The sequence below is a fragment of the Urocitellus parryii genome, chromosome 1 (genome assembly GCF_045843805.1).
Source record: "Urocitellus parryii isolate mUroPar1 chromosome 1, mUroPar1.hap1, whole genome shotgun sequence".
NCBI lineage: Eukaryota > Metazoa > Chordata > Mammalia > Rodentia > Sciuridae > Urocitellus > Urocitellus parryii.
In genome coordinates, this window is record NC_135531.1 from 81,026,453 (window position 1) to 81,170,631 (window position 144,179).

Consider the following 144,179-nt stretch of genomic DNA (forward strand, 5'->3'; position numbering starts at 1 on the left):
AAAATAACCATGACCTGAAAGAGATTAAAGTTACCCTAAATAACCTGTTTTATTGTGGAAGAGGTTTCGTAAACCTTTATAGTCAATAAACAAAAGAAAGTCATAAATCAATACATTTACCAATTACACTGGTGGAAGCATCAGGTAGGTAGGCTACAGTGAGGTGGAGAAAGCTATTCTGTGGGTTTCTCATGTTGTCCTATAGCATTCTTAGCTTCAGGGTTAGTGGTGGCATTAGGTCTGCTAAGCTTAGCAATACATTTGATAAACTTATCTCTTAGTTACCAGAACATTAATTTAGGTACAAAAGTCAAAGTCAATGGCTAACAAAGGGCTTAAGATAGCCCAAGATAATTTTGGCTCTCAACCTACAGTATTATATCTGTCCACAATCATGATATTCTACTCAGCCAAGGTTAAGCAATCTGTAAAATCTTTAATATAGAAGGAACTTGTTCAGAGAGATTTATTTCACAGTTCCCTCTGTTAGCCAAGCACCATGCTCTGTGCATATGGAGAGCAAACAATCTTTTAGGTTGCACCAAGCTAGGAATGTCATTTTTTTTTTTGCATTCTGTTCAGATGAGGCTGAGTAGGGAAAAAATAAAAAGTCATCTTCAGAGAAAAACCTTATTAAGGAAGAAGTATATGGATCTATTTAATGCTATTATCCATCATAATTCTGTCTGAATTTCCTCTTTTCTCCCCTTTGCATCTGACATAACATTTACATGAAAAATATTATGGAAGTATTATACTTAAAGGTATGCTAATCAAAAACACAGGATAACCTAAAGAAGAAAGGGTAGTGGGTGAGGGAAATAAGCATCCTAACCAATCGATACATCATCTGCATATATTATCTAACTCTTTGAGCAGATTGACAGTATCTTTTTCCTCTCTATCTACACTTATCTGCACTTACAAAAATATTTTGCTGGCATTTAATTTTAATTATTTTTTCTACATAATTATAGCCTTGTGTGAAGTGGTTAATTTTAATTCTGAGAAAGTCTTGGTCTTTAACACACAAATTATTATAACTGATTTTTGGCAAATAATTTGATTCATAATATTATTTTATTATACAAGATTCTAGTCTTGGAAGTACATGAATCATCATGTCATGAAAAAGGCAGGTAATAACACACTATCATTTGGATTTTTCCCAATAAATAGTTTCCTCACCATGTACCTATTTTTAGTAATAAAGATGGAGACAAAAAGTCAGACTTTGAGAAATTCCATAGATGTTTTGGGTGTAATGAAATCTCATTTCTCGATTCACAATCAAACAAGGAAACATTAATATAATAGGAGTCATTTTCCAATATTCCCTATCTACACTTATTGACAAAATATAAGTATGGCTTAGTATTTTTTTCCAGTTGTGGCTAGCTGTATTACAGGATTTTTAAAGACTCTATTAGTCTGGGAATATGGAGCTTTCAGATACAGTGTCCAGTGATAAAAGTTTCATTTATTTCTTTCTATAATTGATGCTTTCTGTAAAATCCCTATAGGTCATTAGCCCTAATATCTGCACCAAGAAGTGCTGGCCATTGTCCCATAACCACTTCAGATTCCATCTGTATTAATATTGTCAATAATTCTTGCTAAAGTTCACTCTCCTTTTAACATTTTAGTTCTAGAGTACTACTCCATGGTTCATCTAGTGATTTGTTTCCTCAAAGTATATAATCTTCTTTTAAAAAGTGTTTGCTATTTTTCCTCTTTTTTTTAACATAACATTACCTTCAGTATGTCCTTCTATTTGAAAGTGAATTGTTTTCAAAGGAATGTCTTCTTTCATTCACAGCAAACTCAGCAGGTCCTAAAATTTCTAGTCTAGTGCATATGCCTCCAATGAGGTCTCTTTTTATTCTAGTATTTGGCCAATTTTGATAAACTCACCATTGATGTTGTTGCCACTGGAAAACAAAATAGGGTTTTGCCAGGCTGAATCTTGGAATTTTCTTTGTCTAAATGTACCAAATAATGACAGAATTATTTTCTGGGGATGGTGTAAAATCTGAATCTTTTCAAATTTAAGCAATCAGTTTCAGGAGATAGGAAGTTGGGTTAAGCAGTCACACCAAAAAATGATTAATGAGAAAACATAATCATCACTATAGTTTTCACTAAATTCATCATGTGTAGCACTGTTGTAATCATTTAAGAAAATATAACAAGGTAAATTGCAAATATATAAAATTCGTAGATGAAGTTTTAGACTCTAAAATGTCAATACAAAGGTATTCAAGGTATAAGAAAAAGGTTTTGACATAACGAGAGTCAGGAGAAGAGTTGCTAGAGGGTTTGCAAGTTCATTTAAGTGCGTTATTGATTGTTGCTCTACTTAAAGATGAATATCATCCAGTTTTTCTAAAATCCAAGAGAGTATGTCTTCTGAAGGAGTTGGTACATATTTAATGTAAGAAATACAAATACAAGAGTTTATACATTGAAGTTTTCTGGCACAGGAGGTGTTTAATAGTACCTGATATGTTTCTTTTCAGTAATATCGAAGAGAATACTAGATGTGGTGTACATAAATTCCAATACATAAATCCATCTGGTTTTATTTCCTATTTATTCAATCCTTTGACTTTTGGGAGCTTGTGTTTGAAAGAATCTAGATATCATTGTTAAAATTAGCGTTATCTCTTCCATAGTAATGGGTATAAACTGAAAGCACTGGTTCAGTTTTATTGTTCGGAGTTGTTTTTCTACAGAATTTTGACTGGTACCAAGTACACAGTTAAAAAAAATTAAAATTAAAAAATTAAAAAATAAAGGAAAATATAAGATAAACCCAACAAGAACAAACGTCAGTTTGGATAACAACTTTAACAAACTTATTTTTCTACACTAATATCACCCCCACCCCAAGGTAATCAAAGTGAAAGCCAGTTGTTAATAAAATGGGCTTATTTTTATTAGAAAACAATATGTAAGGGATGAAAAACTGTGGATAGCAAAAAACTTAGAATAACCATAATTAAGGACCTGATGAGGGACAAGGGACAATTTGGTTACTTTTTAGCTCATAAAAATTTAACATTAGCATTATAACTGATAATATATTCTGAGACATATAAGATTTCTAAAGAACTCATAAAACTGTGGAACACATATCAATAATGAATTTATATAAAAATAGGTCTAATAAGTCATTTGGACTTCTAGGGACTTTCTGGAAATCTGAAACCTGGACAAAAAAGGTTTAATTTTGAAGCTTGTCAAATATATCAAAACTTTAAAACATTTAATTAAATAAGATCATTGTAAAATAGAACCAAGGTGAACGTAAAAAAAAAATGCTTTTAAAGACATGAAGCATAAGAAATATTAGAACTCTGTTTTTTAGCTAACTTACCCCAAAAGAGAAGAAAAACCTATCACAATTAGTAGTAGTCCAATGCTCCAGGAAAACTCTTGTGTCTTTTCAGCATGGGGGTCAAACTTTAGTTTTGCACCAATATATCTTGGATATCTCTTCAGTCTTTAGAAAAATCTATAATTTTCATCAACTTGATCTCCCATAAAATCTTCCACTAGTTCTATTCCTTTTTGAAACCCTTTTACAATATTCTCAAAATTTTCACAACTTTTCCAAACCTTTAGTTCTATACTATAACTCGCTTTTCTATTTTAGAACTACAGTAATCTTAAGGACAAAAAATAAATAAATAAATAGGAAAAGAAAATTCACCTTCTTTTTTCAACATATCCTCACATTCATTATGTTTGAAACATATCTAATGTCTAATTTGTCTAATTTTGCTCTAGTTTTCCTTAATTTTGATTATCAACCAATAGAAACATTGTAGACTAATAATTCTTAGAAGCATGTATTTCTTATACTTGTTAGGTGTAGAGACAGATTTAAATATATTTAACAATTTTTCTTTTATGTCATATAAAAGTAAAATGTCAAATTATATAGACCTTCTACCTAACAACTCATAATTTAATATTCAAGTTAATTGGAAATAACATAGATATTTAACAAATGCTGCTGAATTTTATGTAACTTAAGATTTAAAGTTATTGAGAAATCCTTTTGAAGCTATGAGGAATTCATTTAGAAATGTTTATATTTACCTTGTTTATATGTTTTTGGGTTTTTTTTTTGTTGTTGTTGTTGTTGTTGTTTTTGGAACAATTGTCTGAGTTGCTCTTGAGAATTTGAGACTTTAAACAACACTAGCCATCCATCAACTTGTCACTGAATGAAACTCCAAGGCAGTCCTGGGGAGGGGAAATTGCAGCTCAGGACATGTGGACTTCTTGCCAAACATCACAGAAAAGAATTTAAAGACACACCAGATAGAGGAGAAGAGATCTAGTTAGGGAAGCAAGGTCTGCACACTGCAGGGGACAGAGAGCACAGGCCATCTAGAGTGAGAAGCCTCACTTCAAAAAGACTGTTGACCCTATTACTGGGTACATAACCCTAAGTAATCCTTCATACTATATTTGTACTTCTTAAGGTTTGAGTCTTAGTGAAAACAAAGGAGAAATTCCCATTTCAAAGACAAAATACCATTGAGAAGGGCATAAGTAAAGGCTCAAAGCCGAAAGGACAAGTATAAAGCTTGTTATACGGACTGGCATTCCTATCTTTTCTTGTGTTAAGAATTAACCCGTGGGGGGGATCCAACATGGCGGCCGGCGAGCAGGCAGCATTTTCTATACCTCCGCAGTAACGGGATCAGAGAGACACATAAATACACTTGCATGGGACATGCTGAGGAACTTCTAACAATTTTCCACTGAAAGGAGACCTGCCGATAACTAGTAAGTCTGTGGGAGGGGTCAGTTGGTCCCAGGTGAGTGAATCTCCGCAACGCGGATCAGGGACACAATCCCGCCGGCCGCCGCTGAACTGCAGCGAACATAGGAACCTACTGGGCCCCGCAGGCCTGAGTCTGTGAACTGACTCTAGCGGCTTGGTGCTAGGATCCACACTCCTAACACCCCACCCCACCCCCAGCCAGTTCGGAGCAAAGCGGACCAGGGACACAACCCCGCCGGCCGGCCACGGGCGGCGGCCAGACTGGGCCCCGCAGGCTTGAGTCTGTGAACGGCCTCTGGCGGTCCAGCGATAGGATCCACATTCCTACCACCCCACCCCCAGCCGGCTCCGTGCATCGCAGTTCAGGGACACAATCCCGCCGGCCGCCGCTGAACTGCAGCGAACATAGGAACCTACTGGGCCCCGCAGGCCTGAGTCTGTGAACTGACTCTAGCGGCTTGGTGCTAGGATCCACACTCCTAACACCCCACCCCACCCCCAGCCAGTTCGGAGCAAAGCGGACCAGGGACACAACCCCGCCGGCCGGCCACGGGCGGCGGCCAGACTGGGCCCCGCAGGCTTGAGTCTGTGAACGGCCTCTGGCGGTCCAGCGATAGGATCCACATTCCTACCACCCCACCCCCAGCCGGCTCCGTGCATCGCAGTTCAGGGACACAATCCCGCCGGCCGCCGCTGAACTGCAGCGAACATAGGAACCTACTGGGCCCCGCAGGCCTGAATCTGTGAACTGACTCTAGTGGCTTGGTGCTAGGATCCACACTCCTAACACCCCACCCCACCCCCAGCCAGTTCGGAGCAAAGCGGACCAGGGACACAACCCCGGCGGCCAGACTGGGCCCCCCAGGCTTGAGTCTGTGAAGGGCCTCTGGCGGTCCAGCGATAGGATCCACATTCCTACCACCCCACCCCCAGCCGGCTCGGTGCAATGCAGATCAGGGACACAATCCCGCCGGCCGCCGCTGAACTGCAGCGAACATAGGAACCTACTGGGCCCCGCAGGCCTGAGTCTGTGAACTGACTCTAGCGGCTTGGTGCTAGGATCCACACTCCTAACACCCCACCCCACCCCCAGCCAGTTCGGAGCAAGCGGACCAGGGACACAACCCCGCCGGCCGCGGGCGGAGGCCAGACTGGGCCCCACAGGCTTGAGTCTGTGAACGGCCTCCGGCGGTCCAGCAATAGGATCCACATTCCTACCACCCCACCCCACCCCCAGCCGGCTTGGAGGCGGCCAGACCAGGCTCCGCAGGCCTGAGTCTGTGAAGTGCCTCTAGCGGTTTGGCGCTAGGACTTTGGCAGCGCTTAGTGCTGAGTTCCAGCTATCAGACAGAGGAGAGAAGCGGTCCAGTTGGGTTCCAGACACCGGTCGGACCACAGAGGAGGACAGCAGCCGCCATTTCGGAGAGATGATGTAATCATCCCCATGTTCTATTGATCTCAGCTCATCCAGCGACGGAACAGGTGATTTCAGGCTGGTAGTTGCCTGCGTCTAGCAGACAGATTTCTAGCTCAGGCTCGGGACTGGGGATCTTGTGGAGAATACTCCTAGAGGCTCATGCCTGGCAAGGCGTGTACCGGGCACTGAGCAGCTGGATTCTGGTTCCCGGGGCTAACCTGGCCCAGGTCTGAGGAAACTGCGGAGACTGCCGGTGGAGGCCAGCTCCAAGTGGAGCGTGCGCTGAGCTAGGGGCGACTGGGTTCTGACTCCCGGAACAGTTTTGGCCCGGGGCTAGGGAACCCGTGGGGGTCGCTCGCTGGAGCCAGCTCCCAGCGGAGAGTGTATCGAGATAGGAGAGGTGGGTTCTGGCTACCGAAGCTGCTTTGACCCAAGGCTAGGGAACCAGCGGTGTCTGCTTCTCAGTCAGGGTCCTGTTGGGTGCTGTGGGGGCAGAGTGGAGCTTCCACCTGCACCCAGAGCAGGCCAAGTGACCCTCCGGCGTGGTAGCATGACACCCCAAACGCAGCTGGGTCTGAAGAGAGTAGCCGCCCACGCCTAGAATAGGACCAGCGGCCCCGCGAAGCGGTAGCCAAGTAACCTCATTTGGAGTAGGGGCTGTGCAGAGCGTGCAGGCAGACCTGCGGCCCACTGGCAAGACAGGCCAGGTAGCTTGCCAGAGTGGTGGACACGTAACACCGAGGCAGTTGCGTCACACTGGTTGGAGTGGGGGCGGAGCAGGGTCGCCGCCCGGGTCCGGAGGGGGCCCAGCGACCCGTTGGAGAGGTAGTCAGGTACTCCCATTGGGAGTGGGGGCTGTGCAGAACTGTGACCCACCGGCCTAGAAGTATGCCAGCGTGGTAGACTCGTCACACCAATTGGAGTGGGGACCCAGCAGAGCCACCACCCACATCCAGATCAGGACCTACGACCCCAGGGCGTGGTAGTTACGTTACCACAATTGGAGTGGGGGCAGAGCAAAGCCGCCTCCTGTGCCCGCAGGGGGGGCAGACCTGTGACCGATCAGCGTGATAGATAGACCACCATAATTAGAGGAGGAGCACAGCCACTACCCACCCTGCAAGGGAGACTTTCCAACTATACAAGAGCAACATAAATAAATAGGGGGTAAATTTCAAAAACACAACAGTTGCACCAAGCAGAAAGAAACGCGAGCAGTATGAAAAGACAAGGAAAGAAAGGACCACAAGCAATGCAGGTCAACTCAACTTTAGAAGAGGTAATAGCTGCAACAGATGGAATATCAGATAAAGAGTTCAGGATATATATGCTTCAGATGATCTGGAGTCTCAAGGAAGACATGAGACAGCAAAATCAGACAATGAAAGATCACATTGACAAACAAATCCAGGAAGTAAAAGATCAATTTCACAGGGAGATAGAAGTAATAAAAAACAAACAAATAGAAATTCTAGAAATGCAGGAAACAATAAACCAACTTAAAAACTCAATTGAGAATACTACCAGCAGAGTAGATCACTTAGAAGAGAGAACATCAGACAATGAAGACAAAGTATTTCAGCTGGAAAAGAACATAGACAGCTCAGCAAGTCTGCTAAGAAACCATGAGCAGAACATCCAAGAATTATGGGACAATATCAAAAGACCAAATTTAAGAGTCATTGGGATACAGGAAGGCACAGAGCTCCATGCCAAAGGAATAAACAGTCTATTCAGTGAAATAATACGAGAAAACTTCCCAGAATTGAAGATTGAGACAGAATCCCAAATCCTAGAAGCCTACAGGACGCCGAATGTGCAAAATCATAACAGATCCACACCTAGACACATTATAATGAAGATGTCCAACATACAGAATAAGGAGAGAATTTTAAAAGCTGCAAGAGAAAGAAAGCAGATTACATTTAGGGGTAAACCAATCAGGATAACAGCTGATCTCTCAACACAGACTCTGAAAGCTAGAAGATCCTGGAATAACATATTTCAAACACTGAAAGACAATGGGCTCCAACCAAGAATCATGTATCCAGCGAAATTAAGCTTCAGGTTAGAAGATGAAATTAAAACCTTCCACGATAAACAAAAGTTAAAAGAATTCGCAGCTAGAAAACCATCTCTTCAAAAAATCCTTGGCAAAACATTACAGGAAGAGGAAATGGAAACTAACATTGATAACCAACAATGGGAGGTAGGACAGTAAAGGGGGGAAAGTAGTCAAAGAGGATAACAAATCAGGTTTAATAACATCAATAAACAATTATGGATAGAAGAACAAACCACATCTCAATAATAACCCTAAATGTTAATGGCTTAAACTCACCAATTAAGAGACACAGGCTAGTAGAATGGATCACAAAACAAGACCCAACAATATGCTGTCTACAGGAGACGCATTTGATAGGAAAAGATATACATAGACTGAAGGTGAAAGGTTGGGAAAAAGCATATCACTCATATGGACCGCGGAAACAAGCAGGAGTGTCCATACTCATATCTAATAAAATAGATTTCAAGCCAAAGACAATCAAAAGGGATAAAGAAGGACACTTCATACTGCTCAAGGGAACCATACACCAACAAGACATAACAATCATAAATATATATGCCCCAAATAATGGTGCAGCCGTGTTCATCAAGCAAACTCTTCTCAAGTTCAAGAGTCTAATAGACCACCATACAATAATCATGGGAGACTTCAACACACCTCTCTCACCACTGGACAGATCTTCCAAACAAAAGTTAAATAAGGAAACTATAGAACTCAATAACATAATTAACAACCTAGACTTAATTGACATATATAGACTATACCACCCAACTTCAAGTAGCTACACTTTTTTCTCAGCAGCACATGGAACCTTCTCAAAAATAGACCATATACTATGTCACAGGGCAACTCTTAGACAATACAAAGGGGTAGAGATAATACCATGCATCTTATCTGATCATAATGGAATGAAACTGAAAATCAATGATAAAAGAAGAAAGGAAAAATCAAGCATCACCTGGAGAATGAACAACAGGTTGCTGAGTGATCAATGGGTTTTAGAAGACATCAAGGAGGAAATTAAAAAATTCCTAGAGTTAAATGAAAACACAGACACAACATATCGGAATCTATGGGACACATTGAAAGCAGTTCTAAGAGGAAAATTCATTGCTTGGAGTTCATTCCTCAAAAAAAGAAAAAACCAACAAATAAATGATCTCATACTTCATCTCAAAATCCTAGAAAAAGAAGAGCAAAACAACAGCAAAAGAAGTAGAAGGCAAGAAATAATTAAAATCAGAGCTGAAATTAATGAAATTGAAACAAAAGAAACTATTGAAAAAATTGACAAAACTAAAAGCTGGTTCTTTGAAAAAATAAATAAAATTGACAGACCCTTAGCCATACTAACGAAGAGAAGAAGAGAGAGAACCCAAATTACTAGCATACGGGATGAAAAAGGCAATATCACAACAGACACTTCAGAAATACAGAAGATAATCAGAAATTACTTTGAATCCTTATACTCCAATAAAATAGAAGATAGTGAAGGCATAGATAAATTCCTTGAGTCTTATGATCTGCCCAGACTGAGCCAGGAGGATATAGACAACCTAAACAGACCAATAACAATAGAGGAAATAGAAGAAACCATCAAAAGACTACCAACTAAGAAAAGCCCAGGACCGGATGGGTATACAGCAGAGTTTTACAAAACCTTTAAAGAGGAACTAACACCAATACTTTTCAAGCTATTTCAGGAAATAGAAAAAGAGGGAGAACTTCCAAATTCATTCTACGAGGCCAACATCACCCTGATTCCGAAACCAGACAAAGATACTTCAAAGAAAGAAAACTACAGACCAATATCTCTAATGAACCTTGATGCAAAAATCCTCAATAAAATTCTGGCGAATCGGATTCAAATACATATCAAAAAAATTATACACCATGATCAAGTAGGATTCATCCCTGGTATGCAAGGTTGGTTCAATATACGGAAATCAATAAATGTTATCCACCACATCAATAGACTTAAAATTAAGAACCATATGATCATCTCGATAGATGCAGAAAAAGCATTCGACAAAGTACAACATCCCTTTATGTTCAAAACTCTGGAAAAATTAGGGATAACTGGATCATACCTCAACATTGTAAAAGCAATCTATGATAAGCCACAGGCCAGCATCATTCTGAATGGAGAAAAATTGAAGGCATTCCCTCTAAGATCTGGTACAAGACAGGGATGCCCTCTCTCACCACTTCTGTTCAACATAGTCCTCGAGACACTGGCCAGAGCAATTAGGCAGACGAAAGAAATTAAAGGCATAAAAATAGGAAAAGAAGAACTTAAATTATCACTATTTGCAGATGATATGATTCTATACCTAGCAGACCCAAAAGGGTCTACAAAGAAGCTATTAGAGCTAATAAATGAATTCAGCAAAGTGGCAGGATATAAGATCAACACGCATAAATCAAAGGCATTCCTGTATATCAGCGACAAATCCTATGAAACGGAAATGAGGACAACTACTCCATTCACAATATCCCCCCAAAAAATAAAATACTTGGGAATCAGCCTAACAAAAGAGGTAAAAGATTTATACAATGAAAATTACAGAACCCTAAAGAAAGACATAGAAGAAGACCTTAGAAGATGGAAAAATATACCCTGCTCATGGATAGGCAGAACCAACATCATCAAAATGGCGATATTACCAAAAGTCCTATATAAGTTCAATGCAATGCCAATCAAAATCCCAACAGCATATCTTGTAGAAATCGATAAAAGAATCAGGAAATTCATATGGAATAATAAAAGACCCAGAATAGCAAAAACAATACTAAGCAGGAAGTGTGAATCAGGCGGTATAGCGATACCAGACTTCAAACTATACTACAGAGCAATAGTAACTAAAACAGCATGGTACTGGTACCAAAACAGGCGGGTGGACCAATGGTACAGAATAGAGGACACAGTAACCAATCCACAAAACTACAACTATCTTATTTTTGATAAAGGGGCTAAAAGCATGCAATGGAGGAAGGATAGCATCTTCAACAAATGGTGCTGGGAAAACTGGAAATCCATTTGCACCAAAATGAATCTGAATCCCTATCTCTCGCCATGCACAAAAGTTAACTCAAAATGGATCAAGGAGCTTGATATTAAACCAGAGACATGGCATCTGATAGAAGAAAAAGTTGGTTATGATCTGCACGCTGTGGGATCGGGCTCCAAATTCCTCAATAGGACACCCATAGCGCTAGAGTTAACAAACAGAATCAACAAATGGGACTTACTCAAACTAAAAAGTTTTTTCTCAGCAAAAGAAACAATAAGAGAGATAAACAGGGAGCCTACATCCTGGGAACAAATCTTTACTCCACACACTTCAGATAGAGCCCTAATTACCAGAATATACAAAGAACTCAAAAAATTAGACAATAAGATAACAAATAACCCAATCAATAAATGGGCCAAGGACCTGAACAGACACTTCTCAGAGGAGGACATACAATCAATCAACAAGTACATGGAAAAATGCTCACCATCACTAGCAGTCAGAGAAATGCAAATCAAAACTACCCTAAGATACCATCTCACTCCAGTAAGACTGGCAGCCATTAGGAAGTCAAACAACAGTAAGTGCTGGAGAGGATGCGGGGAAAAGGGCACTCTTGTTCATTGCTGGTGGGACTGCAAATTGGTGCAGCCAATTTGGAAAGCAGTATGGAGATTTCTCGGAAAGCTGGGAATGGAACCGCCATTCGACCCAGCTATTCCCCTTCTCGGTCTATTCCCTAAAGCCCTAACAAGAGCATGCTACAGGGACACTGCTACATCGATGTTCATAGCAGCTCAATTCACGATAGCAAGACTGTGGAACCAGCCTAGATGCCCTTCAATAGATGAATGGATAAAAAAAATGTGGCATTTATATACTATGGAGTATTATTCTGCATTAAAAAATGACAAAATCATAGAGTTTGGAGGGAAATGGATGGCATTAGAGCAGATTATGCTAAGTGAAGCTAGTCAATCTTTAAAAAACAAATACCAAATGACTCCTTTGATATAAGGGGAGTAAACAAGGACAGGGTAGGGACGAAGAGCTTGAGAAGAAGATTTACATTAAACAGGGATAAGAGGTGGGAGGGAAAGGGAGTGAGAAGGGAAATTGCATGGAAATGGAAGGCGATCCTCAGGGTTATACAAAATGTCATATAAGAGGAAAGGAGGGGTAAGACAAGATAATACAAATGGAAGAAAGGATGTACAGTAGAAGGGGTAGAGAAAGAAAAGGGGAGGGGAGGGGAGGGGAGGGGAGGGGAGGGGGGACAGTAGAGAATAGGACAGACAGCAGAATACATCAGACACTAGAAAGGCAATATGTCAATTAATGGAAGGGAAACTGGGGTGATACAGCAATCTGTATATGGGGTAAAAGCGGGAGTTCATAATCCACTTGAATCAAACCGTGTAATATGATGTATTAAGAACCATGTAGTGTTATGAACGACCAATAAAAAAAAATAAAATATAAAAAAAAAAAAAAAAAAAAAAAAAAAAAGAATTAACCCGTGTAATTCTGCAATCTGTACACTCAGAAAAATGAGAAATTATATCCTATCTAATTCAAATGCATGATATGTCAAGATCATTGTACTGTCATGTGTAACTAATTAAAACAAATAAAAAAAATGGGGAAAAAAAAAGAATTAACCAGTGGAGGAGGAGACAGCCTTACAAATGGAAATTTCTGTTAAAAGGGTTAGTAAATCATGTTATGGGGAACTGTGTCCTCCATAAATCCTTCAAACCTAATGTTTTCTAATGAGATGTAGTCCTCAATGAGAAGGCCAAAAAGCATCTTTGGTGCTCATCCAATCTAAGAAAGCTTCCTTGAGCTTTCTCAAACTTTCCCTTCCTGCAGGTTTCAGGAATTATAGGTCTTGCTGTGGGCTTAAAAACATTTCTCCTTGTTGAGAGAAGAAAATCTGTGCATTGAGTTTCTAAGAAATCCCTTCCAAGAAGATGGGACAAATAGAAAGGTAGACTAGGACCCATGAAAACAATATGCAAATGAATAAAGACAATGCAATATATATACACCATCGAGTTCTACTCAGCTACAAAAAATGAAATAATGTCACTTGCTGGTAACTGGATGGAGCTAGAGAACATAAGACTAAGTTAAATAAGCCAGACTCAGAAAGTCAAAGTTGGTATACTTTCATTTGCGTATGGAAGCTAAAGAGCAAAAAGAAGAAATAAAAAAAATGGGGGGATTTTATGAGAATAGAAGGGAAATCAATGGAGTAGAGAAAGTAGATCAGAAAGGAGGGAAAGAAGACTTGAGGAAGTAGTCTGGAACAAAAATTGACGAAATTATGCTTTTTTCTTATAGTATAAAATATGATGGATCACACTTTCACATATAATTATAATGCACTCATTTAAAAAAATAATAGAAGGAAGAGTAGTAGAGGAAAGCGATTGATGGAGGGAGGAAGGGAAGTATTGGGGATGAAGTTATGTTATGTGTATGTGTGACTATGTCACAATGAATCTCATTATTATGTATAAAAACTTTTAGGTAGTTAGTCAATCACAAACAAGTGGGTGAGTGATGGACAATGCAAGGGGTCACTTACAGGGAGTCCATCACACATTTACATCAAAGAGAATCCATAGGTCATAGGACTGAGGATCTCAGGAAACCTTATCAAACTAGACAAACATCTGGAATATGGGAGCAGGTATACCAAACCTCCCCCATCCATAGTTAATTATAACCCTAATGAGGGCCATAGACAAGTTAAGATGGCGCCTGGCACTTTGCCAAGAGGAGTGGTGAATGGCCAGGGAGCCATTAAGATGATGAGAATTCCTTATTGGTTGACTGCTGTATCTAGTTTATGTTAATTAAGTTAAGCTGTGTGTAATTAGTTGGGTATATACACTTCTCTGTCCCGTAATAAAAGCGGCTCCTGCTGTATCAACCTTGACAAGTTGCTTGTCGCCCCCCCCCCCTCGCCCCGGTTATTTTGCCCAGCCAGACTGCGGCATAACTGCTTGAGGGAACTGTTGTCTAAAGGTCATGTCCCACCCACACCTTGTTACCAGGTCATCACCAAAACCATGTCACATCCACCCCTTATGACTAGGTCATCACAACCTTCAAAAGAAACTTTTGCTGAGGACTCAAGGGGGTAATATACCACTGACTGAAGAAGATCTGAGAGAATAGGATAAGAACAAAAGAACCCCAAATTCTTAAAAACATTAGACTCTAAAAGGGCCACATTGTTGTTCCCAGAGATGGCCCCTTCAATGAATGTCTGATTCTCATGCTAATAAACTCCTGCTGGTTCCTCTGTAGAACTCATGTGCAGTCCTTCCAGGGATTTCAAGAACTGGTGGCTGTGGTCCCTGTGGACACTTCAGCTTTGTAGGCAGATTACCTCTGCAACAAAACCATTAACTGTTAGAGCCCCCATGGGAGGTTAAATGGGTTATTATCCTAATAAGATTAAAAGGAGGGCATCAACAGGGGTAGGGTAGGGGGAGCTGCAGTTTTATTTTGGGGTTACCCAAAATTTTGAGAATTGTCTGACCAGAAATCAAAATCAGAACACATCACAGAAGCAACAAATTAGATAGCGAGAAAAGAAAAGAAATTAGAGAGCTAGAAGTCCTTACATGTTAATCTACAACTGCAGTTTTAGGATTTTTCTTAAGGATGTCTACAAGAAATTTTGAAATTAGGAATACAAACCAAACAAAATATTAAACTAGGCAGTCAGAGGCAACAGTGAATTCACTAGAAAGGCCATAAGATGTTACCAGTAGTTGAATCACATTAGAAAGTTTGGGAGAAATCCCTGCCAAGCAAGAGTGGAGAGGATTTGGGAACTTCCACCAAAACTGTCCCTAGGAATTACAGGGCTGTTTATCTTATTGGGCTTTAATTAAATTCTGTCAATACTGTCTCCTGAACCTATTTTCTGGTAATTTCTCTTCTGATTCCAAATAATTTGGAATTTATAATTCTGGGACTAGGCAGAATTATAAAAGAAAATCTCTTTCTTTTTATGAATTCACTGTTGAGAATGCTCAGTTTTAGAGAATGTAACCCAATAATGTGGAGATCAAATTAAAATTTAACTTAGTATCAAAATTTTCAACATGGTTAGTTGAAGTTATTATATATTTAATCTTTTATGGTTCAAGACCTCTAGTTTGGTGCCAAAGAAACCAATTTAAGAGTATCAACTCTTCCCCATTGTGGGAAACATAAATCCAAGTCATCCTCAGTTAAGTTTCCAAATTTCCTTAAATTCTTGCAAGTTAAGATACTGTCAGTATCAAACATAAGTACAGTTGGGTTACCAAGTGGCAGTTTTTCTCCAAATATTTGATCCTCAGAATGGAGGAGTGTCAGGAGAAAGACTAAATGCTAGCACAACAATGTTCTGACAAAAGTTCCAAATATCCAAATGAACCAGCTCAGAATACACCAAAGAATGTCAACCCAAAAGGGAAGGTCCAAGTCCCAAGAAAGACTCACCAACATCCATCCAAAGAGGTATTCCACTCAATGGACACTAATGCCATCTAACTCAACTGGTAGAAATACTCATAATCTCAGTGTTGTGGAATCTAGCCAAAATTCTTTCACAGGAAGAGGTTACATAAACTTTTATAGTCACAAAACAAAAGAAAGCCATAAACCAATGCATTTGCCATTACTTTATTAGGTGCCTCAGGAACTACAGCAAAATGAAGAAACCTCTAGGTTGCAATGTATTTTCTTATAGAATTCGTAACTTTAGAGTTTTATTTTCAAAGCCAGATATTGTCACTTCTCATGGTAACTGTCTTGATGCTTATGATAAGGGTCAATGCTCTGGTAACCCACTGAGCCAGAAATGCAGAAGCTTTAGGCAAGAGTCTTTAGACTTGTATGCCTTTTTTCAAAACCATTCCATTTTTACAACAAATGGTATTTGTTTTACACACCAAAATGCAACTTTTGACTTCTGTTTGTATGTCATAAGGTTGAAATCATGTTTACTGAAACATTATGTATACCAGGACTCCAATGTCATTCAACTGTCTCCTCTTCCAATCAGTAGCACTTTCCATGTGTCTTCCTGATGTTGGAAATAATGGCTTTCCTTCTTGTCCATTGCTTGCTGGCAGTATTAGCTCTTGTGATAGTTTCCCTTTGCTTTTACTTCAAAGACTTCTAGCTGGAAAGTTATAAACAAATTATAGGATATTATCTGTTCATCCTCCAACACAAGTTTATTTTCTTAGAGAAAATTCTTTATATGGAAAACCTTCCTTTAAATGTAATTGTTTACAGTAAATTTAACTATCAAGGAGATAAACTTTGCAATGTAGCTTCAAAATTATTTAGAGTAAGAAAGTCATTTTCATGATTTAAGTTAAAATTCTGAGCTAGAAAATTTTCCCTTAACATAGTGTATCAGTATTGCTAACATACCTCAGATTCTTGTCTATTTAATGCAATATAAAAGACTTGCTTTTGAATAAAATGTTCTCAGTTATTTCTATTCTGTCTATTCAAATATCATACATATTTATTTTTATGTAAGTCCTTCATACCACACTGACCTTCCTAATCCTCACAGAAGAGCACATTGTAGGCACCACTCCCTGCAAACCACTCACTTGCTGCATACCGTGTAGTTTTCAACTGTGTGTGCATGTCTCAAGTTACTTGGCTGAGGAAAATTTAGATTTTTAAAAATTATTATGACCTGACTGTCAATAAATGTCAGCGTTTAAAGTGTGGGGGCTTGGGGAATTTCTTTTTATTATTGCAGTTGATTTTCCTTGATTCCAGTAAATGTTCCTCTGTTTTTTGTTTGTTTGTTTATTTGTTTAGGTTGGTTGGCTGGTTTATTTGTTTCATTTTATTTTTTTTGTTTTGTTGGTAAATGATCTCTTCATTTACTCTACTTTCTGTATTAAAAATTGTCAGATTTTCAAATTCAAAATACCATACCTTTCAAAATCCAGATGTTTTTATACTTCATTTTTAATTAATAGGTACTTGTTTCTGAATTTTTTATTAAGATTTTTTTCCATTTACTGATTAACTCATTTAAATGAAAGCACAAAAATGGCTTTATGAAGTAGTACAATAATGACTTCTATTTTATAGATAAGGAAGAAATAGTACTGACAGGCAAAGCATTAACCCAAAATCAGTAATAAATATTAGAGCTGATGTTTAATTTCAAAATAAAAATATAATGCTTCTACTGATATTTTTGTGCTTAGCACTAGTTTTTGGAATCACTCTTCTTTATTCTGTTTATTGTAACAATATTTTTATAGCTTTACATAAATATGATGGCAAAGAACTATATATATAAAATGTGTATAATCTGAAAATTTTTAACACATGCAAATGCCTTATTTAAACCATTACAATCAAGGTGGTTAAAAATATATATGTCTAAAAACTCCTGAAGTATATTTTTGTTTTATATTATTGAGTTTATTAATATTTTGTTAAGAACGTCAACATGGGATCTACCTTAATATTTTTTAATTTGTCTTTTTAGATATGCATGACAGTAGAGTGTATTTTGACATATTTATACAAACATGAAGTAAATCTTATTCATATTAGAATTCCAGTCTCATCATTGTACATGATGTGGAGATTCATTGTTGTGTATTTATATACCCACATAGTTCATTCCACTATTTTTTCTATTCCTATTCCCCCTCCCTTCTCTTTATTCCCATTTATCTAATGTACTGAATTTCTATCCCTCACCCCACACCTTGTTGTTTGTTCTCATCCACATATTAGAGAGAACATTTGACTATTGGATGCCACTTCAAGTGGCATAAGAGTCTCCAGATCTATGCATTTTTCAGCAAATATCATAAAGTAATTCTTTTTTTATGGACGCATAATATCCCATTGTGTATATATAGCACATTTTCTTTATCCACTCATCTGTTAAGGACACCTAGGTTATTTCCATAGCTAAGCTATTGTAAATTGAGCTGCTATAAACATTGATATAGCTGCATCATGATAGTATGCTGATTTTAAGTTCTTTGAATATATACCGAGGAATGGAATAAGAGGGTCAAATAGTGATTCCATTTCTGGTGTTTCAAGGAATCTCCATACTGATTTCCAGAGTGGTTGCACGAATTTGCAGTCCCACCAGCAAAGTATAAGTGTACATTTTCCCCACATCCTCTCCAACATGTATTATTACTTGTATTCTTGATTGTTGCCATTCTGACTGGAGTGAGATGAAATCTCATTTTAGTTTTAATTTGCATTTCTCTAGTTGCTAGAGATGTTGAACATTTTTCCATATCTTTATTGACCATTTGTATGTCTTCTTCTGTGAAATCCCTGTTTAGTTTCTTTGCCCATTTATTGATTGTTTTTTTTTAATTTATTTTATTTTTTTGGTGTTAAGTTTTTGAGTTTTTTACACATTCTGGAGATTGATATTCTATCTGAGGTGCAAGTGGCAAAGATTTTCTACCATTCTGTAGGTTCTCTCTTAATGTTCTTGATTGTTTCCTTGACTCTGAAGAAGCTTTTTAGTTTGATTCTTGATTTTACTTCCTATGCTTTATGAGTTTTGTTGAGGAATTCAGTTCCTAAGCCAACTTAATGGAATGTTGGGCCTACATCTTCTTGTACTAAGTTCATGACAAATTTGAAGTGTATAAAATTTTATTGTTAACTATAAGTAGAGCTCTAGAATATATTTCTCTAGCATAATTGAAAATATAAACTCATCAACAACTCCCTATTTCCCCCACCCTTTAGTTTGCTGAATCCACTCTATATTCTTAGCTTCTGTAAGTTTGACTATTAAAGATAACACTTTTAAATGAAATCCTTCAATGTTTTTCATTCTGTGACTAACTTACTTTACTTAGCACAGTATCCTTCAATTTAATCCATGTTGTTGTAATTTAAGTCTCCATCATTAACACTTAGTAATGTTCTGTTGTTTGCATACTATACATAATATCTCTTTATTCATCCATTTATGGACACTTAATAACTTCTAAATCTTTAGCACTGTGAATGATGTTACAATGAAGATGGGAGTGTAGATGCTTTTAGATAAATATCTAGCCATGGGAATATTGTATCATAAGGTTTTTATTTTCAATTTTCTGAGAGACCTCTGTCTTCCACAGCTGCCACATCAACTTATTTTCCCCCACTAACAGGGTACAAGGGTTCCAATATCTCCACATACTTGCTGTGTATCTTTTTACTGACCATCTGACATGATATATTTTGGGTTTTTTTTGTTTGTTTATTTGTTTATTTTAGGGGTGCTTGGATCAAATCCAGGACCCTGTCCATCCCAGGCAAACACTCTATCACTGAGCTGTACTACCAGTTTCATTGTAGTATTGATCTGCATTTCCCTGATAATTCAGAATATTGGATATCTTTCCAAGAAACTATTGAAATTTGCATGTCTTCTTTAGACAAATGTTGCTATTTCATTCTTATTTATTTACTTCTCTATTTATTTTTTGAGTGCTAGGCATTCCTGATGTTTCTTGTAGGGTCTGCATGTTCTCCTACTTGGTAGGCTCCCTTTTTATTCTGCTGGTTGTTCCTTTTCTGTGCAGAAGGTTTTCAGTTGGAAGCAGCCTTTCTTATTTATTTTTACTTTTAGTGTCTTACCCAAGAAACCATTGTCAGAACTTACGTCATGAAGCATTTCTATTATGTTTTCTTCTAGGAAATTTACAGTTTCAAGTTTTACATTTTAAGTCATTAATCAGTTTTTCAGCATGGTTTGAAATTAGGGTTCAGTTTCTTTCTCCTGTGTATGGATTTTCAGTTTTCCTAATATTGGAAAGAACACTGTTCTTTCCCCATTATGTACTGGCTCCCTCTTCAAGACCAATTAAGGAGTTTTTCCTGACTTTCTTGTCTGTTCCATGGTTTAGGTATAGTGGTTCAATTGTAGCTTTATATTTTGAAACCATGAAGTCAAATGCCTCCAGCTTTGTCTTTTTTTCTTAAGATTAATTTGGCTATTTTGAGTATTTAGTAGATCTTGAATTTCAGGATTATTTTTCCATTAATGTACAAAATACCATTGGAATTTTGAGAGATTGCATTGAATCTTTAGATTACTTTGTATAGTACAGATATTTTTAACAATATTTAGTTTTAAAATCCCCAATCATCAGATGACTTTCCACTTAATTAGTGTTTCCTTTTGACAATATTTTATAGCATATGTTTGTTACCTCCAAGTCTAAGTTTACTGAAAGTTTTCTTTTTAATATTTTTATGTTATACTACATGAGATTTCTCTATTTGGTGTTTTTAATTGGTTAATTATGATTATATGCAATGAAATGCTTTCTAAGCATCCATTGTGTATGTTTTATTTTTAGCATTTGAACAAAGTACTGAATTTTGTAACAGTTTTATATCTTCCATTAATCAGAAGTGTAAATTTAACAGTGTTTAAAAGGATTATACATCATAAACCAATCAGATTTTTACCTTGGATTCAAGGATGGTTCAATCTATACAAGTCAATATATGATCATACCACCTTGATTGAATGAAAAATAACTTAACAAATAACATTTCAAAAAAGCATGTAGTCATCAGTAAAATTCAACAGTTTTTAATTATAACTAGGTATTGAAGGAATATAAGTCAACATAATATAGTCCTTATATGATAATTCCATTACAAGCATCATATTAAACAGTGAGAAGTAGAAAACTTTTCTTCCAGATAAGGAATAAGGCAAATATATCTGAACACTTTTTAATACCAAAGTAATAGGCAAGTAATAGATATAAAAGAATTTAACATTACTTTTTTGTTATTCAAAACTTGTATTCAAGTTTTTAAAGTTTTTTTTAAGTTTCTCATTATCTGTTTACTTAATTAAAATTGCTGACACAGATATTTTAGCTTTGATTGTTTTGTATTAGGTTTAGACATTTTTAAAAAAGACAATGTTTCATTCTGTTTTATAATAGTATTTGTTTGAATGTAGATATTATTCTGTTAACTTATGGTTATCAGTTTATTCATTTCTTTGTAAGGGAGAATATATAAATATTATATATGGAATACATAATGTGTAGATTTCATAATAATGTCTTATGTCCATTTAGATATCTAATAAGTAATTACTATTTTCTATTTAAATGACATGATAGACATGACTACATAATTCTCAATATAAAATTTTACACTTTCACTGGCTTATTACAATTTAATATGTGGAACCATAGTAAAAGAAGAAGTTGAATTATTTTTTATGCTTGATAGGTTTTTTGCAGAATTCATTGGTTATGCAATTTAAATTTGAAATAGACTATCAGAATTGATTCCTTCTATTTTACTTTGATAGATTGTTCTCTTAGTCCTATATTTTCTTTTTTCTCCTTTCTCCCTTCTTACTTCTTTTCAGCCCTCCTTCCCTCCCTCTTTCTTTTCTTCCTTTCTTTTTCTGAGACAGGGTTTCCCTGGGTCATCCTGGCTAGTCTTGAATCCTGAAATCAGGTGATCTTCCTATCAGTCTCCTAAGTAGCTGGGACAACAGGTATGAACCACTACACCTTTATCTCTTAGTTGTTATTGTTATCATTATTTTAATATTTTTGGTACTGGGGATTGAACCTTGGGGGATTTTATCATTGAATTGCATCCTCAGTCCTTTCTATTTTTAATTTTTTAGACAAGACCGTGTTAAGTCACTTAGGGCCTCATTCAATTGATGAGGCTAGCCTGAAACATATGATCCTCCTGCTTCAACCTTCCAAGTTGCTGGAATTATAGTCATAGGCCACCATGCCCAGATAGTTCTTTTTAAATAATAATGTGCAATAATACTTTTGTTTCCCAGGCTATGCTTTTTTTCTAGAATACAATTATCCATGCTTCATATTTCTTTCTTTCTTTTTTTCCATCCTTAGGAGTATATTGCCTTCCCTCACTTCTTATTTGGTAGACTTATACTTGTTTTGTTTTATTGGTTGATTTAAATATAATGTGTGCTCTTGCATCCTGAATGTATGTCTATAATCCCAGCAACTCCAAAGGCTTAGACAGGAGGATTGTAAATTCAAGGTCAGCCTCAGTGATTTAGGAAGACCCTATATCAAGATTAAAAAACAAAAAATTAAAAGGGTTGCTCAGTGGTAAATTGTCCCTGGGTTCAAAACAATACCAAAACAGACAGAGATAATGTGCTCTCATTTTTTGGTATGTTCTTTCCTTTCTGGTTTTGTATATATCTTATTGTTTGCAAAGAACTTTTTATTGTTCATAAAATATATTTTCATCTTTATGCTTTTCTTTAGTATTAAAAATTATTTAACAAAATGTTTACTATTAAAAATTTACATGACCCAGTTTTTACATCATAGTAAAACAGTCCCTCTGGTGAGGGGACATGGATTTCTGTGCTAAACACTCATTATTTATATTCTTTCCAAGGTTATTAACATGATGATACTATATATTTGTATTTTTTCATTCCAATATTATTGCTTTGCACACTAGTTGTCACCTCTATACATTCATCTATCATGAGATAAATGAAAGGGTCAAATCTCCAAAATATTTCTTGGGCACATCTGCCACAATTTAATTTCATTTCTAAGCTCAGGAGGGTAATTATGTTTAAACATGTCCTAGGTTTTTGAGAATAACTTAATTTCTGAATCAACTCTCCAGGTTGCTATCATTTTTAGTCTGAATGCATGAAATGAAATTCTTGAAAATACAAATATTTTATAGTATAGTAAGTTTTCAATTAGTGTTTCATGCAATAAATGTTTTGAAATATCTGACTAAAATTTAGTGTACTTTATATATAGCAGATAATCTTGCTTATTGATCATCTATATTTATGTTGACCTGTGGTTAATATTCTCTAATTTCTTTCTTTAATTTTCATTCTTCTATAAGAACATGGCTTTAAATTCCTGCTGTTGCATAGGTTTTATGTTACCATGTTTGAAAGCTGTCACATTAGGCACGAAAGACCTCAAGTCATCTACTGAATTCAGACATTTTTGTTTCAACTTATCAGCAAATAATATAACTATCATTTGAGGTACTGCTTGCCACATCACCATTTATTTTCATGAATATGGTCTCTTGTGTACAAAATAAAAATTCCTATAGTCATTAAAATTTGTATGAATTTTCCTTATTATTTCACCAAATGTTGTCAAATAGTCACAGTAATAAAAATAGTCATATTCAAGGAAAATAAATCTTAAAATTGATATAATGTATTTTTAAGAGTTCTTCAGTAGCAACACTCTCTCCTTGAGCATATATATTAATTAGTTGATTTTCACATAGGAAATATTACATATTTCTTGAATGATTTAGAAAATGATAAAAGCTAGATCCATGAATAAATTCCTCAGAATAACTTTTGTTTTTTATGATTATTTTTGTAAAAACATTACTGTAAGCTTCTACTCACAACTTTTCACATCTCTTTTCAACATAGTTGGCCTTTCTTCTATAAATCCATGGTCCTAGAGCTAGACCCTTTCTTTATTTTTGTTGGCCTAACTTGAAGAGAACTCTATACTTAGGAAAAGATGGGTAGTTAAAATTATATTCCTTCATAGCTATTGTTTTTCAAACTATAATGCATGGTGGAAATAAGCAGTATTATATATTTAAAATAATGAAAGTGTATTCTCTGAAACAGTATAAACTTGATTCTAATTTTAAATTAAATGCTTTTGAAATAAAGTCCCTCTTACCAGGAACATCTCCAAATTTGATTTCTATTTTTCTTTCTTTTGTCTTTTTTTTCCTATTATATTTTAGCTGATTAGTCTTAGGTGTTGCTTTTGTGGTTATTCACAAAAGGATAAAAAGAAAAAAAACTTTTAAATTTAGCAGGAAATTTAGTGCATAGTATGCAAACACCTCGGATTGGTTATATACATCCAGGGACCCTTGACTATTAGTAGGTTGAGTGCTGTTCATACTCTATGAGAAATTACTCTATTTTGAAAAAGTTAAACATTAATTTTTTGAAATGCATCTTGCTTTATTTTAAAGATTTATTCTTGGCAATTGAATTCAATCAGGTCTTTCTCTTGTTGTTGTTGGCAGTTTTTATCTAGCCCTACTCCATAACTCAGATGATGTGAACTTTCATTGCCCTGCCTGAGGCAGGCCCTGATGCAGGGTAATCAGGTAAACACATTTAAATGATAAACGTCTCAGGTAGGATAAATGCTCCTTATCAGAACTATTTATCCATGGGTGGTACTCTACCTTTCAAATTTTACAGCTGTGAACTTGTCCCAAGGGGTAAATGCATTGAAATTTCCAGTTAAAGATTAAATACTAATCTCCCAAGAGGATAACATCTATTCAGCTATTTACAATAAGGCTGTAAGTCAACACCAAACAGCTGTTCTGTTTATTTTCTCATCCCAGGATTCTTAGCTTCATAGTCTAATGAATCAACTGGCAGTTGATTTAGCCTTCCATTTGTGCCAAGAGTTAAGCTGTTTATTTGTAATTTAGTAATTTCAGAGGATCTTGTTCTTTTCCTATAAGTGATAAAGCAATCAAAAACAAAGTTGTGACAGATGTGGGTCAACTATCAGAGAATAACTTAGAAAAACATGTCATTATTTTACTATTAAAGTAATACGGATTATTTATGAATTATTTCTGTGTAGAAACAAAATAAATCAAATAGTACATTTATTCTAGCATGTAAAAGGTAAATGAACCCCACAGATGATCTGTTTCAGTTGCTGACCTTGTTGACAGGAACAATGTCAAGTATAACAATGTATACAAAGATAGAAAATCACATTGGATAAGAGCAATATGACAAACAAATAATGTTAAAGTTATGATGGAGATTTAAGTGAGCTTAGAGCAATAGATGAGTATGTGAACATAACTGGAAATCAAGAAATATGTGGCCTCAGACCCACCAAATAATAAGTTTCCGTGTGCCCAACAACAATTTATTATGACATGGGTCCTATATCTGAGATTAGGAAAATCAGAGCCAAGAGGTAAATGAAAGTTGTAGGTGCAGAGGACCCAGATTTCCTGTCATTCACAAGTGCTTTCTCATAGTCTGGGCATCAATTCATGCCTTTGGCCATTAGACTACCATATGATCTTCTGATAAAAGAGGAAAAGTGCAAGTGTGTTTCAAAATAGTGTCAGCTCAGTGTAAGTGTAAGCTGAAAATGGTTGTTGGCTGTGCTGTGGCACCATTTTATGGTGGCCTTAAAAAGAGTGATGAGATAAAAGTCCTGATTGGCAATTATTTTACATTCAGTTATTCACTGAATGTGAAAAAAAGAGACCCATGCTTAGGAAATATATAAACTCATGAATAAGATTGTTATGGCTTGAATTATGTGTTGTATCCTCAAATTCCTATGTGGAAGTATCAACTCATGATACATTGAAATGTAACCATAATTAGAGGTAAGGTTTTTTAAAAGGTGATTAAGTAAAAAGGAGACTGTTAGAGTTGTTTCTAAATTCAATATGACTGGGTTCCTTAAATGCAGAGAAAGAGCCAGGTGTGATGGTGTAGGCCTCTAATCCCAGGGACTCAAGAGGCAGAAGCAGTGGGATCCTAAATTCCAGGCAGAAGCAGTGGGATCCTAAATTCCAGGCCAATCTCAGCAATTTAGCAAGGCCCTAAGCAACTTAGTGAGACCCTGTCTTAAAATAAAAAAATAAAAAGGGCTGGAGATGGTAAAGTGCCTCTGGGTTCAATCATAAATACCAAAACACAAAACAAAAACAACAAAATAAAAATAAAAAGAAGTGTAAGAAACACTAAGAAGACTGTAGGTAGAGACAAGGAATGAATGGTACAGAATACAGAACACAGAGACTAACCCACATAATTATAGTTATCTTATATTTAACAAAGGTGCCAGAAATGTACATTGCAGAAAAGATAGCCTTTTCAACAAATAGTGCTGGGAAAATCAGAAATCCATATGCAACAAAATAAAATTAAATACCTATCCACAGTTTAGCTTTTGTGAATTGTGCTGCTATAAACATTGATGCGGCTGTGTCCCTGTAGTATGCTGGGTTTTTTTTTTTTCCTTAGAGAGAGAGAGAGAGAGAGAAAGAGAGAATTTTTTTTAATATTTATTTTTTAGTTTTCGGCAGACACAACATCTTTGTTTGTATGTGGTGCTGAGGATCAAACCCGGGCCGCACGCATGCCAGGCGAGCACGCTACCACTTGAGCCACATCCCCAGCCTACATAGATGTCCTTCAGTAGATGAATGGATAAAGAAAATGTGGTATATATACACAATGGAATACTATTCAGCATTAAAAGAGAATAAAATCATGGCACTTGCAGGTAAATGGATGAAACTGGAGAATATAATGCTAAGTGACATTAGCCAATCCCAAAAACCAAATGCCAAATGATTTCTCTTATTTAAGGATGCTGATCCATAATGTGCTGCGGTGGTGGGGTGGGGGGGGGATGGGAGGATTAAATGAACTTTAGATAGGGCAAAGGGGCAAAGGGGAGGGAGAGAAAGAAAGGGGCAAAAGGGGTAGGAAAGACGGTGGAATGCAATGGTCATCATTACCCCAAGTACATGTATGAAGACATGAAGGATATGACTCTACTTTGTGTACATCCAGAGATATAAAAATTGTGCTGTATATGTGTAATATGAATTATAATACATTCTGTTGTTATATATAACAAATTAAAATTTTAGAAAAAAGAGAGAGAAAGCAGTCTGAAAGCCATAGAAAGAGACCTCAGGAAAAAATAAATGTATTCGCACCTTAATCTTGCATTTATGGGAATGGAGAGTAATTATTTCACTGCAGGTTAGGGCCCACTAGTGAACATTCATTAGAGACTGGACACTAAACAATGAGGTTTGCAATCGAAATACATTATTTTTCATCAAACTCTAAGGAATAATTTTGTGCTAGTTAGTAAACTGCAGACCAACTAACAAATTAGTTCTGACAGCTCTTAAAAGACAATTCTCAGTTATCTTTTTGACTATTTTTAGCAGCATTGATCAAGAATTAACAAATCTTTTATCAGGCTTCCAGAGCACCATCTTCTCATCATCTTTTCTTCCTGCCTTACATGTTAATGTTTCTTCATCTGTTTTGTTGAATCCTCTTTCTCTGTGCTTTTGAATGGTTAAGTCAGTTTCGATGTATTTTCTTTCCCAATCTCATTCCTCAGCAGCTTTGTCCCCTTCCCCAGGTGATGTATAACATCTGTACTGTAATGACTCTGGAGTTTATATCTAGACCAAAAGTATGCACAGTTGTTGCACCATATTCATCTCTCCACTTTTCTTCACCACTTTGATTGTAAATAGCTTTTTCAAACTTAATAGCTTAATAAATGAATTATTAATGTCTTCCCATTAAACAGTCCTTTTTCTAGTATTTGTAGCTCAGTAATTATATCTCCATTCTTGTTTCACAAACTTTCTTTAGATTTCTCTTTTCTTCTAACCCTCATTGAAACCCACTAGTAAGCCTTGTCATCTCTACCTTAGAAACACATCCATCATTCCCTTACTTTTCATTGCTTACAATGGTATCACCCTGGCCCAAGGCATCATCTACTTTATACTATTCCGATTACATTAAATTTTTTTCTGACTCCATTCCTGTCTATCTGTAGTCTTTTATTTCTCCCCTTTTTAAATGACTCAACAGAGCCTCCTCTGTAGGGCTGCAAGAGGTCACTGACTCTAGTCTTCCCAGTTATGTCTCTAAAATTGAGCACAGTCATGCCCAGCATTTTGCTTTCTCTCCCTGGTGAATGCCAGTTTTTCAGGCTGATTTTGTTAGTTTTTGTTTTTTTCACATTGTATTTTTAATTCTGCATATTTTATCAAGACTTATTCTTCTTATTTTTAATATGTGTATTGGTGATATTTCTCTTATCTAATGGCTCTGTGACATTCTTTTATATATCTTATTTTATTCCTATTAATTGGGAAGTTTAGCTTTTTATCATGATAATAGATACTATATTTTGCCCTTCAATGTATTATTTTCCTCTTGTTTTTTCCTAAAATATTATGTCACAACTATTTATTTGATCATTTTCAAAGTTTTAATTTTTAAAAAGTACTTTGTAAACGTGGAATTATATGTGGCAATAATTTGGTAAAATTTCTAATATTTGAGATTTCAGGGAAAAAGAAGACTGATCTTTAATATTAATTTTTAGCTTGTTTAAGATGCTGTCCAAGATTGTGGCATACAAAAATTTAGAATTGTGTTGGGCTGGGGTTGTGGCTCAGCAGTACAGTGCTTACCTCACACATGTGAGATCCTGGGTTCAATCTTCAGCACCACATAAAAATAAGTAAATAAAATAAGGACATTAAAAAAAGCATGCAATGTACATGGCATATTATTATACAAAAATTGGAATTGTGATTTATAGATGTTCTTTCTTCCCTATTTATTAAATGTTTGTTATAGGGTATTTTTATAATTTTTTAAACATGGTGTCCCCTCATAAATTTCAAATTGTTTAATTCAGAGTTAATCAAATAGAAGTATATTTTATGAGAAAAATTCAATTTTACTTTAATATAAATAAAATAATTAAATTTGAATATTATAGATATAATTAAAGGACAAGACCTGTAAGCTAGTCTCTAAAAGTGTAAGTAACTGAATTGTAGATATGTAAATTTATTCTCTTTAAAATAAAAATGTTATTTTACCAAATTATTTTACTTGCTGATGATTAAGGATAAATACCACCCAAATTTTGGCTTGGGTGTAGAGATAGATGATGGCACATACTTTCCAAGTAGATGTAGAAAAATTTATCACTCAGATCATGAGCTCCTCTCAAATAAAAGAAAATGTCTTCAGAGAGCAGGGAAAAGACCTTTTGAGTTTTGTTGTGTGAAATGAGGCTGAAGAGAGGGGTTCAACAGATGGCCTGTCCTAACAGTACCACAAGAAGGAGCACATGAAATTTTAAAATTGATTTTCCTGAATATGGGGCAGAATCGGAAGAGGAGGATGGAATTTAAATGTGTCAACATCAAGTATCAAATAAATAGATTCTTTATTAGATTAAGTATTACATGAAATAATAAACACAAACTTCTTAGCTAGTGGTTTTTATTATTGTTGATGTTAGTATTACTACAAATAAAAGACTTGCTACTTGCACAAACTGTGGGAGAAGATAAGATCCACAAGTTCAATGCATCTCAAGTTACAATCGAATGGTAATAGCAACAATGAAACTTTTTTGGTTATTTCCCTTTGCTCTTTTTATGTTTTCTTTGGAGATACACTATAAAAATTTCCTTTTTTGGTTCTTCTTTGAAGATATACTATAAAAAATTTTTCCTACCTAGGAAAATATTCGCATACCTAAGAACAAGTAAAAGGAACTGTCTTGGTATATAGATAGAGCTAAGAGTAATTAGAAACAACAAAAATTTGAAATGCCTTAAAAATAGTCTTTAGATTAAATAATGTATTACTCCAGACCAATTCTCCTTTTTACCTATCACATTAACTTGAATGAGGCTTAATGAAGAAATATAAGTGAACTAAATATTTCATAGTTTTAACTATCTAATTACATAAGTGCACCATTTTTCTACTCTTGTTTACTACAGATATTTAAAATCCCAGAACTAGTGGTAGTGCTAGAACTTATTGTAAAGATTGTCTTCCATTAATCAGACATTTCACTGTCATTCGATAAATCTAATTATGTTTAACTCTATTTTTTTCAGTGAAGAACTAAGAGAATTACTATAAATTATAGGGTTTAAAATCAATATCAACAGATTTATTCTTTTTTCATTTTCTTTCTGGGTTCAATCATACTTGAATTTATTTCTTCTTCTTCCTGATGGTGCTTTGGGCTACTAATCACAAATTCTGCATTGCTAAATGCACAGTGATTACTTGATCATCCTCAAGTTACTCTACCACACAAATAATTAACTATCCATCACTGGATGGGGTAGTGTATAGAGACTGGTATTTCCTTCTGCTGCCTGATTTTCTACTACTATTCAGTCCTCCTGAGTCCCCCTCCTCTTCACCTCTAAATGGTGCAGTGTCCCAGCTTCTTATCTGGATCTTCTCTCCTCTATTGATTTCATTTCTCTCATTGTTTAAATGTCATCAATATACTGACATATTTCAAATATTAAAACTTAGGTCATAAACACATGAAGATAAAAATACTATTCCATAAATATTTTTACAGATTTGTGTTATTCATGTAGTTATGGAATGCTGAATTTTTAAATGATGAGGGATAATTTGATTGAAACTGTTGGTGGATTAGCTTTAATTATGAAGCAAGTTTTCCTTTTTTTTTAATAATCTAAATACTACCAGCATAATGCATATCTATAACTTTAGTATAACTTCAATTATGAAGATGTGTCCAATGACAAATCCCATTACTGCTGTTTAAAGCAATCACAGAAAGATATTGAAAAGTAATTGTATCATAATATCTAAATAAAAAGCAAAATTATCCCTCATTAAAATAGAACTGATATATTTTAAAAGATAATTTTTTGCCCTATTTTACATTCACAGATAATTTGCAAAAGATTTAGGAGTGCTTTTGGAATAATTAAATTTGTGCCATACTAAAAGTAGCTTAATTAGTGCAAATGAATAAAATGAGATTATTAATTATAGATGGAATTTTGATCTACAAATTTAACACAGGAATTATGCAATATCTGTCATTATTTTTACTGTGCTTACCACATGTCATTGGACAATTATTTGGGAATACTAGTTCTCTTAATATTGATTTATCAAGCTCTTCCATTAAAAATTAGAATATTTGATTTTTATTTTATTATCTTTCACTGATAAGCTTTTATCACATTTGATACAATAATAAATTTTAGAAAGTTTGGAGATATAAATTTAAAATTACTAAGATCATAATTTTGCTCATCATAGGAAATCAGAGATGTTTTTTATTCCTTCCAGTAAAGATGAATATTTTCATTTTGATTTGAAACCATAAAAGAAGCTGAAAATTTCCAGGTGGTTTTAAAGACAATATGAACAATGTAGAGGGAGTGCATTTATTTTATAAAACACTTCATTTTCTGTATTCCCACTTTATTCCACTTTGATGCTTATATTACTCTTAAACTTTAGTAATGTTTTGTTAAATAATAGAATAAATACATTACAATGTGCTATTAAATTATATGCTTAATAATTGAATCCAGAGTAACAGAACCCCTTTATGTAAAACAATTTTCAAAAATATCGTTCACCACAATATTCAAGCTATGGAACCAGCCTAGGTGCTCTTCAAAGATGAATAAAGAAAATGTAGTATTATTACACAATGGAGTTTTATTTGGTCATAAAGAAGAATATAATTTTGGTATTTGCTGGTTTATAGATGGAACTGGAGAGAGCATTATGCTAAGTGAAGTAAGCCAGACTCAGAAAGCCAAAGGTCGAATGTTTTCTCTGATATGCAGAAACTAGTCCAAACTAAGGATGGGAGGAAAAAAGAAAATTTTGGAAAAGGGGGATTCCATCAAAATAGAAGAAAGATCAGTGTAGTACACGAAGGGGAATGAAGGGAAGGAACAAGGGCAGGATAAGGAAAGACAGTGGAATGAATGTAACCTAACTTTCCTATGTGCATATGTGAATATACCCCAGTAAATGTTGCCATCGTGTACATTCACAAGACACCAATTAAAAAATTACTTAGTAAGGGGACTGGGGATATAGCTCAATTGGTAGAGTGCTTGCCTTGAATGTGCAAGGTTCTGGGTTCAATCCCCAGCACCACAAAAAAATAAAAAATCTTTAAAAAAAATTAGTAAGTACCACAAAGATCAGTAGAGTAGAATAACGGGAACAGGTGAGCAGGAAGGAGAAGAGGTGGAAAAGGGAAGTACTAGGGACTGAATTGGAGCAAATTATAGTCCATAGTTTTATAATTATGTCAAAATGAATTCTATTGTCATGTATAAATAAAAAGAACCAATAAAAACAAACAGTGTGCATCAAGACCTATTTAGAGGTCTTCAATCTCAGATCCTTTCTTACTGTAATGATGTTTGTTGACCTGACATTCATAGTGAGCAACACATATCCTCACATAAAAAAGAGAAAGGAAATAATTCCAGACAGAAGAGAAATCTCCTAATTTGGAAATATTTTTACCTAAATTATTTCTTTAAACACACACAAACATATACACACTTCTATCTTAGTAGAAGTTCAGTAGAGTTTAGTAGCACAAAGCCTCTTTTAAGGGTTAAATCACAAATTACTGCTTCATTTCCATGCTTCTGCCTTTAACTCTCAGCGCCAGATTCTTAGGCTGGACAAGGCTGTTCTGTGGAATTGTTCACCTACACACTGCATAATTGAAAGATGTTATTGTTTTTTCTTTGTCCTGCCTATGGGTTTAGACAGATGTTTCTCCAACAGGCAGTAAATTGGTAAACAGAAAACCAGTGCCTTCTGGAGAGCTTTGTTAACAACACAAAAAGAATTAATTCAGCTTTCACTGTCAATATAATAACAGCTCAGTCTATTTTTTTTTTTTTGCCTAAATTCTCTTCAGTACCATTTCTGTGGATAATTGTTTCAATTATTTCCTACAATAAAAATCCCTTGGTGTACATGATCATAATGATGAAAATAATTATATAACACATATTTCTGGTGTCATTGTACTATATTTTATGCAACTCTGTTATACTGAAGTAATTAGAAGAAAACAGGTGTAGCCGAATAGGATTACAGGTAATAATATGGAATTTTTACTCTAGGCCACTTTGAGCTTTTCAAAAAGGTCATTTAAAATGTCCATATGCTCCTACCATTTGTTTTGAGAAAATTGGCACTGAAGAAAAGGCGGTACAATCACTAAATTACCTGGTAAATAACAAATGCAGTGCAAATTCGCATTTAACAAATTAAAATTAGCCCATTCCTTCTCTGTACTGGCCAACCGGGTATGAATTTAGCTGTCACCTCATAGTGGGATCCATAGTTAAGGAAGTCCTTTCAGATGTTCTTTCTGTTCACACAATAGCTGAAAGCACATCCCTAGAATCATACTTACTGAATTGATTCAAATCCTAGCCTCTGCCTCTAACTGTACCACTTTAGGAATGTCACCATATTGTTTGATCCTGGAGTTTCTTGTTTGTGAAGCTTAAATAAATGGCAGAATTACAAAAGTTTATTGTGTAGTTGAAATGAAATGCTGCATGCAGTCTTTTAATATTCACTGTGCCTAGTGCAAAGTAATTGTTTAATTAATAGTACATGAGAGGCGTTTCTTGGACATAGGATCTTACCAACTACATCAAAGCTATTTCACCCTGTGGTATGCATCCTTCACATATATGGTTTCTTCAATTACTTTGGAACATAAATTTTTTCTCTATACCTCTGTATTTCATTAATCTTTTATCCTATAAGAATATTTTTTATCCTATAATAATATATTTAATATCTTCTGCAAAATTACACAGTTTTCTGTATTTTGCATTTTAGCTGCTTCCCTGTTGATTAGTTTTTCTCTCTTATGATATTTTGAAAAATTTAGATGAAAATTATGGTCTGCATTATCTCCGTGAGCACACTAATCACAGGATTGCATATTGTCAAAAGGTATTATAAAAAGTAACCAAGTATATGCTTGTTGAGAAACTTAATCATTTCTGTTGGGGAAACATTCTATATATTCTAATAAAAAAAGAAACTTTCATTTGTAAGAAATGGTCTAGGGTATAGATTAACCAATTTTTTTATAGATTTTGTTAATCATTAAACCTAAATAATATTATATAACTTGTGTTCATTTTACCCTCCTATAGAAACATTGCTTGTCTCTCATGATTTAGCTTATTGTCTTTTCTTCTAAACAGAAATAGAAGATAATAAATACTACCAGTATTTAAATGAGAAAGTTCACAGCCTTTCTTACCATTTTGGACTAGAAAATATAGCCCTCTGTCAAATATGTGTCTGTTTAGTAGTCAGTGATGGTTGATTAACTAACAAAATTATTTTTTCCTCCTTCTTAGTACAATCTGATGCAGACTCTCTTAACATGTGTTTTAAATAAACTGGATCCCTGTCACAACCTATGCAGGAGGGCTCCATGATCAAAACTATCTCTGCCCAATAGAAATATCATATAAGCAGTTAATTTTAAAATTTCATGTAGACAATTTGAAAGTAAGAAAGAAGTCATTTAATTTAAATAATGTATTTTATAATAAAATAACACATTTTGATAATATATTTTATGTATCAAAACATAATTTTTTCAATAGATATTTTATACCTTGTATGTTCTAAGTCCTTGAAATCAAATGCATATTTTATGCTTAAGACAGGTCTTAAGTAGAATACTGAAGGCATTTTCAATAGGTGTGCTTGCTCTATATTTGGACTTCAAAATATTGCAGTTGAATACATATATTTACTTACCCAACTGATTCCAAACATGTACAGAATTGTTCAATATTCATTCATCTTAAATTTAAATTTAAATGATTGTTTCTTAGTCACATGATCATATCACAGCAGCTCAATAGCCACATATATGTCTAGTGGCTACCATTTGGGGTTGTACAATTCTAGGTTAATAATTGAATTATTATACATGCAACTAATGGGTTTAGAATAAACCTGATACCCTGTAAAACATGAGATATACTCCTTGGGTTGCTTTTGAAATGTATCAATATTCCTGGATTTTGTTTATTGTTTGGTGATTTCTTGTAAGTTTTATTTTAGATCATTTTCTATAAGTCAGAGAAGTAATAGGGAAATAAATATAGAAGGGCTTTGAACCAGGTTCTAGTCCCTGGAGTCTGTCACTTGTTAGTTGCATAGTTATTCTGGATCTCCTTTTTCTCATTTAAAAATGAGGAACATCTGAATTGCAGCGTGTGTTAATCAATATTTGCTGAGTATGTAAAATTTTCCATAGGCCTCAATTTCCTACTAGGCATAAGAATCCACCCAAAACATACCACTGTCAAAATGCCATGTGGGATTGGAATATGGTATTGGTGCACTATGGTTCAAACTCTTGTAAAACAAAAAGAAAATGAAGAGCACTTCACCAAGCAATCACTTCTCTATATATCACACTCCACACATGTACTGATTATGTATGTTAACTTATCCTTTGTACACCTCATACAGCAAAGTCACAGGATAATCAAATAACAGATTTCAGACACTGTGTTCCATTATTTAGAAATCTTATTCACTAAGAGACTGAAGATCAGAGAGATAACCTTTTTGTTTTTCTTCAAATTCTCAGCAATGTCTTTTCTGTACTGCTTCTATAGTATGTGAATAGAAGTATTCCTGGTGTAAAATTGCATGTTAGGTGAAAATATAATAAAGACAGTTACACCGTCAATAAGTGAAGAAGGTCAAAATGAAAGTGAGGTCACACAAAGGTTTACTATCTTATTTTATAATGAATTAATCAAAAGTCTAGAAGCTCTATTAAAACATGGACTAAAGTACAGATAGTGAATAGAAAGAGAAATGTAAATGGCACTTACCATAAGAAAAGATGGTTTACCTTGCTCATAATTAGAGAAATAAAGATCAAAATTTTACTGAGATACCATTCCTCAAGTGGCAAGTCTCAAGGTTTGAACACATATTCTTCAGTCAGGTTTATAGTAAGCAGGTGATTTTATACAGCTGAAGGGAATGTAAAATGTTTGGGTTGCTTTTGGGAAAGGTTTCTTCACTCTTAAAAGGACTAATAGGTTAAACAAGATACAAAATCTATGTTTCTCCTAAGTATCTATGATGTATACAGTTGTTTATATCTGAAAATTATATTCCAAGATATTGATGTATTTCATTGTTAGGATATTTAAATTGGATTTTCTAAACTTGTAGCCAAAAGGGTTATAAGTGAAACAACTTTTCTTTTCACAAAGATAATTGAATACTATAACATTTTCAATATATATATATCAAAGTTGGATCCCTTTGCAAATTTCTGTGGTTGGTTTTGTTGTTCAGCCATCATGGGATAAAATAAGTTAAATGTTTCTAGAAGAAGTTTACCACAGTGAATCTCATCATCGAACCATCATGTATATCCACAAACGCTAACAAACAAAATAAAGCAAAAGAAACAAAAAATTTAAAAGCAAGCACTTTGTTGTGTGTGTGTGTGTGTGTGTGTGTGTGTGTGTGTGTGTGTGTGTAGGGATACTGGGTATTGAACTCAGAGGTGCTCTACCACTGGCCTATACCTCCAGCTCTTTTAATTTTTGCATTTTGAGAAGGGTGTTCTAAGTTGCCCAGACTGGCATTAAACTTGTGATTTTCCTGCCTCAGCTTCCCAAGTTGCTGGAATTTCAGGCCTGTCACCGCTTCTTGGCAGGTACTCTAGAGTTGCACTTGTGGAACTGTAAAAACAAGAAGTTTTTTCCTAGACTTTTTTGTTTTTGCTTTTAAAAATTCTATTAAAATTATACTGGTCCTAAGAATATAGAACTGAATAAATTTATATGTGAAAAACTTTAAATTATCAAAAAAGTAACTAACATCACATTTGTCTATATAGAAATTGGTGCCCATTTTTGTAAAAGGACCATGGAAACTTGTTGGTGTTGATGGTGTGGTTTTTTCCTGTTACCAGACAATTGGGAAAGTAGAAACAAACAAACAAACAAAAAAATCAGAGACTGGGTTCACTGATTTAACCTGCCTTCCCTATCAGAGAAATTTTATCTCCCTGTGGGGTGCAGAAGATGAGAAAAGTGATAGCCTCTTTGATCTTGACCAATTCCCACCTCCTATTCAGCCACCACTTATTCAATCTGAAACTAGTTCCCCACCTTACCTGAGAAGCACCTGTTCCCTAGGACATGAGATGAAGCCAGGAAAGGAACTTATAACAGGAGTAATTGAGATTTCATGCCAGCTATCCATCTTACATCCAACAATGAAATTAATCTGATATATTTTATAACAGGGGGAAACTGCCATGGTACTAAAGAAGAACCAGCCCCTAACTACCAACAGTCTCAAAAATCTAACATAAAATTTGTTATAGAACAGTTATCTAGATAAAATATGAATATTTATGCATAAAATTATTTTAATTATCCACCTTTAAGTCACTCCAATTTAAAGACAGAAAACTTGATGAAAATGAACAGTTCTGAGGTTTATTTCACAGAAGAGTTGACAAGAAACAGGCTATGTGGAGAGAAAAGGAATGAAAAAGTGGTTCCTCAGGACTTACCCTTCCTTCCATCTCTTTCAGAGCCTCTTCAATGCTGCCAGAATACAAGAAGTGCTCCACCTGGCACTCTTTCCCCTACCAATATAATATTTCTAGATGCCTTAGCTATTGCTTGGGCCATCCAGTAGCCACCTTCTCAATGTAAGTATCCACAGGCTCTGGTGGGTAGAACCATTGAGCAGGAAAGCAGTGACCAGGAAGTGACCAGGAACCCATCGCTATAGCTCAGAATTAACAGCTTTCCTCTCACAACTTTGGGATTTAACTTGGTAATAGTTGTATGTGGACCCTGAAGCTCTTTTTTCTAATCTATGCTACAGGATCTCTGCTGCTAAAAAAGTTGACCTGGACCACGAAGAAAAAGGAAGGGAAGCACAAATAAAATCACAGAAGTACTTGAGATTAGGAAAAGATCCACATCTATCACTATAAGAGGGTAAGGCTCAAAGTTACTGAGGAGAGGAGAGGACAATCTTATAAAAGATTGTCTTTGGCAGTTATTTTCCTCCAGCTAAATTCTACCTGCCTATGGTGACCATCCATTAATCCATTTGAATTTTAATCCATGAAATGAATTAATATTGCCATTTATATTGCAACTATCATCATCTATCTTTTCTATCTTGTCTATCTTTTTTCCTATGTGATTCTGACCCACCTGGCTCTTCCATCCTGAGAAAAGAAAAGGCATATGGTTTCATAGTGTTAAAAAGACATCATCCCATAGTGTTAAAAAGACCTCATCCCACCTCTGAATAGTCCTGCATTGTCTCCCACATGGGCTTTCAGGGGACACCTCCTACCCAAAGAATAACAGTGAGCTTCTGTAAAAGTGGTTTGAGTCCCTTGCCATGTGTGAATGGGTTCATGTCTCCTAATTGATTGTTGTTTACATCTTTTTTAGTTCTCATTTCTCCTTTCACGTCTCTTCCTCTGGCTCATATTCGTTTCCTTTTCCTGTGTGTCTGAAAGAATACTCTGATTTAATATAATTGTTTTATGTGTTCTTTTGTCTGTTATTCTGTGTTTATTGTAATTTGATAATGTTTACAAATAGGATGGCTGTAGCATCAAGGACTTGTCTACATGAGGGTCTTGTGACTCTATACAGATAAATGCTCACTTCAGCCAACTTTGGGCAATGCTAAATGATTAAAGTCTCAATAGAGGTAGCTGCCCCATGATGTGCAGTGGTCTCATAGGTCTGTCTATCTTTTCTCCTATCTGATTCTGACCCACCTGGCTCTTCCATCCTGAGAAAAGAAAAGGCATATGGTTTCATAGTGTTAAAAAGACAGGGGTTTGACCCTGGCTTCTGGGAAATTGAGAGAAACTCCTGTAGCCTACCAGGATAGGCTCTAACTTGTAGGGAACTGACAGAAATCCTGTAGTTGGGTCACTAAAACCCGCTTCTTGGTTAGGGATGCTTCTTGGGTTTTGAGCTCTGCAGCAATCCAAAGGTCTGAAAACAAGTCAAGCTGTGGGGCAGGGGTGGGGAGTTGAGAAGAACTCCTGTAGTCTACTAACTGTGCTCCAGCTTCTGGGAAGTTGAGAGAAACTCTTGTGGTTCCACTGATGCAAATGTGGCTCTGACTTCTGAGGGGCTGAAACTCCTATTGCACAAAAGCAGTGGCTCCAGCTTCTGGGGAATTGAGGGAAGTTCTTGTTGCTGAGCTGCCAGATCAGGAATATTGTTATGCTTGAAACCTATCTTTTCCTTGCTCTTGGGTCACCCTATTCAGGTTCTTCCCAGTTTTATTAGATAAGCCTGTTTTCATTTCAAACTTTCTTTCTGGTTCGGCTCACTTCCATTTTGTTGTTGTTGTTGCTCTCTTTTGTTTTGTTTGAAGGGAGGCTTTTGACTCTGAATATTTACCTACCTCTTCTCTCTTTCTCTTTTCCTTTCCTTCTGCATTTACTAGGAATTCTGTGGGAGAGAAACTGAAGTGTCAATTATCAAGTGCACTTGGGAGAGAGAGAGAGAGAGAGAGAGAGAGAGAGAGAGCGCAGAGAGTGCAAGTGAGCGCAAGTGAGCCTGTGAGTGCTTTTAAAATCCAAACCTCTCTACCCAAAGAATTTTATTTTACTCAAGATTTGCAAATAAGAATCCACAATTTAGACTTTTCTTTCTGTTTCTGAATCTGGTAACTGTGTAGTTCTATAATTTTGTCCTTTGACTAGAATTTTAAGATGAAGACTATATGATCGTGGTTTGTATGTGTGCGTGTTTCTTTACCTTAACTTGGGGTGTAACAGGGGTTCACTTGATGCTCTGACTATATCCCCTGTGGTTTTGAAACTTATATATTTTTTTCTCTTTTTCCCAATCTTCTTTTACCTGATTTTTTCCTTCCTGATCTCTCCTCCCTAATCTCATTTTCTCTGAGTCACCTCTATAAAAACCCCCTGTTACTGTGGATAGGCAGAATCACAGCCTTTGGGACAGGACTCTCTTGTGTTTCTCCTCTGCTACCAAAGCAATAAAGTTTCTTTTTCCCTTTTCTCAAAACCGTGTCCTTGTTATTGGATTGGCATCAAGGACAAGGACTGAGTTTTCGGCAACATGAGTACCTGTTATATAATGTGTTTACATTAGGTATATATGAACTCTTTAATAATATAAATGTTTGATAGTAGAAATGAAACCAAAAATGATCAGATGGCACGGACTAATAATGGAAGTTGATTAAGTTTCTCTATAGTAGTGACAATGATGACAAGGGACATCACATATTTTGTGCTACACAAATTCCTGAAGGTAATGGGGAAGTTATTATAGAGTTCACTGTATATCACTTTTCAAATTAAATTTCTCATAAAAATTACTTTTTCATGTCAACCAACTACAAAAGTTTTAAAACATTTTCATGTGTAGGTATGTAACTTAAAAAAAAAAAACATAAAATTTTCCTTTCTACTCAGTCTCATTTCCAAAGTCATTGCTCTCATTATGGTATAAAAACAAAACAAATGTTGTTTTTACAAACATGTCAAACTGCATTGATTTTCTTCTAGAACATTTAGCTCCAGGTATAAATATGCTTTGTATTAAATTGACATACAAGAAGATAACAGTGCTTTATAAAAAAAAATCTACAATTAAGTGGATGTATGGTTGAGAGAAGAAAGCTAAAGAAGTAAGAAAGCAGTTTGTAAAACTACATGTGTTTTATCTTAAATTAGTTTATTTATGGAAGCATTAACCCTAACATTTTACATTTTGTGGAATCCATTATTATAAATCAAGAATTTGTAAAACATGGGTTGTTTCTTTTTTTAAATTACTAAGGAAACAAATTCTCACCTCATGAGTGAAAGAAAAGTGACCACAACAAGAGATCTTTATTGTAGCAGTGCAACAAAGAGAAAAGAAAGAAGGAAAGAAGTGGGAGGGGGGCAACTGGGGAAGACTTTTATAGCCCTTCTGCTGTGCTGCCTAAATCTAACAGGGTCTCTGGGTTTGCAAGCTGCCTTGTTGGCACACAAGGGGTTAAGTGTTCAGCCTTGAGCAGGGGCTTGGGCATTTGGGCTTGAAGCAAACAGGTGATAAAGAATCAGAGGGTTTGAGTGGCCAGGTCATCCTGCAGCTAACTTTGTTTGGCATGCCCTGCAGACAGCTTACTCAGCCTGTCCTGCACCTAACAATGATGAAGAATTAATTTGTTTGCATTGATTTGTAAGAACTTTTTGTGAATCATTGTTCTTTAATGCAAATTATTTTTTTAAATAGTCATGTATGTCAATCATATTTTTTATATTATTTTCCAAAGATAGGAGGCACAATCACTTCTTCATTTCAATATTCGGGCTTCTTAATTGCCTCTTTATATCTAATGAGGAAATCAACTTGCATCTTCATAAATAAACAGAAGTAACACTTCCTTAATAAGATTTGTCTTGCATCTTTCAAGACCTGTCTTTATTGCATTAACTTTATTCAACTAATTTTTATCTTATAAAATAATATATGTTATGGTTTAAATGTGGTGACCTCCAAAACTTCACATGTGAAACAATGCAAGGTTTGGAGAAGAAATGATTGGGTTGTAGCCTTAACCAGCTAATTAATCCCTGATGGGATTAACTAGAGGCAGGTGAGGTGTGGCTGGGGAAGCAGTTCACTGTGGGCATGGCCATGGGATATATATTTTGGATCTGGAAACTGAAGTCTCTCTCTGCTTTCTGATCATCATGTCAGCTGCTTCCCTCTGCCGCACACTTTGCAGTGATGTTCAGCCTCACCTGAGCCTTGATAAATAGAGCTTCCTGTCCATGGACTGAGACATCTGAAACTGTGAGCCCTGAAATAAACTTTTCCTCCCCTAAAATTGTTCTGGTCAGATCTTTTAGTTACAGCAGCAAAAAAGATGCCTGAAATATTATCCTATATTAGAAGTCAGGTGGTATTTTATTAATGCATTAACACAGTAATTCATTGTCTAACAATGTGAATACATTGCAGAAATATGTTATGTGATGACTTTTGTTTTGTTTTGTTTTTGTGATTACGTCATACACTGTATTTTCACAAACCTAGATGCTATAGCTTACTACACATCCAGCATATTTTGGGTACTTTGCTTTTAGTGTGTGTGTAAGTGCTTTGTCCTTTAAGTTTTTCATTGTTCTTGTTTAAAGCTAGAACCCAAAGGTATACTGTAGCCTAGACCTACACAGTGTCAGGACCATCATGATCATTGCCTTCATCTCCATATTGCAAAGATATCAGGGGCAGTAACACATGGAGCTATCAATAATAATGCCTTCTGGAATATTTGTGAAGGACTTTCCTGAGGATTTTTTTTAGTTTAAATATTTTTTTAAGTTTTTTAATTCATTTAGGCATGCCCTCTAAACAGCAATAAAAATATGATATGTAAATACACCAAAAGCATAATTGTTTATTGTCACTACCAAATATTTTCTACTATACATAATTATATTGCTATACTTTTATATGACAGTCAGCACAAGAGGTTTGCTTACATAGCACCACCACAAACGCATGAGTAACATGCTGTGTTATTCCTAGCCACAGGAATTTTAAGCTCCTTCTTGCTCTTATTGGGCCACTATCACAATGAGGTCCATTGATGACCAAAATTGTCAATACATGGTACACAACTATTTGTTCATAATAAATGAACATTATTTTATTAGCTACAAGTTAAGCACTATTAAAATTTAAAAAAATCTAATAATACAAATAAATTTAGTTTTTAGTTATTCGTATTTTAATTCTTACTTTTCTCTCCTATCATGTTCTCACTGTTTTCTGGTTCGGACTATCTATAAGCTGAAATACTTAAAGAATTTTTAAATTAATATTTTTTTCAAACAGTTTAAGCAAATTTTTATTTGAGAGAAATTTTCAATGATTCATTGAATAATACTATCAGGAAAATTAATAACATAACTAAATCCATTGGAAAAATTTACTTATAAATTTATTTGTTTGTTTTGAACCATATTTACATTTATCTTTGGGCATAAAATGTATATCTCAACATATAACAAAAATAACAACTTAAGAACCACTTAAAAGTGAAAATGTGGCTGGAAATGGTGGCACATGCCTGTAATCCCAGTGGCTTGAGAGACTGAGGCAGGAGGATCTCAAATTCAAAGCCAGCCTTAGCAAAAGTGAGGCACTAAGCAACTCAGTGAGACCCTGTCTCTAAATGAAATACAAAATACAACTGGGTATGTGGTTCAGTGGTTGAGTGACCCTGAATTCCATCCTCAGTAACCCACCCCCCAAAAAAGTGAATATATATTAACTTTATTAGTAACCAAAATTTTTAAACAGTATTTTCTCTTAATTACTGAATTTTAAAAAGTTATTAATATGGATAAACCCATTTGGAGTTAAATGGAAGAAAATAGGTATTTTGAAAGCTGACTTGTGGGAATGTAAATCATTCTACAATTTCTGCAGAGTAATTTAACATTGTATACCATAAAGATTTGTACATCTATTCTTTAAACATAAATTTAAGTTAGGGAGATAATTGTACACGTCAGCTAGTACCTGTCTTCATGGATCTTTATTATATTCTTCTTAACACAGTGTAATAGTGAAAAATGAAATAATCCTAAAAGTCATAATTAAGTTAGTGTATAAATAACTTAGGGGAATCTTAAGCAGTATTACAATAATAATATACATTTAAATTATTAACATGGTAAGAAATGTATAAATATTCTTCATTGAAAAAGCAGGGTCTCTAACGTTAAGAACTTGTTCATGTAAAAACAATGTTACATTTATAAAATTATATGTGTATAGTTTGATATATGGAATACCAAATATTATAAGCAATTATTTTCCTTTAGTTGGATTTCAGGGAATATTGTTTTTGTTTTGTTTAGTGTTTTGGAGAACTTTTAATTGAGAACTGTTCTATTATTGAGCTGATATTCCAATTCATCTCCTGTATTCTGCTTTATGATGCTAGAGTTGACCCTGAATATTGTGCTTTCTGCCAGATTCTACATTTCTCTGCAATCACAGAACTGACCTCATTTAGTCCTCCATCAGTAAAGCTGGCTGGCATCTCTTCCTCAGAAACCTGGGTATATGCCCCTGGGAATTCTCTAAATTTTTAGATTCGAATAACTATAAACCCTTCCATTATTTACCCATCAGGCCTAGGGTGTATTACCTGGAAGTTACCATTTTTTACCTTTTTGGTACTTCAATGTCTTTTTACATAATTCCTTTTGTTAAATTCTAAAGACTAATTATTGTCAGTGATATGTATGTTCTCTTTTTTTTCTGTCTGGACCCTGATCAAAGAATTAGTCATGTTTATAATCATAATGAAGAAACTATTTTTTTGAAAAGTTACCAATCAGTGTGATTCCAACAAAACATAACAAGAGAACATTGCTTGAAATCCTCCCTATCTAACAAAGCTCTATTAGGCAGCAAATTTGGCAGCAGTTATTAGCGTCTGTCTTTATCACTGTGCTTTCCAAATTGCATAAACTCCCTGTTTGCCTGAAGGACTGAGGCCTCTTCCTCTCTTACCACTATTGTCCCCACCCTCATTCACCACCTGAGGATGCCTGTTAGGAGACATTTCATACTCAGTTGGGAGATAAGTTGTGAGGAATAGGAACATCAGTTGAGAAAAAAGTGAGAAATTAAGAGGTAGAATGTACAGATTTTGGTGCACAGAAAGATAATAAAATAATGGAAAGAAAGATATTAATGCCACTAATTAATGACAAAAGTTAAGGACCTGGTGAATTAACTTTTGTAATAGAAGTAATAGAGTTATCTATATATTTTTCCAGTAAAATTAGTCTTAGTTTCTATATGGAAGTGAATGTACTTAAGATAAAAATGTTTAAAAAACCATGCAGCCAGGCACAATTGTGCACATGTGTAATGCCAGTGATTCAGAAGGCTGAGGTGGGAGTATCACAAGTTTGAAGCCAGCTTCAGCAATTTAGCTAGACCCTAAGCAATTTATAGAGACCCTGTCTTAAAAATAAAAAGCACTGGATGTGACTTAGTGGTAAAGTACCCCTGGGTTAAATCTCCAGTAGCAAACCAAACCAAACCAAACCAAGCAAAAAGCATGCATATGTACTTATTACATAGAGTTATTTAGTAATTTTTTTTCTGAATAATTACGCCATTATTTGCTTGGTATAAATATGTTTCATATTTTTCCACAGTGATTTATTCTACCAACAATTTTTATTCTTTATTTAGTAATACAAAATTTTTCCATGTCTTCTATGTGTGGATCCGCATGATAATCATGAAAAATTAAATAATGGGCAGAAAAGATAGAGTCTCTGCCTCATAGGACTTGAGAATCTAATAGAAAAGACAGATATTGGGTTGTTTACTCCAATCATATTAGATTTTCCATAATTTCTTTCCCTGATAGTTGTTAGTTGAGTGTCACAATAAACATTTGCCTGAGTATTGTAGCCTAAGGATAAATAGAAAATTTCTCAATCTGCTAAATAATGTGCCTGAAATCCTACAATAAATACCATACATTGTAGTGAAATATTGATCATCTGGGGCCTAGAATGAGATAGGGATATCCAGTATCAATATATACCCAAAATAATATACAGAAAAATAATTAGATTTATTCAGTAGACCTAGTATAATAATTGGATAAAAGGAGAATATACATACATTTATCCAATTTGTACACAGCAGGAAAAATGTGAAATGAAATTTAAAATATAATATTAATTTAATATTTAAGAATAAAATAGATAAAAATAAATCTAGTAAAGCATCAAGTCAATCATAGTAAAACTTTTAAATTTTTGAGAAAAATTAGTAAACATCTAAATAAATAGAGAAATATGGTAAAAGGAAGAAAATGTTTTAAAAAGTTTTTATTTTGTTAATTATAATTTTAAACTCAGGGAAAGTTTAATAAAAATGCCAATAAAAGGGTTTTTAGTTTAATTTGATAAGCAGAATCTAAATTTGCATATAATATGTAATTTTAAAGGACTGAGAATAATAGTGAAAGCCAAAGGAAAGAGAGGTAAAGGAGAAGGCAGACAAGGGAGATCTATATGCCTAAATATAAGATATGAAACTTAGGAAAAACAAAACAGTGTGATACTGGCACAAAGGTACACACATTAATTGATAAAAATAGTAGAAAGTCCATTTGCAGACATACATTATGTATAACATCACATGATTCATGACATAGTAACAATGAAGAAACTGGGGTCACTGTGAGGATCAGAATAATCAGGGGAGGGTCAAATATACTGCTAAATACATCATATACTTCAGTAGATGCCAGCCCTCAACTTAGTGCAGTGACAAATTATTCTGCTGGTAATGTGGTCAGTTTCCCATTTCATTCAAAGTTACTCCTCTTAAATAATGTTATTTATTTTTTTGAAATATAACCAGAATCTTCTACATTGTGACCCATAGATTTTTTTTTTCCAATTCTAAATTCATTTTCACTGCCTTCAGGCCTACCTTCTCACTTTTCTCTCTGCAATTCATCCTTAAGCAGCATTTTTTTTTTGTACCTAAAATTGATTTATGAAATATATGGCTGCTTCTCATCTTTTGAACCAATTTGGTTATCCTGTGAGTTAACTGGACTCTTATTTCCTTTGCTACCCTAGGCTAGCCATTTTGATAGAATATTCTAGATACTTTATAAAAGTTTTAAATTACCTGTAGTCACAGGAATTGCTAAATTCACAGATTTTAGTGTATACAAAAGGAAATGATCAGGTGACTAAATTATTATCCTTAAAGTATTGTGAGAAGGCAAATTTACTTTCAGATGAAGACACTGACTATGCTCATATAAACAGTTTTACTGAGCCCAAAATGATTTTTCAATGTGCATAAACTCTGAACGCTGTGTGCAATGATCCAAATTGATCTTATCTGCCTTCCTATAATTTAGATTGCATTTTTCTTGAGACATTTAATAATATCTGATGCATAAAATAGATGTATTAGTAGACAGTCTCTCACTGATGTAGGAAAAGCCATTCTAGTGGTTATCATGACCACTTTAAGCCATAGGAATACAAGAACGTGCTACTTAAAGCCCATCTCCTGCAAATCCTGTGAATGATCATCAGACCTGATGACTAGGCCTACAAACAGTTCATGAGCAAAATGTTTTATTTTCACTCCCTGATTTCCATGACAACTAAATTGGTATGCATATTGATTTATCTGTTTCTCTTACCTAGATGCCTATAGAAATCAAATCATCTTTAAATTGGATTTAGATCTATCTTAAGATTAGTACACTTCACCTCAATAAATACTATTTACCATTTCAGCAGATGTATATAACTTAAAGTTTTATTTTAAATGACCAAGTAGAGCAACAGTGAATCTGAAAATCAGATGGTATTGGGCAAAACACATAATTTTGAACAAGTCTTTCAGTTCACAGCATACATGATAGTTAATGCATCCAATTGATTTCTATTTTCCTTCAACAAAATTACTATTTTGTTTTACTACCCACTGAGACTGAAAAGTTGGAAAGAATATATTTAAAGCAACATTCTCTTCTAACAATAGTATATTAAATACACTGCTGGAAATTAGTCTTCTATCAATTTCCAGTTCATTTAAGGCTTTTTAATGGAATAGAAATATGACTATTTTCCCCCTAGAAATGTAGTTTGGTTAACAAACAGTTTGTTGTTACATTTTTCAATAATGTTTTCTAAAAGTAATGAAAGTATAATATTAATTAATCACTTGGCTCTTCTATAAATATTCATAAATATATTTATATGACTTTAGGGGCTATAAAAGTAGAATCATACAATTTATTTCTTAAATAGTTAGACCAAATAATGTTTTCAAAGAAAATCAGCTATCTGAGTTATATATTTATGAGAGATCACATCTAAATACAAACTTGACAATTTTAGTACGAAAATGATGTTATGGTTTGGATATGGAATACACCCCAATCTCATGTGTTAAAGGCTTAGTCTAGTCACTAATGCAACAAATGTTCAGAGGTGGGCTTCTTGGGAAGTGACTGGATCATGAGGAGTCTAACATTAGTTTAGTGGATTTATCCATTAATGGTTCATAATTGGATAGAATTAAGGGAAGGTGGTGGAAACTGTAGGAGGTGGAATCTAGTTGAAGGAAGGAGGTCACAGAGTGGGGGCATGGTCTCCAGGGTATGGGTTGTCCTTGACCCCTTCCCCCCAGACCACTCTCTCTCTCTCTCTTCCTTCCTTTCCTTTCTTTATGAAGTGAGCAGCTTTGCTCCACATGGCCCTTCTTCCATGACATTTCTGCATTGAAGCCAGCCAACCATGGAACAAAACCATGAGCCTAAACAAATCTTTACTTTTCTAAGAAGATTTTCTGAGGTATTTTCCACAGAGATGAAAAAGTAATGTAAGTAGATAGAAAAGAAATAGTGTCAGAAAATCCCCTTTAGGAAGACTGCCTTCCTTGGATGCTCAGTCTTGTAGTTAGATTTTAAACACAACTCTAGGAGACCCCCCCCACACACACTTTAATGCAGGCATAATAATATTTGGAGACATAATATTTTGAGAGATAAATTCTACAGTAATTCATTTATATACATTTCAGAAATATTTTAATTTTAAAGTTATTTAATATTTCTTGAATAAAAAATAATAAATCAGAAATTTTTAAGAAACAAATATAACAAAGATACTTTTATATTCTTATGGAGGGATTATAAAATCTTTATGTTAATTAATACATCAGTTGATAACACTAAATAAATTAGTTCTGATTCTAGGACTTATGATGTCTACTAATCATTTTCATTGGATAATGAATGGTCACTTCTATATTTGAGTAAGTGTTTTAAAATCATACAATATTATGTTAGTTATCTTTTCATCACTGTGACCAAAATACAGAATAAGAACAACTTAGAGAAGGAAAAGTTTATTTGGGGCTCATGGTTTCAGAAGTGCAGTCCATGGTTGGCTGACTTGGTTGCTTGGAGCCTGAGAGGAGATGAGACATCATGACAGAGAGGTGTGATGGGGAAACCCAGGCAGGAGGTTACTGGCACTGCTAGTTGTATAGTTGCTTGTTAGAGTAGATTATGACTGTATCTTCCATATTTTATTCAAGATACAAATCTAGGTGTGGTGAGGAAAGCCATGGCAGCCAGGAAGAGAGAGAGAGAGAGAGAGAGAGAGAGAGAGAGAGAGAGAGAGAGAGAGAGAGAGAGAGAGAGAGAGAATATGAATGAATGAGAATGAATGAGAATCCAGGGACAAACTATAATTCCCAAATGGCAGGCAAATAGTAACATGCTTTCTTTAGCCATGTCCCACCTACCAATATTTATTTTATCCAGTAGCCTTTTAAAATTATTAATTCATAAAATTGATTAGTGTATGAATTAGTTTGCAGCATTATAATCTAATCATGTCTTCTCTGAACATTGCTCCATTGCCCAATGTTGGCCTTTGGGGGGATACCTTCGGTTCATTCTATAACAAGTGTTTGACGTACCTATACTGATTCTAATATTTTTGTTTTTTAATATATATCATCATTTAACTTATAATTTATTTTCAAATTTGGATATGGGGAATGCTATTCTCTCTATCCATGGATCTTTACATCTTCTGCTTCATATTAGATTTCTCTTTATTGTGAGTACTATGATATCATGGATTGCCTGGGTTTTTTGTTTATTTGTTTTTGTCATCTCAAAGGTTGCCATCCTAACACATAAGTATACATTGTCTGTATATGCTCTTAAATGGGCTTTGTTAACACCACAAAATGAGACGTCGTACATCACTCGTTTCTTTACCTCAGTCATGTAGGCTATTCAAGTACATTTTAATTCACACGTGAACATCCTAACTCAACCTACCTTATTTTTGTTTGGGATAGCAACTCATACAGCTTTAAATGTCAATAAGAGGGGAGTGCCTGCTCACTTTTTACAAAATGCACAGATACTGGCTCTGCTAGTTGTATAGTCGCTTGTTAGAATAGATTATGACTGTATCTTACATATTTTATTCAAGATATAAATCTAGATTTGTTCAATGAATGTTAAATTTATTCAGATGATTTAATGACTTTAGATCATCTTTCCCTTTTACTTAAATGACAATAATATTTATATGGAATTCTGTACTAATAGCTATATATGAAATTTTAAATTCATACAATGGAGATTCTGCTGCTGTCTTGAGCTGTGTACTCTTTATGAATTCAGGCATATCATGCAACCACAGTATCACATGTGGAAATTAAACAAAGACAAAACTATTTGTCTATTTTCATACAGGCAATTATATACTGGAAGGTTTGCTAAGCAAATGAGTCATCTATAACCTCTTAGCTATAATGCCAATAGGGGAATGAGTTCACCTTGATATAGTGCCAAGATATGATGGGATATTGAATTTAATATAGTATAATGATTGGCATGAAGATGTCCTTCATTCCAGCCTCCTTTGACTAGTTCCAGGGCAACGTTAGAATTATAAGACTAGAAGATCACAAAACACTAGAGCCCCTTGTTGTAATCCTGTATTCTCTATGAAAGCACAAAAGTGTAAGGCATGTCAGGTGATTTTTCATTACAATACAATGCTGTTAAAGAAGGATCTTTTCTTGTAATTTCAAATTATGGAGGACACTGGAGCAGAATAAGAATTAAGAGGCCCTTATCAAAGCAGATAAGAAGGAAGCATTGAGAACAGATGAGTGTTGTTGTTAATTTTTTTCCCCAAATAAAGGAAATTTTACCGACCAACTATATTTCTAATTATTGCAGCTGCAGTTGGTGAAGTAAATCTCACGTTTAAACTCTCCCTTAAGACAGATGAAGAATTTGGGTAGGCTGAGAATGCCATTTTAACTATGGAAACATTATTTCTGACTGCCAGTTGGAACTTCCTGTTTTCTAAAATTATGAGAAAAAAGATGGTATAATAGAAACAGCTCACTTGATATTAGGAAGCAGATACAAATAAAAAGCAAAAAATCTTCAGAAAGTACTTGAAACTCAATTTGGCCACAAGTAATTTATAAATGCTATAACAAAAAAATGAATTCAAACTCCTATTTTCACATAAAACTTTCCAAATCAAATATTCAATAGACATGTACATAAAGTGAATATGATAAATATAATCAATAAACTACTATCACTTTGAAAATACCAGACTGGCTTCTAGTCATACTTCACAGGATTAATGAATATATATCACATATATAACGTGTAGTTGTTATTATGGTAAACCACTGTTTTTCTCCTGATAATTTTAAATTTTGGAGGCATTGCATGGCTTTCTCCAGGTTAGTAAGCAGGAAACCTGTAGTAAACAACAAAGGTGAAATTGGGACCCAAGCAATTTAAGTCCAGAGAATGTGTGGTAAATAATAACATGTTTAATGGTTCTCTTCATCATTGTTATAATTGCTGCTACACAATTTTATGTATTCTTCACCCAATACCAGTGAGCTTTACATAGATCCATTTTAGATATGATGAAACTATCATAGAAAGGTTAACTAATTTCACAGCTGTTCCAGGGATACCAGATGGTAAAATAATTCAGATATCAAGGCTAGTATTCTTCCTTTATTCCATCTGGTTTTGGATCATTAATTTTTCTATCTGTTGCTACCTCAATTTTCTTTTCCTTAGATGAAGATAAAAGATAGTCCTAGGTAGGTATATTATTTATTTAAAAAACAGCAACATATATGTATGTGTATATAAATATTTATTTTTAATATTTTATGCATCATGATCAGAATAATAAAGTGATGATTTGGAAACATTTGATATTTTGTTCTGCTAGATTATAATGCACATTTGTAAACACATATTTACCCTAATTATATGGGCACCATTATGTTAATATATTTACAATTAAATAATAGGAAACTACTGCATAGACAGAGAGTATAAACAGAAGACTTTTGGCTTTTTTTTTTTTTTGCTCTGATGCTATAACTTTTTCATGTTCTGTTTTTCACTTTGTTGTCTTGATCTCACTGTGAAGTTCAGAAATGTTTTATTTCTATATTTAAAAAAAACACATCAAACATTCATAGCTTCAGTGATGTCACTGAATTTTGAGTTGGAGAATCATGGTATAGGCTGTATATGATGCAGCAAGGAGCTATTCTATTATATCAGGGATTTGTGTTTTTTTCTTCTTTCTTTTTAGATTGTTTTGTTTTATAAAATTGTTACCCATTTAAGTCAATGATTCATGCTCGAATAACACAACAGTATGATTTCAATTATTGTCAGTAAGAGGTGCCTGTTTTTGAAATTTATACAAATGGAACTACACATCTTATGTACTTCAATGTAAAATGATTTCATGAGAATTTTCCATTTTTACAAGTAAGTAATTCATTCTTTTTCATTATTGTGTAGGAACATTAGATTGCCGAACTGTAAATTATTTATTTCCTTGATAATGAAAATTTAAAGTGCTTTGAGTTTTGGTTATTTTGGAGAAGCTGATATGACTATTATTGCACATAGGTTTTATGGGCTTTTAAAATGTTTTATGAAAGAATATTTTAAAGATATACATAGAGAAACATATGTGTACTCTGGAGTCAGCAGGCTAAGATTTTAATCCAAGCTCCTCCATTTTTCCAGTTGAGTGACCTTGGGAAACTCATCTAAACTTCCTCTGTCAATTTCTTCATTTGTAAAACTAAGGTAAAAGTAGTACTGAATCTATAGAATAATTTTGATAGAAAAGAAATATGTATATGTGTGTATGTACACATATATATGAATTATGTAATATAATGTTTACTAATAAGGGCATTTGGGACAGAAATTTCAGGAAAGTCAATATAAAAAGAGTTAGGATTAGTAAAAAGTTCCAGTGGTAGAAGTTCCTTGAAGTTGACCAAGGGGAATGAAGGGAAGAGAGGGGGATTGGAGAAAGAAAGACAGTGGAATGAATCTGACATAACTTTCCTATGTACATAAATAAATACACCACAGTGAGTCTCATCATCATATACAACCACAAGAAATTAATTAAAAATGTAACCATGGGTAAATGGCAGAAAGATGAATGGAGGAAAGAAAGTAGGGATTCAGAAGAGGAAAGAGAGAGGTATTGATACCACCAGTTATCCTGCTTCCCCACATGTTGAAGTTTGAACATTAGAGAAGCACACGGAGGCAAGCATATAAAGCAGGGTTTATTTAAAAAGGGATAACATAGACTTCTCCTGTGAGGGAGGAGGGGGCCATAGCTGATATCCTGGTATCCCAAGATGCGAAGTGTTCTGCCCTAGGCTTCCTTTGTTCTCCTGCCTTTCCCCCTTATCTTTCTCCTTCCAGTGTATGTAACTAGGCACAGGAATGCTCAGTGGGAGGGCCAAAAGGTGGGAAACTGGTGGGCTGAAGGGGGAAGGGCAGGATGGAGCAGCTAAAGATCTTAGCTCCCTGTAGGAAGGGGAAATTCCTGGGACAGGTTACCTTTGCAACAGGTTGGAGCCAGCAGGTTCTTGATAAGATCCCTCAGGGGCAGTCTCCAACTTCCCAGACTTACTCAAAATTGGCCACCTTGACCCGACCTGACTCCATTTACCTATCTATACTGACTGCCTGTCTAATTCTGGCTTTTGTACTGAGTTAGAACAAGATATATTCCATGCTTGTATAATTATGTCAAAATAAATTGTACTGTCATTTATAACTAAAAAGAACAAAATAAATGAATGACCAAATAAAATCCCAATGGTCATAACAAAATTGTTTTTTAAAAATTTAAAACTATATGAAAAGGAAGTTGCTGAGTGTAATGGCACACTCCTGTAATCCCAGCAACTTGAGGGGCTGAGAAAGGAGGATCACAAGTTCAAGGCCAGTCTGAGCAACAAAAAATATAAAAAATGATTTTGCTCAGTGGTAGAGAGTCCTGTATTCCACCTCCTCTAGCAACAAGAAGAAGAAGAGAAAAAAAAAAGTTAACTCATTATTGCTACTTATTTCAATAGGCGCTACATTTTAAGATGTAAATAACTATTAATTAAGAATAACCTAAAACCAGGGCAGATGTTTCATTTGTGCATTCTGCTGTGGCCATATTTGTTGTTATATTTTAATTTCTCTTCCAATTGATCAGGTATTTTATTAGTTATAGGTAAAGAGGTACAGAGAGAGCAGCTGGCCATGTTATGTGACTTCACATTTCTAGGTTCTGACAAATTGTATTTGGGATATTGGATACATTTCAAATGCAATATTTAGCAATTGCATACTCTTAGTGACATAAAATAGGAAAGAAACCAGATGATAATTTTTAAAGAGAGCAAATTGCATTTTGAAAAGTACTGACCAGTGACATACATATTGAATGGTAATTAAAGTCTGGATACTATGCCAGACAGTGGATATAAAATGATAAAAATTAGATTTGTTTATTATGTTTAAGGAACAATAGAGTGTATAACTGGTTTGGATAACTCATGTTCAACTTATTTTGATAGATAGTTAAACCCAGCCACTGAGAATTCTCACCCAGATTTGCAGAAAGATGCCATTAAGGCAACAAATATCATAGCTGGCCTGGGATATACCATATTACAATAGAGTTTGAAGGCTGTCTGATTTTTAATAATTGTGTGCAATGCAAAACAAGGATTGAGAATCTATTGCAGCATAAATTGGATGATAAGATTTCTGCCCTCAATTGTAAACCTAAAGTAAATGACATTTACTAGAATATGACTGCATCTAGAAAATATTTAATAGCTGTCAATCTTGCTTATGTTCTAAGTCAAAAACCATAGTATCTGATTTCTCCTTTATTAATTGCCTTCCTATATGCAGTAATAACTTTAATAAAAATAATTCAAAAAGAAATTTTAGATTATATTTGCACTCTTAAGATTTATGGAGGCACATGGCATGGTTAAACATACCTGTATATCCAGCAGCTCAGGAGGCTGAGGCAGGAGGACCTTATAAGTGCAAGGCCAGCCTCAGCAGTTTAGGAAGGCCCTAAGCTACTCAGCAAGACCCTGTCTGAAAATTTAAAAAATAAATAAAAAAGGACTGAGGGTGTGGCTCAGTGATAGAGCACTCCTGGGTTCAGTCCCCAGTACCAAAACAAACAAACAAACAAACAAAACTCCAAAAACAAAAACTCACAGAGGTTTTTACAGAATCACAAAATTATGATTGAGATTGATCTACGATCTGCCTTAAGTTCTTCATTTTTCAGCTTAGATCTGTGTTTCATAGAATTGGAAAAGTTGCAAGGAAAAGTGAAAATTAATCTTGAGGATTTGCAGAAGATGATAGATCAGGTAGAAGGCAGAACAAGAGAAAAATTTTTAAATATCAAAATACCACAATGCTTAAGACTGCTTTAGTCATAAAACAAAGGAGACCAATTATTCTCCTTCATACATCTATCATGTCAATCTATTCTGATTCTTAAAAACGTTTTCTGGCATATTATTGTTAATAGTGAAATAGAGTAAAACTCAATTAGTTTTCTTAGTAGAAAAAATGAAAATGTTTAAAAGTTAGAAACTAGCACTTCAACAAAACAATATAAATGGCAAATAAGCAGATGAAAAAGTGCCTTGCATTATTAGTCACTAGGGAAATAGGAATTAAAACCAAAATTAGAAGCCACCACCCCACTGTTAGAATGGTTAAAACACTGGCAATATCAAATATTGATAAATACGTAGAGCAACAGAAATTTTCAATCACTGTAGGGCAATAGTGCAAGATGGAACAGTTACTTAGTGAATGGTATATAAGTTTCTTATGAAGATACATTGATACATACTGCTCAACCTACAAATCCCACTATTTGAAGCTTACTCAAGTGAATTGAAAATACCAATAGATGAATGGATAAAAAAAATGTGGCATTTATACACAATGGAGTATTACGCAGCACTAAAAAATGACAAAATCATGGCATTTGCAGGGAAATGAATGGCATTAGAGCAGATTATGCTAAGTGAAGTTAGCCAATCCCTAAAAACCAAATGCCAAATGTCTTCTTTGATATAAGGAGAGCAAGTAAGAACAGAGCAGGGAGAAAGAGCATGAGAAGAAGATTAACATTAAACAGGGAGGGAAAGGGAGAGAGAAGGGAAAATGCATGGAAATGGAAGGAGACCCTCATTGTTATACAAAATTACATATAAGAGGAAGTGAGAGGAAAGGGAAAAAACAAGGGAGAGAAATGAATTACAGTAGATGGGATAGAGAGAAGATGGAAGGGGAGAGGTGGGGAGGGGGATAGTAGAGGATAGGAAAGGCAACAGAATACAACAGACACTAGTATGGCAGTATGTAAAGACGTGGATGTATAACCGATGTGATTCTGCAATCTGTATACAGGGTAAAAATGGGAGTTCATAACCCACTTGAACCAAATGTATGAAATATGATATGTCAAGAGCTATGTAATGTTTTGAACAACTAATAATAAAAATTTTAAAAAATTAAAAAAAGAAAATACCTGTTTCCATAAGAACTTGTACTTAAATGTTTATATCTTATACCTGCATTATGAGTCTCCAAGTGGAAAGAACTGGATGTCCTTCCACAGATGAATGAACAAGCAGACTGCTATAACCATTCAATAGGAACACCTTGATGCTATCTAAGAGGTCATGATGGTAACCATTTAGTAGGAGCACCTTAATGCTATCTAAGAGATCATGCTGGTGACTCCTATATTGATATGAATGAATCTTAAAGTAGATTTTGTTTAAACAAAAGAAGCCAGATCCAAAAAGAAATAGAAAATAGTTTACCAGTGTTTGTAGGAGGAAGGGCAGTTATCACTACAGTTGGGGCAAGAAGAGATAATTTAAGTGTTCTCTATTTGTCCACTTTATTAGGGTAATGACTAACCATACATTTGTCAAACCCTTATATAACATATAAGAAAAAAAGGCAAAATTTAACAAATGCAAGTAAAAACAGATTCAATGAGAGATGAGAATCCATGGGTAGACTACACTCTGGAGAAAATAAATGTGTCTATTACACATATACGATATAACCTCGTGGTTAGAGAAACAAACACCATCCTAAGTAGCTGCAAGATAATGTTTAGAAAGTTTAACAATAAACACAAAAATATTTGTACAGAAATATTACTTTGATAACTTTGGTTCTCCTATAAGTATGGCTTATTAATTCTTAAAATATGTTAAAATACTAGGTCTGAATTAAGTAAATAAATTATAGCGAATGGGAGACAAGGTTCTTGCTCTCAGATTAAGAACTCATAAATAAACCAAACGGCAAAACCAACATGAAACTCCATGTTGGGTTAGAATCTAGCATATTAATATGAACCCAGGCTTACTTTAGCATACACATATAAGTATAGAGATAATTATAGATATGTGTGTATGTATGCATTGCTACATGCCCATATAGTTTTGCACTGTGCACAAAGAAGGTTTAGAAACATGAATAGCATAAACCTCACTGGGAGCCTGGAACTGAGTTTCTAATCCCATCCTACAATAAGAGGAAAAATTGTTTTTTAGAAATTGGCTGATTTCAGGACTTGGGCAAGAGAAATTCAGCATGAATCCATAACATCTTATAGTGCCAAAGAATATTTGGTGATGTGTCCAAGGAAAATAGATGCCTACTTGAAAACAAAAAAACAAAAAACAAAAAAACATTGCCAAAACTGAAAAAAATTTGAGCAAAAATCATGAAAAAAATAGATTATAACACAGAGGTGAAAATAAATATATGTAAATCTTCATTTATGTACTTGAATTACTGAATATATAAATATGGTAGAAAATATAAATCTTCCTCGAAAAAAATTACAATTTTTGAGAAAAAATAAGCTTCAGGAGATAGAGCTTAGTTCCTCTCTTCCTTGAGTATTAAGTGGACTTGGTGACTTGATTCAGTAGAATATAGAATAGAACAGGAAAAATCACTTACAGTAGAGAAACTTTGATCTTAACCATGTGATCTCAATGATAAGTCATGTTGATATCTTGTACTTTTTGATCTGCTGAAATGGGAAGCACAACTCATCTCTGGGATTCTTTTCAAAAATTCCTACTCCAGTTTAATCATGAAAAAAAATCAGATAAATCCAACTTTCTTGTCTGATCAGTACTTCAAAACTCTCAAAGTCACACATACATAACAAAGAATTGAAAAACTCCCACGAATCATAGGAAACTATGGAGAAAAGATGAAGAAATACAATGTAATATCCTCAGTGAGAACCTAGAATGAAAGTGAAATCTGGAGACATAAAAATGAAATCTATAATTTAGATATGAGAAATGTACAGGTGTTAACATCTTAATTTTTACAATTGAATCATGGCTTTGTTTACATTAGGGGACACTGTGTGAAAAGCATGCAGGAATTCTCTGTACTTTCTTTACAATATTTCCATAAGTCTAAAATTATTTAAAAAGTTTCTTGAAAGTTCATTTAAAACAAAAAGTAGAACAGAGTGCGTCATGGTGTTTGGGGTGGGGAGAAATTTGGAATGATCATGTAGAATGTAAAGATTAAAAAGCAACAAGGGATCTCATTTGATTTATCATCTACCACATTTTTCCTGTGCTTTATTGTTCATCTCACCTTCCTCGTCATGACAGATGTCTAGGTTTTTAACCACAGATTTAGAAAAAAAAAAAAAAGAATCATTCATATTAGTAAATTCAGTATATTTTATATTGTTCTGAATATTCCTGTATTCAAAAATATTATTTAACTGATTAATTTTTTAAATGAAAATTGGCAAATCTAGCAAATCTATTGGATAGCGCAATTTTTATTTTTATTTTGTTACATAATATACTTTGATATATTCAGCTGGCCAAACCCTATCATTGTATCATCAGTGGCAGAGCTAGACCGATAAATCACAGCAACTGCATTTCTGCAGATTTCTAACTTTGTAAATTTATTTTGTTTTTCCTTCTTGTTCTGCACCATCACTCTGGCTGTAAACATGGTGGGTTTTGTTTGTTAGTTGGTTCCCCCAGAAAACAATTTAATGTGTACTTTGCAGATGTTTCTTTTCATTGGCCTGAGGAGGTACAGATGTCTAACTCTGCCTATTTCCAACAGAGCAGAAGTATTCTGAACACTCTTCGGCTGCTGTTTTCTAGCAAAATTCTTAGTTAACACTTCTTGAAATCTAACTACATACTGTTGAAGATGGAATATTTATCACATTAGTTAAGAGAAAGTCGAAAAATTAGGGTTGAATTTTTGAAAAGCATTAATTCAAAATTATATTGTACTGACCACATATTTGGGACAGTCAGCAGATTATGTGTTGCAGGTTAAATCCTAAATAAAAAATAATAATCTTCTTAATTGAGCACAGAGTCTGATTTAGAGACAAGTGAGCTGGGGATGTCTTCAGTGATGGAGTGCTTGCCTAGCATGTACAAGGCCTTGAATTCAATCCACAACAGAGAGAGAGTGAGAGAGAGAGAGAGAGAGAGAGAGAGAGAGAGAGAGAGAGAGAGAGAGAGAGAGAAGTGGATACTTAATTAAGTTTCTTTCAAAATTAGAATACTTATGTATGGTTACTATGGTGGCAGAATAAAATAACATAACATAAGTACCAATATTGTAAAATAAATAGTAGAAACTGCCTTGAGATTACACTCATGCATGATCTTATTGTATGTGTAGGCATTTGTTAAATGTACTTTGTCTATTATACTAAAGTATATTATTTAAATATACTTTCATTGTTTTGAAAGCATGAGATAATATCTCTTATGGTGGCATTGTTTAAAATCTAATATTTAGGCTACATAACAAAGTGTTTTGGAAGTATGTCCTTATGTAGGCCCAACAGCTATGACAAACAAGTGATCAAGTCCATCCATGTCTATATTCGTATATACACACATAAATATACACATATATTTAATAATGAATATAGAAAGATCCTCACAGCTCTATTAACTCATAATGCAAGCACTACTAAGAATTAAATGTAGAACTATATATACACATCTCTCTGTGGAAATTTATACACACACACACACACTCACACACACACATATATTCATGAGCTACTCCATCCCTTTTTTCGTTTTTGCTCTCTAGCTTCCACATATTCTAATATGTAAGCTAAAGTCTTGACTTCCTGAGTTTAGTTTACATTGCTTAACACACTGCGTTCAAGTTCCATTCTTTTTCTTGCAATGGATAGAATTTCATTCTTCTTTATGGCTGAGTAAAACCCCATGGTGTATATACATCATGTTTTCCTCACCCATTTACCCATTGATAGGCACCTAGTCTGGTTCCATACTTTGGCTGTTATGATTTCTGCTTGTTTCAAAAGTATGTAACATACCTAATTTTGAATAAATCATGGTTCTGGAACTTACTGGCTGTGTTACATTAATTTGGAAGTTTTGTCATTCTATCACTCATTTTTTTTTCTTATTTGTAAAATACAACATTAATATAAACTCCTTTAAAGAGTCCTGTCTGCTTATATTTTATACACTTATTTTGACAAATAAAAAAATCAATTTCTATTAGCTTCAGAATCTATATATATGATATCATAGCCATAAATCAATTTTTTACTGTTTTGTCATTCATAGATAATATTCTATATGATAAAAGAAGCTTAATAGAAAGATTATTTTTTAAATCTCGAAGAAAGATAATTATTTAAAATTTCTTTTCTTGAGGTAAGTTAGAAAAGCAAATTGATGCCTCAATAATATAAGAATTCTTGGTAAGTTTCCAGAATTATTTTTCACAGTGAGGAGGAGGCTTAGAAAACTCAGATGAGTTTAAAAATCCAATCTCTAAAATCTTTAACTGCTGATCTCTGTTAAATTATGACTGATTTTTTCTTCCTTGCATGACCTAAAAGAGACTCTACACCTAGCTTTTTAATTCTTAATCTTTTTATTTGCTTTTATGTTGGATGGTAGAACTTAAAAACAAATCAAACTACCATTAAACTAAAAAGTCATTAAAGCTTATTAAAGAAGTCATGGCACAGATGTACATTCAATCATGTCTGGAAACAAAAATCTGGGAATATTCAATGCATTGACACTATGAACTTGTTAATGGATGTTCTGCTGTTGGACATGATAGAGTAACAGCAAATAGATTTACCCTCCATCATTAAAAAGACTTAAATATACTTTAAAAAAGTACAGTACATGAAATAGTATTTTTCAGATAGTAGACAACTTAAAAATTAGCCCTCACAAAAATATTTGGAAATCAATTATGCTGTTACTATTAAATATAATATACAAGTATATGTGAATTTTTATGTTTTGTCTTTATAACCCTGAGTAAGATAATGCCTAGAAGTTTTAGGGTAAGTATATTTTAGGGTAAGTATGCAATAACTTTGAAAACATACACCAACGCTCCCATAGGAACTTAGGAGAATTTATTGATCTTGTGAAACTTAAGATTATTTTTTATAATGAAACATCATTTTAAATGCTTCAAATTGTTTCAATTATTTCATCATATAAAAAGCATTAGGAATTATCAGGAGGGATGAGCTGAACGAGCTTGTAAATGACTCTGCTCCTCAATATGAAGCTTTTACCCTGTGGTCTTCCACCCAGTGATATCCTTTCTGTTTTCAGTGCTCTTGTTGCTGGGGTATGCAGCCTTGTGCCATCAGTACCAAAAACTCATTTCTGGAACAAAAACTCCCATTTTTCATGATATAAGGAACAAAAATATGACACAGATTCTACAAAGGACTCCCAAAGAGGGCAAGAATTCAAGCCCCAAATATCAATCACAAGATAAAGTGTAAATGTTTAAACATAAAGGGAGAAAGATTGATGCTGAGAGGCGCTAAGTGTAACCATCATAATAGGTGATATGCATGGATCATAAAGAAATTCCAGTAGGCACACACTAAAATGTGTACTTTTTCCCCATATGACTCAATTTTTTCCAAGTTTTTTCTCATATAACAAAGTACCGAGCATACATCACTTCTATACTCATATATTGATAATTTGCATATCAAAAAATGCATGATAGTAAAATGATGTTATTCTGTCAGGTATTCTTAGTTAAAAAATATTAAGACATTACTTACAGATGTGTATATTGTAGAAAGGTTGATATTATGATTTCCCCCTCTATCTTAAAACTTTGTCCTAGGAATTTAAGCCATTTGTTTATGGTTCAAAATCATTTTCATGTGAACAGCATTGTATAGAAATAGCAATAATATAGACACTAGGAGCTGGGTAATGTGAAAAGAAGGATATTTTTTCTAAAAGAGACATGAGATACTTTGAATTTCACAATCACACATCGAGGAGCTATTGACTGAAGGATTGCTGTTGTTTCCTTTTTTTTCTTGTCCACTCTGTTAACTTTCAGCCAGTATATTTATTTAAAATTTCATTCAGATAATTTTGTCACTCCCTTTCAAGCCTTTTGACAAACTGGATAACATGCTTAGAAACATCTATTTTCCTCTTTCACTGGGCCATTATATTTTTTATCAGACACATGTAAAAATTTTATATTGATTTTAACACATCATAGTTTAATCAGGAGAGTGACACCAGCTACCTCTAAACCAAACTTGCCTGAAGGAAGATTTCACAATGTGGTTTCCCTGACACTTCATTCAAGTACATGATTTTTAGGTCCTCCCTGTTACAATGCATGTCAATGTAAAGCTTATTTTACTGTATTTGTACCATGTTTCATTCTGTTCTTTCAGCGTCTTCAAGTTGTACCAGTGGTGTCTTTCTTAGAATTATTGGGTTACTAGATGCCAGGGACCTTGCTATGACTCAAGAAAGGCTCTCCTCTGGTCTGTTTGTGCCTTCCCCCAATTCACATGCTGAAAGGTAACCCCAACTTGATGGCATTAAGAGATGAGGTCTTTGAGAACTGGTAAGCTCATGGGGATGAGGCTCAAGTAAAAGAAAAAGTAAGTGCCCTTATAAAAGAGGCCCCCAGGGAGCTACTTTGTACTTTCTACCACAAGAAGATCTATCTAGAAGGGACCATGTCTGAGAAATCAGATTCTTATCAGTTACCAAATATGCCTAAGCCTTGGTCTTGGACTCCCCAGCCTTTGAGACTATAAGAAAGATATACTTGTTATTTAGAAGCTACCCAGTCTACAGTATTTTTATTATAGTGTCTTGAACTGACAGAATCTACTTTCATCTAGTCCTCAAGAAGATATGTGCAATGTGGCTTTGATATAGAAGAGAGTATTTCTGTTATCCATCAGTGGAGAGCACTATGTAACCTCCAGGGAAGCAACAGTCTCAAAGAAAAATGTTTCATAGATCTTTCAACATTTTGCAGAAATGAAAACAAAATAAACTGTTTTTTAAAAGTAAGCCAATTAATTTTGCCCCCAAATGTACACTTGTAGTAGCTTTAGATGTTATTTTACATTTCTTATTCCTGATGCGTTGCTTTTCAAATATAACAGTCACTGTCACTTATTATCCGTTATAATGCTGAATTTAAAGATTTTATCCATAATTCTATCAGAAATAGCTCTCTTTTAAAATTGAAACTTGAGTCATTTTACTCATATTCTGTTTGTTTTTCTCTTTTGGTAGCAAGTGAAGCCTGGTTGCTACAGCAACAGACTTATTCTCCAAGTATATTTGGACTCTCATCGGATGTTCATTCTGATGTTGAGTTCTGCCTTCTGAATGTCTGACTTTTACAACCACTGCTAATTACAAAACCTGTAACAATTTCATTCTGCTGCCCTAAAGGTTAATACAAAACTTGTAGCATTAAAGAGAATGTGGATTGTGAAAACAATTCTTAGGAAGAACAGAGAAAAACAACGCAATTACATTTAAAATTCTATACTCAAAAATATTAAACTTTAAATTATCTATAGCTTGAAGGTTTGTAAAATACCTTTGGGGAATGAGGAAAAAAATGTCAGTTTTCTTTCATTTTTCTTCAACTGAGTTTCTTTCCAAATACTTGCTTGGCTTTCCAACTACAGAATTTAACTTTTGAATTAAGAAAGGAAGTTATAACCACAATGTTTAGATTTTGTACTATATTAACTAAATTTTTATATCTTTGAGTGTTAACTTTCTAGAAACTCAATGTAGTTGTAAAGCTGCAGAATATATTTATTATATTGGAAAATAAACTGGAACATTCAAACCTTTGCTTTGTCAATTTTTACAAAAAGCAAAGATGTAGCATATGTTCATTTCTAACACACATACACATAAAGTAAATTGAAACTATGCAATGATGACAGCCATGTTCTTTCAGAACTCAAAGATGTTTTAAGTTATTCTTGTATGATATAATGAAGCGCCTGGAAATTTTTTGGAATTGGAATATATGTGAAATTCCTTAACCACATAGTTGGGAGTATCATGTAAATATATTTAATCTCTATTTTAATATGGTGTTATATACATGACTGATCATTAACTAAATTTTCATGCCTAAATTATGTATTTATATATAAATATATAAATATTCTCATAGCATTTTAACTAATTTTACTCTTTCACAAGGAGTAAGTCATGGGATTTTCTCCAGGTCACTAGGAACAATTTTTTAAATTATTTTTAAAGCTTTCTGTGTTGTATGCCCTAATTAATTAGCTATTTTAATATTCATTATATTTTATATATGCTTCAGCACTAGAGATTTTAGTTTTAGGGAACTGATTTCTAGAAGAAGGATAACTGCCCTCAAAAGTATTCGGTTTAGAGCCAAGGGTGTTGGCACTCGAATAATCTTAGCAACTCAGGAGGCTAAGGCAGGAAGATCATGAATTCAAGGCCACTCTAGGCAATTTAGGAGATTCTATTTCAAACAATGAAAATGATAGAGTTGAGGATCTAATTTGGTGGTAGAACAAACCCATGAGTTCAATCCCCAGTACTTAAAAGAAAAAAAAAAATAAGGTTTCTAGATAAATTTTCTAAAGTAGAAATAAAATCAAAAGGAACAAACAATACTGATGAGAGTCGAATATTCTCCAATTTTATGTGAATCTGCTCATTTCCTCATATGAACAGACTAATAAATATAACCAGTTAAAGATGATGATTAGGATATAGGGATGATTCATCTGCAAGATAAATATAAAGTAATATGCTCTTATTATTTAATTTCCTTTTATTCTCCTTTGGTTTTTATCATATTTTCAGACTTATTGGTCATTCAGATTTAAATTTCTGTAACATGTTTTTCTTTATATTTGCTCAATTCTCTTATTTGCATATGCTTTTCTTGCCCATGTGTGAAAAGTCCTTGCATATTGTTGATATTGAATTCATAATATTTACTCTCAGTATTACTAGCTAATAGTTTAATTAATTAATAGTAAACATATTAATAAATAAAAACAATATTTTTGTTGATATTTAGGACTACCACAAGAATTCTATATACTCTGCATTATCATAATTTCTTTCAGAATCGCAGTTTATCTCTTGAGTTTATTAATCACATATTTTGCAACAAATGCTTACTATAGTCTAGAGAAATATGCCACTTTTAATGATTCTGTTTTTGTAAATTGAAGATTTTTAATTTGATTTTTTAAGTTGAACAAATTACCTCCACATCTAGGTTTTTCCATGTGGTCTTTAAAAATTCTTACATGGCATTTATAAGAGTGTTTCTTACTTCAGAATACAATGTCTGGAATTAATTTGTGTATATTGTAGAAGATTATCTACTGATAAGAAAGATAATAGTAACTAAATTTTTAATCCACATCAGGCATTTGTCTAAATCTTTTTGAAAGCATAATTCATTTAACCTGTGAAAGACTCTGTTAGATAGCTATTTGACCTTTATTTACCTTTCCATATAATCAATACTTTGAGTCATAGAAAGCTTAATCACTTATTTAGTCTTTCTGATGGTAATCAATCTCTGCAGCTTTCCTACATTTTATTTAAGCTTTTTTATTCTCATTTTATTTTTTGTCAGAAGTTCTCAGTATGTTATACAGTTTGGGCTTAAACTTCCAATCCTGCTGCCTCAACCTCTAGAATACCTGGGATTATAGGTAATAATCCTGTAATTACTGGTAGTAATTAGCTCAATTTAAGTTATTTGGGTTTTGAAATGGAATTTTAGAATGCATTGCATGATATTGTATAGATTCTGATATAAAGGAATTTTAGAATGTATTGCATGATATTGTATAGATTCTGATAAAAGTATCCTCATTTCCTGTGTGTTTTGACATTTGGGATCTTATTTTAAATTTCTGCATTAATCTAAAAGTCATATGCATTTCAAAGTATTTAAGGTTTTATATTTTACTGTTTATTTTTAATTTTATCTCATCATTATCCCAGAAACTGTTTTTTTAAATAAATATTACTAGGTCAATTTATATATATTATATTTTTTTTCTCAACAGACAGGAATCAGGATTTGTGAATACAGTAGAGCTTAAGAACTTGGAAACATCATGCATTTGTAAGAATGATTTAATCATAGAAAGATAAAAGGCAAGCACCAAAGATTTCCAAGCCCTTTCAGTATCTATTCTTTTCTTCTATTGGTGATCAGTATCTAGAATATGAACTGAGTCCTATGAATCCTTTCAGCAATCCACATTTAAGGCAGATATAGATAATTGGAGCTGAAAGATTTATAGAAAGAAGATGAAGATTTCAGTTAAGTCTCATTAATGAACTAGCTTGAATGTATGAGAAGATTCAAATAGTATGTGGGGTAGGCAGTAGAAAATATCTGGCTATGATTTTATCCTGTTTTTGGAGCAACACTGAGTAACGCTTTTATCAGTGAGCGTGATTATTGTTCACTGTCATTATCTCAATGAACTTATTTATTGATTTAATATTGTATTTCTCTTTCAGGATTGGAAATTTGGGATTGGACAGTTCTTACACTAAAGCACAGTTTGAAAACATCTCAGCCATTGGTTAGATTGAGGTTGATCTGCATTGACCACCTCACAGAGACAGACATAAATTTTCTCTAGAGGCAGGTAACTTGGATAGTACTCTTCACCTTTCCATAAGAGGTATCTTCCAAGACTCTGTTCTGAGACCCGAAACCACAGATAGAATCAAACCTTTTAGACACTATGTTTTTTCAAATAAATTTCCCATGATAAATTTTATCTCATCAATTAGCCATAATGAGATTAATAATAATGAATTATCAAGGATCTTAGCTACTTCATTGTCTGATTTTTAAATTTTATATTAAATCAAGAATTTCCACCTTTTCATTTAAAGAAAGCACTTTATGCATGTTTGTTGGTATCCTGAATTCCCAGAATTACTATTCTTTGTGCTTTGACATTATTAATTAAAATAAGGGCTATTTGAACACAAGCACTTAATACTCTTGACAGTTAATCTGATAACTGAGACAGGTATTAAGAGACTAATGGGTAGGTAGCACATATAGCATGGAAAAGGTAGCATATATAGCATATACACTGGGAAAAGGGAGACCTGGCTTTTCAGGCAGGACTGAGTGAGATAGTGCAAGATTCATCACTACTCTGTGAGCAATTAAAGCTTATGAATTGTTTATATTTGGAATTTCCAAGTTGATATTTTTGAACAATGGTGGTTTGCAGGTAATTGAAACCATAGAAAGGAAAACCGTGGGTAAGGTTGACTACTATAAATAAAGTCAACAAAATATAGTATTTATAAAGACACTATTTTTCTTGACACTTATGGCACACTGTTTGCAATATTCTTAGAATTAATAAAAATCTTACAAATGCACTTTTGTACTAAATAACTGTTTAGAAAAAAATCAAAGAATGCATTTTTATACTATAAATACTTGCTGATTAGCATTTAATTTATATGAAAACTCAAAACACTCTAGATTGGAAGAGTAGAAAATGTACAGGTCTTTGGTCACACTATGGTATGTAGAAGATAAGTTTTTACTCACTAATGGTACATTTATAAAATAATTCATATCATATAATCAGAGCTTTCTATGTACTTAAAAATTATGTCCTGGGCCGGGGGTGTACCTCAGTGGTAGAGTGCTTGCTGGCACTTGTGAGGCATAGGGTTTGATCCTCAGCACCATATAAAAATAAATAAATAAAATAAAGGTGTTGTGTTCATCTACAATTAAAAACAAATTAAAAAAAAAATGTCCTGCTGAGTGTCATGGTTCACATCTGTAATTCTAGTGACTAAAGGTAAGACAGGGAAATCAGAAGTTCTAGGCCAGTCTCAGCAACTTAGCAGTAAAGTGGCAAAGAGCTTTTGTGTTCAATCCCCAGAAACTAATGATAATGATAATGGTATCTCCTTATTTTATGTGGAAAACACAACCTCAGATGAATCCCGATCAGTCACAGCCTTTAAAAACACCCTAAGCTTAATTGCAGGCAATACCTTGAGGACTGCCATCTGCTTCTAGCCCACAAAACATGATAAATCTCATGAATAGTCACTCTACTGATTAAGTTATTTTCCATAAGACTCCATCTTAGCAGACTTAGGAGGAGATTCTCCCACTGGCCTGAAGTAGTAAATGGCCAGCTACTTCTTTGAAGGTGCATTATGGAATAATGTGTTAGATAAATGATTGCTAATAACTCCATATAGCAAATGCTGAATCAATTTGCTATTGAGTGACATATCAAAGTAAGATGAGAAGGGTATTCAAGAGGACCCTAGAAATTTACTCAGCGTTATTTTAACTTACAAGGTAACAGGAACTCAGTACACTTTAACATTTAACAAAACAATGACCAAAAATAGAAGGTGGCAATTTAATTAGATTTTTACATGAAGAAAAATCATGATTACTTCAGGTAATATGAATTTTCATTGAATAAATTTTATTAGCAAAATAAATACTTGGGGATGTTTTAGCAATATGTATTTACAATGATTTTATTGTCACTGTATTGTGGGTTTTGTAAAGTTTTTATTTTCTCCTTTTTAATCAGAAAGATAAACTATAGAAGAGCTTCAGAGTAATTTGTAATAAACACTGTTTATTATTATGATTATTTAAAGACAACTTGATGACCTCAAATGTTTTGTTTTTATCATTGAACATTTTATTCATGAAAGGATATGTGAAATTTATTATTTTTCTTGATGTAGCATTAAAAATGATGAATATTAGTTAAGTAAAATATCATTATGATCATTGGAAATAACACATCATTATTATAGTGTAATGTAAGGTTTTATCATTCTGATAAGACTATTATAGTCTGTATAATGTGGCAAAAGCAAGACTTACAAAATAATTTTTCTATTTCAATTTTAATACAAGTTCCATTGACTTAATTGATTTCCCCAGGGAGAAGGTAAATTTTTTGACATTTAAAGAATTCTCCTAGCAACATGTTTCCCAATGCATTGCGCTCTGTCAATTATGATTATTCCAGTTTGTTAGACACTGTCTGGAAACAAAAGGAACAAAGCAGAAACACTCCCTACTGAAACATTATTTTTTGAGGATTGGCATTACACAATTAGCAAATGTTATTAAATGCCTTTAAGTATCATTAGTAAAGAAGAATGGGAAACTATTTAATGGTTACCCCTCTCTGTGCTTCAAATGGATTGATAGTGCATTAAGTCATTTAAAGATATAAAATACAAAAAGACAGGCAAGGCCATCTGTTTTATAAATTCATTATCCTATACATTATATTTTGCATAATTTTTCATTATAAAACAATTCATTGAACTGATGCAGGATTCCTAAAAAGAGATGAAATGTCTACACATACCTCTAAATAAAAATTTATCTTTAATAAAATTTTGGCAACATTTATGTTAGAGTTAAAATTTATAGCTTTTATTTCATGTTAATATATTCCCCAAATGTTGTCATTAGAAAATCTGATTTATGATATATACTAATTTATTACAACGAAAATGATAGTGCAGTATTGTTAAATGAATCTTTCTCTATGAAAAGATAGGTTTGCACAAACATGTAAATTTTCCCTGAAAAATTGCCATTTATAAAATATTAAGGCAATAGACCCATTTTTATTATTTAAAATTACCTAAATGTTTAAACAAACTGAAAATAATTATTTTTCTTTTCAGAGCAATATTTATTTGACTATAGATCAGAACTATTGTAGATTGTTTTCAGATGTATACATACTCAGAGAGATGTAAAAATTGAAACATGAGCAACAATCATGAAACTTAAATCTCCTAAGCAATACTCATGTTATACAGCTGGCTGGCCTAGGATCTGCAGGAAATTAGGGAAGTATACTGTACAATTCAATTGTCCAGAAAGAAATCTTGTAATTCATGAAATTAAACTTTTTTTAGTTATCAAAACCTAAACAGAATCTTTTAGAAGTATTAAAATATTTTAAAAGAGCATGCAAAACAACAACAATAATTAATAAGGCATTATTTTGCCTGTATCTGTTTATTTCTCTTGCGTATTGCTGTAATATATAAATAATTCTTACAGAGTAAATAGCAACTTTTTTATAAATTGTTTAAATAAAAATGAACATGAGATAAAAGAGTTTATTTATTAAACTCTCATCAGCTGTATGACTGTTGAGTTTAGTTATAAAAAGAAGTGTAAGTTTCCATCTGCATGAATAAGAACCATTGCAAATATCAAGAAATCAGTCTCAAGAATCTGTCTTAAAGTTGACAGTTAAAGTAATTTAAAAATTTGTAACCAAATAATAAAAATATACAGGGTCCTAATGTATTCCAAGCATAAGAGATTCATTTAATATTTCAATTTTAAATCATTTACCATGTTTTCCATCAAAGTTACAGATCTGGAGGGTGGAACAAAATGGATCTAAAAAAATACAAATTACAAAAGCTCAGCAAGAAAAACTTTCTTAAAGTTATCATATTTAAATGCCCTGAAGGAAGTGAATGATACAATGACCATTCATGACATCATCAGTACAATGTCTACATGATATAAAAGGCAAATAGAGTCTTGGAAGGGTCATGGAAATGACTTTCACTTTGCAAACCCCTGATATGACTTTGAGAATGTTTGAAAATCCATGAAACATACTTTGAGAACCATTTTTTTCAGAAAAATAATACATTACTTGATGTAGTAAGTGGAAACTTCATATTATTTATAAAATGGCTTATTATTTGGGGGAAATATTATATATTTATCTACATTTTTAGATCTATAGAGAGTTTAAATATATCAGTGATTAAACCTATGAAAATTTTGTGATTACTGTGTTATGCTGAGTCTACCCCATGTAGATGATGTTTTATGAAATTAGTAATTTATAATAATTTAAAGCCTAAGCAATGCATCTTTATTGCTTCCAAATCTTAAGAACATATTTAGCAGTTATGCTAAATGCCCTAGGTGTTTTAGAGCATGCAGTACAGAAGCCTAAGCTAGGTAGTCTGGATGAAAATCCTGTTTATGCGTCCTCGCGAAGATCTCTGCAGTCACTTGTCAGTTTTCCCTTTTAAAAAGTGAAAATAATGGTAGTAATTATTTCAAAGAATTTTTGGGGAAAATACATGGAAAGCAAATACACTAATGCATAACATATATTAAGCATTAATTAAATATTTATTTAACATAAACTTAAAACTGATCATAATTTAAAGATGTGAGTTTTTGGGAAACAAATTCAAAATTGTTGGAATTTCTGGTATTCACATTTTAAAAGAGGAGGCACTTTTAAGATAGAGGACTTGAGAAAATATATTTTAGTTTAGTTCAGTTGTTTAGTTGTTGTGGTGCTGGGGATCAAACCCAGGACTAAGTTATGCATAGTCCAAGAAATTAAATAAATACTGGTTAATAGGAAAAATCCATTTGTTTTTAAACTTCTAAAGTTATTGGATATAGTTAACAACTTCTTCCTCTGCAAAGGAAGAAAAAAATATTATCATTGAATAAATATTCAGTCAGAATCTGATGCATACCACAAAGAAGATAATGCAAAAATAAAAACTCTAGGAGTGTAGTCTAGGAGTAGTCATATTGCCTATTTTTTATGCAATTTATCTTCAGTTTTAAAATCTAATTTGGAAATTTATCTTCACAGCTCATTGACTAGAAAGACAAGCAAGTTTCACTGAATAATAATACATATTCACTGAAGTTAGTAACTTAAAACAATGTGGGATGTGTGGATCTCAGCTAATGTTTAATGGAAACAGAATCCTCAGCATAGGATTCGTAGATAGGATTGAAATACTATCTCTAAATAAAATATAAAAGGGCTGGAGAACGTTTTATTTATTTCTTACTTTCTTACATATCTTATATATTTGCTGTTCCCAAGAAGCATTATTGGTTGTGCCAAAAAATATGTTAAAAGGGTGCTTTACCCAGTTCTGTTTCTTTTTCTTTTATTTTTTAAATTATGAGACAGGTTCTCACTTATTTGCTGAGACTGACCTCAAACTTGAGATTCTCCTGTCTCAACCTCCTAAATTGTTGGGATTATAGATGTGCACTCTCTTGCCTGGCTTTTAAAGGGATTTTAATGGATACATATCACACACACACACACACAGACACACACACACACACACACACACACACATCCATATAGCCATAATATCCATTAAAATATCCAATAAAAGCTATACATTAAATTTAGGATATCAAAAGCATAGTAAAACAAAGAGAAAAAAAGCTGGTTAAAATTTTTTTTTTTCTTAACATGTTTTGGGTTTGCAATAAATGGTCCAAGAAAGAACACATTCCTGGATTACCACATGAGCTATTGCTGGCTGGACCTTAGTGTGCTAAACACTGGACATGGAGCCAGAAGGATGGTTTCCTAACAAATCTCTACTTTATCTAAGTGCTCAGATAATTAAGAACCACTATTACTGACATTTGGGGACAATTTGATGTGGCTTGATGGAAAGACAGTATATTAGCATGAAAAAATGTAAGACTGTGGCATGGAGCAGAGATGCAATATAGAAAATTACACTATATATTTAAAATAAATATGTAGCATTGGAGTAAAATAACTGAAATCAAACAAACTCCTAACCCTGGAAACCCTCTGCAAAGGAAGAAAATAAATGATATTATCATTGAATAAACATTCAGTCAGAATCTGATGCATATCACAAAGAAGATAATGCAAAAGTAAAAACTATAACCTTTTATACACCCAAGCAGATACACAGCCCAAGACAAGCCTATGCCTGCAAGATAAAGATTGACAACAATTGTTCATCCTGAATTTACTTCACAGTGGGGTTGATTATATTGGTAAACCAATTGATTATATCCAAAGGAAAAAATAAACACTCATATATTTATGGCAATAGATAGTTTTGCAACTTGGAGGGAGGCAGCCATAGAAGTTAGGCTTCTACATTCCCACAGAAACTGGGAAATGGGAGTACAGCATTCCAAAGGAAGTATTCCCAAGACCTTGAGAATGACACAACTGAAAATATTCTAGAAGAAGCTTATATATTTAAGCTATACTATTCAAAGATACAGAGTCAGAAGTTAAAATCACAAATTTTCTTAAGGTAAATGCTCTTAGTAAAGGGAAGGGTGGGGAAGTTATCCTTTATTTTCCTCAGGTGCATTTAGCCTCTTCTTTTATTTACTTATTTATTTTTTGGTACCAGGGATTGAACCCAGTGGTGCTTAACTACTGAGCCACATCTCCAGCCCTTTTTATATTTTATTTAGAGATAGTATTTCAATGAGTTGCTTAGGACCTCACTAAATAGCTGAGGGCTGGCTTTGAACTCGTGATCCTCCTACCTCAGCCTGTGGAGCTGCTGGGATTACAGGCATGTGCAACCATGCATAGAAACACTTAATGACTAATACTTAAATCTGCATACTTTAAATCAAATAATTCAAAACAATATTCACTATTGTAAGAAAAAATACAAATTAATATAATTTTTCTTGAAATTAACAGTCTTTTTTTTTAAGAGAGAGTGAGAGAGGAGAGAGAGAGAGAGAGAGAGAGAGAGAGAGAATTTTTAATATTTATTTTTTAGTTCTCGGCGGACACAACACCTTTGTTGGTATGTGGTGCTGAGGATCGAACCCAGGCCACACGCATGCCAGGCGTGCGCGCTACCGCTTGAGCCACATCCCCAGCCCAAATTAACAGTCTTTTTAACTGAGATTAACAAAATTGACAGTTTTTTTTAATTGAAATTGTCAATTCAAGTAAAAATACAAATTAATGCAATAGTTTACATTGTTTTGAATTATTTGATTTAAAGTCCATAGAGTTAGGTATTAGATGACATTTATGATCCTTTGTCTTTAATTTGAAATGTTTTATCCCACCAGCAAAAGCAGAAGTCAAATGACAATGTTATCTTAATTAGTCTACCCAATTACAATTGGTCATTTTTTATTTGAAACAGACATCTTGATTTTTAAAACTTAATTAAGAACTTTTATTTTTGTTAATATAAAAAGGCATGTGACCAATATGGTACTGTAAAAGATGAAACTTTAATTAAAACATACACTGACCCTTTAAAAATTTTAAAGGTTATTTATGACTAAGAACCTACTATCAAAATGAGACTAGAGTCATGGATGAAAAAAGTTATAATAGAGGAAAAGCAATGAAACTGTAGAGTTTTGCTAAAGGTAGATAATATTTATGATTCCGTTAATTTAATAACCTCAAGAAAGGCAATATACTATTAATGAGTATAGATAACACTAAATACTGCCAGAAGTCTTTAAAATTAAAGTGAATGCCTATGGATGTAAAATGCATTAACTTTTAGTTGCTGACAGCCTACATCAGAATTTTCTTCTTCATCGTCATCGTCTTATTCCTCATCTCCTCCTCCTCCTTCTCCTTCTTTTTGGTACTGGGGATTGAACACTGAACCCACTTTGCCACTAGGCCACATCCCTGGCCTTTTTAAAATTTAAATTATATATATGCATTTATTTATTAGATAAGATTTTTCAAAGTTGCTGAGACTGGCCTCAAACTTACAATCCTCATGCCTTAACCTGCTGAGTTGCTGAAATGATCCACCACCATGCCTGGCTTTGAAATTTTATTATTAATTGAAATAATTTATTTATTTAAAAGTTGTTTTGTATAATCTATTTCTTGCCTTTAAATTATCTTAAATACATTAATTACATAGTTACTTAAAATTTTCATGCTCTCACATAATAACAGTAGCATGGAGATAGAATATACAGCTGAGAGCTAAAGAGCCAAATTAAACATCATCTCAAACCTCAGAACTAAAAAAGATGAGGAAGTGTCATGAGTGCAATGAAAGACATGATAGTATCAACCACACACTCAGTTTCCTTGGTAACTAGTGATTCTATTCAAGTAATTATGAAGAAAACTATATAAGAGCTATTTGAACTTAAGTTTTGTCCTCCCAAACTAAACAAAATATAAAATGTTTCATAAAAAGGAAATAAACTTCACTTCCTGTTGTATCTCCCTGATTCTACACTAAGGGTACACTTGGGGGCTGGGGTCACTTCCTATTTAGTTATCTATGGTTAACTTAATTAATGTTCCACTAGTTAGCTATTCCTTTCAATAAAGTGACAAATTATTCTCCCATCTATGCTGATATTTTCACATTGGAGATACAATGAAGACTTTGTTATGGAGAATTTAAATTATATATGTCATTTGGACTTAATGGTAAGTTGACACTCCATCATATTAGTTAAAAAAAACTGTCAGTTCAAGGCTAATCCTGATCTACTTTGACTCCATCTATACCTGATGATCTGAAGCAAATCAAACATATAAATTATTTAATTTTGAAATATTTTAGCTTGTATCCTCAAGAATAAGGACTTTTTCAACATGACCACAAGAAAATGATTTTACCCAAAAGTTTACACACACACAAATACATACACTACTAATTGTTATCAAGTATCTACTTACTTGACTGACATGCTCAGTTCCAAAGGAAGGCATTTTTTAACATTTTAAATCCAGATCCAAATAATTTTATATTTGATTGGTATATATCCTATATTTACTTTAATCTATAGATTTCTTCCATCTAGTTTTTCTTTGTAGTTAATTTAATAAAAATAAACAAACTGACTCTTGTCCTATAGAAAATACCAGTGTTTAATATTTCATCCTACCTCATTGTATGTTCTGTTTGGCAGGCTCAAGTCTAATTCATTGTTTATGCTGAGTTCTTTTGTAAATATTCAGATAAAGGCTTGTTTCTTTAAAGAGACTCATTATACTATATCCATTATTTAAAAACAAATATACATAGTTTGATAGGCTCTGTCAAAAAGATGGCTGAAAGGAAGGGAGCAGGATGGGACTAGGAAAGAGAGTAGAGTGAATCGGACATTACTTTCCAATTTTCACATACGAACACGTGACTAGTGAAACTCCACATCATGTAGAACCACAAGAACTGGATTCTAACTAGAATAAGTTATATTCCATGTACATAAAATATGTCAAAATGCACTCTACTGTCATGTATATCTAAAAAGAACAAATTAAAAAAAGAAAATGAGAAGTGTCATGGAGTTTATTATCATTACCAGAATAATAATTATTATTATCAGCATTTGAATTTGATTAGCAAAGTTTGAAAGTTGTTTGTAGATTTTAAAAAATTGAAAATGGCAAATTTTATTTAAGGTTCATCAGAAACTCCTTGATAACAATTACATATTATAGAAGTTCAGAATGAAAGATTTATGAAATTCCCCAATCCACTATAAATATAAACAGACAGAAAAATTACTCATTGAGTTTTAGTAAATGTCAGTGCTAAAAATCCAAAAACTTATTTTCAATTATAAGGGATGCATATACTTTAATTATAAGATCACCTCAAGCTTTTAAATATGCTACCCACAATATCTTCTAGTTGCTATGGGGACTTCTGTTATTTTCCTACTTGGCAACATCATGTAGTTATGATGGTATCTGTGTTTGCTGGTTGTTGCATTCGCCGTGGCATTTGTATTTTGGCCAGTTGAAGAGAAGGGGGAAAGAAAGCAAATTAAACTTGACTTCTTGGCAAAAAAAAAAAAAAAAAAAAAAAAAAAAATGGCTGTCTATTTCCCAAAATAATAGGAATAAGCTTTAAGTGAAAGACGTTCAGGGAACTTCTAGATCTTTTTCCTTTTGCTACAAAGCAAGAGTAAGAGAAAAATAGATGCCAGAACCATAGTGAAAATACAAGCATATGTCTTGCTCATGTAGTCAATCTCCTGCTGGTGTTTACTTAAAGTTTATCACCATTTTCTTCCCTGCTGGATCAAACCATGCTTCCATAAAATCTTTGGATAACCCATAAAACAGCCAGGTATAATTCCTTTAGGTTTAATAATTACAGTATTTTCTAATGAGTAATTACTGTATTTAATCATAGAACCAAACCCTTTAGATGGCTTATGGATAGCTGATTCAAAAGGAGTATCCATATGTGGAATTCTACTTTCTCAGGAATGAGTAGTATCCACTTGGAATAAACTCTTAACATATAACATTACTCCTTTTTTTTCCTGTTTAGTACCATATAATCAATCTATCTATCTTTAGTTTTATTTTTAATTGAAAACATATAAAATTATGTTAAATTTAAAATATTAAATTTTGGTGTATGTATAAATGCAAGATTATGGTGTAAAATAAAATGTTTTGCATGTATAAATATGAAATTATGGAGCAAACTATGTTTTGATACATGTATAAATTATATAATGCATATCCATTATCTCAAATATTTACTGTCTCTGTTGTGTAAACATTAAAAACTCATTTCTTTCAGCTATTTTGAAATACACAATGCATTATTATCAACTCTATAGTTACTCGCCATACAATTTTACTGCACAACATATTTCTTCTATATACAGTAACTTTGTACCTGTTGACCAACTTCTCTAAGCCCCCCCTTCTTCTAAACACACCCTATCTTCCAATAACCATTATTCCACTTTCTACTTCCATGAAATTGTTTTTTGAGATTCCATGAACAATCATATAGTATTTGTCTTTCTGTACCTAGCTTATTTCGATTAACATGTTTTCAGTTTCTTTCATTTTGTAAAAAAAAATGATAGGCTTTCATTCTTTGTTAATGTTTGAATAGTATTCCACAATTTCTTTATCATTCATCTATCAATGGACATTTGATTGATTTGGTATCTTGGCTATTGTAAATAATGCTTCAATAAACATAGAAGCACATATGTGTCTTTTCATTTCCTTTGGATTCACGTCTAGTAATGAAATTACTGTAACATGTAATAGTTTTTTTTTTTTAATTTTTATTGGTTGTTCACAACATTACAAAGCTCTTGACATTTCATATTTCATACATTAGATTGAAGTGGGTTATGAACTCCCAGTTTTACCCCAAATGCAGATTGCAGAATCACGTCGGTTACACATCCACAATTTTACATAATGCCCAATTAGTAACTGTTGTATTCTGCTACCTTTCCTATCCCCTACTATCCCCCCTCCCCTCCCCTCCTATCTTCTCTCTCTACCCCATCTACTGTAATTCATTTCTCTCCTTGTTTATTTTCCCATTCCCCTCTCAACCTCTTATATGTAATTTTGTATAGCAATGAGGGTCTCCCTTCATTTCCATACAATTTCCCTTTTCTCTCCCTTTCCCTCCCATCTCATGTCTCTGTTTAATGTTAATCTTTTCTTCCTGCTCTTCCTCCCTCTCTGTTCATAGTTGCTCTCATTATATCAAAGAAGACATTTGGTATTTGTTTTTTAGGGATTGACTAGCTTCACTAAGCATAATCTGCTCTAGCGCCATCCCATTTCCCTGCAAATTCTATGATTTTGTCATTTTTTATTGCTGCATAGTACTCCATTGTGTATAGATGCCACTTTTTTTTATCCATTCATCTATTGAAGGACATCTGGGTTGGTTCCACAGTCTAGCTATTGTGAATTGTGCTGCTATGAACATCGATGTGGCAGCATCCCTGTAGCATGCTCTTTTAAGGTCTTCAGGGAATAGTCCAAGAAGGGCAATAGCATGGTCAAATGGTGGTTCCATTCCCAGTTTTCCCAGGAATCTCCAAACTGCTTTCCAAATTGGCCGCACCAATTTGCAGTCCCACCAGCAATGTACAAGAGTGCCCTTGTCTCCACATCCTCGCCAGCACTTGTTGTTGTTTGACTTCATAGTGGCTGCCAATCTTACTGGAGTGAGATGGTATCTTAGGGTGGTTTTGATTTGCATTTCTCTGACTGCTAGAGATGGTGAGCATTTTTTCATGTACTTGTTGATTGATTGTATATCCTCCTCTGAGAAGTGTCTGTTCAGGTCCTTGGCCCATTTGTTGATTGGGTTATTTGCTATCTTATTGTCTAATTTTTTGAGTTCTTTGTATACTCTGGATATTAGGGCTCTATCTGAAGTGTGAGGAGTAAAAATTTGTTCCCAGGATGTAGGCTCCCTATTTACCTCTCTTATTGTTTCTTTTGCTGAGAAAAAACTTTTTAGTTTAAGTAAGTCCCATTTGTTGATTCTTGTTGTTAACTCTTGTGCTATGGGTGTCCTATTAAGGAATTTGGAGCCTGACCCCACAATATGTAGATCGGAGCCAACTTTTTCTTCTATCAGACGCAGAGTCTCTGATTTGATATCAAGCTCCTTGATCCATTTTGAGTTAACTTCAGTGCATGGCGAGAGAAAGGGATTCAGTTTCATTTTGTTGCATATGGATTTCCAGTTTTCCCAACACCATTTGTTGAAGATGCTATCTTTCCTCCATTGCATGCTTTTAGCCCCTTTATCAAATATAAGATAGTTGTAACTTTGTGGATTAGTCTCTGTGTCCTCTATTCTATACCATTGGTCCACCCGCCTGTTTTGGTACCAGTACCATGCTGTTTTTGTCACTATTGCTCTGTAATATAGTTTGAAATCTGGTATCGCTATACCGCCTGATTCATACTTCCTGCTTAGAATTGTTTTTGCTATTCTGGGTCTTTTATTTTTCCATATGAATTTCATGATTGCTTTATCTATTTCTACAAGAAATGCTGTTGGGATTTTGATTGGCATTGCATTAAACCTATAGAGAACTTTTGGTAATATCGCCATTTTGATAATGTTAGTTCTGCCTACCAATGAACAGGGTATATTTTTCCATCTTCTAAGATCTTCTTCTACTTCTCTCTTTAGGGTTCTGTAGTTTTCATTGTATAAATCTTTCACCTCTTTTGTTAGGTTGATTCCCAAGTATTTTATTTTTTTGGAGGATATTGTGAATGGAGTGTTTTTCCTCATTTCCATTTCAGAAGTTTTGTCGCTGAAATACAGAAATGCCTTTGATTTATGTGTGTTGATTTTATATCCTGCCACTTTGCTGAATTCATTTATTAGTTCTAGTAGTTTCTTTGTAGACCCTTTTGGGTTTTCTAGGTATAGAATCATGTCATCTGCAAATAGTGATAATTTAAGTTCTTCTTTTCCTATTTTTATGCCTTTAATTTCTTTCGTCTGTCTAATTGCTCTGGCCAGTGTTTCGAGAACTATATTGAATAGAAGTGGTGATAGAGGGCATCCCTGTCTTGTTCCAGATTTTAGAGGGAATGCCTTTAACTTTTGTCCATTCAGAATGATGCTAGCCTGAGGCTTAGCATAGATAGCTTTTACAATGTCAAGGTAAGTTCCTGTCATCCCTAGTTTTTCTAATGTTTTGAACATAAAGGGATGCTGTACTTTGTCGAATGCTTTCTCTGCATCTATCGAGATGATCATATGGTTCTTATCTTTAAGTCTATTGATGTGGTGAATAACATTTATTGATTTCCTTATATTGAACCATCCTTGCATCCCAGGGATGAATCCTACTTGATCATGGTGCACAATTTTTTTGATGTGTTTTTGTATTCGATTTGCCAGAATTTTATTGAGGATTTTTGCATCTAGGTTCATTAGAGATATTGGTCTGTAGTTTTCTTTCTTTGAGGTGTCTTTGTCTGGTTTCGGAATCAATGTGATGTTGGCCTCATAGAATGAATTTGGAAGAGCTCCCTCTTTTTCTATTTCCTGAAATAACTTGAAAAGTATTGGTATTAATTCTTCTTTAAAGGTTTTGTAAAATTCCGCTGTATACCCATCCGGTCCTGGGCTTTTCTTGGTTGGTAGTCTTTTGATGGCTTCTTCAATTTCATCCATTGATATTGGTCTGTTCAAATTGTGTGTATCCTCCTGACTCAGTCTGGGCAAATCATAAGACTTAAGAAATTTATCGATGTCTTCACTATCTTCTATTTTATTGGAATATAGGTTTTCAAAATAATTTCTAATTGTCTTCTGTATTTCTGTAGCATCTGTTGTGATATTGCCTTTTTCATCCCGTATGTTAGTAATTTGAGTTCTCTCTCTTCTTCTCTTCGTTAGCATGGCTAAAGGCCTGTCGATCTTATTTATTTTTTCGAAGAACCAACTTTTAGTTTTGTTAATTTTTTCAATAGTTTCTTTTGTTTCAACTTCATTGATTTCTGCTCTGATTTTAATTATTTCTTGCCTTCTGCTACATTTGCTGTTGTTTTGCTCTTCCTTTTATAGGGCTTTGAGATGAAGTGTAAGCTCATTTATTTGTTGGTTTTTTCTTTTTTTGAGGAATGACCACCAGGCGATGAATTTTCCTCTTAAAACTGCTTTCATTGTGTCCCATAGATTCCGATATGTTGTGTCTGTTGTTTCATTTATCTCTAAGAATTTTTTGATTTCCTCCTTTATGTCTTCTGTAACCCATTGATCATTCAGTAACATATTGTTCATTTTCCATGTGACGTAGGATTTTTCCTTCCTTCTTTTATCATTAATTTCCAGTTTCATTCCATTATGATCAGATAAAATGCATGGTATTACCTCCACCCCTTTATATTTACTGAGGGTTGCCCTATGGCATAATATATGGTCTATTTTTGAGAAGGATCCATGTGCTGCCGAGAAAAAAGTATATCCATTTGATGATGGTTTATATATTCTATATATGTCAGTTAAGTCTAGGTTATTGATTGTGGTACTGAGTTCTATAGTTTCTTTATTCAACTTTTGTTTGGAGGATCTGTCCATTGGTGAGAGAGGTGGGTTGAAGTCACCCATAATTATTGTGTTGTGGTCTATTTGATTCTTGAACTTGAGGAGTATTTGTTTTATGAATGCTGCAGCGCCATTATTTGGTGCATAGATATTGATAATTGTTATGTCTTGTTGGTGAATGGTTCCTTTTAAAAGTATATAATGTCCTTCTTTATCCCTTTTGATTAACTTAGTCTTGAAGTCGATTTTATTCGATATGAGGATGGCCACCCCTGCTTGCTTACGAGGACCGTGTGTGTGGTATATTTTTTCCCATCCTTTCACCTTCAGCCTGTGTATGTCTTTTCCAATCAGATGTGTCTCCTGGAGGCAGCATATTGTTGGATTTGTTTTTTTAATCCATGATACCAGCCTATGTCGCTTTATTGGAGAGTTTAAGCCATTAACATTCAGAGTTACTATTGATATATGGTTTGTACTTCCAACCATGTTTGATTATTTATCCTTTTTAAAAAACATTTTAGTTTGTTTCTCCATGATTATCTTTCCCCTCGCCCTCTGTCTTTACTGAGGCACTTCCCTCTGATGGTTTTGGTTATTGTTTTTCATTTCTTCCTCGTGTAGTGTTTTGCTCAAAATGCTTTGCAATGCTGGTTTTCTGGCTGCAAATTCTTTTAACTTTTGTTTATCATGAAAGATTTTTATTTCGTTGTCATACCTGAAGCTTAATTTTGCTGGATACAGAATTCTTGGTTGGCATCCATTGTCTTTCAGTGTTTGAAAAACATTGTTCCATGACCTTCTTGCTTTCAGCGTCTGTGATGAAAAATCTATTGTTAACCTAATTGGTTTACCCCTGAATGTAATCTGCCTCCTTTCTCTTGTAGCTTTTAATATTTTCTCTTTGTTCTGTATATTGGATATCTTCATAACAATGTGTCTTGGCGTTGGTCTACTGTGATTTTGTGTGCTCGGTGTCCTGTATGCATCTTCAATTTGTATATCTGTTTCCTTTTTTATTTCTGGAAAGTTTTCAGTAATTATTTCATTCAGCAGGTTTCTCATTCCCTTGGTTTGAATCTCTGTACCTTCTTCTATCCCAATGACTCATAAATTTGTTTTTTTTATGTTATCCCATAACTCTTGGATGTTTTTCTCGTGATTTTTTACCAGCCTTTCTGAGTTGGCTAGACTCTTTTCAAGATGATATATTTTGTCTTCATTATCTGACGTTCTGGCTTCTACTTGATCCACTCTGTTAGTGATACTCTCAATTGAGTTTTTAATTTGGTTTATTGTTTCCTTCATTTCTAGAATTGCTGTTTGATTATTTTTTATAATCTCTATCTCCTGATAAAGATGCTTAACTTCTTCTTTTATCTGTTTATGTAACTCATTCTCAATGTGTTCTTTCGCTGCTTGAATTTGCTGTCTCGTATCCTCTTTAAGGTTCCATTCCATCTGTCTAAGGTGTTCCATGAGTTCTTTATATTACCATTTTTCTGATGACTCTAGGTCCTCCTGAATATTTAGGTTGTCCTGCATTGTTTGTACTCCTTTTCTTCCTTGCTTTTTGAAGCTGCTCATGTTACTTCTTGTTCTGTTTGACTGCTGAGTTACTGTTTACTCCTATAAATTTATTTGATGCTTGGGAGGAAAGGTATTAGAAGGGAAGGGAAGAAGTCACTAAAGAGAATGAGAGTAAGCAGGTAGAATTCAAGGAAGGGGGGATAAGATAATTGAAAAGAAATGAAAAGACAAAAGAAGAAAATAAATAGGAAATAAAAAAAGAAAGAAAAAAAAATTTAAAAAAAATTTAAAAAATTAAAATTAAACTTGGAAGAAAAAAATTTAAAAAAAAATAAAAAAAAAATAAAAAACAAGAAAGAAAAATGAAAATGAAAGAAAAACCCAAATCAAAATAAAAAAAAATTAAAAAATTTTAAAAAAAGAGAAAAGAAAAAAGAAAAAAAAACTAATAAATGCAGTCTTAGAGTTTGATTAACTTCTCTTCCAGTAGGTGGCGCTGTGCCCACCAGGCCAAGTTTCTCCTGTCAATACGCGGGAACCAATCACTGTGCAGCAGCTCTTCCTCCCAGACTGGGCTAGTCTCCAATCCTGAGTGCCTAGGGCCTCCTCTTGTGTCTAGTCGCTTCCCCACTTTTCCTCTAGCCAGGCCCCTCTCACGGGTGCCGCTCACCACAATACTGGGTACACGCCAGGTCTGCTGCTCCCGGGAGCCCTGCTGTCATGAATGACTGGGCACACTCTCCCTGTTTGCCATTCCCTCAGACCCTAAGTTTGTAGAGCTTGGGGCTGAGAATCCTCAGCGAATTTTACTGCCCCTCCGGTAGCCACGCCCCCAGTAGCTGGTTCAAGAGACCTCAGCTGTCAGCACTGGTGGGAGTGGTAGTTCCGCGCCGAGGGTCCCGCGCCACCTCTAATTCCCTCGGTCTGGCTTCCGCGATCACGGGAGAGCTGGGAGGGGCCCTTAAGGTTCCCCGGATGTGTGGAGAGGGAAGGCTAGGGGATTACACACCTCTAGCCGCAGGATTCAATGAAGTTATCTCCTCCGCCGCAGTCTGATGACGTCAGTTCTCTTCCATGGTGGTATCTCTTGCAAATGGCGACAGTTCGTTTCCCTTTGCTGGGTGACCAATGCAATGGGTGGGTCCTTACTGTCTCTCCCAAGCCCCGTTTCAAACCTGTGGCCGCTACCTATGAAGGCTCGGTAGGCATTTACCTCCGTAGGATCAGAAGGGCCGACCAGTTGTTTCAGCCGGATGGATCAGTGCTGAGTCGCAGGTGTTTGTCTGCGGGAAGCAGGCGAACGGGAGCTTGAATTTAGCCGATCTGGGCTCGGTGTGTGTTCTGAGAGGCCCAGACTGTTCGCTCCAGATCCACCTCAGCTCAGCATTGCCTAGTGATCCTGAGCAAACAGATTTAGGCTGTTTAAGACTCCCTATGCCTGCACAGCTGAAGAGGTCAGAGACTTGATCTCTCCGCGCCCGCCGCCATCAGAAAGGCCTCTATGATTTTTTTTTTTTTTTTAACCAGGGATTGATCCAGGGGCACTTAACTACTGAACCACATTCCCAGCCCTTTTCATTTTATTTATTTTTATTTGTTTTATTTTGAGGCAAGTTCTCTTTAAATTGCTTAGGATCTCACAAATTGCTGAGCCTGGCTTTGAACTTGGAATCCTCCTGCCTCAGCCTCCTGAGCTGTTGGAATTATAGGCGTGTGTCACTGCACCTAGTGGAAGTTTTAATTTTAATGTTTTTGAAAATCGATACCAGTAGCTCAGTCTTATGTCCCTAATGAAGATCCAATAATGAGGACAATGTTTTGATAAAAAGGAAAAAGAAGTTTTGTTGCTTTGATGACAAAGAATACACAGTAGACTCTTGTCCAAAAGGCTGTATTTCAAATTGCCAGGGGGAACCTTGAACTTTTTAAAAAAGGGATACAAAGTTATGCCCTGTCAGGACTCATAAGTCATGTATAGACTGGATAGATAGAAATTTCTTAGATCCTCTCCTACCAGCCCTGGAATCTGGATTGTTTCATTCCTGTGGTCTGGGAGCCAAAGAACAGGTAACTTGCCTTAAGATGGAAGGTTAATCTTGCTCCCCTTTTGGTTACAGAAAGGGAGAGAGAAAAGAGGAAAAAAAATGTTGGCTTTAAAGTAAGCTAGTAGCAGAGCAGGAAATTAAGCTAGGAGCAGAGTAGGAAATTCCTGTCCCAGGAATTTCCCCTCCCTACAGGGAGCTATAAGGTTGTTAATGTGTCTTTGGCTGCTCCACCTTGCTCTTCCCACTTCAGCCCACCTGTTTTCCACCTTTTGGCCCTCCCACTAAGCATCCCTGAGCCTAGTCACATATGCAGAAAGGAGAAAGATAAAAGGGGAAAGGCAGGAGAACAAAGGAATCCTAGGACATATAAAAAGGACAGAACACCTTGCTTCTGGGGATACCATGATACCACCTATGGCCCCCCTTCTTCTTTGCTGGAGGAGAAGTCTATGTTATTCCTTTTAAAAATAAACCCTGCTTTATATGCTTGCCTCGGCATGCTTCTCTAATGTTCAAACTTCAACATGTGGGGAAACAGGACTCCTCATGGATAACCAGTGGTATCAGTTCCACCTTTGTTTTTTAATTGAAATCATTTTGAAATAATTGGAGATTCACATATAATTGTAGGAAATAATACCAGTGCAGAGATCATATATTATTTTTTTCCAAATAATAACATCTTTGTCAAACAATCATGCAATATCCCAACCAGTATCTTGACAGTGATATTGTGAAAATGTAGAATATTTACATCACACAAGGACCTTTTGTAACAATGACTTTCCTGCCATCCTCATCCTCTCTTTCACTTCTAGCAACATCTAAATGTTCTCCATTTTTATAATTTTATCATTTCAAGAAAAAAAAAGAAAAAATAAAGAAATGTTTTTATTATACTCTACTAGTTAGGGATCTAGTTATTTCTCCTTTTTGTTCCTTTTAATATTTTTTTCCTTAAAATCTATTTTGCACTGCACTGTACTTGTACTTCTATGCTTTTTATCTACTGTTATAATTTTCCCAGTGATAACTGAGGCAATCATTTACTTTCAATGTTCCTCTTCTAACTCCAGCCTAACTTTCAAGTGGTCCTTTGTCCCATTTTGTTCCTCACAGGTCACTGGGAAGACAAATGTCCTTTTTCTACTATTCCAAGATTATATTTGACGCTGGGCAAAATTCAAAATGTATATATTATCTGTTAAAAAGGAGAAGAAAATGAACAAGAAGAGGAGGATAAGGAGGAGGAGGGAGGAGGAGGGAGAAATGAAACAGACTAAATAAGGGTTCCCTCCTTTGAAATTAGGAAGATACAAATGCTGGCATTAGGAACTCCCAGCTCCTTTTGATGTGATAAGAAGGTCCAGCAACTCAAGAAGGAGGAAAAACCTGTAAAATTCCTTTGAGCCACAAGGATTTCAAGGGCATGATTTTTTTTTTTTTTTTCTAATCTACCTCTTCCCCATTTAGGAAGCTTTTCTTATCCCAGAGCATTTCAGAGAAGAAACAATTAAGTTTGTTCTATTTTTCTTTAAAGCTAGCTTTGGTTAAAACTTAGTTTCCTACCAATTTAGTTTCAGGTATTTCTGGAGTGGAAAGTATTATGGTCCAGTCTCTTCCTGCTCTAGAAGGATCTTGCGCAGCTCTGTTGTAAAAAGCAAGAAATCTAGGGTTGATTGTACACCCACCTAGCAATATCTATTGTAAAGTATATGATAAAAAATTGTGAACTTAATGAATTGTAAGCATTCTGAAATTTTGGTGGTATTAATTTTTAGAAGATAATACACTCTGTTTCATAACTGTCACAGGTCTAAATGAATCATTAATATTAAGAATTCCTAGAAATTGATCAAAGCCTCTGGATACTGTGGTAGACTAGGGACATATTTTTGCTTGGAACAGTTGTGCATGCTAAGACAGGGAAAATATTTAGAAAAGTGTGTAATAAAAACATCTCTTACATAAACATAGGTGAAAACAAGATCAAAACTGAGTAGCATTAGCAGATGAGGGATTTCTCTGTTTTATACCTAAGAATTTTAATCCATTGTTTTGTAAGAATTCAAAACATTGTTAAGACATGGCAAAAACAGTAGATTTTATACATATATTTCTTTAAATTTATATATGTAGGAACCAACAATATTTTTTAATTCTATTGAATGAATTCAGTTACTCACAAGCAATTGAATTCTTTGTTGTTTACTTGTCAATTTTCAGGTAAAATAACTAATATAAATGACTATGTGGACAAGATTTTGGTCTTTATTTAGATATTTTTCATCTAAGAAAAATAATCAAAAGCAAGAAGGAGAGAGAGAGAGCATTTTTCAACACTTATGCTATTTTTAACATAATTATTTAGAAGTAATGCATAAGTGAATTAATAGCAATTTCATAAATTTAGAGATGGATTTTTTTTTTAAATTACAGAAATATTGAATTTAGAGGAATTATAATTTGTAAAATATTATTAGGGCAAATACTAGTTAAGCCTCAAAATTTATGTTTTCAAATTTGCCCTTTTATTTTGGGAGGTTGGTGGGGAAAAAAAACCCAGGGCCTTATGAGGGCTAAATATACTCTACCACTTTACAACCCCCAAACTTTGCCTTTTGATTTTTAAGCTATTTTCTCAATATCAAATATAAGTTTTAGAAAATCCTCATACAGAATTTTTTTGATCTTTCCCCCTCCTTCAGCATATTAACTATGTGCATTATACTATTTTTGTTCCAAACTTAAAAACTACTGCTTTGGATTGCCGCAACCCGGCTGGGCACAGAAGCATGAACCGCTCAAGCAGGAAACAAAGCTTTATTTAAAAAAGCCGACAGCGTTTCGTGTGCCCCTGTTAGCAAGCCGGTCGACCCACGTGTGTCACCGGAACCGGGCGCCCGGACCTCCCCCGGAAGTTCCCTCCTACTATCCTTCCCCAACCAATGGGAACTCTCCCATTACATGAGTGACAAGAGTAACCTGAGTCCTGTAACAGGCCGAGGTGAACAGCAGGAGTCCAATTTTCATATGAATGTAAAGCTTAACATAATCATATCATCTCAATGGCTAGCTGGCAGTCACCTAAACCAAAGGTGCCATGTATCATAATACTTTTGCTGTGGCTCCTAGCATTGGATTTCTTTCCTTAATTCATATTATTTTGCATTGAATTTACATGCAAAATATTTTACTTGTGGTTAATCGGATTATAATTTATTCTATTGAACACAAAATATTTGGTTTTGCCTAAAATCCTAAATAACTTTCAAAAGGCATTACTATAGAATATGATATTGTCATTAAAGGATACTCACCATGCTAAATGGAATCTCTCATAAATGAAATTTAATATTGCAAAGGATTATGAATTACCTTATAGGTCACAGGTAATGTCCTCATAGCTTGAAGTATATATGGTATTAAAAGTGAAATCTAGAAAATAGTGTGAATATTTGGAGTAAACATCCACAATTCCCTCATGATGAATTAGGGTAATGATGATACACCTAGCACCCAAACATTTCATTAAGGGCATATTAGTACTTCTTATAAAAAAATGGAAATATATTCCAACAAATTACTTAATATAGTGAAATGGCAAATGGTAGCATACTCATTTTCTTTTCTCTTTATCTCTTAGCCAAATATATTTGTTTTAAATGTTTCCAATAATTGACATCTAATAAGTTTTCTAAATGAAATAAATGTCTTTCAATGTTTAATGAACAAAGTACTCAAAGCACTTCTGCTGGAAATGCCACAAATTGAACAGAAAAACTTTAATTAAACTATACAGATTAATTGCTATTGTTGGCCAGCTCAAGCCAGTATTCACCATCATACTGACTCTTTTTTTTATTTTATTTTATGTTTTTTTTTATTGTTGGTCGTTCAAAACGTTACATAGTTCTTAATACATCATATTTCACAGTTTGATTCAAGTGGGTTATGAACTCCCAATTTTACCCCGTATACAGATTGCTATATCACATCAGTTACCCTTCCATTGATTGACATAATGCCTTTCTAGTGTCTGATGTATTCTTCGGTCTGTCCTATTCTCTACTATTCCCCCTCCCTCCCCTCACCTCCCCTCCCCTTTTCTCTCTCTACCCCTTCTACTGTAAATCATTTCTTCCATTTGTATTGTCTTGTCTTACCCCTCCTTTCCTCTTATATGCCATTTTGTATAACCCTGAGGATCGCCTTCCATTTCCATGCGATTTCCCTTCTCACTTCCTTTCCCTCCCACCTCTCAACCCTGTTAATGTAAATCTTCTTCTCAAGCTCTTCGTCCCTACCCTGTTCTTGTTTCCTCCCCTTATATCAAAGGAGTCATTTGGTATTTGTTTTTTAAAGATTGACTAGCTTCACTTAGCATAATCTCCTCTAATGCCATCCATTTCCCTCCAAATTCTATGATTTTGTCATTTTTTAGTGCAGAGTAATACTCCATTGTGTATAAATGCCACATTTTTTTATCCATTCATCTATTGAAGGGCATCTAGGCTGGTTCCACAGTCTTGCTATCGTGAATTGTGCTGCTATGAACATTGATGTAGCAGTGTCCCTGTAGCATGCTCTTATTAGGTCTTTAGGGAATAGACCGAGAAGGGGGATAGCTGGGTCAAATGGTGGTTCCATTCCCAGCTTTCCAAGAAATCTCCATACTGCTTTCCAAATTTGCTGCACCAGTTTGCAGTCCCACCAGCAATGAACAAGAGTGCCCTTTTCCCCGCATCCTCTCCAGCACTTATTGTTGTTTGACTTCCTAATGGCTGCCAATCTTACTGGAGTGAGATGGTATCTTAGGGTAGTTTTGATTTGCATTTCTCTGACTGCTAGCGATGGTGAGCATTTTTTCATGTACTTGTTGATTGATTGTATGTCCTCCTCTGAGAAGTGTCTGTTCAGGTTCTTGGCCCATTTATTGATTGGGTTATTTGTTATCTTATTGTCTAATTTTTTGAGTTCTTTATATATTCTGGTTATTAGGGCTCAATCTGAAGTGTGTGGAGTAAAGATTTGTTCCCAGGATGTAGGCTCCCTGTTTATCTCTCTTATTGTTTCTTTTGCTGAGAAAAAACTTTTTAGTTTGAGTAAGTCCCATTTGTTGATTCTAGTTGTTAACTCTTGCGCTATGGGTGTCCTATTGAGGAATTTGGAGCCTGATACCACAGTATGTAGATCATAGCCAACTTTTTCTTCTATCAGATGCCGTGTCTCTGATTTAATATCAAGCTCCTTGATCCATTTTGAGTTAACTTTTGTGCATGGTGAGAGATAGGGATTCAGATTCATTTTGATGCAAATGGATTTCCAGTTCTCCCAGCACCATTTGTTGAAGATGCTATCCTTCCTCCATTGCATGCTTTTAGCCCCTTTATCAAATATAAGATAGTTGTAGTTTTGTGGATTGGTTACTGTGTCCTCTATTCTGTACCATTGGTCCACCCGCCTGTTTTGGTACCAGTACCATGCTGTTTTTGTTACTATTGCTCTGTAGTATAGTTTGAAGTCTGGTATCGCTATACCGCCTGATTCACACTTCCTGCTTAGTAATGTTTTTGCTATTTTGGGTCTTTTATTATTCCATATGAATTTCATGATTCTTTTTTCTATTTCTACAAGAAATGCTGTTGGGATTTTGATTGGCATTGCATTGAACTTATAGAGAACTTTTGGTAATATCGCCATTTTGATGATGTTAGTTCTGCCTATCCATGAACAGGGTATATTTTTCCATCTTCTAAGATCTTCTTCTAATTCTCTCTTTAGGGTTCTGTAGTTTTCATTGTATAAATCTTTCACCTGTTTTGTTAGGTTGATTCCCAAGTATTTTATTTTTTGGGGGGATATTGTGAATGGAGTAGTTGTCCTCATTTCCGTTTCAGAGGGTTTGTCGCTGATATACAGGAATGCCTTTGATTTATGCGTGTTGATCTTATATCCTGCCACTTTGCTGAATTCATTTATTAGCTCTAATAGCTTTGTTGTAGACCCTTTTGGGTCTGCTAGGTATAGAATCATATCATCTGCAAATAGTGATAATTTAAGTTCTTCTTTTCCTATTTTTATGCCTTTAATTTCTTTCGTCTGTCTAATTGCTCTGGCCAGTGTTTCAAGGACTATGTTGAACAGAAGTGGTGAGAGAGGGCATCCCTGTCTTGTACCAGATCTTAGAGGGAATGCCTTCAATTTTTCTCCATTCAGAATGATGCTGGCCTGTGGCTTATCATAGATTGCTTTTACAATGTTGAGGTATGATCGAGTTATCCCTAATTTTTCTAGAGTTTTGAACATAAAGGGATGCTGTACTTTGTCGAATGCTTTTTCTGCATCTATTGAGATGATCATGTGGTTCTTATTTTTAAGTCTTGTAAAGTATTGGTGTTAGTTCCTCTTTAAAGGTTTTGTAAAACTCTGCTGTATACCCATCCAGTCCTGGGCTTTTCTTACTTGGTAATCTTTTGATGGTTTCTTCTATTTCCTCTATTGTTATTGGTCTGTTTAGGTTGTCTATATCCTCCTGGCTCAATCTGGGCAGATCATAAGACTTAAGGAATTTATCTATGCCTTCACTATCTTCTATTTTATTGGAGTATAAGGATTCAAAATAATTTCTAATTATCTTCTGTATTTCTGAAGTGTCTGTTGTGATATTGCCTTTTTCATCTCGTATGCTAGTAATTTGGGTTCTCTCTCTTCTTCTCTTCATTAGCATGGCTAAGGGTCTGTCAATTTTATTTATTTTTTCAAAGAACCAACTTTTAGTTTTGTCGATTTTTTCAATTGTTTCTTTTGTTTCAATTTCATTAATTTCAGCTCTGATTTTAATTATTTCTTGCCTTCTGCTACATTTGCTGTTGTTTTGCTCTTCCTTTTCTAGGGCTTTGAGATGAAGTGTGAGATCATTTATTTGTTGGTTTTTTCTTTTTTTGAGGAATGAACTCCAAGCAATGAATTTTCCTCTTAGAACTGCTTTCAATGTGTCCCATAGATTCCGATATGTTGTGTCTGTGTTTTCATTTAACTCTAGGAAGTTTTTAATTTCCTCCTTGATGTCTTCTAAAACCCATTGATCATTCAGCAACCTATTGTTCATTCTCCAAGTGATGCTTGATTTTTCCTTCCTTCTTTTATGATTGATTTTCAGTTTCATTCCATTATGATCAGATAAGATGCATGGTATTATCTCTACCCCTTTATATTGTTTAAGAGTTGCCCTGTGACATAATATATGGTCTATTTTTGAGAAGGTTCCATGTGCTGCTGAGAAAATGTGTAACTACTTGATGTTGGGTGGTATAGTCTATATATGTCAATTAAGTCTAGGTTGTTAATTGTGTTATTGAGTTCTATAGTTTCCTTATTTAACTTTTGTTTGGTAGATCTGTCCAGTGGTGAGAGAGGTGTGTTGAAGTCTCCCATGATTATTGTATGGTGGTCTATTAGACTCTTGAACTTGAGAAGAGTTTGCTTGATGAACACAGCTGCACCATTATTTGGGGCATATATATTTATGATTGTTATGTCTTGTTGGTGTATGGTTCCCTTGAGCAGTATGAAGTGTCCTTCTTTATGCCTTTTGATTAACTTTGGCATGAAATCTATTTTATTAGATATGAGTATGGACACTCCTGCTTGTTTCCGCAGTCCATATGAGTGGTATGATTTTTCCCAACCTTTCACCTTCAGTCTATGAATATCTTTTCCTATCAGATGTGTCTCCTGTAGGCAGCATATTGTTGGGTCTTGTTTTGTGACCCATTCTACTAGCCTGTGTCTCTTAATTGGTGAGTTTAAGCCATTAACATTTAGGGTTATTATTGAGATATGGTTTGTTCTTCTAGCCATATTTGTTTATTGATGTTATTAAACCTGATTTGTTATCTTCTTTGACTACTTTCCCCCCTTTACTGTCCTACCTCCCATTGTTGGTTTTCAATGTTATTTTCCATTTCCTCTTCCTGTAATGTTTTGCCAAGGATTTTTTGAAGAGATGGTTTTCTAGCTGCGAATTCTTTTAACTTTTGTTTATCGTGGAAGGTTTTAATTTCATCTTCTAACCTGAAGCTTAATTTCGCCGGATACACGATTCTTGGTTGGAACCCATTTTAGTTCAGTGTTTGAAATATGTTATTCCAGGATCTTCTAGCTTTCAGAGTCTGTGTTGAGAGGTCAGCTGTTATCCTGATTGTAATCTGCTTTCTTTCTCTTGCAGCTTTTAAAATTCTCTCCTTATTCTGTATGTTGGACATCTTCATTATAATGTGTCTAGGTGTGGATCTCTTATGATTTTGCACATTCGGCGTCCTGTAGGCTTCTAGGATTTGGGATTCTGTCTCATTCTTCAAGTCTGGGAAGTTTTCTCGTATTATTACACTGAATAGACAGTTTATTCCTTTGGTATGGAGCTCTGTGCCTTCCTGTATCCCAATGACTCTTAAATTTGGTCTTTTGATGTTGTCCCATAATTCTTGGATGTTCTGCTCATGGTTTCTTAGCAGACTTGCTGAGCTGTCTATGTTCTTTTCAAGTTGAAATACTTTGTCTTCATTGTCTGATGTTCTCTCTTCTAAGTGATCTACTCTACTGGTAGTATTCTCAATTGAGTTTTTAAGTTGGTTTATTGTTTCCTGCATTTCTAGGATTTCTATTTGTTTGTTTTTTATTACCTCTATCTCCCTGTGAAATTGATCTTTTACTTCCTGGATTTGTTTGTCAATGTGATCTTTCATTGTCTGATTTTGCTGTCTCATGTCTTCCTTGAGACTCCAGATCATCTGAAGCATGTATATCCTGACCTCTCTATCTGACATTCCATCTGTTGCACCTATTACCTCTTCTAATGTTGAGTTGACCTGCATTGCCTGTGGTCATTTCTTTCCTTGTCTTTTCATACTGCTGGCGTTTCTTTCTGCTTGATGAAACTGTTGTGTTTTTGAAATTTTCCCTCTATTTATTTATATTGCTCTTGTATAGTTGAAAAATCACCCTTGCAGGGCAGGTAGTGGCTGTGATCCTCCTCCAATTGGTGTGATCTGTCTACCACGCTGGTAGGCCCTATGTCTCCTCTGCTGGTCGGTCAAAGGTCCGCCTACCCAGCAGGTGCGAGGGGCACCTCTGTCACTCCGCAGGTTGCTGGGCCTAACCTCCCGATGGGTTGCAGGTTCGCCTAGCTTGCAGGCACTGGGGGAGGGGCCGGTTCCACCCCTCAGCAGGCAGCTCGGCCCGATCTGCCGGTGGTCACAGTCCCGCCTACCTTGCAGACACTGGGGGAGGGGACGGGCCTGCCCCTCAGCAGGCCGCCGGCCCTGTCCTACTGGTGGGTCCTGTCTGCGTTCCCTGCAGGCACATGTAGCTGATCTGTGACTCCGCAGGTTGCTGTGCCTGACCCGCCCGCCCGTGGGTTGCAGGTTCACCTCCATACTGACTCTTAATGCTTCCAAAAATCACACACCTTTCTTATGTGAGTGACGTTGTAATGTTCCATAGAATGGGTCAGCAATATGCCTTGATGCTTTACTGCTGGTGAGAGAATATATCATATATCTTTGAATCTTTTTCCTGATATTACAATGATTTATATGTATATGTTAGATATAAAACACATATAACACACACATACACACACACATATATATACATATGTATATGTATATAGATATAAATATTAAACAAGAACTAAAGGTAAATACAGCATTACATATAATGGTAAATACTAGAAAACAAAATATGTTGAGGATATAAAATGTTAAATAAATAACAGCGTTTATACATGATAGAGTACTAAGCAGTTGTTGAAACACATGTTTATGTAAGTTCAGGAAGTGCTTCTTGATGCATTTTACTGTATGAAAAGTAATTTATAAAATGGCATCTTCTGTTGAGAACACACAAAAACTATTAGAAATTATTAACTATGGGAATAATATTTATGAAGAGAGACATTTTATTTCACTCTCATACTTTCTATACTTTTGAGAGATATTAAATTTTTATTTAAATATGTATACATTTCATACACAAATAAAACTGAGATTATGCTATTCATACTGAAAAATGGAGAAAGAGTTCTACGTTTCTTTACATGTTTTCATCTAATTAACAAAAACATTTATAACAATAACCATATGTTCAATTTTAATGTAATACTCTACTCATTTAGTTACATAAAAACCCTAGAAGGGAAATAATGTAACTGTCTCTGATGAAGACAGCAGGGCATGAGATACTGAGCATTTTAGCTTTTAATTGGCAAAATTGCATTTTCATTTATAACAAATAATAAAAAAATATTAGGCAAAACAAAAAAATTGAATTTTCATTCAGGTAGTCTCAATCTAAAGTCTAAAATTTAATCATATGATCACTCCTTCTTGTAATCTTATGATACAGTAAGGAAAACATAAAACTTGTTAATTCAGAAGGACAGCTGAGAATTGATGCTAGAAGAGTTCACGTGACACTTGGCATTTCATACTGAGAGTTCATCCACACAGTCTATGCAGATACCCATAGACTTATAGTGTGGATAGGATGTAGATGATGTAGACACAGATGTAGAGATACACATATCCATCAACAAGGAACTGGAGCTTAGTTATTCCAAAATGTAGTGTTATCTTTTCTTTATATCAAAGTATATCATGATGATGCCATACAAAATTTGGGACAAGATCTCTCCACCCCAAGAAAAGGACAATTAACAACTCATAATAATTACACTAAAAATCAGAAATTTGCAGCTTATCAAACATCCTCCCAAATAGTATGACTATCACACTAAAGTGTGTGGATGGTTTCAAAGTGTATCACAAAGAAAAAAATTTAAAACTGATGTGCCTGTTTTTAAAGATTAAGCAAAATGAAAGCAAGCAAGATTTTTCTTTGTGCCTTGACAAAGTTGGATTTTCTATACAACTCCCTGAGGAGCATCACAGTTTAGCTGTTTTCAACCTCCTTTCAATCAAATCCGGAATCTCTGTACTGCTGTTTAAATGCCTTCTTCCATGGCAATTCTAGGAATTTGGGCCTGACTTTCCCTAATTAGCATCCTTGTGTCCAAGAGAAAGATCTGGGACCTGATGATTCAGGGTCTAGTATTGTAAAAATGCATATGCTTGTTTATTTTTTAGGGTAAATGGTCAGGCTGCTAGTTAGCTGGGTCTTAAGAAGTTAATGACATATATTAATTAGTGCTGCCAGATATTAGTTTGGAAATTACCATATTTTTCTTTCCTACTAATGTGAGGAGATTCAGTTCAAATGTTCACTGTGGTTAGGTGCATACATAGAATTGTAATAGAATGCTGAAAAAAAACATGACATGTGTTAAAATAAGAAGCAAAGCCATTAATATTAAATTGCCAAGTTATTTCACATATACAAAATATAGGAAAATATGCTAAAATAAGTGAGGGTTTCCGTCAGAACTGTGAAAGTACAAGAGATTTCAGGAGTGTTTAATATACTGTACTAATCAAACACATAAAAAGAAAAAAAAAACTTACATAATAAAATCAGCCATTCCATTTCCCAAATGAAGGCACAGTTTCTTCCATAAGAAGGATTTTGTAATTTTTCTAACTTGTAAATTTCCCTCATTGGTTTTTAGGATAAAATTATTCAAGATGATCTCAATAAAAGACTCATCTTAACCAGTGTGTAATAGAAAAGAACTTCAACTTTTGGAATTTTAGAAAACAGTTCAAAAAGCTACACATTATGTGATCAACAAAGAGTAATGACTACACTCAGTGCTCTGTTTTATTTCCTTCTAAAATGTTCCTTCCTCAAATTATCTAAGGAAAGAAAATTTAAGTAAATTAGGTGGAAATTTAAGTTTATGAATTTACTATGCTTAAATTTCAATGATTATAATAAGCTAACTATAGAGTTTAAAATTTTCCTGTGCTGTATGATGCTTAAAAATTTTCAGGACATATTACACATATATTTCCCATATAGCTATGGTATCTCCCATCACTTAACATGCTAATCTACAGATGAATATGAAATATTTATTTATCCCATACAAAACTAATTATTGAAATTCTAAATGATCAAAATTCAGAGACCTCAAAATAAAGACAACAGTTACCTTCAGGAAAATTAATAGGTATTATTCAATTAGACCCCCACATTATCATTTACAAATGAGATGATTTAGGCTCAAAGAGAATAAATCATTTGTTCTATATTATAATAATTTCTTTAAGAAGTGTTTCTTCCTTAAGAGAGTTCTTTATTTACAATATGTAAAAATCATATAATGTTTAAATTTCAAAACTATTTTGGGAACTAAGTTGGATTTCTAGAAATCCTTGATATGTTAAAAAAATGAAGTCAGAAAAAAATAAAAATAGCTGTCTTATAATAAAGATAAAATACATCTTTGATAATGACATGAATTGGGGAAAAATATCTAGAAGACAATTCTTATGCTTTTTATTCACTGATTTTCCATTATGCTGATTTCTCAATCAGGTTCTAATTGCCAAAAAAGAGACACAGTACAGTATAGTAGGGAGAAATAATGACTTTTCCAATTTAGCAGTACCTACCACAGTTTCAAAATTAATTAGTGTAGAACTGCCATACAGATTTTTATAAAGCATACTTTCTCAAATAAAAAAGACTGCATGTTGGAGCAAGAAAAAGCTATTTTTTTTTCAATCCTCTTTTAATACTTTAGTATAACATTGGTCAATTTACTTATTTGATCAGTAATTTGGAAGGAGGAGTGGTGAGAAAGACCTTACAGACATGGAAAAATGTGTGTGAAATAGTCCCTGACATCTTTCAAAAGTTCTTTTGAGCTTTACTCAAAAGCAAAAGAAAAAAAAAAAAAAGGGGGTGGGAGGGGAGTGAATCCTCTTTAATTAAAAAAGGCAGAATTGTGCTTCTTAAGCTTGCTTTAGTCTATATTTTAAATGTATTTAAATAATTTAATTTATACATTGTCAAAAGATCATGGATTATTCTAATTTAACAATTACCATTGAGACAATTGAAGTTTTCAAAGAGATTGGTTAAGTTCCCATATCCTGAGAAGTAAAGTTTATTTGTTGGTAAAGTGTACCTTAGAATGATAAAAATGAAAATTGTAAAATTCCTAGCCATCATATTTAAACACTAACCTGCTAGAAGAATAATTATTTTCATATGTGTTTTATCTTTGGATGTGGAAGAAAACGAAATAAAATGTATATATTTTAGAGATTACAAAATAAGGTTACAAAATAAGCTTACAAAAATAATTTCAAATTTACTTACATTAGTGAACAAAAATATTGTCTTTCTACAATAGCTATAAGGTTTTCTTCACCAATTTTAACTTAGTTTTCTATCTTATTTAGTTAGCTCTTTGTATCCATTGTTTCTATATCCATGGGTTCAAGCAACAAGGATCAAACATTTCAGAAAACAGTTCCATTCTCCTGAAAATTAAAAATACATATTATAGCTATTTTCATCGTATTTACATTGTATGAAGGCTGCAAGTAATCTAGGGGAGATTTAAACGTATGAGATAATGATATCGTTATAATGCAAAGACCATGCCCACTTATATAACAGACTTAAGCATCTTCTGATTTTGGTATCCACTGGGTTCCTGAAACAAATGTCCCATGGGCACTAAGGAATAAATATATTAATATAAATCAATAATTAAGTTTTTGGATATCTGCCATCAATTGTGCTGTTCAATAACAAGGAAAAGCTAGAAAAATACCTAGAAGCCAAAATTACATGCAAATAGCAAAGAAATTGAGCAAGTGTAGATGGTGGCCCAGGGAAAACAAACTATATCCCACTTGTCTAGGTTTTTTTTTTTTTTTTAACAAGAAGAAAAGGAATTAAACCTGAGGCCCAATCAAGATGGAAAAAATCACAACCGAGAGAAACTGTGTAAAATCAAGTGCCACCGATATACTGTCTCCAAAAGTATATCAAAGAGAATACCTACCACAAAGGAGAGGGAGGAGAGATAATATGATGTTTTGGTTATAATACTGGGAGGATGAGAAAATCAGAGGCTCTGCTTAGAATCTGGAATCACAAGTCAGATTTCCAACTGGAAGCTGACTACAATTCATAATATAACCCCACTAAGGGGGTTGATCTCCCTCATTTAATTATTTATGGAAACTAATGAAAATTATTTAAATAAGAATTACTTTGAATACAGATTTTATTATATTCCTGTCTTTTAAAAAAATGCATCTTCACACACACACAGAGAAATACACCACCATGACCCAAAGTCAAAAGGAAATTTAATTTTGCAATGAGAGCTAGACATACATTAGGGTTAGAAGTTATAAGATATAAATTTAAGGCACAAGATAATCAAATACAGAAAAGACAGATTTTGAATTAGACGTTCAATTAATAGGTTAAACTGCTAAACTGCAATCACAATACATATGAGTGGATAATTAGTCAAACAGAACATTGATTGGTTGTTAAACAAAAAGATATCAAACATGCTCCAGAGATACATGAGGCATCAAAAATACAGTGATATGTCTTAGGACATATTTGAATTCTGGAAAGAGATGTTTAAAATATATGGGGCTAGGGATGTGGCTCAAGCGGTAGCGCGCTCGCCTGGCATGCGTGCGGCCCGGGTCGATCCTCAGCACCACTTACCAACAAAAAGATGTTGTGTCCGCCGAGAACTAAAAAAGAATAAATATTAAAAATTTTTTTTCTCTCTCTCTCTCTCTCTCTCTCTCTCTCTCTCTCTCTCTCTCTCTCTCTCTTTCTCTCTCTCTCTCTCTCTCCTCTCTCACTCTCTCTTTAAAAAAAAATATAGAGGAGATTACAATTGAGACAAATTTTAATAATCATTAAAACAATGAACTTTAATTTGAAAAATTTAATATAGCTCAATCATGATTTAAAAACAAAATAATCCCATACCTAAATACAATATAGTAAACTTTTGAAACCAGTAAATATTTTTATATTGGTCAAAATTTAAAATATTATTTTGAATAAAATATATAAAATACCATATTAAGTAAGATGTTATTAAAATTTTAAAAAAGAAAAAAATTTGCTTCCAAACTGTAGGCTGTCTATTCATATCAATGATTGTTTCTTTTTCTGAGAAGAAGCTTTTTAGTTTGAATCCATTCCATTTATTAATTCTTGATTTTAATTCTTGTGCTATAGGAGTCTTATTAAGGAAGTTGGGGCCTAATCCAACTTGGTGGAGTTTGGAGCCTGCTTTTCTTTTATTAGGTGCAGGGTCTGTGGTCTAATTCCTATGTCCTTGATCCACTTTGAGTTTTGTACATGGTGAGAGATAGGGGTTTAATTTCATTTTGTTGCATATGGATTTCCAGTTCTCCCAGCAGCATTTGTTGAAAAGGCCATCTTTTCTCCAATGCATGTTTTTGGTGCTTTTGACTAATATAAGATAATTGTAATTTGTGGTTTAGTCTTTGTATTCTCTATTTTGTACACTGGTCTACCAGTCTGCTTTGTTGCCAAAACCATGCTGTTTTTCTTACTATTTCTCTGTAATGTAGTTTAATGTCTGGTGTAATGATGCCACTTACTTCACTCTTCTTGCTAAGGAATTCTTTGGCTATTCTGGGTCTCTTATTTTTCCAGATGAATTTCATGACTGCTTTTTCTATTTTTAAGAGAAATGTCATTGGCATTTTGATTGGAATCCATTGAATCTGTGTAGTGCTTTTGGTAGTATGGTCATTTTGACAATATTAATTCTGCCTATCTAAAAACAACAATGATATATTACTCAGCAGTGAAAGAAAATAAAAACATGATATTTGCAGGTAAATGCATGCAGTTGGATATAATATAATGCGAAGTGAAGTTAGCCAATCTCAAAAAACCAAATGGCAAATGTTTTCTCTGATATAAGGAGGCTGATTCATAGTGGGGTTGGGAGGGGAAGCATGTGAATATTACATGAACTCTAGATGGGCCAAGAAGTGTAAAAAATATGGTGGAATGAGATGGACATTATTTCCCTAAGTACATGTATGAAGACACGAATAGTGTAAATATACTTTCTATACAGAGATATGAAAAATGTGCTCTATATGTGAATTGTAATGCATTGTGATGTCATATATAACTAACTAGAATTAAAAAAAAAACAAAATTTAAAAAATTTATAAAGAGAAAGAAGGAATAATAAGATATTTTTTTCAATGCTGACAATTTAGTATGAAAAAGGATTTTATTAGAGCCCCTTTATCTAAAAGATGTAAGGATGTTAATTTAAGGAAGAAGGAAACTGGTTGATGAGGATAATCTGATACAAGAAAGAACACTGCATGTGTGAGTGCACACATTCACAATGGTGCACATATGAATGTGTGTTTGTGTGTTGTGAACCCACACATACACACAGAGAACAGAAACATGACATTTTAGAGATTTCAGAGGGAACCATTTTTTTTATATCTTTAAGAAATGTATTGTTGTTTTTGTTGCTGGTGATTGAACCCAGAACCTCACACATGACAGGTAAATCTGTACCACAGAGCTTCATCCTCAGTCTCTGGAATCATGATTTTTAAATGCATTCTGGAATAAGTAAAGATTTTATGAGGCTAGGTTCATTTCTTTAAGTTGCACTGATTGGAAAGACTCATTCAGCATAAATTAATAAATCAGAAAGATGAGATTTCTGAACAGTTTCTTTGTCTCAACATCTCAATTCAAATAAGGCTCTCAGTTTATCATATCTTACTTTAGAAATGACTCATAATTCCCGTAGAATAAAATAAAGAATACATTCAGACATTTAAAATATGGAACAGCCACCATATTTCTGGTTTCTGAATTGTGTGAAATATTTAGCAGAGAAATAAATGTTCTGAAAATATTTCTATATTTCAAACACTTTTGTTTATAAATTCACAATGCCAATAATTACCCACCCACCAGGAATTGCTTGGCTTAGGATGATAAGCTAAGGGCCCACATAATGTCTATTAAACTAACTGTAAATATAGATGAAGTAATTAAGTAAAGCTTTCTGAATTTTAATTTTATCTATAATTGCATATTAACAACTGTATTTTCTACTAAAAGTAGCACAAGGTAACATTCATTATATTTTCAAATAATTACAAATGATCTTATATGTCATAAAATTCTGACATTTTAAAAATGAATAAGCAGTAATTTAAAATATTATGACTCTTTGCAAAAAAGATTTGGTCCAAATTTTAGCTCATTTTAATATTTCTCTAGAATCATTTTTAAAGTCCACAATTATTTCATTTTAAGAAAGAACAAAGAAAATTAATCCATGTCCTGCTGCAAAAAAAGTCAGAATACATTTTATTTTATAATTATTAAAAACTCTCAGACTCCCAAAATAAGGTTAAGGAATTAATCTCTGCTGTAGCTCTCTATTATTCTCTAAAATAATATTCTTTTGAAGCAGTGTAGTAACTCATACATTTCTTCAAATTTCATGTAGGAATTAAGTAAATTATGAAATCCTACTTATCTAGAAATTTATGTCTATTGTGGGGACAAGAATTTGAAACTGGAGTTATAATGCAAGGTTATTATTATGTAAGGGGGTATTTATTTAATTTTAAAGAAAGGGTATAATAAATTTGGGTGTATCAGTGAATGAAATTTCAGGAGGGTCTCTTGTTATTTCGTACTCATGAAGAGACCCTTGAAATTGTTAAAACTATTGGTTTCTTCCCCTTCTCCTCCTTCTTCTTCCTCCTGTTCTCTCTCTCTCTCTCTCTCTCTCTCTCTCTCTCTCTCTCTCTGTGTGTGTGTGTGTGAGTATGTGTGACAGAAAGCCCTTATAGATAGTTATAACAGAGAGGAAGAAGATAAAAGTCAATATTGTCTCTACCAATTGGACATCAAATAATTATTATACTCGGTACTTGCCTTCTTTTTTTTACATACATTGTCATTTTGTATAATTGAAACTGGTGGGGGGGGAGTTTAATGAACAATGCTTTATTTTTCTGTTACTCTATCCCAGTATTCTATACAGCTTCTCTATTTTTCCCATTACATCCAGTCCTCTGAAGAACAATTTCAGATATTATTTCTATTTATATTTGTCAGAAGCTGCCACATAGGAGTGAACACAGACCCTTAGCCTTGAGCAATGGAGGTGTAAGACTGGTTTCCGCTGAATGGGGAAATAGGTGGACCTCACCTCCACCTGGCAGGGGAATGAAGCTCTGGGAATGGGCATCACCCAATGAAACTGGGCTACACCCACCTGTGAAGCCCAATCCCTTGCCTCATTTGGGTGGAACTTTCTCCAGTGTCTTTCCCTCAATCAATAGGGCTTCAAGTATATTCTCTCTCTCTCTCTCTCTCTCTCTCTCTCTCAACCTCTAAAAAGCTGTTATTTCAAAAATTTTAAACACATAGATGGGAAAATGAAATTTAAATTTCAGCAAAATATTACAATTTTTACATTGAATGGCTTTTCTACAAACGCGAAGAAATAAAAAATTTAAATTTTAGTGAAAAAATTACTGAATCATCTTAGCTATATTTTTCTGAATTTAAATAGATATTGAGTAGTGCCCCATGTTACATTTTTTTTCTGAGATCACCTTTTATTATTGCACTGCCAAAACAAATGATAAAAACAACAACAACAATAAAAAAAAACATTGTAAAGGTGGTTCAGAAAAGTTATTCTCTCACAAAAGATCAGGCAATGTGCAAGAAAACAAAAACATGTGATTACTTAATGAAAAAAGAGTGATGCTTAGGATGAGAAAGGCATAACCAAGCCCAAATAACCAGATCAGACAACTGTAACAAAAATATTATATTTAATTATATATGATAAAATTTCTTTAATAACTTTTAAAAAAATAAAATATAGAGTTCAATGATCAGAAAATAACCTATTTATATTTTGACATTTTCATTGTTCTTTAAAATAATCACATCCACAAAAATGAAGAGAATGAATTTGATTAGAGATTGTATGCTTAGGAGTATCTGTTTCCAGACCCTTTTTCTTCTTCCACTCCCTCCCTACTGCACCCTCTCTTTCTCCATCCTTCATTGGTATTCATGACTACTGGGAACCATGATAAGAGAATGTCTTGGAGCTAAAAAAATGAAAAAAAAATGATTGAAGCTTCCAGTTATGAATAATTAGATCTGCATGAAGGTATGGGTGTAATTTAGCTGATCACAAAGGACTCTTTCAAGCTTCTTGATTCTTTTACACAGACAGATGCTATTCCATGAGGGAAGAATGTAGGGTTGGGGTAACGTTCTGGATTATTTTCTTCCAACTTCATCTGTGACTGTATCATGAACAAAGAATTTTGCTTGCCCAAGTTACCAGTCTTCAAAGCTGCAGTTGACATACTCATAGTAATCTTTCCGGATTTCAGTGAATATATATGAAACACATAACATATGATGAATTAAATACAGTTAAAATTATAGTAAATTGAAATATATGCTTATCACTGTAGCATTTTAATAAAGATACACACATAATTGAATTTTCTATGATTTTAGTTATAATTTAGTATTCATAGCACCCACACTATATACTCCTATATTTGATACACTTTCTTTTTATTTTGGATGTTTCCTGGATAATCATTTTTAAAGATTATATTCTACTAAGATGAGTCTATAGCCATTCTGTATGGTGCAGATTAAAAACATTTGTTTTACCTATATGAACTATTTAGTATTTTCTTCATACACAATTGAATGAACAAGTGAGTAATTTCCTTTGGTAATATACTTAATTAATCAGAGGATTCATAGCTTCTAATGGGCTATCAACAATAAATTTTGGAAACTATATTCTGTTAACATTGGAATTTGGGTGATGAATGTCACACATCTAAGTGACATTATTTTTCTCCTCCTAATTAAGTTGCTACTTTATTTTTCAATGTAAATGCACAGGAAATATAGCATTCAAACTGTCAATAAGGAAACTCTTAAATGTGCTTCAAGATGAAACTAAACATTTGTAATGACAGTAACTGATTTTGCTTTAGTCTAAAAGACAATCTGTATTAATATGTATCAAAATTCTTCTGTGTGTTCTTCTTCTACATTTATGTTAAAAAGATACTGAGGAGGCCATGTAGATGTTTATAGCAGTTCAATTCACAATAGCTAAACTATGGAGCCAACTTATTTAAATAGATATTGAGTAGTGTCCCCATGTTACAATTTTTTTTCTGAGATCACCTTTTGTTATTGCACTGCCAAAACAAATGATAAAAAAATTGTGAATGGATAAAGAAAAAGTGATTTATATATTCAATGGAATATTATTCAGCTTTAAAGAAGATTGAAATTATGGCATTTGGCAGTACATGGATGGAGCTGGAGAACATCATGCTAAGTGAAATAAGCCAATCCCAAAGGATCAAAGGCCAATATTTTTTCTGATATGTGAATGCTAATTCACAATAATGGGGCTGGCACTAGGGAAGAATAGAATTACTTTAGATTAGGTAGAGAGGAGTGAAGGGAGGGGAGGGGAGGGGAGAGAATTTGGGGACAAGAAGGATAGTAGAATGAAATAGTATATTTCATATGTGAAACATATGTACATATATGACTGCATCACTGATGTGATTCTATAACATGTGCAATCAGAAAAATGAGAAATTATATCCCATCTATGTATATCAAAGTGTATAAATGCAATCTACCATCATGTATAACTAATTAAAACAAATAAGAAAAAAATTAAAAGACACTATTTCAGACAGGATTTTCCAGAGATAAAAATCAGTGAGACCAGTGATTTATATAAGAATAGTGGCTTTTCTCAAAATTAATATAGTCATTAATGGATTATGAAGGGAAGAATAAAATGAATCAGTTCAAGTTTTCATTCCACAGACTTTAGATTTTTTAGGATTAAAATATGTCTAAGAGAAGTGGTAAAATGTACCTAATTCTTACTTCAGGTAACTAAATTAATCCATTTTATTATTCTTTCTATGTTTGTAGTATAAGTCTATATCACTTAAGAATCATATATAACCTAAGTGCACACATATAGGTGATACCAGTCAAATTTCTAGTATCCTACATGTTTCTATTACATTTATTTCACATATAAGATTTCCAGTAAATAGAAGGACAACACAAATAGTTGTATCGAAGTGTGACATTTATTTTCTACTCATTAGATATCATATTCTTCTGAACATTTTCTGCATTTCATTTCTTTTAATCCTCACAAACATATGTTAAGGTGCATTAAAACATTCGTTTTATAGCTAAAAAATGTGACCTTGGGAACAAAATAAATTGCCCATACTTTCAATATTATACTCAATGTATGTAGAATATGTCAAAATACACTCTACTATCATGTACATCTAAAAACAATAAATTAAAAAACTGACCAACAAGGAGGTGAGACTAATATTCAACTACTGCAATCTTCTATCGCAACATGGAGTAATAAATGCTATATCTTGATAGCTGTTTTATGGTTTTTGTCTTTTGTTTCTGGAATTTGTGATAAAGGAAATGTGGCTAAAGAAACACAGTGATGTTGAGATATGCACTACAAGAAGTGTGCACGTCATGACAGGAGGCAGGATATGAATCTATGTTCTACTTATGATGTGGGTAACTATGAAGCAGCCTTTCTCATCTCTCTGCAGCTGAACAGTGCAGCACTAAGTGGCAGTCATCCTCTACTGAAGACCTTCTTCAGAGAGCTCCTGAAACCTTCTGTCAGTCACAATTTATAGTACCAGTGCACGGAAGTATCACCTATTTCTTTGAACTGCTTAACATTTTGTTACTTTGTTGAACTTTAAAGAGAGTAATTCTTGTAGAAGTTACATTCTTGAAATTAAGTTCCCCAAACTTCTGATCTCTCAACTCTCCAAATTACAGTTTTCAGTTGACATACTCTGAGTTGAAAAACTATGCTAAGGTTTTTTTACATTCTTCCTTTAGCTTCAAAAGAAGCAGTTTCCTATTCTAATCTCATATATGGAGGAAAAAAAAGATAAGCATTAGCATTTCAAGATGGGATAGACCTTTATAATTAGTGTTTGGATGTGTTTCATGTTATGTAAAAAAAAATCACATAGAAATGGTTATAACATGGGGATTATTTTCTACAATATTTGTAATTATTTATAATGTATCAGGATAAATATTAAATATTCTAAAACACTAACTGTTTAGCTTCTTAACTCATTTCAGAGTTACCATTTGCAGAAGCCCACTGATTTACTAAAGCACACTTTTGTGATGTTTTCCAGGAAACAAACATTTTTGATGTTTTCTGGAAAACAACCAGATAAATGAAGAGTATACCAACTGACTACAATTTATTTTGTTCTAAATCACTTTTTATTTTCTAGCATGACATTTTTCTGACATACTGTTATTAAGAATGATGTATTGCCTTGCAATTAAGCAAATACCACTTTTGAATTAACAGTCTAGTAGTATGGAGTCAATCCTTTTACTTATCTTCTCCTTGGGTCAGCAAGTTTTTCATAAGTTAAAGATGGTATCAACATCAATATTTGCTTGAATAAAATAAAATAATATGTAACATAATAGTTTTCAGCATGAAAATCTATATGTGTGATTATAGTGAACTGGCTAATCACAAATGCGCTTAGTTTGTTTGGAAATATTATTTTAAGACTTTTTCTCTGCTATTGTTGTTCATTGACTTTTAAAATTATTTTTGTGTTTACCGTTTGAAGAACAATTTGCCATCTGCCATATCTAGATATGGAAACTAATTACTAATGAATGTGGCTGAAGTCCACAGTACTATTCAGGATGCCTTCAAGTCAGAGTCTTTGTTGCAGACTCTTTTCCATGTCTCTGATTAATTCTCTCTGTGGACACATGTTGCTTCATCTGATTGTAAAGAATGTACAGCATTTTGCATTAAAGTGCGTGAAATAATTATGAAGCTAAATATTCTCAGAAAAATAATTCTGAAGAAAACTCAATATGTCATCTAAGTTAGGGAGTTAACATTAAATGTGCTGCACCAGAATTTCCTGCCTACTTCCAAAATGAGGCTAAGATCTTAAAAGGATTTAAATACCTAAATGTGGAACTTAATCATTATAGGTAAATGTGCTGTTCCTTGCTGTCCTAATAACTTGTATGCTGACAGTATATTATACTCAATTATGTTATATGTTGATCCTTTGGAAATAAGATTAATGAATGCTGAAGGCTATCATTGTGAATGAATTTTACCTTTATGAAAACAGAAAGTGAATTTCTCAATGTTATCATTCTAATTCAAATGTTTCTCTTTATTTGCTGGAGACCCTTTATTATATATTGGTGATTGTAAACTGTCAATTCATCTACTTGTTAATTTGATCCCAAATATAGAGTTACTTAAATATAAATGATCATGTTTTTAGGTACTTCCCTAAAATATAAGTATATTATTACATCACATTTTTATGTACACTTTATTTTTTGTAGATGCAAAAATAAAGATCACTATCTATACACAACACGTTATAGATCATCAAGGATGATCATATTCTTTGGTAAATGTGAACTCTACAATTTCAGTTTCCGTTTTCTTCCCTAAAATCATATGTACTTTTAAATTGATTGTTTCTTAGTGATCCTATTAAATTTAAGTCAGTAATTTCCATGGTGATTTCTTGAATCATTTTTGAGTGGGGAGTACAATTTTAACAAAAGCCACATCAGAATTTCTATTTGTGTCTTACCCTTCTGAAGGCCTACTATAGAATACATGCTAGAATGAAATTCCTAAAATTTTAAGTAAGATAAATATAATTGTTTGGCATGTGACTTTTGGGTACATGATAACTCAGGGTCTGTTATTGTATCAAAATAATTTGAGTATGAATGATCCCTTTGGGGGAATTTTGTTAACTTTTCTACATACATATATGAGTACACCACAGTGAATCTCACCCTTGTGTACCTCCAAAAGACTAGGTCCCTAATCAGAGTAAGATATATTCCATGCTTGCATAATTATATCAAAATAAACTCTACTGCCGTGTATAAATAAAAAGAATCAATAAAAAAGATTCATGGTTTGATATATAGAATGTAATCTATAGAAATTGTGGCACAGAGCGTTCAATTAATGATTTTCCTTTTTTATTCTCCCTTTTCACTTTTAGTTTCTTGATTAGGAAAGCATCATCTGTGAATTCTATCCATCTGAAGAACCAGTGGTGAATTCCTGCAGTGCTTAGCCATCATTCAGACACTTTCACATGAAAATCACAGTCCCTTCACATAAAATATCATTCACTACTTCTCACTACTGATTATAGCACTGATTTGTCATTTGCAACAGTGGAATTTGAGTCATATGCAAAGGTTTGTATGATCATTTTTCCTCTGCCATGAAATCTCATTCTGTATGTACAACAAGACACCAAGATTCTGCATTTTAAAAATATTCTCTAAGTGACTCTGATAAACACTCAAGCTTTTGATTAGAGAAATTAATGTAAGCCTCTTTTCTCTGGTCTAAGAAACACCACACTAGGAAAAAATCATTAATAGGAAATGAAAAGAAAATAATTTTGATTCTTGATTAATAATACAATGCTATTGGCAAAAGTATGCATTTGAGATCAAGATATGTAACTCATTTTTCTTAGTAAGACTAATAGTTTAGTGTCATTTTCTTTTGTAAATGCATCATTGCACTTGAAGATCCAAACATTAAACATTAAAATTAATACAAAACTATTTATTTTCCAAATATTTCTTTTCCATTAGCTGGTTTTTCCTGATATGTTTCTATAACATTTAGATTTTTTTCCTTTCATTTTTCTCCTTACATACTAGAGTAACTATAAAATCTAAAAAGAGACAACTCCTGGCTGAATGTATTGTAATAAGGGAAATATATTTCCAGTGGGACAAAAACTTATTAAATAGCTTTCCATTTATAACTTCTGCTGTAAGATTATCCTTTTTAAATGATTTTCCCATATTCTCTTAGTGTTTTTATAATTTAATGTATCACAAATATAAAGCTTTAGTGAAGGTAGTTTTCATTAACAGAAACCTTAGTCATTTACAACTGAGAAATTTTTTTTGTTGAAATATGAACAGGAAGGGTATATTGGGCTTATGATATTTGAAAATTTTGGTTTCATTTTTTTTGTGGAAAAAATGTATGTTTGTACTATTGATAGTCTTCCCTTGGGTACAATAAACTGAATGGTAGCAAATGCTCTTATGCTGTTGCCAGAACCATGGGGTTCAGATTTAGAAATTGAAATTTGGAAACTACCTTGAATCAAAATAAGTGGTTATCTGATGACATTGTTTAGCTAAGTAGCTAGGTTAGGCTCTTTTGGCAATGATTTCTCTTGAAAAATGTGTCTGATTTTCTATCCAAAAGAATATATAAATATAAATTAGATAAGAACAGAGACATCATCAGAATAAATGGAAAGCATGAATTAAGAAAAGATAATTAAAATAAAATCTGTATTACTATGTCTGCACATGTTACTACAATAGAAAATAGACATATAGATCAAAAGATATTAACTAGTTTTTTATTTGTTATTTTTAGTCATACATGGCAGTAGAATAAATTTTCATGTAATTACACAAATATAGAATATATTCATGTTCAGACCCCAGTACCTCTTCTTCCTCTTTCCTCTTCTCACTTCCTACTCTCTTTCCCCTGTTGATCTTTCTATCATTAACTCATAGTTTTTTTTAAATTAATTTATTGTGGATGTACACAATGCTTTTTTTATTTTCTCAAAGATATATCAACAAAATCTTGTAATTTACAGTAGAGATAAAGTATGCAAACATAAAACAAATCAGGATTTAATCCCAGCCCCACACCCTGGGGCTGAGATTGTGGCTCAGCGGTAGAGCACTTGCCTAGCATGGGCGGGACCCAGGTTTGATACTCAGCACCACATAAAAAAATTAATAAATAAAGGCACTGTGCTGTGTCCTTCTACAAAAAAGATATTCTCTCTCTCTCTCTCTCTGAGAGAGAAAGAGAGAGAGAGACACCCTAAGTGCCAGTAGTGACACAAAAGAGGAACAATTCAATTAACTGAAAGACGTAAATGGTTGTGTTTAATAAATTGTAATGCCACATGATAGAAAAATCATTGGATTTCAACTAAGAGATAAACTAAGATGATAAAATCGTGTTTGTGCCCTTTAGTTTTCTGCATTTATGTGTCAGTAAGTGTCTGTAATTGATGATCAAAGAATATGTTCATCCTCATATATTTGTAATATATAAATAAAAGTGACACAAAATTACCAAGGAAATATTGAATTCTTATTCTCCATGAATGTTACTTTCATCCAAGAAAATTCTTCAAGTAAAAATGGCAATAAAGATAAAATTCACTGCATTTCCTAGAGGATATAGCATCTGAACAAACTTTAGATCAAGTATGTATTGATAAGCTCCAACAACAACAACAACAACAACAAAATCATGAGAACTAGTAAACAAATTCAGTAAAGTTGCAGGATACAAAATCAACACATAAAAAGGAATATCATTTCTATACACTAACAATAAACTAGAAAAGAAAGCAAGAAAACAATCTCAATTATAGTAGCATTTTCAAAAAAAGAAAATATATAGGAATAAATTCAACCAAGGAAGTGAAAGACCTGTACTCTGGAACAATCTTTGATGGAATAAGTTGAAAAAGACAAAGATAGGCTTATCTTCATACATTGGAAGAATTAATATTGCTAATATGTACATACTATCAAAAGTAATATTAGTAAAATTTCTATAAAACTTTCAGTGATTTTTCACAGAAATAGAAAATGCAGTCCATCTGTATGGAACTACAAAAAAGCTCTAGAGAGCTAAAGAAATCTTGGTAAAAAGGAGCAAATCTGTAAGTATCACATTACCTGATTTCAAAATGCACTATAGTTTATAGTAGTTCAAGAGCATGGTACAGGCATAAAAATAGACATAAAGTAACAGAACAAATCAGAGAAATAGAAATAAATCTATGCATTTGTGATTAATTGATCTTCAAGCTCCCAAGAACACAAAATGGGAAAAGGTAATCCATCTAATAAATTGTGCTAGGAAAACTGGATATTCCATCCATATACAGAAGAACACTGGACCCTTATATCACAATTTATTCAAAATTTAATCAAAATTAAATATATACCTTAAATTTAAAAACTACTAGCTTAAGTTTATGATTCTGAAGATCATACAGAGTGAGAGACAATTTTGTACTCATCTTTGGAAAATACTATTTGCTACAACGTTTATCAGCAGTTCACAGAATTTGATTATGTATTTTTTTGTTCTTATTTCTTTCCTGGTCTTGTGATTATAAAACTTGGGAGAATTTTTTAAGGTGACTATATAAATTCATTAGTTCTCTTTGTCATTCAGATTTTAAAATTCATAATTTTTAATTATTGTTTTAATTCTGTACTGTACCCCAAGCAGTCATTCAACTTTACAGTCTCAGCAAACTCATTCCAATTTTAATTGTTTATACTATAACAGACTAATAATCCACAAATTAAATTTTATGAAAATAGTTCCAATAGGGACAAAATTGCTAACATAATACTTTCTAACAATTTTGGGGTCAATATTAACTTCAAGTATAGCCATGTCAAATTATTATAGGTTATTATATTTGAAGACCATTACACTTCTTCTATAAAATACTTTATTATTCAAGGTTGAGGAGAAGAAACAGAATCTACTTCAAGAATTTAATATAATAATATTAGCAATACAGGAAATAGACTTCAGCAAAGAAACTGATTCTCAACTAGTATTATTGATCTGACTCCAAAATAGTAGAGAACTGACCAATGCAATATAAGCATTATTGAAGTCAGAATTAAAATTGGTGACAATACAATAGTCCTTGCCACCAACACTGTTATTGTTGCTGAAATAAGAAAACGGGCATTCATGTCTTTATTTTATGGGTAAGAACATCAAGTCATAATTTTACAGGACTAGGGTTTTCTGAGAAACTGAGGCCCTTATCAAACCATGAGTTTTGAGACTAAGAAAGATTTCAGACATATCACTCAGACATACACTTGTTAAAAGGGATGGGAGAGGGGTAAAGGGGACACTCTGAAGGAGACAGTGAGTCCTCTCAGAGAGGAGAGAGATTTCTCTTGCCCTCCAATTATATTGGCGGTCCCAGGGAATTTTCCAGAAAGTTCCACCCAGGTCCACCTCTTGACTTTGGACTGAAAGCAGGATACATTGGAAGAATTAATGTTGCTAATATGTCCATACTATCAAAAGCAATCTAGGTTCAGTGAAATGGCCATGCCATGACAACTTTGTTACTTTGTTACTTTGGCCCATGCTGATATGGGAATCTGCTCTTACAGATTTATGAGCAAGGAGAATTATCTTTAGCTCCCTGAGATTGATATTATAACTGGTAGTTTGCTGAGGAATCTCACATATTCTGTCTATCTAAGCCAGGCAGGCCTGCAGGTAAGATTGTTTCCTGGAAAAGGAAGCATGTGGGAGTTAGCATGGTGGACACATTTTACAGAATTATTCCCTTAACCTCACATTCCTACCACTTGTGTCTGTCTGTCCCCTATAGATGTTATCACTAATACTGTTGCTGCTACCACTATAAATGGCAAATCTCATATAAGTACATTCAATTCCCCAGCAGTACTGAAGTCTTAGAAATAACAGCTCGTTTTTCAACTTCTCAAGCAAGTGGTCTATGGAATAGGTTTGGAATGATGTAATACTCAATGTTCAGCATTCGATTTATTGTACACACCCTTTATTAGTACTGTGAGATATACTATGTCATAAAGAGATATAAAGATGGGAAGTAAAAACTAAATAAACTTCCAGTAGTCACAAGTAATACTATTTGTAGAAGTGGAAATTTTTGTATAAGTAGAAAATCCAAGGGCATGTAGAATTTATTAGACTCTGTAAACAATTTTTATCATGGTGATTGGATGAAAGTTTAATATAAAAAATAAATTCTATGCCTATATACAGCTGAAATTCAAAAATATGTAACAAAAAATTAAGAAAGTAGATTTTATATAAGGTATTCCTATCACGATAAAGGTGCCTCTGAAATGTCAAATGAAAAAAATATTAAAATATCATTCTAGACTAAAATATCAAATAAAAAGAAACATATCTCATAAAGATGAGTAAGACTTCTACATTTAAACTTTCAAGATAATAGTTTATAGAAATCATGAAAATCTTAAAATGAAGGAATTTATCTTTTATTCATGTTTGAGTGATATTTGGAAAAATATCACTTCTAAATATTTAACATAATCTAATTAAAAAATCCTAGGATTTTGTATAAATTGGCAAATTTATTTGAAACACTAACATGAACATCATGAGGAATTAAAATGAGCAAAATAGTCTTAAAATGGAAATCAAACATATTCATTATTGATACCTTTTAAAAAGAGGTGGCAATAAATATAGTGTTTGGCTAGTAAAACACTACACAAGTTCACCAATGATACCTAACAGAATTGACGTACTGACCATTACATATTGGTTGACTGAGACATGACCAATTTACCAATTAAACTCAGTGGGAAATCATGTATTTTTAGTGAATGTTTCCATACAAGTTATAGTCATGAAGTATAGTAGCAGCTAAAAGCGATATCTATTATCCCTCATTCTAAGTGTGTGAGTAGCCTGGGAGTATATTAATCAGGTGATTCTAGCTCAGGGAACTCTCACAAGTTTCATTCAGTAAGAATCAGCCTTAGCTAAAAGCAATTCGAGTTTTGACTGATGGAAATTTAGCTCAAAGTTTCTAAACTCAGTGAGCTTTGAGTGGGCTTCCAAAATCACTCCCAATGCCCTTCTAACAGACTGACATATGGAATCTTAACTGGCTTCATAAAAAAGTGTTTCAAGAGACAGGAAGAGAGCATTAAAGATGGAAGTTGCCATATATTTTAAACAGTCTTGGGAGGGTCATGCCAATAGTGCTGTTGTATTGTCTTCACTTGAAGCATGTCACGACAAATAATCCACATGCATGGGGAAAAGACTGTATGAGTACATGCTTATCAGCAGAACTTGTGTTCCCTCTTAGAAGCTTCTAACCACAGTATGGGAGAAAGAATGAATGTAACCATTACCTCACATCTGATAAATAAATAAAAAAATTAGGGCTGAAACATAGACTCAATCTTAAAAGCTTCTAGAATAAAATAAAATATTAGCTTCACAATTTATAATATTTATTGTAAGTAGAATACAATAAGGAGTAGTCATAAACAATATAGTGTAAACCAGGAAAATTAAGAATACAAACTGATTCTGAGACATCTTTGTGAAAAAAAAAATCAAGCCTCCTGCTGTGATATACAAAGGACTTGAGACTAAAATATATTTTAAATGAATCATAAACAAAACATAATTTTAAGAATGTATCAAAACCCTTAAATACTTAGCAAAGGATGAAACCCAACTAGCTAACATAATGAAAAAGTGTTGAATAGTTTTAGCTATTACAGAAATGATGTTTAAAAACTCTGAAATAACACTGTTGAGATGCAATTAATAGGAATTAGAAGTAGAAAGAATGTGAATCAATGGTTACATTGCACACTGGTAGTGAAAGTGTGATTTTAACCACTGTTGAAATAAGTTTGGTAGTACTGACTACAAAAATGACAGTTCAATTATCCATAAAGACTTAAAAAAACATTTATAGCAACTTTGTGGCACAAATAAACATGAAATTATCATCAATAAAGAAATGTGTTCATAATTGCAGTGCATTCATTTTAGAGAATATTATGCAGCAATGAAAAAAGAAAAAAAAACTTCTGGTACAACAAGGTAAATATCTCAGATAAAACATTGACTGAAAAAGTATAAAAATAAGAGGAGTATGTGCTACATGATTCTGCTTTACAATATTCAATAACTACTGGAACTAATACATAATGCCAATAATGGTTTCTGTTAGGGTCTGTAAACAAGTCAAGATGGCGCCTGGCATTTTGCCAGAGGGAGTGGTTTGTGAAGTAATGCCAGTGAGCCATTAAGTGTGGAGACTCCTTATTGGTTGACTGCTGTATCTAGTTTATGTTAATTAAGATAAGCTGTCCTACAATAAAGGGCTCCCACTCCTGCTGTATCAATGTACACAAGTTGTTCGTCACCCCTGGGTTATTTTGCCCAGCCAGCTGGGCTGCAGCAGGTTTCCTTAGGAGAATTTCCAATATCTTGATTTTGTGGTAGCTGTAATGGTACTTCCACAGTGAATCTTCTCTGAATTACATTTTAAGACGTGTATGCTCATTTGAGATAGGATACCACTAGTATACATGATATGTTGTAACTTTCAATTCTTTTAAAAGTAAAACATAAAGTACTTATAATTCTAAAATTTTGCATCATATAGTCATGGAAGTTAAATTTTTTTTAAATAATATATTTAAAAGGAATAATGTTTGAGGTAATGGATTTTGCACAGTTGAAATCTAATTATTCAAAGCTCATTTCCATATGATCAATAAACTGAGAGAAAATTTGAGGTATTAGGCTTAATACGGATTAAAATGGGCAGGAGTTTTTTACAACTTGGATTAGATAAAGTTTTTCTTTCTTCACAATTATTCTTTAAAATAATTTTATTTGGATAGTTAACAGTCACCCATAACCTTTGCCACATGGTATCACAGGACACTGGATCATTGCTTTTTAATCTCTTCTATGAATACTTGGAAAGTTTTCCAACTTTTCTGAATATCTAAACAAACTATCTTCTCCAAAATTGCACAACACTTCAAAGGGACATAGTTGATTAAAATTTTGTTGTGATATCAATATCTAATTAACCAAAGAAATAAATGTCCTAGAAAAAAATAGAAATGAAATTTTTAAGTAAAATGTACTTTTGAGAGACCAAGTATGTAGGTTGTTAATATCAACCTGTATTTCTCAAAGAGACATCAAAAAATAACAAAGGCAGCAAATGACATCTCCATTTTTATTAGTTTTCTTGTTTGCTGAGCACAATACAGTGAATGAGGAAACTTCTTAAATTTTAATAGGTGCATGAACATATGCCTTTTACATTTCTCAGCATGCTCTCTACTATTGAGCTACGCCCTTAGCTTTTCTGAAGATTCTGAAAGAATCTTTTAAAGCTTCAAAAACAAATTGAACAAACACACTGATGACTACTTCAAGTAAAAATCATTTAACAGTCATCTCTTCAAAATTAGATAATATTGTTTTCTATTACAATTATCGTCTTTTATTGACAATGAGATATTTTTATTGAAATGCAATTTACATATGACAAAATTTACCTCTTAAAAATGGGCACAGAGACATTTCACAGAGTTTCTGTCTATAAGTGCTATTTTAAAGGGAAAGAAGATTGAATTTATGATATTTTTAAAATCAGAGAAGTGAGGCTATAATATGTAACATATTGTTATGATAAATGATTTAAATTAGGGATGCATGTTGCCTTAAAGAATGAAAACATCACTTCTGGAAATAAGGGTGTCTATTTTTTTCTCTGAAAGTATTATTTTCTTTTAAAAAACAAATCCATCAGTCTGTATTAATAAGTAACAATAAATTCTTGATCCTCTAATTTCTGGTGACCTTTTAATTATTATAGCTGTGTTCATATTGTCACACATGTTCATATTACTTCATTTGATAAAATATATGGTATAGTCCATTGAAATATTTAGAGTATTGCTACCAATAAACTAAGTTTATAAACTAATCCTTCCATACCCCCACTCTGGAATATCAAACATTTTTAATGTTTTTATCTGGTAATACTTATTCTACAGATAGTCTTATTAGTCTTATAGTTTTCATATCTTCTCTGAATTTGTTTCTCTTACCAGTTTTCATAGTGTTTTAAATCTGTGGTGTGAAAGCATTTTTTAAGAACTTTTCTCCTCTAGAATGTATCCAAATTTAGCTAAAATCTGTGATTTCATCTACATTTCATTAAACAAAGAGATAGGACAAGGAAAGCTACTATATTTATCTAAATAGCACAAGAAATGGAAAACAAGTTTAAAATCTTGAAGTTTCTCCAATATCAGTGTTTCTAAAAACTCAAGCATTCTAATTGCTTTAATTTCCCACTTCCATAATAAATTAGTTGAATTAGGTGCCAACTAATCTCTAAAATGAGAGAATAGCATTTGGTGCTCCAGAGTTACATTCTTGTTCAGAAATAAGGACTATTAAGACTTTGATTTAAGGAGTGAGCTAGAAAGTCAGAAATCACAGCAGCTGATAAAATAACGGTGTGCAAACACCTTCTAGAAGTCAAGATGTCCTCAAAACTAAAACATGCAAGCATTCAATGACCAAGATACATATATTCAGCTTCCCATATTTTAGCCACAAAGTGTTTATATATTCTGATATAACTCTAGAAAAAAAAGACTTCAATGAACAGGATGAAGTTTTTTTTTTTTGTTTTTTTTTTTTTTTTTGCATCTGAAGAGTCTTTGAGGACACACCAGAAGTGAAGGCACATTACATTCTTATTGAAAATTCTTAATCCAATAGATGGTATGATTCCTGTTTTCAGGGAGCAAGTCAGGTCCAATCGTGACACCTATCATAAAGAATGTCGGTAAGTCTTTTACTTGGGAGAAGAATTTATACAAATTTTATTGGAACATTTTAATGATACATAATTGTGGGATTCATTAAGCCATATTTATGTAAGCACTTATATAATGTTATCAATCTCGTTCCCTTATACCTTCTCTATACCCTCCCCGTAATCAACTTGCTTTACTCTACAGAGCTCCCTTCTATTATTACCGCTATTTCAATTAGTGCATCATACATATACATATATAGTTTATATTTATGGAATTCTTTATGGTGCATTTGTATATTTACACAGCATAATTTGGTAGATTTTCTTTCCCAGTACTTCCGTATGACCTCCTCTCTCCCTCCTTCTCCATCCCCTTTCTTTACTGATCTCCCTTTTTTGTTTTGAGTCCCTGCCTCCCCCTGTCCCCCATTTTTTTCTTTCTGTTTTTGGAAGAAGAATTTTAAAAATGATTAAGAACCACAAAGAAAGGAGTAATGCCATCAGAATGTACACCCATTTTCCCCTTAGACTAGCTTTGGTTTATCTTAGCCTTTAGGAAAACTTAAACTGAAATCCGCACAATCTGGTTTACTTGGTTAAATATACAAGATTTGATGTTCTAGGAGAACTTTACTCCTCCCTGATCCTACATCCTTTATTTCAACATCATGAACAAAAGTTAATAATTCTCTATTGGATTTAGGGATTTAGAATCACTCCAATGGTTTAAGAACACCAGTTTAATTTTGGACTCATTTTGAAATCCGCACATACTCACACATACATGCACATACACAAACACAACTGTTTACCAAGTGCAGTATCTGTACCCACAAAATTAATTTTCACTCATAGCCAATGTTTAAATTCATATCTCTAGACCTAATCTTCTTTACAAGGTCTAGACATATATATTCATGTACCTATTCAAGGTTAAATATTTCAAAATAAATTTAGATTTCATACTTTGCAGAATTCATCATTTTCCCTTCTAAATCTGGTACAGTATCAATTTTTCCACAAATAAGAGAATGACAATATAAACCTATTTTTTCAAACTAGACAACTATGAATATTGTCACCTGTTTTGGGGCTAATAACACCTTACCAAATTTATTTTTAATTTGTAAAATTTAATCTTAAATATACTTGAATTTTTCTTATTTCTTCCACTGTTTCCATTAGTTAAGCTATCACTGGCATTTCCATAGACTATTTAGTGTGTGTGTGTGCTTGTGTGTGTGTGTATGTACTATATAGGTGTTTCCTCCTATATGTTACATATTTGAACACCACACACATATTGCATATATATGTATGTATGTATTTGAATATATATATATATATATATATATATATATATATATATATATATATATATGTGTGTGTGTGTGTGGGTATATATATATATATATCCTCTCTCTTTGATTACTGTTTTCTTCCTTATTAACCTCCTTATCCCTTTTCATTCTTTAGGTGTGAGTTTCTCTTAGAAACATTTGATAATTTCTGAGAGTATATAAACTAACTCCCCCCTTTTAAAATATTATACCTTTATTTTGTTTATTAAGTTTTAGATGGTGCTGAGAATCGAACCCAGTGCCTCACATATTAGGCAAGCATGCCACCACTGAGCCACATCCTCAGCCCCCAACTTTCCTTTTATAAATTATCACACCAGTATGGATCAAGTGACAAAGTTGTACTATCATAATTGTTCTGATAATTCTAATATTCATATTCACTATTTTATAATAAAGGTCAAGGATGAGAAGGAACATGTTGAATTTGTTAAGAATTTATTTCCAATTTGATCAAGATGTAGCAGACAGTTCTTGCTTAGCAATCAGTAGATCGAAATGACGTGTACAGTTTTAGCTGGTAGATAAAACACAAAAGTCTCCTTGAGTGTCACACCTAATCCAAAATTATCAGTTAGTCCTTGGGGTTGCAAGGAACTAGCAGTCTGACACCCAGCTCCGGATATTCTCTTGTTGATTGTAAACAGTTTCACAAACATTGTCCTGACAAGGCCTCTCTATGACTGTGATAGCTCAAGATCAAGACAAAAACAAAACCACTGTGTGACCATGTCTGAAAACTGGAAAAAAAATTGCACATTTTCCTAAGTACCTCCTATTCTGTTAAGTGGCAGTGACTGTTGCTTATTTACTACTTTTACAATTCTACTACAATCTTTCTTCTTTCTTGATAAGATTAAGGCTCACAATCTATATTTACTCTTCACAATAGGCAGCCAACAGGCAAGCCCTGCTTCCTTTACCATGTGCTAATAACTTAATACAAGTCCAAGTATTTTATGTCTCTTCTAATATCTTATCCAAGAAGGTTCCTAAGGTGTGTTCCTGTGTTCTTCATATAGACAAGATAATTTAAATGGACTTCAAAAATCACTAAAAATTCCACTATTGCTTTAAATGTACTGATATACAAATATTTTCAAGACAAAATATCTACAAGACAAAATTGGATAGAGGTAAATAATGAGATAACAGAAAAATAAAGATAAGGCACTTACAGTATATTAATAACTCATCTGAATCTCTTCATTAAATGATTAAACTTATGGGGGAGATATTGTTATTATTCCTATTTGGCATGTGGAGAATTAGGGAGTATGCCACAAAGTTTAATTTTCTGACATATCAAAAGAATATATCTTAACTGTCAGAATCTTGAAAACATCTAAACCATTATACCACAACAAACCCTAATTAAGTCCTGTTTATCAATTTTCTTCTTATTCTTACTTTTTGACTCATGATCAAATATCTAATGTCTAAAAGAAATGGAAAAAAATGTTGAGGAAGCAACAAATGCTCTGAATGGAATATTACTCAGCATTAAAAGAGAATAAAATTATGGCATTTGCAGGTAAATGGATGGAGTTGGAGAATATCATGCTAAGTTAGCCTATAAAACCTAAGGCCAAATGTTCTCTCTGATAAATGGATGCTGATCCATAATGGAGGGCAAACATGAGAAAAATGAAGGAACTTTGGGCAAAAGAGAGGTAGAGGAGGGGTGAGAGTATGGGGGCAGGAAAGATGGAGGGATGAGATGGACATCATTATCCTAGGTACTTACTTGTATGATTGCACATATGGTGTAACACTACCTCATGTATAACCAGAGATATAGTTGTGCTGCAATTGTGTACAATGAATGAATTCGGCTGTCATATATACCTAATTAAAATAAATAAATTACTTAATTAAAAAATACAACTAGAGATGTTTCTAGACACTATGAGATTTCATGCATTGATCATCATCCTTAAATAATTTAAATTGCACACTATGTATTAGATAAGCACTGTGCTAAATATAGAACTAAAAGTCTCTGATCTCAAGTCAGAATATAATGTATCATTATGCAGATTTTAAGTGCTTTGGGGATTCAGAAAAAGGGAAGATTTTACCTGGTGATAGAAATTAAAGCAAGTTTTATAACTACTGCTTGTTCTAAAGTTTGAAAACTACTTAGGGTTTTAATAATTAGGGAACAGACCTGGTTTGATTTTAAAAATTTCATTCTTTATAAACAAATTTTTATATAATACTTTATTGAAATAGTACTTATGGAATGAGTTAGAGTAGGCAAGTTTTACAAATTGGGAGTCTATTAAAGCATGAATCAAATTTATTTTGATCATTTTGGTAGCCACCACACCAAATACCTAGTTAGTGGAATAATTAATAAATAAGCAATTTAAAAATATTATAAAAGAATGAATAATAGTGATTGTTTGGTATTATGTGGGAAAAAATGGAGAAAGAGTGGAAGTCATAGATAGGGTAAAGAAGGTATATGTTGCTGAGTGTAGTGGCATACGCCTGTAATCCCAGCAAATTGGGAGGCTGAGGCAGGAATAGCACAAGTTTAAAGCCAGACTTAGCAACTTAGTGAGGCTCAAACAACTTATTGAGGCCCTGTAACAAAATAAAAAATGAAAAGTAGAAAGGGCTGGGGATATTGCTCAGTGGCTAAGCACCTCTGGAGTCAAGGTTCAATACCTGGTACAAAAAACAAACCAAAAGAGAGAGAGAGAGAGAGAGAGAGAGAGAGAGAGAGAGAGAGAGAGAGAGAGAGAGAGAGAGAGAAAAGAATAGAAAAACAAGAAATAGGTTGACTTTCGTGATTAAAGGGAAGCTATATAACTGTTGTATATAAGGAAGTTTTCTGCTGGGGGCTTGAAGTTATCATCAGGAAATGCCAGCTGTGGGCCTGCAAATCTGGGTAAGAATTAATTGACAACTCTGGGACTTGCATCTGTAGCATCCAAAAGATGCTGGGGCACAGGAGCTACTTCCCTTGTTGCTCTCTTCTCTCCCAGTCTGTGCTTGTTAGCTCAAAGGCCCAAGTCTGCATGTGTGGAGGGTGCTGTCTTTTGGCTGTTTCTCTTGGGCACATTGACACCGGAACAGGGCTCAAGTCAGTTGCTAGCTGCTGTGGAATACTGATCATCAGCTCTCCAGTGGTGGGGCTTGTTTGCAGTGGCCTAACATAATGGCTTGGAGTTTCCCAGCAACTATGTTACCTGTGAGTGCAGGCTCTCTCTGGGAGGTCTGCAGCACAGAGATCTCAACCCTGGGTGTGGCACATCACCGAAGTTTTACCTGTCCTGCTGACTAGGGTAGGGTGTCTTCACCCAAGCTTCACCAAGGTGAGGGGAGCACTAGGCTGGGGTTAGTGATTTGTTCTAGGGTCCACTTCAACCCACTCCCCTTATTTGAATTGAGGAGGGTTTTAGTAACCATCAGCTAGCAGCAAACCCACATGTTCCTTCCGGATAGATTACTGTTTCAGAGGTTTTCCCCTCTGGTTTTATTCATTGTTATCTGTAGCAGGGGGAGAAACTGTATTGATGTGATTCCTACTACAAAGGCTGACAAACTGTGGACTCTGCCAAGTCCTGCCCTGCACAGCTTGCCGCCAACAATTTAGAATGAATTGTGTGATCCTCACTGTCTTTGCTGCTCCTGTCCTGTTTTAACTTGGTCTGTCTTTCTTTCCAACTGTTATTAAGAAACTAAGCTTGGGAGCTTTTCTTATATCTTCTTTCTTTGTTTGTTTCTTTCTCCTATTCCCTGACACCACCCTGGTCAGGGTTTGGGATCAAGGAATTCCTATTTTCTGCTTCAATAATCAAATTTCAAGTCCCTCCAAGTCTCATGCTGTCCAATATTGGGTTTTAGAGTGTTTTACTCTGTCATCCATCTCTCCAGTCAGCTGTTCTTTCACTGTTTCATTTCTGGGCTGTCTAGAGTGTAAGGTTGCTGCCTAGATCCACTCTGTCATCTTGAGGACTGCAAATATGCTTTTTCACGACTACTACCTTTGAACCCTCCAAAGCAAGAAAACTACACATATTCCTCTTTGTTTCATTTTGTTCCACTTTGGTGTATAAAAGGAGAGAGGGATGCAGCTTACTCAGAATCCATCTGCTGGTACATTCTCCTTGTGTTCCCAGAGCCTCGTTCTTGTTTGTAACTGCTCAGGAGTTGATTTTTTCAAATGCTGTCAATACAATTATCTAATTCTTTGTTTGCTTCTTCTTACACATTACCCTACACCATTTGCAGGGAAATGTTCTGCTTTTCATGTTTAATGGTTACTGTTGCCTGTTTTTCTTTCTAGGTCTGGTGACAATTATAGGGATGATGAAATGAAATGTTTGACAAGTTCAGAGTCAAAAGAGCAAGGTTAATTCAGGCTAAGTCATCTTTGACAGCATCAAAGGCAAGAAAAGACTAATGTTAGCCAAGCAATTATTTTTAGAAAAAAAAAAACCCTTTTAACTTATGTTCTTTGCATAATTAGAGCCATGAAAAATATTTATTAAATGCATTTGGATTTTAAAATTTGGACTTTTTAAGTCATTTTTGAGAGAAATATACTAGATAACAAATATGAGAATATTTAAGAAAATATTTAATTATCATAAAATTTTATATTTTGTTACTTATATTTTTCTATTTATTTTTTTATAAATGATTACAATGTAAGATTGTGAAGGATAATTTATTCTTGCTCTAATAGTAATGAATGGAACTATTATTTACTATGTCCAAATGACTGAATTGATTTTTACTTGATTGGCATTAATATTTTAATGTATATATTCATTCAATAATGATATTTTGTGCTTTTGCAGGTATAAGGTATATCCCACAACAGATATGACATATAGATTTCAAAATATTTAGAAGTTATTTACACAAACACACTTGCATACGCATAAACACATATGCCATATATATATATATATTTTTCTATGTACTTAAATGCATCTGTGAAATAGTAGGATTAAGTAAAACATTTGAATTTAAGCATGTATTGAGATCTTGGCATTCACAGCAGACAAAACACTATAGCATGTGGTGCTCAGTAAGGAAGATCAGAATGGGATAAAAAAAAATAAAGATATCCTAAGGTTGCACTGTCAAATATGAAAGAAGAAATTCTTTTTGGATATCTGAAGGTAAAATAGAAAAATGATTATTCTCTTTAAAAAAGTTGATGATTTATTTTAACCTTAATTTATGCAATAATAATCAATGTACTGTTGTATATTTTTCTTCAGGTTATCTACCCAAAACAAAAGCTTAATTATTTGAATATCTATTTATGTTAAAATTTCAAAGAAAATTTTAATATGTAGGAAATTAGTATATGCAATTCTAATGTTTTATGTCAAGCCTTGGAAAAATGCAATGTTTATTTTTCTACATAGGATAAAAGGAAGTATGAATGAAGCTAGACATCTTTTTAAACTTTTGAATAACTAAAAATGATATGTATATACTGTAATTATGGCAAAACACTGTAGGAGAGAAAGAGGTGGGGAAGCGAGGAGAGTAGACTAAATAATTGAGAATAATGAAAGGAATATTGATTGGCTTTTGTAAACAACAACGTATGGAGTCAAGGAGGCAAAAGGTAGAGACCTATTAGTTAATTCCTTTTTTCTTTTTCTTTATATAAGACTGTGTTCTTAACAACTTCCCATGCCTCACCTCAGCTCTTTATTTTGACAGCTAGGGTAGATATTGGGTTTTCACTGTCAAAATTTCAAGTTTGATGTGGCATGTGGAGCCAGCCACAGATCAAAAGAATATTGATGACTTACAGAGAACCTCAGCTTTAACAGCTTTCAAAAAGTAGATGGACTTTACTTAGAAAGGAGATTGATGAAATTATGTTACATGCATCTAAGAACAGGACATAATGAATCCCATTATTATACACAATAATAATACACCAAGAAATTAAAATTAAAACACTATTGAAAAAAATAAATGGACTTTAAATAGAGTGCATTAAAAGAAAAACTGCACATCAAACAAAAATGGTATTTGTAGAAGGCAAAATCAGTGATGAAATGCTGTGATGGTTCCACTAATTCAGACATGGAAAAGCAACATCTAATCTCAGTCCTATATGATTGTAACACACAGTTCTAAGTCGGCAAGTTTACAAATGCTAACTTTATGCAATGATTTATGACATTTTTTCTCCACTAGTTGGTTCTACTTCTGGCTATAATACAAGAAACCAATATAGACATTCATGTAGTAGGATAATTGACGGCAGTATCTTGTTTACAAAGTGAAGCATCGATCAGATTCAGCCTCTGGGTCCACAGAGTGACTTATACTAGTAAATACATTTGCTGACATATTTCTTAACAAGGTAAATATTCATTTTAAAAGTCAAGGAAAAGCTGAGCTAAAATAAAAGCAGGCAATTTTAGTTGTATGTGAAGTCTATCACACTTCAGATTGTGAATATTCCTATAGATTTTAAAAGCAGTTTTACTTAATATACTTTATTTCAAGGCAATTTTAGTTAAAATAATATATTTTGAAAATAAATTTTTCGTTTAATAATATTAAGTTTTTAAATATATAATTTGAAGTATTTAATTTCAAACTGGGTGTTCATTCTTTCTATCAATATTTAAATCAGTATTTGTCCTTTTTAACCAGAGGGAGTGGAAAGCTCTCAGAACCTACAAATACTCTTAGAATCTAAATTCTATTTGAGAAAAATATATATTATGTAAAAAAAATAAGCATGTTACTTCTACAGGCTGTTTAACTATCCCTTCCATCAAGGCTCATTTCCTACATAAACTACTTGAGTTTGTGCTAAGACTTGTAATCTAGGTTCTATTTTTCTTCTATTGTCTGATATATGAATACACCTTTTCTTGCCTTTCATTTTAATGATAAAATATTTTAATAGATCTGGCTTGATAATCATTGATATTTACCTATTCATTCCACAATAGTTTATAATATGCCTGATATACTATCTGTATACAAGCTTGAAAAATGGTCAATATAATTCTTATCATTTTAGCACTAAATGCCAGATTTTCTTGATTTCACATTAGATTACTATTTTGAAATGATTTTTTTGGTGTGATACTGGAAGTTGAACCCAAGGGCACTCTACTATTAAGATCTATTCCCAACCCATTTTAAAATTTTATTTTGCAACAGGATCTTGCTAATTTATCAAGAATGGCCTTGAGCGGCTGGGGATGTGGCTCAAGCGGTAGCGCGCTTTCCTGGCATGCATACGGCCCGGTTTTGATCCTCAGTACCACATACATACAAAGATGTTGTGTCTGCCGAAAACTAAAATAAATAAATAAATAAATATTAAAAAATTCTCTCTCTCTCTCTCTCTCTCTCTCTCTCTCTCTCTCTCTAAAAAAAAAAAAAAAGAATGGCCTTGAATTTATGATCCTCTTCCTCATTTTTCTAATTCACTGGGATTATAGGTATATACCACAATGCCCATCTTAAAATTAGATAATTTAAATTATTTATTTAAATTAATAATGATTAAATGAACAAAATTAATAATTACGATGATGTGATTTTCCTACATCAATACATCAATGGATTATTTTATTTGTAGCATTTGAAATAATGTTTCCAAACTTCATACAGGTTCTAAGATCTAATGTTTAAGAATTTTATTGATTATTTTTTGGAAAATCTTATTATAAAATGAGAAAAAAAATTAGAGTTGATTTTAATTTGTTCCTATTTTCCTTTTAATCACTTGTACTTTTTTAAAAAACATATTTTCTCTATTCTTTTGTTGAATAATCTGTTGAAAAATAATTGTCCAACCCTGTAGGCTTTCCCTCTATTGTTATAATTTTACAAGATTTTATTAATTTTATGAACAGTTTAAAATTCTGAATGAATCACAGTCCAGTAACATTTTACTTGTGTACTGACTTGTCTTATCAATCAAATGGAAACTGTACAATGATCAAGCAAATCATTTCCTACAGTCAAAGGTTGTTAACTGTGTAAAAAGAATGGAAAATATATCCATGGTTCCTAGAAAAGGTCAATTTGGCATATACTACATAGAAATATACACTTATTAGATTGAGTCCCAATAAAAGCTAAATATATTAGATGAAAATTATAGATTAAAGAATGATTTTAGAATTAGAAATACAGAATGAAATCCTCTTGAATATGTTCCCACTGCCACAATAGCATCCCTCCTGTGTGTGTGTGTGTGTGTGTGTGTATGTGAAAAATGAGGTAGATAAGGTGAAATAACACTTTATATTTAAAATCCATAAGATTAATTACTTTTTTTTAGGAGACAGTATAAAAATTGTATCTTTTTACTGCAAATAAATATTTTATTTAAATATTGGGATTTTGAAAGGGACACTGGAAGAAAATATCTATGTTCCCTTAGCAAAAAAATTTGTAAACCATAAATTAAAAGAACAAAACACGCATAAAAGCCATAAAGATAGAGTGGAATGTAGCCTATATACAACAAAAACATAAAATGGAAAAGAGGAACAAACTACTTTTAGAAATCATGCAGTTAATTGCTTGCTCTATTCTCCTGTAAATTGAAACAATTAGAGATTTGTAGATGTTTTCATATGATAGAATCTTACATTTTGTTTCTTGTATTGGACAGTACCCAGTGAGACTAACACATTTTTATGTTAAAAGCAAAATTACACAGAAATCTCTACAGAAGATCATGCCCATGGTTGACAAAAAGCAAACACAGCAGGATACTGACCTACAAGGAGCATTTTAGTATGATATCAGAAAGAAGTTCCAAGTCGCTTGTGTGGTTTAGGTTCTTGAAAATTTTAAAACCTTAAGCTTCCTGCCTAAATGTTCATTAAGTATCTCTTTTTTAAAATTTATTTTTAAAATATGTTTTAGATGTTAATGGACCTTTATTTTATTCATTTAATTATATGCAGTGCTGAGAATTGAACCCATGCCTCATGCATGCTAGGAAAGCACTCTACCACTGAGCCACAACCCCAGACTCCCTTAAGTCTCTTTTACTCATTTTAATTTAGTAATAATAAGATCCACGTGACTCCATAAATTTCTGTAAATACAAAATAATAAAATGTGTTTGAAACTTCTTCAAAAGTGTTTTTCCTTTAGCAAATATAAAGTGTATTTATCAATGAAAGAGATAACATAGTCCAAAGTGGATAACAAAACACAACATCTATCTATCTATATCTATCTATACATATATACATATACATATATATGTTTGTTATATATTCATATCTATAATCCACTTTGGATAACAAAATATCCAATGTGTATATATGTGCATATATGCATATATATATACACAAGTGAGTATAGTGTTATATATATATATATATATATATGAATCACTTTGGGTCAATCAAAATAAATTCTTTGGTTTTGTTTTTGTTTGTTTAAGAGGCAGATATACTTAATTTTCTTTAGAAATATATTTTTTGGAACTGAGTAGGAAAATTTATATATATCTACAAAATTAGTAGAGTAAATTATAATGCTTCAAAACACTTTCTGATAAAGCAGGGGATCTATCCTTCAATAAAATTTTAACATACAAACCATCCTTTACAGAATCAATCCCTTGAGTCAGCAATGTGTCTGCAATGCTCATCTCTGGTGAAGTGCTTTATTACTCAATGTGCTTTGCATACAAAATGGTTCACATATACTACTGGTTTCTTTCAATTTATACATAAATGCTTGCATGTGCTTATTTTGTTATGTTACATCAGACCAACATATTTAAATTGTCATTTTGTAAAGAAATTTTTTTTCTTTTGTGAAGTTTTCAACACCTGCATAAGATTTGAAGATTTTTTGTTGTAATTTTTAAGAAAGCATATACATTTCTCCACAAATTACCTTTTCATTGATTTCCATTTAAGTATCACAGTTCCAATATAGACTTGCTGCACAGTGACATATTTATTTTTTGAGTGGTTTTAATTTACAATTTATTTTTATTTTGAGTGATTCCAATAAGAAAACATTTTGAATCCCATAGTTAGACTATCAATCTTTAGCTTTATGAAAGCATATGATTTTGTGCATATCACTAAAAAATAACCCTTTTATCATAATAATGAGCTATTAGCATCATTTATCTGTTGGTTAAAAATAATATAATTTGCTTTCTATGTTTTTCTGGCATAGTTTTAATCTGGTCCCAGGTATATGACAATGTACCCTCACTGTAGCTTTCAAACTGTCTTCATAAAATAGTTTTATTTCCTTCTATTTGTATTTTGATTGTGTTCACAAGTGACTCACCTGCAAAACTGGGCATACTTTTATTGTAAACTGAATACATCTAAAATATTCTTTATATTTTTACTCTTACATTATATATATTAACAGAACAAGTACATTTACTTGATTTGGAACTCTCAAATAAAGTTAAAATTGCACTTATAATTTGATGGAGAATATTTTAAAATTATAATTCTGGGGAATATTTGGGATTTTGGGCCATAATGCCATTTTCTATAACATCTGTATTTGGATGGAAGAACTGATAATTTTATTATTTAAACTCACTTGAAATTGGATACACACACACACTAAATCATAAAACATGCAGCTTTTTTATTCATTTAAATCACTGAACACTCATCTTTATTACTCTTTGTAGATTTAGCATTGTTTTCTCTTACACAGTATTCAACTCCTAACTTTTATTTGCAAGCAAAGTGGAAAATCATGGTTATCTATAAAAGTTAAGAAAAAATTAACTCAACCCACTTATATTGAGTATATATTAATAAAGTCAAATATTTTTTAACGAAATAGTTTTGGATTTACAAAGAGTTGTAAATCTGAGTAGGTTATTTAATTCTATTATCATACATAAGCAAAGTAAATTTATCAGAACTAAGAAATTACCATTGATTTATGAATAAAAAATTAATTTTCTCCATTAATTCATTTGTATTGATGTGTGGAGAGGTGTTTTTTTAAAAATTTTTTTAGATGTTAATTTTTTAAGTTTAATGATTTGTCTGCATGGAAAATGAAAGTTAAATTATTAGTCCAGAGTGTCTCTTATCTTCCTTAGATTCAGAATTTTAAAATCGTATTACCAGAAGAATGCTTCAGTATTGAGGTTTAGTTATACTGTTATTACTATTTATTTTCAGTTATTATATTTTATTAATACAACATATTCTTATTTGACATATCTCTACTTTTGTTTCAATGGGTTAACTGATAGGGATAAATTACTTTAATATTATACAAAAAATAAGAAAGTAAAAATATAAATTCTTGAAACTGACAAAAAATTCAATGTGCTATTTGTTTTTCTGGTGGAATAATAAAATATTTTTTATGGAATATTCTCATGGAATTTCATTTGTCTGCCAAGAAATATTGAGAATGGGAACTATCATCTATATGTGTAATAAATGTACAATTTTTTATCATATTAACCCACAAAGTATTAATTGAACTTCTCAATTTTTTGTTAATGTGATCAGTTAGTCAAGTTTAACAGTATCAGTCTGGAATCAGACAAATAAAACTGACTTGGGACTAAAAAAATAAAGACTAAAATGTATTCTCCTGATAACCATCTTTTTGACTTTATTTATTTATTTATTTATTTATTTATTGGTTGTTCAAAACCTTACAAAGCTCTTGACATATCATATTTCAAACATTAGTTTCAAGTGAGTTATGAACTCCCATTTTTACCGCAAATACAGATTGCAGAATCACATCGGTTACACATCCACATTTTTACATAATGCCATACTAGTAACTGTTGTATTCTGCTACCTTTCCTATCCTCTACTATTCTCCCTCCCCCTCCCATCTTCTCTTTCTATCCCATCTACTGTAATTCATTTCTCTCCTTGTTTACTTTCCAATTCCCCTCACAACCTCTTATATGTAGTTTTGTATACCAATGAGGGTCTCTTTCCATTTCCATGCAATTCCCCTTTTCTCTCCCTTTCCCTCCCACCTCGTGTCTCTGTTTAATGTTAATCTTTTCTTCCTGCTCTTCCTCCCTGTTCTATTCTTCGTTGCTCTCATTATATCAAAGAAGACATTTGGTATTTGTTTTTTAGGGATTGGCTAGCTTCACTAAGCATAATCTGTTCTAGTGCCATCCATTTCCCTGCAAATTCCATGATTTTGTCATTTTTTTAGTGCTGCGTAATACTCCATGTTGTATAGATGCCACATTTTTTAATCCATTCATCCATTGAAGGGCATCTGTGTTGGTTCCACAGTCTAGCTATTGTGAATTGTGCTGCTGTGAACATCAATGTGGCAGTATCCCTGTAGTAAGCTCTTTTAAGGTCTTCAGGGAATAGTCCGAGAAGGGCAATAGCTGGGTCAAATGGTGGTTCCATTCCCAGCTTTCCCAGGAATCTCCATACTGCTTTCCAAATTGGCCGCACCAATTTGCAGTCCCACCAGCAATGTACAAGAGTACCCTTTTCCCCACATCCTCTCTAGCACTTGTTGTTGTTTGACTTCATAATGGCTGCCAATCTCACTGGAGTGAGATGGTGTCTTAGGGTGGTTTTGATTTGCATTTCTCTGACTGCTAGAGATGGTGAGCATTTTTTCATGTACTTGTTGATTGATTGTATGTCCTCCTCTGAGAAGTGTCTGTTCAGGTCCTTGGCCCATTTGTTGATTGGGTTATTTGTTGTCTTTAGATAGAGAGTTCAATGTTTCTGGACTTGAAATTCCTGATGTATGAGTAGGTGTCTATTGTGAAATTATGAAATTGATCATTGTCAACATTCCTTATATAAAATAAGAAAGCTAGTTTTATAGTAAAATAAGTAAGACAAAAGATTCAGTTGCATAGGCTTCAATTGTATTAAAATCACCCAAAGCAGCAGCCCTGATAGAATGGTACAATTATCTAAGATGCAATAATTTGCAACAGCACTATGAAGTTGGATGCTTTCCTGAGCAATGCTTTTTATTTTTTGAACCAGTGATCTGATCAATATGTAATTTTTTTCCCTACAGCCAGAATATTGGTTCAGATAACACAATAAAGGAGTAGAAGGAGGAATTACAATTAATTTCTTATTCCTTCACTAGGGATCTGCTGATTCGAGGGAAAGCCTCCTCCAGGAAACAAAAATATTCTACTGAAGTAATGTCAGTACTACTATTTCACTATTCTCATTGGGAAAGTTAATAGACATCACAGGCACACGCAATAAGCAAATCTTAAGAACTGAGTCCCCAGGACAATCTTATTTCACTGATTAATGCAGCAGATGGAATTAAGGTTACTAATCAGATGTTTTTGAGATGAATAGATTGACCTAGATCATCCAATTTGATGATACATTTAATGTAATCACTAGAGTTCTTTTTTTTTTTTTTTTTATTGGTCGTTCATAACATTACATAGTTCTTAATACATCATATTACACGGTTTGATTCAAGTGGATTATGAACTCCCCCTTTTACCCCGTATACAAATTGCTGTAGGTGGAAGAATCAGGCTGAAATGTTGAAGTCATGAAGTGATCCGAGGATGATGTGCTGCTAGCTTTGAAAAGGGAAGAAGAGGCCCTAAATCAAAGAATGTAGTTGGTATTTAAAAGCTGAAACAAAACAAAACAAAAAGCAAAAAATAAAAACTCCAAACCACACACACAAACACACAAGGAAATGTGTTCTCTAGAAAGAATTCAGCCTTCTGGTGATTTGCTTTCAGCTAGTAAAATCATAAAAGAATGTTGACCTACAAACCTATAAAGACATAACTTTGATTAATGTAAATCATTAAATTTGTGGAGATTTGTTACAACAATAGAAAATTAAAACAAACAAACTTGTTTCAAACCCAAAAGGTTGATATCATCAATTTCTCGAAGTGTAATATTTATATGACAACTCAGTTTTTAAATTTATTAGTAGACTCTCCAGTGGTTACCTTTACATCTGTTGTCATTTTTAAACAATATGTGTTTAATTTTACCCTCATTTTTTTGTAGAGTAGGTGGTAATTCTAGGTAAGTGTATGAATTGACATGGGAGGGAGCCTTGGTCAAATATGCAGAACAAGTAAGCACTTGTAAGGTAAGATGGATGATATAACAACAGACTAATTTTTGAAAAAAGAGTTATCTCCCTTATTTTAAGAACTAGCAAAATGTTACCTTTGAAAACCCCATGAAAGTTCTGTTCATTCATAGACTTAAATTCTATAATATATCATCAGACATCATAATATCAAAGGAATTTCTAAAAGCCTAGTGAATCTCTTAAATTTTCTAAAAGCCAGAAGAAACTTTTAAAATCCTTCCAGCTACACTGGTTTCTGATTTCTTTCAAGTTATCCTTATGATTTCAAAGGGCCACAGATTCTAAAATGCATGTCCAAAAGCTCAGAACAAAATTTTAATAAGTCTTTGATGTGTTTATGTTCAGTCAATAATTTAGCTCATTTGAAACAACCTCTACTCACACAAAGTCAGAATGACTTTGGAATAGCAGAGTTATAATATTTCTGTAATGCTATTTTAATTAGGCTGCCTACACGAAGAGAAAAGAAAACCTCTAAATATTTTTAGTTATATGGCTTTTCTATTTTTCTGATTTTCAAAGAAGGATTCTTTTGATGATAAATAAAGACTTCCAAGCCACACACAAGAGGATAAAAACAGCAGAAGGGAATATAAATTCTCTCATTTCTCTATTAAATTTTTATTTTTAAAAAGTAAATTACATCAGTTTTCCCATCTTTTGAAGACACTGAGACATGACAGTGAATTAATGTGCCCCTGCCATAATAAATTACATAAATTCATCATAACACACAATTCAAAATATATTTACCTAACAAGCTATTGTCCTAAGAACTGATTTGTATAAGTTAAAATAAGTTGCTCATAGTGTATTACTATTGATGACCATGTGTTTTTTGGCCATGAGAATATCTTTTATGAAGAAAAAAGTCAATGAACTTGTTTTCTGAAAGAAGTAAGATCCACTTTTTGGAAACGAAAAGCTATTTACTGTCCATTCTTGATTAGAAACAGTTTAGACATGTTTAACCTCCAGGGGTAATCATTATAGAAAAGTTTATCCATGTGTTTTCAAGTATACCAGCTGGGGGAAAAAACACAGCAAATTTATAATATAACTAATTTAAATGTGTGTATCTATTCTACACAAATTTAAATTAAAGTATAGAATATCAGCAATTTTTAAATACCTAGTGAGATTTGTTTTGGGATAACAGTAAATTTCCTTGAAATAAAGCAGTATTCTATTTATCCCACCCTTGTTAATGTGTTAGATATCTCTTTCAATATTAGAAACAAAGCCAATAATTGTGGAAGTGCAACTCCCAGAATCAATATGTTCTGGTGTGCTAGTGCACAGTAGGTTGACTATAGATAAAACTGGTATACTGCACAGTTGAAAAAAAAATGGAAGAAAGTTTTCATCAAAAAGAAATGGCAAATGTTTGAAGAGAGATATGTGGTTAGCCTGATTTAAACATTATACAACATGCACGTGTATAGAAGCATTAACTGCACATGAATAGGTGCAGTTTTTATTGTCAGTTTAAAAATAAAACTAAGATAAAACTTTAGAATCATATATTTTCTGAGCTTCTATAACCTCAGATATCTTATATACAACTGAGCACTTTGCAAAATGCAATTAAATATGTCAAGGTTGTGTAACCAAATGTTTACTTGTACATTTTGATCTTCAAGTGTCTCCATCTAGTATCAGACATATGAATTTGTTCTTTGAATACTCTACTGATTTTTAACACAATAGTGGTTGCCAGGGATTGAGAGCATCATGGAGTGTTTCACTGTAGGGAAGAGGGAACTTTTTTGAAGTGGTAGAATTGTTCTGAAACTTGAGTATAGTGTTATTTGTTGAAACTAATAAAACTGCCCATAAAAATGTAAATTTTACTATATATATATATATATATATATATATATATATATATATATAATAAAATGTTTAAGAATGGATTACAAATGTAATACTTCATTTCAATATAGATCTCTTTGTGACAATGGGATATTGCACACTGTATTTATAAAGTAATATTCTCTCAAAACTTACCCTAGTAATAGCATATATTTTATCTGAAACAATACCATTATACTTTTCCTTCTGTAGAGAAATAAAATCAGTTAAAACATTTGATAATGAATATGTTGCTATGTTGCTATTCCATGGTAATAGAGTTGTTATTGGGATTCATAGCATTTAGAAGGCTAGAACCCTATGAATGAAATTTACTCGTCAGAAGCAAGAAAAGGTGGGTGACACTATGGACAGTCACTGCAGGGGCATTAAATCCATAGAGGGTCTCTAATACATTTCTCTATCTCTACTTATTTGGGATGGATTGTATCTGTATATTTTCAAAGCATATTTCATAATAATGATTTTCTTAAGTTGACAGTTTGTAGAAAATCAAGATGAGTAACTGGGGAAGAAAAATCACAGTAAGAAAGTGATATGAAATGTTGAATTAGAAACTATGAGGACTAGGTACAGATGTGCTATCAATTATCTGTCTGACTCTGTGAACAACTATTTAAAACTTCAGTCCCCTCATTTAAAACACAAACAAGTCAATGTGAACCCTCTAAGGAGTCTCTTTTACTTTCAAGATCTGAATAGTCTATAATGATTTCTTTTCATTGTGATAAAGCTAAAGAATAAATTATATTTCAAATAGTAAAAGACTTCCAAGTAAGATTTTCTTTTCTAAAATTTGAATTTTTCAGTTTCATGGATATAGTAATTTCTCTAAACAAACATATCATTATGTGTCCAACTATATTAGTTTTTTAAGTTAGTTTTGAAGAACATTGAATTAGAATACACAAATATAAAAAGGGAATAAATACGTATTATTTAAAAGTTTCATTTTTCTTCAGAACAAAAGATTTCTCTCGCATATTAAATATTAACTTTTCTCTCCCTTTGGATTAAACTTTTTTCCTCTGTTTAAACTTGAATATACTCATTTTGACAGTTGACTATTATATTATAATAATGCCTTTTGTATTTTGGGACACGTTTCAAAAACTGATGTTTAAATTCATGTAAATACAGTTTTTATTTTGTTTGTTAGCATTGTATTTGATTGTAACACATTTTTTTTGTTTGATACTCATGAAGCAAATTATATTTAAAAGGAAATTATTCTTCATATGTTAAAAATTTCTGGTATACAAATTGATAGCAAATCTCATGTTAACAAACAAAAATAAAATGTGCTTGTAAATTGCATGACAAATAGGGCATTAGGCTTTTTTCTTCTTTTTTGAATATTTTTATATGGGATCTCACGTGGCTTAGAACTAAATCCTTGACCTATATTAAATATATAGGAAACTGCAAAAGTGATGGTTTCATCTTCCAATACACGAAAATGTGCAAATAATTGAACCTCTTCAAATAAGATGGTCTAGTGGCTAGATTCAAAGTACATCTACAGTGTAAATCAATCTGAACTAGTAGACTCCCTGAACTTAAAACTCTCTCATGTCTGCTCACTTTTTCCCAAAGGAAAATGAGTTTTTGGTTTCATTTATTGATTTTCTAAGAGACCCTAAGTTGCTCAAAAATCCCTTATTTTCTGTCTACATTATGGTTTAATATTTTGCATACTCCTGGTTTAGAATAAAACTCAGGAGATTTTCAGGAAACTCTGTCCAGGATAAAAAGTAGATATTAAAATATAAAACCTCATTCAGATGTTAGCTGGCATTTTCTTATTTTTATTAATTCAGCTTCCCATATAGAATTATCTCATATCTGAATTTAATTTGTCTCTGTTTTTCATTATTTGTTTAGTTGTTTTATATTGTGATGCTGAGGATCAAATCCAGGGCCTCACACATGCTAGCCAAGCATACTACCACTGAGCTATATCTCAAGCTCTATACTTTTCACTTAAAACAATGTCTTTAAAAAATTATATCTTCATTCAGTCCTTTCTTGTTTGCCATTCATAAATAATTTGAAGGGATTTTTTTATACACCATTCAGTAACTATCATAGATGTAGCACATGCTAATACCTTGCTCATATGTCCCCTGCACTCACATCCTCACACTGAAGTTGCTGACAGAATGTCTCAACTCTCTGAGAAGGCTTTAAAGTTTTTCTTTACGTTAAGAGTATATATATTTTCAATCAAAACAAGTCAAAAGTATGAGGTTTGCCCATAGAAATAATGCTCAATAAAGTCTGGTGGGAGTGAATGGGTATGCACACCCACCTCTTCCATTTGATTGGCATAACTCAAGGTGAGTTTATTGTTCCAGGGTCCTCCTTGGAGGAGTTCTAATTGTTGAGCTGTGTTGATTTCTTTCTCTTCCTGGATATTTCCCAACTAGCTTATTGATGTCTCCTGGAATCATTTTCCAAATTAAAAAATTTCACTTAAGTCTGCTTCTGGGCAACTTACATTAAGATGTTAAAGAGGAAGGAATGAGTAACAAATCACAACAAAGTGTTGTATTATAGAGAGACAGAAGAAATCTGGGTATACAGAATGGGTACATAGAATTGTCAGAAAAAGTAATAAAAAAGAACAATAAAAACCTTCATTAATAGATATTGCATTTCCTCTACATCTCACAGGTCTAGAAAAGATTAATTTGAGGCAATATGGGATATATTAAAACACAAAATGAGATTACTATATTATTAGAGGTTTTCAGGAAGTTGATGAATAATCAAACATATCTCTTGATCAAAAAGTCATATGTAGTTCTAAACTCAATTTGAAAAGACTGGCTCTTTACTTTCATACTACTGTCCATGTGCAAAAAAAAAAAAAAAAGCTGTAATAATTACACCATGCTTCCTGCATGCTTTGTAGTTTTCCCAGGTAAAGGAACATGAATGGATATCTTTATTCTCCTATTTTGAAATAGTGGAAGGATTAACTGCATGTCCCTTAAAACCCTTTCTAAAAATCTATAGTTACTAAGATTTAGTCTGCATTTGATGACTTATACTATAACTATAATTCAAACTGGTTTTCTTAAGGACTGAAATCATCGTTTAACATAGGAGATAAAGAAAGAGTTTTGTGATGAGTAATAAGTACTGGAAATAATGGCCTGATCCATTTAGCTGTGAATAGCGATGCAAGACACTAAATGTTAAGGTAATGCAGTCACTTAACTACACTTTGAACAAAATTTATTATGGATGTGCAACCTTTAATCTCTAAATAGAACTATTTAAAAATTAACTCATAAAATACAAGGCAAAATGATTTACCTGATATAAAGTTGTGCTGCAGTGAACTCTGAATTTGCTGATAGGCATTTAGGATATAAAAATGACTTAAGAAGGAAACACAAACTTAGAGACGCATATTTGGTAAGGGCATACCAGGGTAAGTATGCAGGTTAAGCAAATGCTCCTGTACTAGTCACAGTTCTCTATAGAAACAAACCCAACAAGACATGTGTATTTATAATTTAAAAAGGAGTTTATTAATTGGCTTACAAGATCAGAAGAAAAATAGTTCCACAAAGGTCATCTCCATGCTGGAAATCCAGAGGAACCAATAGTTGCTCAGAATTGGAGGAGTCTCAGAATAAGAGGAAGCAAAATGACACACAGCTCCATTCTGAAGGCCTAGCAGAGACTGAAGACCTAGAAACTCCATGGAGAATTACTGGTGACAGTTTGGAAGAGTGATGAAACCAGAGCCTGGTGTCCATACATGATGGCAGCAGCCATAGATGACCCCAAGAAGAGTTGAGTTTGTATCCACTGCTTCCACTGCAGTGTTCCCATTCTCCCACTTTGTGTTCTATCTGGGCCGCTGGCACATTGGATGCTGTCAGCCACACTTACGGTGCATTTTCCCCCAATCTGCTGTCACACATGCTATTCATCTCTATGAGGAAATCACTTCATAGACACACCCAGAAGTCTCTTAATCCCTGGCATCTCCTCAATCCAATCAGGTTGAGAATCCAGATTAACAACATGGCAATGCACAAACTTGGATGGATTTAATCCACTGGAGCATAATATGAGGAGGAAGGACCTGTCTGTGGGAAGCCGCCCCTGAGTTATTTAGTGTCTTCATTAGGCCTTGAGCCAAGGAGATTTTGGTTTGGTATTGAAAGTTATTTTGTGGCTCCTCTCACTTATGGATTACACACTGCACATAACCTCAGTCTTCAATAGGTTAGGGAGACTGGTAGCTCCAGAATTGGGCATAACCCATTAGACCTGGACAGCCCACCTCCTACCTTATTTGGAAAAAGAACATTCTATAGAAAATCTTTGATGTTTCCCCCATATAAATAAACCAAATGTGGGCTCCCCCTCTCTCTTCCCAGTGTGGAAGCTCAACCCCTAAGGTCAAAGAGCCATCCCATTTTCTCTTTCTAAAATTACTTTCTGTGTCTGTGTTTTTTCCCACCACCTTCTTCTCTTAGCTTTATTTTGCAGCCAGCTCACTCCATGTAGAAGAAACCCAAATTCCACTTCCCACATGTGAGTGAGGCCCATCTTTTCCCTCCTTGCTGGAAGAATGACTCTGGACTTTCACATTATGTATGAACCTATTTTGATTCAGATGTGGTTACTTGCCTCAAATTTTCCTGTGTTGGAAGCTCGTCCTCCAATACTGGCAGTATGAAAAACTGGGGGAACCTTTGGCAGGTGTAAGTAGTGCAAGGTAATGAGATCATTAGACACTCTGCACTTGGAATAAATTAATGAAGTTCTCCTTGGACCATGGTTACTTCCCACAATAATGGTTGTTGACCCTTGAACCACTCTCTGAATTCCTGTGTCATTGTGTGTTGTTTCCTTTGACATGCTTCTTCTGTAATGCCTTTTGCCATGATAAAATGCATACAAAAGGATCCCTCACCAGAAGAATAACTAATGGGACCATCAATCTTGTATTTTCACTCCTCAAAATTATTTTTCTTTATAAATTATCCAACCTAATGTTTCATTATTAACAGAAGATGGATAATAGAAAAACTGGGCCAAAAATAAAACCAATCATTTAATTTACCTATTCTTTGGAAATACAGTTTATTATATACATTTCATATCCAAAGAAACTATGGTTCCTTTGAATAAACTCACGTTCTCTACCACAGCATAATTAGGATTCTAGGTCAGAATCTTATGTAACACAAACCAAACTTACTTAAATTCATCTAAAAGGTCATGTAATGGAGACGGTTTTTTATATTAGAGACAAAGTGGTTATTTTAATAATTAGATGACAAAATTTTCTGGGTTATAAAAATAGTATAATGGTTATGAGAAATAAAAGATATAAGAAAAGGGGGAAGACAGCTCATTTTATCATCAAGAATATTCCATGTAATTTTGTAAACTTGTAGAACCCTCAAAATTAATGATGAACTAAACCATTTCATTGATATTTTTTTTTTCTCACAAAGGTATAATTAAGCTCCTTGCCCTATAGCTTATGTGATTCTTATGCATTTTTTCTGCACGTTTTGGTTCTATTTTGAAATTTATATAAATAATTTTAAAGAAATTAGACAGAATCATAGAAAAGAGGGGCTGTAGCAAGAACACATAATGAAACTGGTACAATGTGGTCTTTGTAATTTAAGCTTGATCTTATTTCTCGGTGAATTATAGTGATATATGTTGAAAATAATATTAGAAGACCTGAAGACATTCATTATTTCTTTACATACCATGTATTTCATAAAGATTGACTCACCTCTATAACTATAGCACAAAAACACCATGAAATTGGTAAAGGAAAAAGGAAAGTGAAAGTGAAGTATGTCAATTATCTACTTAAACATCCTCTTGAAATTAGCAAGTGACAACACTTTATTTAAATAATAAACATCAATAAAATAAGTTTTATTAGAAAATGACTATAAATCTGCTTTTAATTTTCTTTTGCCTTCCTGGCAACTTAATTATAAGGAGTTGGAGACAACTACATAATAAGCATTGCTGTTGACTATCCATGGATGCTTTTAATCTGTGCTTCCTTTGCTGTCCATGATAAACTTGTGTTACCATGACAATTTAAGAATAGTACTTAATAGTGTTTTATTATTTTCATTATTCCCAGAATAAAATTTTGAGACTCTTTAAAATACTTATTAAATTAAAAGGAACAAACTAGCTAATTGTTCCTTTATATCTTTTCATTGGACTAACATGATGCACTATGAGACAGAAAGGATTTCTTACTCTGAGTTATTTACACTAGTATCTAATTAAGCGTTTTGCATGATTCATTGCTATAATTCACTTCTGTTGAATTTTAATGATTCTACAGAAATTGTCTGTATGATGTATGTATGATGTATGAAGAGGATGGATTTTGTTTAGAGACCTGTTCATCTCCTCCAAAATAGAAAGAACCACCCACGTTCTCTAAGGAAGCTGCCATTATGTTTTCTCTTTCACTTAATATTGTATTAATATTCCCATTTCAGGAAAAAAAACAATAGAGGCTTTTATTTTTCATTGCTTAAATATGGAAAGTTAAGAAGAGTCTTTCTCATTAGAAAATTTTAAAATGAATGACTTTCCCTGAACTCATCAGAAAGCTGAGGAAATATCGCCTCAGCCTAATAGAGGAACTTTGTACCTTAAAATAAACTCTTCTGTTTGCTTAACAATTGATGCATACAATTATACAATGTATACAATGGATAACTGAGTTTATGATTTGAATGTCTTTTTATATAAAATTTGCACTGAAATATTTGAGGGTAGAGACATCATGCCTGCTTGTTACTCTCAAATGGGTTACAACAACCCACACAAACATATATACATGGACAAATACACACAAAGGAGAAATGTTAACAAAACGTAGTAAAAGGTAAAGTGGGTAAAGAGTAAATGGGAATTCATTGTACTAGTCTATCTAGTCTGTAATTTTTAAATAATTTTTTAAAATTATAATTTCTAATATGTATTAGTATAATTGAAGGTAAATATAAATAAAATTAACTACAGAGATTTTCAAGTATTTTTTAAGAATGCTATGATAAACACATTTTGTTGTGAATGTTTTTATGAACTTTTACATGTTTCTAATCAAAAACACGGCCTAAATCTAGTCTAAATCACATCCATAATTATTTGAAGAATGACCAAAAGTGTTAGAATAACACTAATAGTAACAGTAATAATAACAGTAATCTCACAAATAAAGTGTTACAAGGATTATAAAAATACATGGTTGGAAGTCTACTCTTTTTTTAAAAAAAGTAGGAAATTTTATCTAATTTTAGATACTTTTCAATTATGACAATTTAATTCAGCAGCTAAATGTATAATTAATATAAAGCAACATGACCTCATATTCAAATTAGGTTCTCCAGCATGTATTTGTCTCATTGTTACCTCCATCTTGAGAGCTTTTAACTTAAATTGATATAATAGTACTAGCAATAAATATTATTAATATATATA